The 132,897-nt window shown below is 51.8% G+C and overlaps 5 protein-coding genes across 11 annotated transcripts; 1 reads left to right on the top strand and 4 right to left on the bottom strand.

Annotated features, from left to right (window-relative positions):
• Positions 1-2,889: 2,889 nt before the first annotated feature.
• LOC119099836 (UDP-glucuronosyltransferase 2B10) lies at positions 2,890-15,237 on the bottom strand. The gene is made up of 8 exons (XM_037222924.1): positions 15,229-15,237; positions 14,106-14,276; positions 8,924-9,088; positions 7,000-7,158; positions 5,860-6,000; positions 4,146-4,233; positions 3,789-3,869; positions 2,890-3,032 (listed from the first exon to the last, which is right to left on the bottom strand). The coding sequence occupies exons 1-8, from the start codon at positions 15,235-15,237 to the stop codon at positions 2,890-2,892; spliced, it is 957 nt and encodes a 318-aa protein (XP_037078819.1).
• An 8,745-nt stretch (positions 15,238-23,982) lies between these two features.
• Positions 23,983-31,990, top strand: LOC119099833 (UDP-glucuronosyltransferase 3A1). Its single transcript, XM_037222920.1, has 7 exons — positions 23,983-24,118; positions 24,688-25,051; positions 26,013-26,177; positions 30,568-30,708; positions 31,357-31,453; positions 31,715-31,795; positions 31,986-31,990. The coding sequence occupies exons 1-7, from the start codon at positions 24,033-24,035 to the stop codon at positions 31,988-31,990; spliced, it is 939 nt and encodes a 312-aa protein (XP_037078815.1). The 5' UTR covers positions 23,983-24,032.
• Positions 31,991-34,502: 2,512 nt separating this feature from the next.
• On the bottom strand, positions 34,503-59,694 carry LOC119101011 (mannosyl-oligosaccharide 1,2-alpha-mannosidase IA). 2 transcript variants are annotated; one of them, XM_037224252.1, is made up of 10 exons: positions 59,634-59,694; positions 56,455-57,231; positions 49,495-49,713; positions 45,084-45,263; positions 42,626-42,839; positions 40,702-40,929; positions 39,185-39,323; positions 37,541-37,685; positions 36,943-37,059; positions 34,503-36,416 (listed from the first exon to the last, which is right to left on the bottom strand). In XM_037224252.1, the coding sequence occupies exons 2-10, from the start codon at positions 57,022-57,024 to the stop codon at positions 36,291-36,293; spliced, it is 1,938 nt and encodes a 645-aa protein (XP_037080147.1). In that variant the 5' UTR covers positions 57,025-57,231; positions 59,634-59,694; the 3' UTR covers positions 34,503-36,290. The 2 variants fall into 2 exon arrangements, with proteins under 2 accessions (XP_037080147.1, XP_037080148.1); XM_037224253.1 differs by lacking the exon at positions 59,634-59,694 and adding an exon at positions 59,575-59,616.
• A 6,728-nt stretch (positions 59,695-66,422) lies between these two features.
• On the bottom strand, positions 66,423-82,540 carry LOC119101092 (corticotropin-releasing factor-binding protein). Of its 2 annotated transcripts, none has more exons than XM_037224358.1 (8): positions 82,464-82,540; positions 80,776-80,855; positions 73,805-73,883; positions 73,153-73,310; positions 72,367-72,577; positions 70,174-70,346; positions 68,627-68,735; positions 66,423-66,688 (listed from the first exon to the last, which is right to left on the bottom strand). In XM_037224358.1, the coding sequence occupies exons 2-8, from the start codon at positions 80,851-80,853 to the stop codon at positions 66,507-66,509; spliced, it is 990 nt and encodes a 329-aa protein (XP_037080253.1). In that variant the 5' UTR covers positions 80,854-80,855; positions 82,464-82,540; the 3' UTR covers positions 66,423-66,506. The 2 variants fall into 2 exon arrangements, with proteins under 2 accessions (XP_037080253.1, XP_037080254.1); XM_037224359.1 differs by lacking the exon at positions 82,464-82,540 and adding an exon at positions 81,531-81,604.
• A 3,653-nt stretch (positions 82,541-86,193) lies between these two features.
• On the bottom strand, positions 86,194-127,471 carry LOC119099962 (tropomodulin). Of its 5 annotated transcripts, XR_005094446.1 has the most exons (11): positions 127,245-127,471; positions 125,957-126,085; positions 116,128-116,295; positions 108,983-109,106; positions 107,400-107,623; positions 100,998-101,152; positions 96,888-96,984; positions 96,496-96,643; positions 93,713-93,788; positions 93,014-93,077; positions 86,282-86,356 (listed from the first exon to the last, which is right to left on the bottom strand). XR_005094446.1 is itself a non-coding variant. In XM_037223067.1 (10 exons), the coding sequence occupies exons 1-9, from the start codon at positions 127,437-127,439 to the stop codon at positions 93,718-93,720; spliced, it is 1,311 nt and encodes a 436-aa protein (XP_037078962.1). In that variant the 5' UTR covers positions 127,440-127,471; the 3' UTR covers positions 86,245-86,356; positions 93,713-93,717. The 5 variants fall into 5 exon arrangements, 4 of the variants coding, with proteins under 4 accessions (XP_037078960.1, XP_037078964.1, XP_037078962.1 ...); XM_037223067.1 differs by lacking the exon at positions 93,014-93,077 and having other exon boundaries at positions 86,245-86,356; XM_037223068.1 differs by lacking the exon at positions 93,713-93,788 and having other exon boundaries at positions 86,253-86,356.
• Between the last annotated feature and the right edge of the window lie 5,426 nt (positions 127,472-132,897).

Raw genomic sequence — 132,897 nt, 5'->3', positions numbered from 1 at the left:
GCCATGCTGACGCGGGTGCACGTATGAAGTCTGGACCTGCCGTGCGGGCGATGAGTGCCACTGTACAGCCAGGCGTCGAGCCGCGCTCTCGCGGCTGGGCTGGTGTCACGGCCGCTGACCCCGGCGGCGCCGCTGTCGTCAGGTGACGCTGGACTCGACGTGTCCGCCGGGCAGCGGCGCCGGCGTGCGGCTGGTGGTGGAGCTGGACGAGCCGTCGGCGCCGAGCGTGCCGGCCGTGCGGCTGGCGGTGCCCTCCGACTACCCGGCCCGCTCGCCACGCTGCGTGCACGACCGGCTGGCCTACGCCGGCACGCCCTTCCTGCGGCGCGTGCAGCAGTTCCTGGCGTCGCGACTGCAGAAGCTGCCCGACCGGTTCACGGTGTCGCAGGTGCTGCACCAGTGGGAGATGAGCGTGCGACAGGCGTGCGCGCCGCCGGCCGACGCGCCGCCCGCGCCGCCCGCCACCGCCGCCGCCGCTGCCGCTGGTGCCGCCGCACCTCCACTGGCAGCTGGTCAGCCCGCCGCCGCATAGGCGCCGGTGGCGACGGGGGCGGCCTGTCGTGGCAGGTGCTGCCGGACCGGTTGTCTGGTGGTGGTGGGGGGGGGGGGGGGGGGGGGGGGGGGGGGGGGGGAGGGCGTCTGGCTTCGCCGCATGACGACGTGGGTAGGAGCAAGATGTGTCCCGTGCGGTGTGGACCCGCTCTGGCTCCTCTGCGGTGTGGACCCGCTCTGGCTCCTCTGCGGTGTGGACCCGCTCTGGCTCCTCTGCGGTGTGGACCCGCTCTGGCTCCTCTGCGGTGTGGACCCGCCGGTGTGGACCCGCTCTGGCTCCTCTGCGGTGTGGACCCGCTCTGGCTCCTCTGCGATGTGAACCCGCTCGTCACGTGGCAGGTGTACATTGTAATATTGTCAGGAAAGAAGCTCCGTCACACGATACAGTTGTGCACAGTGAAGGTCGGCTTCTAGTTGCAAATGTGCGGGTGGATGTGTGTGCGGGCCGGTCAGTGCTGGCAATAGCTTTCAAACCATTGGTTCCCGTATTCTTGGAAAGAATACTGTTGTAAACGGAACAGGCGCGCGCAAACAGGGGCACTTTGCGCGCGCAAACGTCACTGGCACCGTGTTTACACTCAAAATAGCATAACTATGTTCGCAGTATCCGATAGTCAGCTGTCCTTGTTGATGATAAAATGTTGCGACTATGGTGCGAGTTTGTCGTTTCTTCGGTAGCGGTATGTCTGGAGATGAATTTCGCCGAAGTAGATCACGCTTAGGCCCGATAATCAACATTTTTTGGGGAAAAAACATCGGATTCCCATATCAGCAAAAGCGTACTAGCGAAAGCTTATTTTGAGATGGAAGGGTTTCAAGTTTTTACTGCCGTTTTGCGATGCTAGATTAGGTGCAGCCAAACTGTCCCCAACTCTTAACAACATCTAACGTTACTCTATGACGGTCCATACAAGGAGGTAGAGAGCTGGTTTGAAAATGTTCCCTCCGTGTATGTGCGATTCCGTCGCTTTCACTCGTCCCAATATGAAGCCGAACGGAGGCTGTGCGTTCTGTAGGGGTGCAGACTGCGCTTTACCCCAGCCGTTTGTGAGCTTCACGGAGCCGTGCCCCTCCGGGGCCTCACCCCTTCAGGGGGCCTCGCCCCTTCCCGGAGCCTTGCTCTTTCACGGAGCCTCTTCCCTTCACGGTGCCTCGCTCTTTCACGGAGTCTCTCCCCTCCACGGAGCCCCGCCCCTCCACGGAGCCCCGCCCCTCCACGGAGCCTCGCCCCTACTGGGCCCGTGGGTGACCAGAAAAAATAGCACCTTGACTTCAGATGTCATCCAACACGTTTTATTTTCATCTCGCGTCTATCGCTCCCAGTGGCTGCACACTTTCTTCTGACGACCGTCTGGCCGGCGGCCAATGGCTCCTGCCCGTCGCCGTCTCCACCACGGTCGGGCCAGAGTTCGTGCTGACAACTGCTGTTGCTGCTGTGGTTCGGCCTGTGCTGGCTATGGCTGCTGGCTGCCCGCCAGGGCTCGGTGCCGGTTCGATGGAACTTGTGCTGATCTAACCAGCTCTTGCATACGCTCGGCTTGTGCTGGTTGCGGCCGCCGTCCGGGCGGCCGTCCCCGGCCAACGCCCGGCGGCCCAGCACCAGCAGGCCGGCGATGAGCAGCGGACCGGCCAGCAGCAGCGCCAGCACGTCCAGCAGCCAGTACTGCAGCGGCCCGAGGTGGCGGTCGATCATCTGCAGGTGTGGCAGCCGGCCGAAGCGCACCTTCATGGTCAGCCAGTGCTCGACGCGCTCCAGCGCTGTTTGCCCGTCGGCCCGCCAGATGGCAGCAGTGCGCCGCGCCCTGCTGCTGGTACCTGGACAGCGGGGGTTAGGAGCGTCAGATGGAGTGCACGCAGGGCATCGGGACGGCTGCCTTCTGGTCTATGTGTATTAACAGTGTCGAGTGAGCTACCGTGAGTGCTCACCTGGCATTGGGGATAAAAAGTTTATCGTAGTTTTTTAAATAGGTATGAAATTCACGCTAGCCCTACACGAAATAGCACGCCTAAATATAGGGCCGAGCTTTTTACACTTTTAAAAAGCTCGTTCCTATTTTTCACATTTTGTTCATTATATCTTCTGTCAATAACTATCATCGAATATTTCAGATATCATTCTGATATTTCTTCATCCCGCCGTCCTTTTTCACACTCTAGCCACAGGTATTCCCTGGGAACTTAACGACTCCCTGCTAAAAGCTCTGTCCAGTACGAACATGAACATAAGGTCAGCGCCCTTTCGGGTCGTGGGTCCGGGTATCAGCTTGTGCGATCCCTGCTAGTTGTAATGGACGTAAGACTGGCGCAGGAGGGAGAAACACCGATTGTAGGCCTTCCTCACGTCTGGTTGTACAGCAACGTTTTCAGCGAGCGCAGCAGCGCCTCGTCGGTCATGCTTTCCTTCTCCACCGCGATACCCAGGCCGCGATACTCCATGAACTTGGCGTTTTCGCCTTGATCGCCAAAAATGGGAACGCCCACTGGGAACAGGCCACCTCAGTTTCACAGATGTAGCCATGATGCGACAGCAGTTATGATACGGCACTAGTCAAAGTACAACAGCAGTTATGAGCCAACAGAAGTCATCACACGGCAGTAGTCATGATGCGACAGCACTCATGACACATCAGTGGCGTTGATACAGTAGTCATGATACGGCAGCAATCGTGGTGCGACAGCAATCATGATACAACAGTGTTCATTATACAATGGTGACCATGATACAATGGTAACCACGACGCAGTAGTCACGATGCGACAGTAATCACACAACAGTAGTCATGATACAACAGCGGTAATGATGCGACAGTTTTCATGATACAGGAGTGTCTATCGTACAGTAGTGGCCATGATACAGTACTCGTGATGCGACAGTAGTCACACAACAGTTGTTATGACACAGCATATGTCATGGCACGACAGCATTCATGACGCGATAATAGTCATGATACAACAGCAACCATGATATTGTAGTCATGATACGACAGTCTTCATGATACGCTTGTTGACTGATCATCAGCTGCTCACGTGAAAGTAGTTAAGAGTCATCAGGAATGGGCCGGGTGTACTTATATTCAATACCAGATTCCTGCACAAATTCGACTTCAGTCGCCCGGTTCAACGGCGCCAATTTTCAGTCACTGACGTCACATCTCGACGTCACCGGCTGTCCCCGACCGCATGCACTCTGGGCAGTTGGAGCGCATGGCGGACTGGCGTGCCCATTCATTTACTCACGCATGGGAACGCCGTTATAAATGGCTTCCATGACGCTGTTGATCCCGCAGTGGTTCACAAATAGACGCGTGTTCGGGTGACCTGTTGGAAGACCGTGGCAGTGTAACGGGCTCAGGGCTGTCATTTGATGGAAAGAGCCGTGATGAACTACCGTCCAGAATCTGCCGGGTTGTGTTGTCTAACAGCCCAAACGCATACACCGAATCGCGCATTGTAGAATCCAGGTAGGATCTTAAGCAGACTTATGTTACACCGATTTTATAATGCAATGCACCGCACGATCAGCTCATCCAGAAGCACATTCAAGCGCGGAAAGCCAAGCAGCCTTTCTATCCATCGCCTCGCGGGCTGCCTCACCAAGTACGTCCCGTTGTGGCATCCAGTCCACCATGTGGACGTTAGCGGGCACGTCGGCTGTTGACTTCAGGTGGTACCGCATCAGCACCTGCCCATCAGAGGGAAAGGCGGACAATGGCTCGCATCGAAAATACACATCCATTGCAGCAGCTGGGCGGGCGCACGATGCATCTCAGTGGAAATAGTTCTGTGGCACAACCACATCGCACAAGGCGAGAGGAGAGTGAAGCGGTTCGGTAGTCCAATTTTGGTTGAGGACGGTTTTTCTAAATTAGGCTATGACGTCGATAGCCTTTTTCCGCTCCACACCTCCGAGAATACCGTTGATGATTTAGGGCAAAGTGGAAAAATCGACCCAATTCACAGCATAAAGCTGACATATGTCTTAACGCTGGGACCAAAATCTTGTCAAAAACCTTGTTCGTCAACCGCAGCGGCATGGCCGCATGTGCGTCGTGATATTTGGCCGCACGCCGCATTAAGCCGCATTTGGTCGCACTGGGTCGTTTCTTGGAATCTCACGTCATGCGGGAAATACCGCAGACGCAGAATGGTCACGTTTGCTCCACCATGCGCTCAGGTGGGTCGCAAATGTTTGGGTCGCCGCGGTCGGGCTCTGTTTTTGACAGTATTTCAGTAATATATGCAGTTTTCTTTTTAGTTGGGGATTGGAAGCCCAACCCCAGCCCAGCAAATTTGAGAGAAAATATATTGCATTTGGGAAAACCCTGTTTTGTATCTTCGCGGAATAGATTTAGCCATTTTTCCCTGCCCAGTCTCCCAACCTTGTTGTTTTACTACATAGCTTTCCTGATTACGCTATTTGACCAAAAGAAAATGCTGATCAGCATGCATTCTATGAAACGGTAGGGACAATTTAGGAGGAGGCCACAGGAAAAGCCAGCGGATTAATATAAACTGCCGTGAACTGCACGACGCAACGGTCAGGTGTACTCGGAATGTGTCAGATCCTTCCGTTCCGAATTATCCTCGATAAAACGGGTAATGACCTCTGACTGACTGGGGATAATCTCGGATGACTGCTAGTTGTGCTGGCTGCCTCGTCTGTCATGCTGTCTGTCAAGCTGGTTGTCTCGTCTGTCATACTGTCTGTCAGGCTGGCTGGCTCGTCTGTCATGCTGTCTGCCATGCTGGCTGCCTCGCCTGTCATGCTGCGATCTCGACCCACGCGCAGGGAAGGTGGTGAGCATGACGACACCGCGACGAGATTGGTCAGCTGTGTGAACCTTCAGGGGCTATATAAGAACGCTTGTCGCTTGGCTGCCGTCACGGTGCGAAACGAAATGGCACACCATGGAGCTTCTGCGAAAGCATGTCAAAACGTGTGTCCCTAAGAAATCTACTCAGGGACACCATAAGCCCAGCATGCATTAGACAATTCCTGAAAGGCATAGCAGTGTTTCAATGGCGACATATTGTTGACCTTACCCTACGTTCCTGACCATGGCTGGTCACGCTCCGAAATGTCTGGAGCTTTAATGGAGATGATGCCACAGCACTTATGCTATTTTGAGGATCACGCAATTCGCCAGTGCTACCGGAAATGGCTAGGCATTTTCCAAAGTGCCCGTTTATCGAGATACATGCGGTATAGACGTACACCAACAGCGGACGGAAATGGCTGTGTATGAGAACCGTGTACTGGAGTATAAATCGCCAACAATTCGATCAGGGAAGCTATCCCAGCGTTTACCTTTTGCTTCAGCTTTCCGAAGACCCGGATGAATGATTCGATGAATTCTGACGGTATGACGTCAGGGTCGTACATGGTGATGCCCAGACTGAACACCACCACACCGTGCTCACCAGAACTCCGCATAAACTCGTCCAGATCCTGCCAAAAATACATCGCGTGAGAATCTGCTCGTGATTTCCGGTCAATATCGTTTCCAGACCAGGTTATTCAATTCGGATTTCAGTTTGACCCACCCCTTGCCAACCATGATTTGCACTCCCCGAGAATCCCTGACGTGACTTAATCCATGTGTATAACGAAAAATCAACGAACACTGACATTCCTGATCTTAAGTTCGGTCTTGCATCACTTTGTGAATACGGATGTCTGAATATCTGGGACATTCGAGCGAAAATACCGTAAATGAATCCTCAGCACCGAAAATAACTCCTCCACAGACTTTGCACATTGGGCCCTGTACCATGCGGTCCGCCGAGACATGCACAGGCAATCACGGGAAGTGGTTAGAAATGTTTTTCTTCCAGACCACATTGACATGCTGTGTGCTGGGTTGGTTGGTACACAACACGAATTCATTAACCCGGGCGCGACCGAGTGTCTAAGACAACCACAGCCGGCCGGGGGCAAGTTTACTCCCCCCCCCCCTCCTGGTGTTTCTGACTTCCGGTTGCCGTATGATAAAAACAAAGGTACCGTTTTGATTGACTCGTCAAAGCATGAAGAATATATACCAAGCTTTTGACCTTGGGCCAGATGTGAGGTCACCGGAGTTCACGAAAGGTGAAGGTTCGATAGATACAGCTAAAACCTATATTTATGCGGCTAGATGGATATTGAGGGCATGAAAATAAACGTTAAGGCTGTGGGAAGTCCATTCCGACCATTTACACTCCCCCACATGGATGAGGTCAGATCAGGTCGCTGTTCAAAATTGCTCCTACAGGAGCCTACGAGAACGATGCTTTTCTTCGCAACATGCTTCTAACTTTATATTTGTCCATGTTTGTAACAATTTTCCAGATCAGCTGTTTCCAAACATCAGACGTCGCAAAATCCATAGGCCATCCCATTCATCAACATCAGCAAATAGCCACAAGAGCACGCACACGAGGTCACCGGTGCGACGCAAAGGATCACCTTTGACAGAGGTCTGGCGGCGCGGCACTGGCTGCAGCCGATTGACCGCACGTTGGGCGGCAACAACAGCGGCTGGGTGGAGAGGAAGTTGTTGTTCACCAGCGTGATGTCCACCGCCCGCAGCAAGGTCAGCGCGTCTGGTCCGTTCGGCAGGACCTCCTGAAACAGCGGCGGCCGCGTCGCCGTCTTTAGTCACACGCGCGCTCATACGCACGCGCGCGCGCACACACACGCACGCACAAACACACGCACACGCACACATGCAAACGCACACGCACACGCACGCACACCCGCACCCGCACACACACACATGCACACGCACGCACACGCACACGCACACGCACACGCACACGCACGCACACGCACACACACACACAAACACACACGCACACGCACACGCACACGCACGCGTACACACCGCGCTGCCGCCGACCGACGCCACCCAATACACAGAGCGAGCTCAAGCAGCCTTAAACAAACAAGGTCGACAATCTCGCTCCCAGCATCGATGGCGGTCCGCTGTGCAGTAGACATCATCTATCGGGGTTCGGAGGATGGACTGCATGTTTGACCCCATCCGCAGGACTGTGCATTCGAGGATTCCCATCAGCGTGCTTGAGGCCTCGTCGCTTCGGTCAGCCGCGGCGTGACACGTCACGGCCATGATGACCTTAGCTGTGTCATGCAAAGTTAAAACATGAGTGCTCTAGTCGCACGCATATATCGCGCAGTCGAAGGCTGAGCGTGCGTGATGTGATATGTGATACACATTAAGACGAAAAACTGCGGCTCTTAAACGCACACATTTGGGGAGCCTAGGCTGCCAGGCTCTCAGCTGGCTCAGGGCTGAAACGCTCCCGTCTCCACCCAGAAATGTTAGGGATGCAGATGCTGTTTTGGGGCTCAATTCTTCCCTTACGATGGTATAACCTAATATTAAGTTTCTGAGATGTTTTGTGTACAGCTGCATTCCCAATTGACCCTTAAGCTACACACTTACGTTACTTCCATAAGATGCGAGAAATTAACTCATGATCGTATTTGCATCACCAGTATGCAGTGACGACTTGCTACTGGTATTTAATGCCTGCTTGCTGGGAGTGAATTCACTGTCTCACTCGTCCCAACGCCACAAACAGTGGCATGCGTCAGTTTCCAATGCGGGTTATCAGGGACTGCGCCACGTTTTTTAAAATTTTGAGTTGAGAGAGCGTGCTTTTCCAGCGGGCCTCCTGGACAAAATATGGCCACCTCACAGGGAGTCCTCCTGGTTATTGCTGTATTCAAGGGGTGGGGATGTGCCGTCTTATAATTTTATAATTTTCATACGTAACATATCCATGTGAATAATTGTCGGCAATTCAAAAGTCCCAGACAGATGTCTTCCCTTCAATGCAGAGGGATTCCCGATACACGAAAGGGCCTCCCAAACTTAACACAGGGCCTCCTGCCCACATGCACTAAGCAAGCCTCTGACGCACAGAGGAGCCTCCAGAATCTTTGGGCAAGATAAGGTGGTATCTAAGTTTTAGTTCCAAGGCAAAACTTTTAGCCAAACCCTTCGGCTTAGACTGGGTCAAGCATACTTGATTGCCCAAGTCTTCGGCGTGTGGTCAGGAACTGCTTCTATTGGGGTAAATCAGAGAATAATGCTACTATAACACGCTACGACAAGTGATTGTTATACAAAATAAAGCAAACCTAAACGGCTGCATAGACGTTTGTAGAACTACATATGTTGACGACATCAAATTTTTAAAATATGTCGTAATAGACAGTGTTCTGTCGCCACCTAAGGCAATGCAATACTTTTGAAAACATGATGAGGTGGACTCTGAAATCTTGTTAGGCATAAAGTGTCTTAGTGGAAGCGCCCCACTGGTCTTCACCTCTGGCTACGCCGACGCCGCTGAGCGCTACCGACCTTGATATACTGGTCGGCGACGTAATTTGAGATGTAGAAGCCGATGGCGTAGGCCAGCGCCGACAGCGTGTTGGTGATGCGCTGCAGGAAGCTCATGTGAGGCCCGAGGTCCGACAGGTTGGCGGCCACCACTGACGGCAGGTTCACCGCTGACAGCACAAAACTCTGCGGCAGCACAGACAATGCCGGCGAATGAAGACAAAAACTGCTGGCGGGGACTGGATCAGGCACGTGTGGGTCAGGCGAAATAGTCAAAAGCCAGGAAGTCAAAGAACAAAAGCTCAAACGTGAATGAGTCAAATCGAGCTAAGTGGAAACGATGGAAGTGAAATGGATAAACGACCAACGGCAACAAGGCAAAGGGTCAATAGGTCAAATGGCAAGAAAGAGTGAAACTCGAGGAGCCAAATCGGCAAGAATAAAAAGAATGGAAGTCAAATGTATAGAAGTAAAAAGGACAGGCCAGATTGAACAGCGCAGCCCGTTTCGTTGTAGGCGGAATAAGGAGTGGTGTGCCAAGGGGAGGGGGGACGTTCGTACGCTGCCAGTGGGCAAGAACATGTCTTGCCCCCTTCTTTTGGGATTATATTGACGAAAAGTCGTACTTCCGCCAAGTGCGGCCTGCCCGTCGTGGCGCAGAACGCCTGCCGAGTCTGAGAAGCGGACGCTGACGTTCTGAGAAACGACGATGCGATTATTTGCATTCACAATGAGGCAGTGATCAGTTAGATGTGACAGAACCAGTCAGAGGGCGTGGGGCGCTCCGCACCGTTTCAACCAGGAGGCACGGGTCAATAAACCGAGTTAGTGTCTCGGCACCAATTACGCACTGGACTCCCTGCACCAGGAAGGGATTATTTTGCATTACTGACGTGTCTCTGCGTCGATCCTGAGTCAGATGCCGAGATGCCAAGGTCAGGGGGCCTGCCTCATGAGGGATGGGATCGGGGCATGATGTATCCCTCAAGTTTCTCCGGATCGACCAGGGCACCCCGGTCCCCGTATCGCTAGAACAGCTGTTACTGGTCACCCCGGGCTGGGGCGAAGGGCTAACCATCGGCTCCTTCAGCTCCTAACCGAATTCTCAGAACGGAATTAGCAGAATCACGAGCAACCGGCATTATACTATCGCGTCATGAGTGCGTGGTGCTGTACATGCTAAAACAATATGAAAATACTTAGGCAAGTGTGTGCAAGTGTGCACACAAGTGTGCAAGTGTGCAAGTGTGTGCAAAATACGTACGTGTTGCATATTGCGTATCGTGTATACTATACATTACAAGATCCTATACTTTGAAGCAAAGACGAATTGACGAGTCGGGTGCACATCATGCCTAATATTCTTGTTTTTGATGTCTAAAGCTCGCCTTGTTTATTTATAGCTCGTGTCATATTCCTCAATCGAAATGTAAGAAATTTGCGTACCCCTTCAAGACGCTCAGAACATGCAGGACAATATTTGAATATTGTCATGCTAACGACACAGAGGATTTTACTCACATTTCAGGGAGCCGGAGGTACGTTTTTCTTTGAAATGATATACTTATGCTTATATGTTGACATTGCATAAAAATGATTGATAAATTGCTAATATCCATAAATATATATACATATACATATATATATATACACATATATATATATACATCAATAATTGGCATATGTACTTTTTTAAATGTCTGGCCAAAAGTTAACGAATTCTAAGAGTTTCGTCGTTTTTTACTGCCATCACCCACATTTAGATATTCGCATCATGGCATGTCATTCGAGTGGCGTTACGAATTAGGCAATGTTGACAACTTATTACTTCTGCGTTGAACCATTCACTGTGGGGTTTGAGTCCTTGCGGTGCCCACCCTTCTGCCAGGATGAGAGACAGATGTTGCCATTAAGTCTTAGAAGCGTCGTAAGGCCCCAATGACGCACAAACATTCAATGTGAGATTAGCGATTTACAAAATGCAACTCGTTTCGGGCTTCGTTTTGTGTAATTTATTGGGTATTATGCTGTTGGGTATGATGCTATTGTTGCTACGTGTTAAGTGTCTTTTTTAATACCAAATTGTGAACCCCTAAATAGTTTTAAATCATCTTTGCTTCAAACAGTGATCGGGTGTCAGAGCTTCCATGATGGGGTCGAGCAAAAAAAAAAGTGGTGGCCCAGCCAAATATCGGGGGGGGGGGGGGGGAGGGACAGCCCAACATTGCGGTGGCCATGCCCCCAAGGAAACAAAAGTTCCACCTCTGGTCATGGTGTCTGATCAGAAAGTTTTGGAGCGGAGGAAAGCTTGTGTACCGGAGCTCAGGTCAAAAATGATCTGTCAAGGCTACGTGTCTTGCCAAAGGTGGAATGATCGCGAGCTCCGGTGTGAATTAGGAGCAGGCAATCCAGTAAAGATCGTCTTTAGCCAGGGTCTTCTAATCCCGAACAAGAGCCTTCCATTTCATAAAGGAACCCTCCAGGGCCGGCACCGTCATAACACAATATCAGGGCTCCTGATCCAAAGCAGGACCTGACTCATTCATAAAGAGGCTTCCTGGTCCAGAAAAGCGCCATCTTGATGCAGAAAAAACTTCCTGAACCCAATTAAGGGCCTTCTGGCTCAGCGATGGGCCTCCTTGATCTGAATTTTGAAAGCATGGTATGACCGCAAAACTTTCAGCTTAGGGTAAAGTGACCTCCCAAAATGGGGTGGTGAATGCATATTCTTGTCCCTACCTGCCGGCAGGGGAATCCCTTATCCCTTTAACTCTTTTGTCAAGCTCATATCCCCTTTGGGATTTCTATATATGACTTTTTGCCATTTTACTTTTTGTCCTTTGACCTCTTCAATTTGAGCTTTTTGTCTGGTTACCGTGTCCGAACGCACTATGATAATCAAGGCTTCTGTCCAAAAAACGTTCGCAATGTGTTTTATATTTTGGTCTGCTTTTATATATCTAACTTTTATTTCCTTGGATTTTTCTTATTAAACTTTCTGCATTTAAAGCTTAGGCTTTTGACTTAAAGGCCGTGTCTTTTGGTTTCCATAACATTACGTCTTCTTTACGTTTATCCTGTTGCCAAGTTTCTTGGTTTCGACTTCTAATTTGTTTGGCTTTTTTGCATCTGGTTTTTGTCGCTTGACTTTTCGTGATATTGATATTGGTCCTTCTGCGTCACAACCTGAAGTAGTTCACAATGGATGACGCTCACGAGGCATGAACGCCTTTCACTACGGCCCCGAATGCACCTGTGCTGGCCCACGAAATACGTGACGCTCTTTTAAGTACAGCAGTATTTTCTTTTTTGATCCAGTCCCAACGGTTTGAAGAGTTAACTGATTGAGCCGGCAGGTTTGCGCAACTGAACAAACAATTTTGCCTGCGCCTGTTACGGGAATATTTGCATTTCAGCCCGTGCTTTGACACAGCCATACTCCACAGCCATGGAGAGCCGTCCGCCACCTGGTGTCTGACCGGCCAAACAATGAGCCGCCTCCGAAACTTAAACCATGGGTCAGTCACATACTGCAGTTAGGCGTCTGAACCTTCTGCCGGCGGCTGCACGGAAACCGGCATAAATAGAAGTGCGTGGGTAATATGCGTCCCAGGGATTGACTAATGGATCGTGAACTTGAGGTGGGTAAGAACCACGTGGTCAACGCAACAGGAGTTAGTTCAGTTAGTTCTATCATGATCCTCTGAGGCGAAAGCACGATGTATGAGTTGGTCGTATAGTGATCATCAAACATAACACGGGCCTCATGATGCAAAGCTGTCAAGCAAAAAGCATGATAATGGTAATTACAGAAAATGCCAGAGATGCCGTGGGGATCTCCACTGACGTTTGGAATGTTAAGTCAGTGTAACAAGGGTATTTTCACAGGCAAATAGTACAACAGTGATGATTACCCACTCGAAACAGCATTGGCATCATAGGGATTGCAGTGACGCTTAAAGCTTTCAGACAGACAGCGTAATAATGGCATTACGAAGATTACTCAGAACCCCGACATTGCATGGAACGCCTAATGTTCCGGAAATGTCGGATTACGTCAACCGTCTACGACATTCCATTATGATACCCTCGTTGAGGCATCTGTGCTGCACCAGCTTTTCTTAGCCGCGTTCGTTTGTTTGCATTTGTGTATTTGCTCACCGTGAGACGGCTTCACATAGTATAGCTATTCTGAGTCTCGTGTCAGAAAAAGTACATAAAGCGGTGGGACAGGTGGAAACGCTCACGAACAACACAAAGCACACAAGCGGACATGCATGGTAATATAAACAGAGTAGTGTTTATATTGCGTAGAGGTATACACATACCATGCGATTTGTTTTGCCTGCTATGCAAAATACGTGGTATGCAGTCAGCCTTCGTCTTATCGGCACCTCCCTGTCCTCGTATCATGAGGTTTCGGAAGCCGATGTTTAAACGCGCTTGGCACGGATAGATGCCGGCAGGTTATTAAATGCAATTACCATTAAGTAATCAAACACCTGCCTTCCAGCCGTAGAACATATCAGAGGAGTCGCGAGTCGATCACAATGTCTAGTAGCGTGATGGTTACTGTCATGCTTGGTAACATGGCCACGAGCGGGTGACTCGGGTTCGGATGCCATCCAATTTTCTTCTAAGAAGGGTGAGGCAGTGGCCAAGCCGTTTTGAATGTGGTACAAAGGAGAGAGCCTTCCCGCGATAGGCTTAATTTTCGGGTAATTAGCACTCTATTTGGAAATAGGCCCCTCTCAAGGTTACGTAGGTACGTCCTCAGCTTTGAGTTTGGAGACGTTACCATCGTTTGTTTTTTATAACTGGTGGTATCTTAGTCACGTTCGGTCCCCCTAACGACACCACATTTATGTCCAAACTCAACAGGAATCCGAGTTCCGTTCTCAGCGTTGGATTGCTGTTCCAGGCGCATTGGCACTTCTAACCAATCCCGTCCAAGCTAACAGCTAAATTCCTGACGTCTTATTGGAATTACTTTTCTTACTACCATTCCCCCTCTTAAAGGCCAAAGCTTAGCCGGACGCGATGTTAGGTCTGGGCCAATCTAAGTAAGTTTAGTGTCCGATGCCACTTAGACAAATCAGTGGGAGGCAGCACAACCTATGCAACCTATTTTGCACTCTAATTGGTTAGAGATAACCTGAGCTGTCCAATCGCCTCTAAGACGTTGTTCAGCTGCTGCACCCACCTCGGGGCCGGTGAAGCTGATGACCCAGAAGCCGACCACTGGGACGCCGAGCTTGTGCGCCAGAGCCAGCCCACACCCATTGCCCATGAGATCTATGAGGGCGACGTCGAAATGCTTCTGCTGCAGCTTATGGAACAGTTGCTGGTCGTCCAGCAGGGTTTGACAGTAGCCCTGTCGGTCAAAGTTGAAACTCGATTGGTATGCTGGGGGGCAGGACCGCAGCCAGACTTGATAAGAAGAGGGCACCGTTACTTTGTAGGGTCCCCTGTTGGTGTGGGGTACCCTTTCGAAGAATGTCACGAATTTCACGCGCATAATTACCTGGCATAAGGAGACCGATTATAGAAAGCGAAGCACAAAGATATGGCCAACCGCCAAATCTGGCTGAGGCCAGTCTTTTGTTGTTTTCTGCTAGGTTCTTGGTGTGGAAATGGTAGAGCGGAGGGGGAGGGGAGGGGAGGGTCGCATCGACGCCCCTATCATTTCGCGTTATGAAAACCAGCAGTTTCAACGAGGGTTAACAAAGGGAGAGAACAAAGAAGAACCTGCAAATACAATGCCAAAGTAATTTTGCATCTGGTAGGTCAACTGTCCAACATTATTTTATACAAAATAGATATCCGCATTATTGTTGTACTTACCTGGAGTACTATGACTAGGATGCCAAAACCCGGTTCTTAAGCGAGAACCACGTATTAACATAGGTGAATATGCCAGAGGGGAGAGATAGATATCCTCAGAGGTGCCGGAAAAATATCCCCAGAAAACCTTGGGAAAGGGGGGGCGGAGGCGTGCCTACCGCCCTCCTCCATCAGGGTGAGGGTTAATACGACTTCCAGCCGGCTCTTCGGGTCCTCTAGACCCTCCAATCGGTCCGCTTACCGTCGGTCCCGGAGACCTAAGGAGGGGACACGTGCTCCTGCGTCTTCTGCCCGCGCCCCTGTTGGGGACCGTAAGCGAATAATGCAGTATTGCGACAGGTGCTGAGCCGCTGGCAAGTTGAACATGCCTCTCAACGTGAATGTCGGAAGGGATTGTTGACTGACGAGCAGTGACGCCAGTACGTCATCTCGGGCGTCTTGAGCAGGCTTGGACTGGCGGGCATGTTGTACCAGCGCCTCACCTTGAACATCTAGAACACGTACTGACTGGTGGGTATGTTGTACCAGCGCCTCGCCTTGAGCAGCTGGAACGTGTACTCACTGGCGGGCATGTTGTACCAGCGCCTCACCTTGAACATCTGGAGCACGTACTGACTGGCGGGCATGTTGTACCAGTGCCTCACCTTGAACATCTGGAACACGTACTGACTGGCGGGCATGTTGTACCAGCGCCGGGTGCGGCGCCACACGTCATGAACGGGTGCGCGGAACACGCCGTCCCGATCGAAGTAGGCGCCCCCGAGGCCGCGGGTGCGCGCCGGCAGGTCAATGACCTCCACCCCGCCGGCCGGCAGAGGCCGAGAGTTGGTACACTTTACCCTGGGTGGAGCAGATAAACCTGGGCGTCAACACAGCCGGCACGGGCGTACAGGCATCACAACTTCCCGTCATTTTGCGACTACCATGATAAATTGTAGATGCGGCAAAAAGCAGCTACGAACGGGTGCTGCATTCGATTCGTTTAATTTGCTGTGTTTGTTCGGTGCCGATGGGTATTTAATTTTGCAGTCATTGTGCTATAGGTAATATAATTTGACTGCAGATACAAAACAAAACGGCAAGTTGTACGGCAACTGATCTTTTTCCCGTCAAGCAGACCAGACCACAGAAATCTGCCTTGTGAGCGCTTCCCAAACTATACAGCACGGACTTTCCCTGTTTCGTTTACCTAACCAATCATGTGACCGTGAGGAGATTCTTGCTGAGTTTATCCCTGGAATCGGACGTCCCGCCCGCTGTTTAAAGGGAACATGCCACCTTTTTTATTTTTCACTTATCGTTAGATCAGGGACGTCCGATTTTATCCGTACCAACAGTTTTCTCGAAATCTATCCGAATAGCCCGGAATTTGTATTTGAAGTAGCCGCTCCTGCGGTGGAAATTTCGTAGTACTGCATGCTCATCACTGTGAGAGCAATGCATTTAATTTGTCTTGCTTTTTCCGGCTTGTGTGTTCTGTAATGTTTGCAACACACTAGTTTATTAAAAAGATGTAAAATATATGCCATTAAAGCTTGAGTCACTTTTTTAGAAAACAAAGATGAGCAAACATGAGGCTTTTGTCTGGCGAATGCAACGGAACGCTATACTATGGCTTTGATTTCTCGTCTATGGCGTTTAGCACAGTGGCTCTTTTCGAAACGCACTATGACTGTGGGAAACGGAGTGACACATGGCCTATATTAACGCACTGGTTCAAACTTCATCCGATGCGCTTCTCGAGAACTGGCCTCTCCGCCCACTGCGCCAATCACAAACAGTCATTTGTACTGGCGTCATCTCTACCAGTACAGGTGCCGCCTTTTAGCCCACAAACCCACAATGTGCGCTAAAACACCTCAAGAGTGGCACCTCTGACCCGTAACAGCTGACAACGGCCCTCACCACATTCATCCGTCGTGATGACGACGGCGTTCGCGACAACTGCACTTGTCACGGACTCGGGATACATTCTGGGTTTACGAACGGAGGAAGAACTGCAGTGTTAGTACAAAGCGTTTACAGCGTAATTTAGACTCGAAAATGATGGAAATTCATCTCCTCATCGTATCTTGATGGTGCTGCGGTGGCATTATCCATTGTGCTATTATTAGATATAATGGTCCTGGGATTTCACCAGAATATGTGCTTACAATATGCTCTAAAGTTGGGACACTTCCGTTAATATACATGCCTGTGGAAAATATCAAGAGCAGTTCCAGTCATGTTATTCCCCCGGAGAAGCAATGGGCGCCACAAAAAAGCATTGGTCGAACCACTTTAAGATTAGTTTCTCTCAAGTATCGCTATAAAATATACTTCAGCTTTTTGAGGAGTGTACGACTTCAAAAACCATTGTCACCTTTCTAGGGAGGTGTGTGCGTCATGTTTCTTCACCAGACTCCGTCCTTGCGTCCGTGATGTGCCGAACGAATGCCAAACACTCGTGATAGCGAGTGCGCCAGGTACCCTCAGCTCTGCGAGTGAGTGCTTTCAGCGAGTGCTCTCAGCTCTACCATGCGAGTGCTCGAAGTGCTCCACCCTGCGACGCGCGGCATGACGACGCGTGCTTGAAGCCCGTCCATGCCTTGGAGTCACTAAGGCGCTTTGCCGCAGGTCAAGGATGCTGACTTCCATGTCGCAATGAGGTCGGGTCAGAACCCCTGACCAGACTGAGCGACCTTATCTCAAGCGGTGCACAGGACTGGGACAGTCAGGAAATGCTAGACGTTGGCGCTGGGACAGCTGAGAGATGCTAGACGCTGGCGCTGGAACAACTAGGAGATGTTAAAGCAGGACTGAGACGGGGCGCCTCGCCAAACTGGGTGACACAGGCGGGACTCGGACAGGGCGCCTCAGTGCAGCTGGTTGACACCAGCGAGACTGGGACAGGGCACCTCAGTGCAGCTGGATGACACCAGCGGGACCAGGACGGGGCACCTCACGACAGCTGGTTGACACCAGCGGGACCAGGACGGGGCGCCTCAGTGCAGCTGGGTGGCAGTACCAGGACCAGGCCAGTGCTTACCGCAGCTGGGTGACGTTGTGACCCCGCTCGGCCAGCTGTTGCCCCAGGTCATTCAGCACTAGTTCGTGGCTGCTGGTGCCCAGGTGTTGCAACATCAGGATCCGGTGCCCGCGCAGCGGAGCTGGCAGCAGCAGCAGCAGCAGCGGCAAGAGCCGAGGGAGCAGCGGCTCCCGTGGGGATGGCATGCTCACGGCCAGCCTTCAGACACGGAGCACATTGCGCACGTCAAGCTCCGTAGCAGGGTGCATAGTACATACACAAATGGCATCTGCTACACATGTTGAGGCTGCGCACTCAGTTTCATGCGTCGAAAATTGCACTTTGCTTATGGTGAGTCCGAGGCAAGCTTCTAGTACTTACCAGCCCCACCCCCACCCTTCAATGCTTCGAAAAAGGCTCATTGTTATTTATGCGCAACACAGCTGTTGAGCTGCGCCTTTTGGGTTATTCAGTTACATGGTAACTCGAAACATTGATTCGTCTGCATAACGTGGATAATGCCAGAAAGCACGGTGTTTCTCATGACTATGCATAAGACACGTACAGAACAGATACACAGAACATGCAACACAACGGGCATCCAGAACGGGTGCACAGGCATACAGGCGTACAAACACACAGACGCAGATATAAATGTGTGGCACAATCTTTTGCTTTTCTCACACTGGTCATTGTTGACTAAAAATGCAGCAAGTCATACCTCAATAGACGCTTTTCCACTCCACCAAGACAGAAATGACAGCGACACCTGACTCACCGACGGCAGCGCCTACGAGCGAGTCATGACTCGCCCGCCTCTGGGCGCGCAGGCCGTCGACTCTCGACTCGCCGGCTGCTTTATAGACGGCGGCACGCTGCCGCCAATCGGTGGATCTCAGGAGTATGGCGCGCGGCGCGGCCCGGGCCCGGCGGACCGCGCGCCCCCTGACGGTCGGCGCCAGGCGCCGCCCTCCGTTGTGATAGTGCAGACGCTCCTTTCCTTTGATGTCGGGAAGCGCCTCAGGGCAACTCCACGCCGAGCCGGTAGCCACAGGTACTTCAGACCACCGGAGCAATGCCGGGGGTTAGAGCACGCGCACAAGGCACCAGGAAACAGTGTCAGTTTGCATTCGTTTATGGGGAATCTGACTGTCCAGGGTTGATTAAGGCCATCAAGTAATGGGATGGGCTCGCCATTTTTTTATATTTTTTTTGCTTTGCTGGGATGTCAGAAAAGCTAAAGAAAGCCTAAATCGTACACAAATTTTTCCTTCTTTGTGCATCCCGTGATGGACACACTCAATGAGCTGACCAAATAAAGAACTGCTCGACAAATAAAAAAAAACTGAGATTAAAATCTGCCGTATATACAAATCAAATGGACTGGAACCGTTGAGAAACACGCATTTGTTGAAGGTGGAACTGGGTTGTCGCGTCTTCGCCTCCATCTCCAAATGTTTTACCGAAATCCGCTTCCCTGGTACCAGGGTTCTTTGCCTTGATCGGTGTAGTCTTTTGGACATACCGATTGTGGAGCAATAAAATTATCAAAAAGAGGTAACCTGACAACAGGGAGGCTCGCTGACTTTGCATCAGACAGGATCACAAACAGTTCTCTGAACGACCAGTTGGAATACGCGAGCTGGAAACATGAAGAACCTGATTTGTCCTCTTCCGACTCGAGCTCCAATTAAGAGCGCAAACAAACAGCGCATCTACATTGCTTCCGACGCCTTGGGGCATAGTTCGCACAAAATAAGGCAAAGAAGACAAACGTTAATGACGCCATTTGGACGCGGACGCAGTTTATCAGCTGACGCAGTTTGCGTTTGTTGCGTAATCGGCCGCCGCCGGCCGCCAGCGTGCCTGAATCTCACGTAGATCACGGTCGGGGCGGGGAGCCAGGCGGGCCCGGCACCGGGCGACACGGCGCCGGCCTTGGCAGGCGCGAAAGCGGCCTTTGGTCACCGACAGCGGCTCCGACAGCACGGGTCGAACATGGACAACGACGTCTGAAGGTTGAAACCAGCATTTCAAGATTTCAGCGAGGAGTAGAAACAGGGTAAGTGCACCTTTCATTACTATGCGCAATGCCGTATGTTTCATGGAGCATGTAACACACAGGCCTCTATGTTTGAGCGAATGTAAACGCTGAACGATTTCAAAGTTCTCTTCATCGTTTTGAAATTCCACACCGTTGGAGTTATTGAACGCAAATGCTGTGATGTCACGATATTTGTCTGGTCAAATAGGCTCATCCATTGCATAAGCGTAGGAACATTTCAAAAAGTGTGCGGGGAAGTCTCAGGATATACTTTTGCTGGAAAGGAGGCCAGATGGCCGGGAGGAGGGAATGAGAATGGAGGGCATTGTCCGCTCTTAATTCACGTAGCACACATAACGCATTTTGGAAGCAATTAAATGGCATGATTGCTATGATGGATGTGCATCTACAGCTGTTTCCACTAGCTGCCTATTCAGCCCATCTATGCCATTTGGCAAGTAATCCAGCCATCCAGTATCAGACAATCCAGCTTCCTGAGATTACTCTTCCTTTCAAACAATGTTTTCCCTGAGGAAGTGAAAATTCACGGCAGGGTAGCCATATTGGGTCATTGGGAGGGCATTTGCCAACACAGGGTAGGTGCCAAAATACGATCCAGGCACACTGATCAGAATTTAGAATGCGGGCCATTGCTCGTAGTGCGCCAGAGTTCTCATGTGCACAAATTTCGCCGGATTTTTCAAGATGTAAGATTTGTTGCAGCATTTTAGTTGGAGAAAATTCCGAAGTTTCAAAAGCTAACAGACAAAAACGATGTTACGAAAGCCATCAAATCGGGGTTTCTCCTGTAAAAACCAAGTCACAGAATGAAGGTCCTTCTTTCGGATATCCCTTATCAGAACCTTGCTTTGGTCTGCCGTCGGCGGTGCCTGCCCTAGTCCAGCTGTCCCCGCATAGCTGACTACAAACTGATCGCATGCTTAATTTACTGCATGTTTGTAGGTACGCAACACTACTTATTGGTGGGCAGAGCATAGATTAGTAACCTGCTACAGTCTCTATTTTCGGGTTACCTTCCCTTACATTATACCACAGCAGAAAACAAGCTTTCGGGAAGCTACCCGCCTTAGGCATGAATTTGCCCACCGGACATTCATTTGCCCCTCACTCTACGTAGTCAACTTGATATGCTTTTGTATGTAGGCAGAAACGAAGCCAAAGCCTTGCCAAGGAGAGCACAGCGTTGACAAAAGCCCCCTGACGGTGACCCCTGAAGAAAGCCTTCGTATATAGCTCACTTGTTAACGAGCCTTGTCGGGGGAGCACAGGGTTGACAAAGGCCTCCTTATGGTGAAAGGTCCCTTCCAACACAAAATTGCCGGATATAGCTCACTTTCTAACGAGGGGCACTTCCTGTCATTGCTATTTTTACATTGTAACCAGAAGAGTGTTTGTGAAGTGAAATCAAGGTTTTGTGGATTCAAAGTTGTGAGTTTGGTAAATTTAAAGAAGTGGATTCAGAAATTAGAAACCACTTCTGCTCTTTGTTTCGATAGAGGCATGCTGCCGCAATATCTGCGTATCTATATCCCCATTAGTCTGGTTTTTCTACGAGGAATAAGGCTATTACCACTGTCTTATCTATGTGAATTATGTTCTTCGCGAATGCACTTAACTAACGTTCCTCAGGACGAGCTGCATGTGTGGTATGTTCAAATAGAGTGTCGTCCAAGCATCTACCAGTTTTCTGACACCGGACTTTTTCATCAGGTATTGGTGAGGACGAACGCATAAAACGTTCAACATGGTGTATGCGAATGTTTTGGTTACAGTTCGCGCAGCAATTTTAATATTGCCCTTCATATAGGTGCGCATCTTCTCCAGTAGTTGATAGGAGTGCAAGCCATGTCCCTTGTAGGAAACGGGTTCCGGATAACAGTGGTTGTGACGTAGTCACCAGGCCGTGTTTTTGCATGATACTTATGTTATTGCGACCGGGTAATAACACATTTCCCCCTAACGCTTAGCCGTTCCTACTGGAGAACTGTCCAACCTAAATACCATCGAATATTTTTGCTTGCAAAAAGATAAAGCGTTCCAAGACTTGGATTTTTCGTGATGACAATCGGCTGAAATGGTCGCTCTGTCACCGCCCTGCATCCAGCTTCAAGCACGAGTACAGAGCTGGGCACGCACCACCGTCTGCTGGGTGGCTTTTCTGCAGATCAGGAGTACAGAACAGAAAAGACAGCTTGGCATAACACAGGACATTATCAGACCCAGCCAAGCATGATGGCTGAGGCCAACCCGTCCCTGAGCGCACCTGAGCAGAGAAGAACAGAATATATAAGAACAGAACGTGTTAATTGTACGCATCAAGGATTAGGTGTGCATGCCTTGATATCCAGTTCGGTAAGGCCGTTTACATGCGTTGAGCCGCCTGGTTTTCTGCGACGATGGAACATTGAATATCAGTGATGAGAGGAATCATTGGATGTCTCCTGTACAGGTGCACACAGCCGTCCACCTGATCAATGCGTTTGCTCGTGGATACCATGCAGCCGTATGTAAATGCACAGCCAACGAATGTGGCGGCCCCCGCCTCGCGAGTGGCGGTGGCCAAGCACCGGCGGCCCGCGGCGTCGCTGCGTTGCGGTACAGCCTATGCATCGACAGCCGGTCCCCTCCAGTAAACCTGGTCCACCCTCGTTTGGCGGCGCAGTCTATCCATACGGCAGCTGAGCTTCCTCACGGCGCGAAACGGGTGGGGAGGCGGGTGGTCAGGTCAAGATACAATTTCCCCCCAAATCGCAGTTTGTCAGCTTTACACGCCCATCATTGCGAAACCATGGCACATAGCGACATGAAACTTACGGAGGCATGTTGCTTGTTTAATTATGACCACATTAATGCACCTAATATGCATTGAGGTTATACTCGTGATGTAGGGTTCTGTTAATGTTACGGTGCTGACCCGCGGCGCACGGTCAGCGAACTCGTCGGTTGCCGCCCGCCGCCGGCCGCCCGCGCCTGCCGTGGATTACTCTGCTCTTTGCCTAAAAATCCGTCACTGCTCGGAAACCAGATGGGCAAGGAACACGTTTTTGGTGTCAAAACACGCGCAATAAATGCCTTCAAAGACTGTCGAAATTTGAACACGATTGTACAACATGACGGAGAGACGTCCTCAGAAATAATGTGGGGCTCGCATCGATCTCCCCTGCTAGTTGGTCAGATATTAGGTTGTAAGGGCGAATCAGCTGCCATGGTTATTTGCGTCCACTCGCCACTCAGGATGAAGTTTAAACATGTCCAAACTGTGCTGTGCGGCGGGAATTATCGCTGTGGTGCCGTGAAGTTAATTGGGCTAGGTGACCAAGGAGCACATCTTTCCCAAAATTTGAGAAACATTTTGAGGATATTCGTGACCAGCTCAATAGCCGATACAACCTTCGAAGGGGAAGCGAGTAAGGCTTCTGCAGAAATATGAAAATGTGTGTCAAACGCGGCAAGAACCGACTGACCCGTTTTGGGCAGACCTGTTTTGCGATGTTACTAAGGCCTTGCGTTCTGTGCCCATTGTGCAGGATGTGCAAAACGAAGACACACACGTAATGCTGAAAAAATCATTTATGCTGAAATTAACGAACTTACTTGAAGGTACTAGTTAGATACAGATATCAAACAAACATTGGGATACATGATGAGAATGCTCGACGTTTTCAGCTGTGCTCATGGTCAGGGGTGACCGACGTGTCTCTATGATAGTTATCACTTATATGACAGTTATCAAACGAGTGTTGAATCGAATCATTACACTGTATGATTACATCATATCACAATGGCACCATACTATAAGGCATTGCAGGTAATTATACCACGTGCACAAAAGGCATTTTGTAATGCAAGGGCATTAGAGCGTCCCAAAATTTGTCGGCCCAAACACCAGTGACTCATGGACTGACAGAGGACAGATACTTTCAACCAATAATAATTAGGGTCCCTGTTCCCTTGACGACATCCTGGATGCCCCCCTGCAAGCATCTCCTTAAACTCACGGCACCAGAACGGGGCCACTTTTCAAGGGCACGGATCACGCGGTCTCCGTACGCTAGCCCCCAACAGACCCACCACATGCCCTGTCGACGTATCCACGTGTGCCGGGTCCGACAGCGGCGGAGATGGCGCGTGACCCGGGCCGGCTCTACCACACCGGCCTGCTCTGGAGCCTGGTGCTGGGCGCGTGCGCCGCGCGCAACGTGCTGCTCGTGCAGATGGTGGGCACCGGCAGTCACGAGTTCGTCATGCGTCGGCTGGGCGAGCAGCTGGTGCAGCGCGGACACCGCGTCACCCAGATCAGGTCAGAGCGGGTCAGGTCAGGGCAGGTCAGGTCGGTGGCCACGCGCAGAGGTCAGGTCGGTCCTGTGCAGCGTGCCACATCACCCAGGTCAGGTTTGTGGAGGGTGTGGACTGAGGTCAGATCTGTGGACGGTGAAGACTGAGGTCAGGTCAGCGGCACGCCGGAGTGGGGATACCGGTGGTCAGACTTTACCGACGTGCTTCAGGTCAGCTGCAGAGTCTGGGTGTCTGCCTGATGCCATGCTATTAGGGCCTGATGGACTTTGAAATCTTGTAGAGCCCAGATTTGACAACGGTCTTAGCCTGGCCTAGACTCATATGACTCTTGCCAGGTGACAGGTGTTGTTTGAGTGATAATGCACGCGGATTTAAATAGCATAAATTTGAAATTCATTTTGCGATGTCAATGTCCTGCATGTTAAGGCAGCAAGCACATCGGCTGCATGACATTTATCCGCTTGACTCCCCCACGTCAAAACGACGCGAACAGACCCCCCCCCCCCCTTCCCCCCACCTCCTTGCTTCTTTGTGTTTCCCCGACGTCGGCGAGCGTTTCCCTCTCGCCGGCAGATGGCTGCACGCCTTCAGCGACCTCGTGCCGGCCAACTCCAGCGTGGAGATCATCAGCCGCCGCGTCAAGAACGCCGCGCTACGTCACCGGCGCTTCGACGCGGCCGGCGTGTTCCAGCCGGTCTCCAGCGGCGCCTGGCGCGGCGCCAGCTCGCTGGGCGTGGCGCTCGACCTAGCCCAGCAGCCGCACACCTACTGCGAAGATCTGTTGGGCGACCAGCGCCTCCTGCGCCGCATGCGCCGCCGGCGGTTCGACGTGGCCATCGTCGACGTGTACTGCAACGTGTGCGGCGTGGCGTTCGCGCGCGCGCTGCGGCTGCCCGTCGTCGGGCTGTACGTTGTCAGCGTCGTCGGCAGCGAGCAGGCACGTGACTCGAGCTGGCTGGAACGGGGGGGGGGGGGGAGGGAGAGCACGGGGGGGCTATGTTCCTCTTAGACCAAGGGATTTACGTTAGATTTTAGGCGATTTCGCATGAATCCTGTCCAAATTCACTGGAGCTCGAAAAATGTGACCTTTGACCCCGCCCCAAAGACAACGTCGGATACGATCCCGGAGGAGGCGCCACTGGCTGCTAGCCGCTGTGCTGGCGACTACGGCAACGGGACTGGGAGATCTGTCGACTTACTGGGAAAACGACGCAGTTATTGCCGCCTAGACAGATGTCGCGTGAAAACGACAAAGTTGGACAGGGTGGGCAGCACAGCTTTCCAGAACACACATAGCAGACTGAGCTCAGGGAGTTGAGCTGAGGCATTTAGGGAAATAGATTGGATGGCGGCAGATAGGCTGGTGACTGCCGAGAGCTGGCCATGGATAAGAGCAAGACACTGTTAACTTTGGCTTGTACGTCTTTGACGCCGCTTTTTCAAGCTCGATGCATGTCACAAGTAAAGCTTATATTATCAGGTATGGCAACCAGTTTCAATGCCATGGAGACACGGCATGGGTTCGTCCGTGGATTATCGGGTAGGACTGTACAGGTGGAGGAATGGGCACACCATGGCTACGCTTCGAGTGGTAGGGCCGAGTTCCATTGCGTGAAACGATGTTGGTGCGCCGAAAGGGTCGACGTGTTGATGGGCGTGAAACTTTTCGCACCCAGGCGCGTCAACACTGGAATGAGAACAACTCTCAGACCAGCTACATTCCGAAAAGTCGGCGGAACAAAGCAACATAAGCCTCAGATGCAACAGTTTTTAGGCAGAGTCAAAAGACCATAGTTTTGACTACAGAGCACGCACGCGACATGTTTATAATACGAGACCGCAAAAAAGTCCCAAAGAGGTCTTTCCGGGCCGCTTGCGCTGACCGGACCGGCTTTCAGAGCAACCTGATGGGTCTGGTGAACATGCCGTCGGCGGTGGTGGCCCAGTTTACCGGCCTGACGCCGCCCATGAGTCTGCTGCAGCGACTGCACAACGCTTTCGTCATCCTCGGCTTCAAGCTGGTTTCTCGCTACCTTCTCGCCGTCTCCGACATTTACGTGCAGGTCAGCGGCTGTGATCAGAGCGTAACTTAGCACGCGCCCGGGTGGCCGGTTGGATACCTTTCGCTCGGGTGGGGGGTCAAGTTTACCACCCTATGAGATCTCGGAAACTAAGAAAGCTAGAGACACCAAATTCACGGGGTGTGTCGACCTGTACATGAACTCACTTACATCAAAGTTTGAGGTTCCTAGGTCATGACCTCGGGATTAAATAAGGTAAAAAAAGGTCAAACTCCAGGATGGTCTCCAAAGAGCCCACAGAACCTAGATAACTGTTTCTAAGCAAAAGGTCACGTGCCCATTTAAGTTCGGTGACCTTGTTTGACCTTTTGAAGGCCATGGTGACCAAAATCATGCAAGATTACTCTGAGTTTTACATCTGAATAAGCGACAGAGATTACGCTAGGCACTATGTTCCTAAAAACAAAATGTTGACAAGGGTCATTTTAGGTCAATGACCTTTTCTGACGTCTAAGAAGTTCATGGAAGATGTAGATGTAGAATGCAGTTCCTGCTATCAATAGATTAAAAATGTGCACCAGAAAGTATTCCATTCAGCAAACCCTAGGGTAACAAAGCAGACCGGTTTCGACCCTGGTCTGACGGTCATACCCGACCTTAGGTCAATGTGATTTGCTTATTCAATTGTTGAGTTGACTAAGAAAGCATTTCAGAGATGTATGGCTTCGTCTGATACTCCGTTGTTGCATTAGATTGAACGATTCCCTATAAATTGACTTCGCTGAAACCATGGCCTAGCTTTGACCCGCAATAGGCCAGCAACCTTGCAGAGTACACTTCAATTTTCTTATGTCAGACGATCCGCTATTAAATTGACTACAGCTATGCAAAATTTGGCGCCACTACGCCACGCCGTTCGGAGACCATTCTGGAAAACCTTCGGGAGGGGGAGTCAATTTGACCCCCCGCCCGAGCGCGTGTTAAAGGGAACGCTCCGCATTTGAAGGTGTTGTAGAAAGCACCAGATGTGATGGAATAATCTCAGTTGTAACTATTGGTATGATTAACACGCGCCCGGGTAGCCGGCTAGATACACCTCGCCCGCGTGGGGGTCAATTTGACCCCCACTGAGATCTCAAGAACTAAGAAAGCTAGAAACACCAAATTTGCAGGGTGTGTTGACCTGTAGGTGAACTCTTTTAGGTCAAAGTTTGAGGTTCCTCGGTCATGACTTTCAGGTCAAATAAGGTCGTACAAGGTCAAATTCTAGTTTGGTGTCCTTTCCTTACAAGGTACATCTAAATTTGTCATGTCAAACGATCCGCTATTCCATTGTCTGTAGCTATGGATAATTTGGCGCGGCTACGCCGCGTCGTTTGGGAACCATTTTGGAGAAAAAAAACCTTCAGGGGTCAGTTTGACATCCACCCGAGCGCATCTTAAGTGGAAAAGGGAAAAGACTGCTCTTGACGACGCAATTTCTCTTTTTAGTAACTTTGTTTCTCAATATGTCCTTGTTTGTGCCATCGTACCTTGCGCATCGTTAATTAAGCGCCAACTGACGCCGTTATATCTGGAAATCGTGTTCACAAACGCGAGATATAAGCGACTCGGCGATTATATTTTCTGAACCTTGATCGCCGCATGGCCAGCGGAATGACAGGATTTAAATGACATGATAGTAGCGTCATGAGTACCTGGGTGACCTTGAAATAATCTGCACATCTTCGTGTGCATGTAGCTCAGAAACTTGAGTGGTTTAGGTCTTAAGAAGGGCAGGGCTGTGAGATGCACTAAATAACATTCAAGATCGCTATTGCAGTCCAAAACCCCAAGCAAATGTTGGGCACTCCTTTTAAAGCGTGCAGAAAAGAAATATTATCGTCATGCTTGTAATGCGAGCAGTTGAAAGTTAAGCGTCAGGTAAAGTGTCTTTAAATGTAACGCATTTGTACGTAATCCTTGGTAGAAAGTATCTGACCGCGTATCGCATCTTCAGTCACCGCCAGAGCGTATTTACGGGCACTTCTAATGCGTGTCCGGGTGCACTTAAAATAGTGGGCTGAGAAGAGAGCGCATCTGTCCCTCGTGGTCTTGCAATTTCTCCGGGGGCTGCTGTTATCCAGTTCGCACCGAAGTACGTTTGTAGCATTACCACTCTACGGCGTACTTCTCCGACTGGTCCATAGAGTTTACGTGTTGACCTTATTTCTATCGCTCGATTTTTGATTAACCCGGCACCAAAAAAGGTCGTTTAATTATCTTGCGCCGATCCATTAGCCATCGCTTTGTTAACAGAAGCCAGAATCTCACGGCGTACTGCGTCAAAGTTTTCATGCACAGTACGCCGCGAATTTTCCGACTTTCGAGGCATGCTCAATGGTCCAAGCATTTCAATCAGTAACGTCCCGGCTCTAAAATCGAAAGGTCGCGCGTTCGAAGCCGGGACGTGGTAGAATTGTTCTACTAGTTCCCTAAAGAATACGTTGCATTGTTTCCTAACAGCCAACACATTCTGACAGCGGAATGCAATACAAGTCCTTGAATTCCTTACACTGAACATAGCATTCATTTAAATCTTAAACGCATTCGCTGCTGTATCATACGCACCTCCCTGAGTTCAGTTACCGATCACCAAATCTATGGCATACGCTAAGCGACGTATCCTACATTGCACACCCAGGTTATGTTTAGCTTTATACTTCAATCTATGCACGAACGTCGTTCTGTCGGCATCTATTGCACTGGCCGTTGTCAATGTATCTAAGTTTTCGTTAGTTTGAAATGGCGATCACGAAGAATGACGATGCGTCGAAATTAATCAAATTAAATGGTTGAGACATGGTCAGGGTCAATTACTGCTACTCGAACATCTCAGTGGTATATTTATTTTAACCGTGAGCACAACTGTCAATTAAGTGGGAATATTCATGTGACGTTTCTAAGGCGTCATACGTGTCTGGTTAATTTTCAAATAGGCGGCGAGGAATAAACCACACAAATTTGCGTGTTTCAAGCTCAGAAACAAAAAAGTTTAAATCCTAAAAATGGCATGGCTGTGAGCCGCAGGAAATGATCTTGAAAATAACTAAGTCAGTTCAAAATCCCAGACGAATGTGGAACAGTCCGCTTACATAAATCCATTACTCGCGTGACGAATAGCACCTCATGCGTTTCCGAAACGCCTGGCTTGAACTTTCGCGTAACATCATTAGCAATCCTGAGGTTAAAACAACGGTCATTTGGTATGTCATGCGATCGGGGTGTTTATTTGCAAGTTGTAGTTTACATGTGTACTATGTGTAATCCGGGTCCTACACCAGCCATGAGATTACAACCCCAAGCACATTCGAGGAGATATGTGCACACCTCACTCATTGTGAAATGACACGCACCTATGCTGTGTTTTTCCAATCTCATGATGAAAATTAAAGAGCTACCTTCTGGTCCTTGTCCCACATCGATGCTTCCGCTGAGAAGCTGTCCCTCTCCCGCGCAGACTTACCACCCGGAGCTGCCGACCAGTGCAGCCTGATCCGAAACCTTGACCATGGCGCTGTACACCCCAACTTCTGGTCACCCATCGCTGCTGCTGCCGCCTAACATGCAGGCAATTGGCTGCGTCCAGTGCACCCCTCCTCGAACTCTGCCCCAGGTAAGGATGCTGTGTCCAGCACCCCTCCGCGACACCTCTGCCTCAGTGATGAATGGCTGGGTCAGTGCACCCCTCCTCGACGACCTCTGCCCCAGGTGAGGATGGCTTGTCCGTGCACTCCTCCTCGACCTCTCCATCGGGTGAGATGGCTGTGTCCCAGTTGCACCCTCCGCGACCTCCGTCCTCAGGTGAGATGGCTGTGTCCGTGCACCCTCCCGACCTCTGCCTCGGGTGAGGAATGGCTGTTTTCCAGTGCACCCCTCCGCGACCTCTCACTCGGGTGATGATGGCTGTTCCAGTGCACCCCTCCTCGAACCTCTGCTCAGGTGGAGGATTGCTGGTGTCCCATGCACTCCTCCGCGACCTCTCCTCGGGTGATGGATGGCTGTTCCAGTGCACCCCTCCGCGACCTCTGCCTCAGGTGAGGATGGCTGTGTCCAGTGCACCCCTCCTCGACCTCTGCCCCAGGTGAGGATGGCTGTGTCCAGTGCACTCCTCCTCGACCTCTCCCTCGGGTGAGGATGGCTGTGTCCAGTGCACCCTCGACCTCTGCTCGGGTGAGGATGGCTGTGTTCAGAGCACCCCTCCCCAGCCTCTGCATCAGGTGAGGATTGTAAATGAACATGGATTGTTGTCAGACTTCAGCGAGATCCGATGAGTCTTAAAAGGTGCATGGAATTTATGCCAGGTCTGCTTGATGCGGACCCTTGTTTTGTCTAACTCTTGCATCAGGCGGAGACCCGCTGCCATTGAAGTTCGCAATTTTGTCACTTCCAGAATCTGGAGACGTTCTTCAAGAGCTCTGGGGAGCACGGCGTCATTATCTTCTGCATGGGCATCACACTGTATGACCCGGAGCTTATTCCCGTCCGGTTTATTGAAAGATTCATGAGGATCTTCTCCAGACTGGAGCAAAAGGTCTTGGCTACCTAGCACATGCACGCCAGTGCGCAGCTTTTTGGCATTATTTAAGCAATAATAGGAAACATTCCAAGCGTGAACAAAAAACAGCATCTAATCCTGCTCCCCACCACTGAATGTGTAATGCCAGATGCTGCATCCAGAACGAATGACTGCCACAAATGTTATCGGAAAATAATCTTTTTCGATTCAAGCATTTCACTGTGAGCAATATTGCCTTGTCATAATTGCCTGAGAGCATCGCACGCTCTCAACAGGGGCACGCTGGTCAGCATGCAGGTAGGAAACGATACGCAAGCTGGTCAGTACACTGGTCAGCATGCTACGTCCACTTGGCAGGTGGTGATGCACGCGCTGGCCAGCATGCTGCGTCCACTTTGTAGGTGGTGACGCGCACGCTGGTCAGCATGCTGCGTCCACTTGGCAGGTGGTGACGCGCACGTTGGCCGGCATGCTGCGTCCACTTTGTAGGTGGTGACGCGCACGCTGGTCAGCATGCTACGTCCACTTGACGTGGTGACGCGCATGCTGGCCAGCATGCTGCGTCCACTTGGTAGGTGGTGACGCGCACGCTGGTCAGCATGCTGCGTCCACTTTGTAGGTGGTGACGCGCACGCTGGTCAGCATGCTGCGTCCACTTTGTAGGTGGTGATGCGACTCCGCCTGTCCACCGAGCGCCGACACATCGCCGTCCCTGACAACGTCCTCCTGGTGGACTGGCTTCCTCAGCTTGACACACTCGGTAAGCAAAACCGACTCTCACTGCCCGCCAGCTCTGCGACGTAGCCAAACTGGATACATTGGGCAGCCGGGAATTAAGCGTAGTGTTCCCAAACAAAGTGCTGTGATTTTTATCGCCCATTTTTAGTGGTCTCCAGAGCTCCTGACCTTTTCCGTTGTCGCTGCTGAGTTCGAACGGACAATGTGAGAGCCAGCTGCTGCGCCATGGCACCGGCCGGCGCACCAGGAGCCCCTGTGAGATCCCGGTCGGGCCGTGTTGCAGGGCACCGCCAGGCTCGCTTGTTCGTCAGCCACTGCGGCATCGGAGGCGTGATGGAGGCCGTCTACTGCGGCGTACCGCTCTGTAAGGCGCTCCCCACGCCCGTACCACAGCCATTGCCGTCATGGCTGCGCACGACACACCCGTGCCTGCGAATCTCCGTGATTTCATCAAATTTATGTAGTTACATATAATTTGATCAGCTTTATACATAGAATCAATAGCTGTGCTCTTGCACCGCACAATAGCACTGCGCTCTTTGTGCTCTTCAAAGCCTAGCAATGTACCATGTCGTTAAACGTGCAAAGGAAGTAAAAATCGGGCATCGTTGGCAAAATAGGCAGGCACAATATGAGTCAAATGAGATAACATGGAACTACCCAACGTTCTACCATTTATTTGATGCAAATAGCGTGACGCGTATTTAAGCCGCAAGTTAAGATTATTCACATTAAGACATGCCTGCAATTGGCGTCTTCAAGCATATATTGACTGTTGTACGATTGTTGACCATGCCGTTCATTTCAGTGTGCGTTCCAGTATTTGGCGATCAGTTCGAAAACGCAAAGTTCATGGCTTATCGTGGATATGGAATAGCAATGGACACTTTTGATGCCAGTGAAAGCGATCTCCAAGCGGCCATCGACAAACTTCTCAGCAATGATAGGTAAATATCGTATTATACGCGCTTTATATGCCGTATTATCGTATTATACGCGCTTTTGTTTCTATTCGTATTACTTTCCGGTGAGTTCTTTCGGTTGCTGGTACATGCCAAATTTAGTATGTTATACTACGAGACAGATGTCACTAACAATGTCTCGTGAAGGCCACAAAGTTGCGATCTTTCTTTCCTTATGCACGGCTGGCTCCTCCGGAATACACATGCATCTGTTTTCGGCAAGCTGAAACAGACAAACCCGCCAAAAGAGCGGTATGTTCGGCTTGGCATGGCTCGGCTCCGTTTGGATCGGAGTGGACTAGATCGGATCGGATCGGATCGAATCGGATCGGATCCGGCCCAATTGGATGTGGTTAGGTGGGGTCAGGTCGAAGTAGAGTAGGCCGGCAGGGACAGACCGAGCCAGGTCGCACTGAGTTGCTGGCGTAAGAATTATAACCGGTGTTTGCGCGTCGTCTCTCCCGCTATATTGTGCGTTACCGACCCTGCTCGCAGCTACCGGGCGAGCACCCGGCGCGCCTCGGCCATCTGGAGGTCAGAGAGAGAGACGGCCACCGACCGAGTTCACCACTGGATCGAGTTTCTGTCGACCCACGGCGCCCCGGAGCACCTGCGCGTGCTGGACGGCAACCTCAACTGGATGCAGTACTTCCTGCTGGATGTCTGCCTTGCTTTCGTGGCGGTCGTTTCGCTGATCGTGTTCGTTTGTGTATTTACGGTGAGAAGGGTTGTCAGACCCTCGTCAAGAGAAAAGAAGGTGAAGGTGAAGTGACGTAAACGATAACCAAACACATGACAACTCGTAGAGATGTTGTTTGTACGGCGACCTGAGGTATCACGGTACTTGTGAGCGGGCAACTCCAGCAGAGGAATATGTGCGGCAACATTGAACACGGGGAACATCAGCTAGCATGCCAAGGCGGCCGAAAGGCAAGAAAGTAAATCCTTGCACAATTATGAGGTCTCTTAAGCAGTGTTCCCACCATAGCCCACATTCATTGGTGTACAGCACTTTTTTACAGCATTAGCCTCGCTTTATTTGAGATGGCCACATGGAACCTTGGCCAACCCTGCCCCCAGACATCTACATGCATCGTTCTCATGTTTTAATAACCATCGTCGTGCCCTTCCGCAAAAGAACGGCTTAATTCGGCGGAACTCACGCGCTTGGACGTAGACCAATGCGTACAAAACTGAGGTTATTAGCCGGTTCATAAAGGTGTGATCAGTGAAATTTCAAACATTTTAAACGTTCCGAAAGATTATTCACGTGAGTGAAAGGGAGTGCTCCACATTTGTATGGGGTTTTGAACTAAAATAACCATCTTGAAGATCATTCGGTGCAGTTCACAGCCCTGCTCTTCGCAAGACCGTTATACCTCTCGTTTCTGAGCTACACGCCCGCGAAGATATGCAGGCTATTTGTGCAGGCTATTTCGAGGTCACCCGGGCATCTATGACGACTTTAAAGCGTCTTTCAAATCCTGCCATTCTATTGGTCATGCGGCGGCCAAGGCCGATACAGATATAATTGTCGAGTCGTACATATCTGGCGCTGGTGAGTGTGATCTCCAAGTATAACGGCCGTCAACGACGTCTAGATCAACGTTGTGCAGGGTACGATGACGCAATCAAATAATGACATATTGAAGGGCATCTTTCCAGACAGAGAAATTCTATTGAAAGGAATTCTATGCTTGAAATCATTGCCTGGAAATCATGCATTCATATCTTACGAAGGCAGTTCTTATCTACCCTTAGTTATTCACGGCGCATCTAACTACTGATCTTTTTGAGGGAGCACACATCGAATAGCCGTGGGACGGCGGTTCTGTATTAACCACGCGATGGTTTGCCAAAGACTACAGAAACAAGGTGTTTGGTTTGCCAAGCGGGAGGAAACCGTCGCTGAAAAACGTGTCCGGCTCGTGCGCTCGTCAGAACTGACGTCCCGTTACGACCTCCTGATGTTTTTGCCCAGTGCCGTTCGCTGGGTTATCCACCCAATGGGCGACATGCACTCCAAGTGTAACCCACATTCACCGTTCCCAAGATCGTTTCTGAAACATCAACCGAATAAACCACACCCAAATCAAAGACATACCAGACAGCTGTGAAAATTCCTGATATATTACCGGTGGTCACAATCTCTTAACACGATATAATCACGTACGAAAAGAGCATCTTCGCATCACAAATAATAGCCGTATCCCGTGAGCGGGGGGCGCGCAGACGCCCCTGGCGCGGAAGATCACACCCAGTGCCAACGGCCGGTCCGGAACGTTCCCCTCCCAAGTCCCACATACCCCGAGCACACACCCGCACGCCAGGGACCAGACGGCACGCGGCGCCGACGGACCCGACTCCCCAGATACCCTTCAGCCGGGCCCCAGCGAGGGAGCGTGTCAATCCCAGCCACAGAGTACGCGGTGCGGAGGACCGGCCGGAGTCGCCACTCTGCGACGGACGGGTTTCACCGCAGTCTCCGAGGAAGCGCGACCACGGCGCGTGCGGAGGGAAGCGCTGCTGCTCCCATGTCGCGTCAGCAGGCGAGACACGGCACTACACGGGCTCCCGGGCTCCCTGCTCACGGCACGCTACTGCAGCTCACCGCCCGAGGCTCCACGGCACTGCACGGCCCGGGCTCCCTGCTCACGGCACGCTACTGCAGCCCACCGCTCGAGGCTCCACGGCACTGCACGTCCCGGGCTACCTGCTCACGGCACGCCACTGCAGCTCACCGCCCGAAGCTCCAGCCGGCGTCGTGGAATGGTGCCAGTCGCGAGGAACCATCGGGGACGGACGCTGGCGATCATGTGAGCCGAGACATTGACTGAACCGCGGCGTCCCCACACCCCATACCATGTGTTGTACCCAGGCGGGCGCCCACGCCCGGAATGTCAGCCGACGAGCCACATCGCCGAGAACACAACAGAGTGCATATGGACAGTAGTGGTCTGAAACGCGCCGCCGTTAGACGGGAGGCGGAGCTCTACTGAGCCGTCCAGCCGGACATTGGTCTCAAGAGCTGCCACCTTCACGCGGAGCCTTCCCCATTTGTATGCTGCGGCGTGCATCAGGCAGCTCACAAACGCAGCACCGCGCGTTTTGACCAGACCGATCGGTCAACACTTGTGTTCCTAAGATAGCTGCCATTTCAACCGCATGCGGCGCGAATCAGTCGCCGGCGAGTCCCGAGATAATGCGGCCAGTGTTCGTTTCCGTGCGTACATAGTACATACGTCATACAGTACACACGTCAACACTGTTGACCATTTGCACCCTGAGCTTACTTACATTTTTAAAATATCCACTGTATGTTTCAATGCAAGATTGAGCGGCGCCTTGTTTTAAAACGTAGCTTACATCAAATCCGATAAACCGACCACCTACAAAGGATCTCTGAAACAAATTCCCTGGACAACCTGTTTGCTGGATAAATATTAATTGGGGAAATGTAAAATATTTGAAAGGCATATCTGGCTCAAAACAGCTATGCAGCTAAAAAAAAACGTTATGAAAAAAGTGAAAGCCAAATAGCCACCATAACGAGACTTTTCAAGACCAAAGCATTCCTCGTCGTGTGCGCCTCGTGTCGCGTATGTCTGACTAGTCATCACTAAACTCGTCCTATTCGTGGTCCGTAACATGAAGTGCAAGGCAAAACAGGTGCGTCCAGCCCGACCTAAGAAACAGCACAAACTTTCTCACAACTGCTCCCAACATAGCGCCAGCTCTTGCTGCGCCTATTGACACCCGCCCGCCCGGCACAGCTGCACGCAGCGCCCCTGCAGCGGACCGGCCGCCTGGCCCGCCACCTGGCGGCGGCGGGTGTCGGGTGGGACGAGGCGTCGCCCAGCGGGCGGAAGGATGGGGCGAGGCCGGCTGCCGCGCCGCCTAGCTGCCACTCAGCTGGCGGTACCGGTGGTTGACGCCCTTGATGGGCAGCGGGTGCGCCTCCGTGTTGAACACCCACTCGTCCAGCGACAGCAGGCTGTTGTCGCTGAACAGCAGGTACAGGTACTGGAACACGGAGTGCGCTCACTGGACGGCAGTTACGCAACATCACTGGCTTGAGGACAACAATAGAGGCTAAAACGCAGCAACTCGACGAGCCCCTGGTTTCGGTGCCGACAAGCACCAGAAACGTGACATCATAATCCATGTGGTTGTCAAAGATCTCATCGCCACACAAATATTTGACGATCACATCGGCGTTCTCAAGCAGCTCTCCCGATGAGATCGGAGACCGATATCAGATACCCGAACCCAAAGGTGCCCGATCTCCATACAAACATACACGTAAATAAGACATGCGTATTGGGGACTCCACCAAAGGGAGCCCACCGCCTCCCATCAGGCTACGAGTACCCGCTCCTGGGATCCGTTTTTGGGAAACCGAGGCCCATACGGCCAACAATTCCTCGGCCACACATAGTCCAAACCAGCGGCCGGCGGCGGCCCTCCGCCGGCCAGCCCCCCCCCCCCCCCCCGACCGGTCGGATCGCCCGGGCCGCCAGTGGGCGGGCGGGCCGGCTGCTGGCCCCACCTTGAGGGTCTCGGCCAGGAAGAAGCTCTGCTGTACGTCGTCGTGGCGCGGAGCCGGCGACTCTACGTCCTGGATGCCCGAGAAGCCAGCCTCCACGCGGCAAAACTGCTCGATCGCCTGACGCACGGACACGAGCCATGGACACGCAGACGGTGGAGGTGCGCACGCTGACGGAGACGGGCGACAGGCGGCCTCGCGCGCGCCGACGGACGACGTCAGACCACAGCCAGCCAAGAGTAGTGCTATGTAAGTGTGGGATGAAGACGGTACCACAATGTTGACTCGTCCATCGATGTGCGGAAGGCTAAGTCGTGATATCGGAACACATGCGTGTACGGCGTCCGCTCGAGACGGGACTCGATCACGTAAAATAGAGCAAATGCATAGGCCAGCACAACACCGGCCCACACGCATCTTTCCATACAACAAAGGCCTCTCCACTTCTAGTAGCAAAAACTCCAAGCCGACAGCAATCCGGTACTGAAGCTGACCACCTGAGCGGGGATGGTGCGAATGGCTGTCCATGCCCAGTGCCGCCGTCACGAGCCGTACCTGAGCCGCCTCCCACCGCGTCCAGTGGCGCCGTCACGAGCCGTACCTGAGCCGCCTCCCATCCCCACTCGCGGTACTTCTTGTCGCCGGTCAGCCGCCAGAGCACGAAGTAGCTTTCGATCACCTCCGGGCGCAGGATGTAGTACCTCTCCTGCAGCTTGATGGCCTTCGCCTCCAGGTTGTCGGTGAACCTAAGTGAGCAGCCCCAGGCCATCAGGACCGATCTCAATGTCCACGCGTGCGGCGCGGTAATGGCCGCACACATGTGATGGCTGATGGCACGTACGTGGTGACTGATGGCCCGCATGCGATGGCGGATGGCACACATGAGATGACACAAGTGATGACCCTGACGAAATGCTAAGTGTTTGAAACAGCATGGTTGTTATGCCCATCAGCAACGACCTGATCATCGGGAATACATCTCCCGTACATCTGCCACGCAGATGTCATTGATGGTGATCTCTGCATGACGTACAACGCCCTAAGGTATCACCGAGACTTAACAGTTAAACCGCTGCAATCTTTTCCAGAAGGTGACGTTCCAGTTGCTCTGTTCAGGCTCGGTGAGGAGCTTTACCGCATCCCAGAACTACCAGAGAAAAAATCCCTTAACACGTGCCCGGGTAGCCGCCTAGATACCCTTCGCTCGGGTGGGGGGGGGGGGGGGGTCAATTTGACCCCCCTAAGGTCTCGGCAACTAAGCTACAAACAGAATGTCGACTTGTACGTGAACTCACTTAGGTCAAAGTTTGAGGTTTCTAGGTCATGACCTTTGGTCAAATAAAGTCAAGCAAGGCCAAATTCCAGGTTGGTCTCAAAAGTGCCCCCAGAACGAAGATTACTGTTTCTATGCAAAAGGCCACATGCTTATTTAATGTCAGTGACGTTGTTTGACCTTTTGAAGGTCATGGTGAACAAAATGATGCAAGACTGCTCTGAGTTTTGCATTTGAATAAGCGACAAAGACTACGCTAGGCAGTATGTTCCTAAAACACAAAAGGCTGACCTGGGTCATTTTAGGTCAACGAACTATTCTGCTCTCTAAGAAGTCCATGGAAGATGCATAATGCGGTTCCCACTATCAATAAATTCGAAATGAGCACCAGAAACTGTCCCATACAGCAAGCCCTAGGGAAAAAGAACAGGTTGGTTTTGACCTTGGTCTGACCTTTGTACCTGACCTCAGCTCAATGTATTTTGCTCATTCAATTACTGTGTTGTCTAAGAAAGCATCCCAGAGATGTATAGCTTCGTCTAACGTTCCGTTGTTGCATCATATTAAACGATTCCCTAGAAATTGCCTTCGCTGGCTTTGACCTACCATAGGTGAGCGATCTTACAAGGTAAATATAAATTTTTAACACCAAACGATCACGATCCGCTACTCAATTGTCTGCAGCTATGCAAAATTTGGCGCGGCTGCGCCGCGCCATTCGGAAACCCTTCTGAAAAAGCTTCGGGGAGGGAGAAGACATTATGACCCCCACCCGAGCGCGCGTTAAATGGAATGATTGAGGAAAGCACCTAAAGCAGGTGAAACATTTGTTATCAAGATCCCTACACGCGTGCCCAGACGAATTTATTTTCCTCTGGGACACAATAATCATAAAAACCCTAGTTTAAGTCACATTGCCTCCATAAGGTCTTCTCAGCCGTAGAAAAAATCTTCCCCGGTAGCGGCACGAACCTGAAGCTCTCCGGTCCCAGCTTGGTAACAGTGCGATCGTATGACTCGTGGCAGGTACGCGTGATCTCCTTCCCGATCTTCAGGTAGCGGTCTGTTTTGTTGTCGGGGTCCTTGGCAGCACCGAGCGCGTACAGCCCACCTAGAACACACCAGTTGCGTCGGGTGCATTTGATATAAGCGAGAAGGGGTTCTAAAAGGTCTCTTGCCTCTGACGTCATCCTTTTGCAGACGCGGATTTCTATGGCGGCCTTTGTGGTCGGGATGTGCGTCAGAGGTCAACCCAATGCTCCATTAGCTCCATAAACGTGACCGGGTGGACCTTCCTAAAACAGACTCCTGCTCCAGAAACAAAGACCATTTCGGTAAATTTAGTCTGAGGGCGTAGAACTCAACCCAGAGGGAAACCTTTTCCAGAACTGCTTTCATCCTCATCGGATGCCCAGTCGGTAGCTCACTGAAAGCGATGCCAATGTTAACGGACTCGACAAAGCCGCAGCCTCCAGCGATAGCACTACAGGTTCGATCAGTCGGCCTCAGATGGCCCAGATCGGCCCGCATTAACAAACATCGAGGCCCCACAGCACGCTCCGAACCAATCCCACATTTTAAACTGGTTCTGCGGGGACAAATGCAGCCGCGAGAACACTATCCAAACACTCAACGCCAAGGTGGTACTTAAGCTTATTACAGAGCAGTCGCATTGCTCACGGACCGACCCCCGCCAGCAGTCCGCGGCACAGAGGCGCTCGAGACGCCTCGAGACGGCGCAACTCTTTCTTTTCAGAGCGATGGAACGTGCCCCGAATATTTTACGTCTTCTGTTGTTTGCGTTGTTTGATGGTGTTCTGGGACGCACTGACTGCATTGCCGACTCTCCGCCCAGGCACGAACATCGTAAGGTTTCATCGACCTACTTTATACGCGTTCCAGAGTGCCGAAGAGGCCTCACCACCAGAAATAGCACGCAGGAATGAAGATCACATGCAAACAACTGACTGCAAAGTAATCCGAATGTAAATTGATTGGGGGGGGGGGGAGGCGTAGGAATCATCCTCTGGGACATCACCACAGATGACATGTAAAAATAAAAACACCACACTGGTTGGCAAATGGGAACAGGAAGCGTATATTGCGGGCTCATGTGCACTTTCGCAAAAAAAAACAGCTAACCGTCCGAGATAATCGACGAATATCGAAACTAACCACCCTTGGCGCAGGGGCTGCACATATCGCGAAGCATACCGCAACCATATAGCAGGGGCTATGGTATACAAGGACATATCTTTGCAGCTCTCGCTTCGCCGCCTCTCAGCGGGAAACGGACCGTCTGGGGAATCACTGGCCGCTTTGGGACATCCATATCTAGCCACTCGAAACCTGAACGACATTTCGAGTGGCCATCGTCGACCTCACGACGCTGTGAGGAGAGCTCGCGAAGCCGCCACTTCCCACCTGAACCCCGTGTGCGTCGTCGCCGTCGGCCTGTACCTCGCCCTCAGCGCGCGCGCGCGGCTCACCGATGAAGCAGGCGAGGTGGTCCATCTTGTGGTTGGGCCGCTCGTTGAGCAGCTCCGACACGTAGGTGAGGCCGCCCTGGCTGGAGGTGCGCACGAGCCGCTCGGTGACGTTGCCGATGGCGTGTCGGTAGAGCATCAGCGCCTCGCGGTCGGCGCCGCCCGAGCGCAGCCACTCCTTCAGCAGGTACTCGTAGAACGAGTCGCCCAGCGCACCCACCGATATGTGGCCTGGGGGAGGGGGGGGGGGGGGCGCCCAGTCAGCAAGGCTCGGGTCCGTCTGGTGTGGACGGCGGTCGGTGTCCCCGCTCAGATGAGCTAGTGGGGACATCAACCGCTAGCTCATCTGGGCAGCTGGTAATGTCCACAGCTGGTGTCCCCGCTCAGCTGAGCTAGCGGGGACATCAACCGCTAGCTCAGCTGGGCGGCTGGTGATGTCCACAGCTGGTGTCCCCGCTCAGCTGAGCTAGCGGGACATCAACCGCTAGCTCAGCTGAGCGGCTGGTGGTGTCCACAGCTTGTGTCTCCGCTCAGCTGGGCTAGCAAGGACATCAACCGGTAGCTCAGCTGAGCGGCTGGTGGTGTCCACAGCTGGCGTCCCCGCTCAGGTGGGCTAGCGGGGATATCAGCCGCTAGCTCAGTTGAGCGGCTGGTGGTGTCCACAGCTGGTGTCCCCGCTCAGCTGGGTTAGCAGGGAGACCAGCCGTCAGCCGAACCCAATGATGGGCTTTCCGATCCTGGAGGTGCCAGTATCACCTCATATGGTCCCCAGGGGCTTACACCACTGAACAGGTGAGATATGCGTGTGGTTTCGTCGTACCCCTGCATATCAAGAGGATCAGATGACTGAATCACGGCTTCAAGTCATACAGCGGTCACGCTATACAGGGGGCACGGTGGTCATCGCTCCAATAGATATATTTGCTTTTGAGGCATTGCTAGCCGTTAACTCAGTTAGAGTGCTTGTTCCAACCGATTTGCATCGTGCGGGCCTGACCTGGCGTTTTCGCGCCGTGAGGCAGGTTACGGCAAGTTCATATCTGCCCGTTTCGGTCTCACTCAGTACTTGCATAAGTCACTCAACACGAACAGAAAAGCTCGTAGTGTCTTCGCCATTCCCATGCTAACATGCCTCCGAAAGCCTCCCCGAAGCGCAATGCTTGTTAAGCAGACAATGACGCGGGCAGCACTCGCTTCCATACTTACGATTCCCTTGACAATGCGTTTCTAAGCCTCGGCGTCATCGTGGGCTTAACAACTCCATTGCCAGTGGGGATAGGATGCTTTATGGCGGGCCGAGTGATTTAAGACGCCCCAGAGAAAATTGAGCGCAGTCCTCGCACGCGGTGACGTGTGTCGCGGACGCTCGGGCGGCCGTCTGTGAGCAGGGGCTGGTGCTCGATTGGCGCCTCGAGAGACCCCGTGAACTGGCCACATCTCTGCCAGGAGCTGGCAACGCAAGTGATCGCGGGGTGATAAATGGGCAAATAAATAAGCTATGAGAATGCTTCCACTGTCGCTGTGCTGTGGTATCAATCACAAGCTGTCCACTCAAGGTGCGACAATGTGAGAAATAAGATACAACTGGTAAAAGCGATAAAAATGATCGTGGCACAATCACAAATTATGTGCAATGACGCAACTTGCTTGCCAATTTCTCCGTGACCGATGACGCTAAACTGACCAGCGCTCTGGCACAGCCGCTCACCAACACTGCTACTTGTCCTCGTGCCTGAGCTGCGGAGGAACCAAGGCGGTCACACAATGCGTTTAGCCAATACCGTGTCCGCCTCCGTCTGCAGGCAAGTTTTACTGTTTCACGCCACTAGTCCGCTCTCCAGCCTCCGCATCGTCACGACCGCCGACGGCACAGCACGCGCTACGCCACACGCGCCGCGGCGGCCGTCGCCGCCGCTGCCTCACTCACGTTGGCCCCACTTCCCCGTCTTGGGGTGCAGGTAGTTGGGGTACAGGCCGCCCGGCTTCTCCAGGCCGGCCAGCACCTGGCGGATCTTCTGCACGCGTCGCCGGAACTGCGGGTCGCCGGTGACGTCGGAGAGGTAGCTGAACTCCATGTGCAGCGTGCCGAGCTCCGAGAGGATCGAGCTGCCGCCCGACGCCCAGCCGTAGTTTTTGGCCTTCTGCGCGGCGGAGACGGGCGTCATGTGAGCAGGTGAGCTGGAGCAGGGCACGCGGAGCGGGGCGACCGGCTCGTCGGACGCCACGCGCGCTGAGCGCGCAGCACGGGCGGGTGTGATTAACCAGTGGTGTCCCGGCAAAATCCCCTTTATCGCATAGGTCCGTAAATCAGTCTGCTCATGTTTTTAGACACTGTTGATGCGCGACTATGGAAACTCATCCCCAGCGCAGCTACCCCTCGGCTCTGGTACTTCCCTGTAAGGGCCGGCGACAAAGCACACTGAGCAGCCATGGCACCTTCTCTCAGGCGATGGGGTGGGAGTGGGGTGACGCAATGTGCCGCAGTTCTGACCCCGCTCCCTCTCATGGGGTTAATATTCAATCGCCTTACAAGTGTGGGTGGGGGTGGGGGGGGGGGGGGGACCCAATGGACCGGCTCCACATTCGACTCCAAGTGAGATATACAGTTTCGCCTCATTAAGGGCGCCGCGGTAGGTTTTTGAGTGAGTCCAGCAGGACTCGACATCAAGACGGCGCCAATTAGATCAGCCGTCACTTTTCTCGTGATCGCGGGAAATACATGAAATGATCGCGCAAGCAATGTGCAGAAATATCGGCACAGCGGAGCTAATGCACACCAACCGCTGCCGGGACGCGACAGCTCGCCAATACGCTAATGCAATAGCCACGGAATGATCGACATTGGCCGCTTCGGTCGCCGGCAATTTGCTCCAGCAATGGACATGTGCCGTGACTATTGGACAAATCCGGCAAGGAAACCGCAACTGTGGGCAACAAAGGCAGCTGGATTCGGGGGCCCCAACGCTTTAGCCACAAATAACAGCAGCGATAAGCATACTGCGCCAAAGTGCACTTTGCATACTGCACACAGCAATTTGCATGGGACGGGAACACGGCAATCCGTTTAAATGGCCTAAGCCAGGTCTCTTCGGAGCCGCCCGTGTGGTGTTTCATCATTCAGGCTTTACGAGGCCTGCGTTGCCCATAAATCGCGAGGGAAAGCTTTTGTACAGAACAGACTCACACAAACATCAAACTAGGTCACGCTGCTCCAGATACAAAACACAGTGCGCCATTCGCCGCCTTATCAACCGCCATGCGTAGGTTTGGCTGACAAACTGCAAATATGCGAATATACCGTGACCGCAGACGTGCATTGCCTGAAATTGCGTGCCAGTGAGCCAGCCAAAGCGTTCTGCGTCTCTCACGACCCCTCCCCTCAATCCAATCACACAAATCCTGCCGGGCAACTTCACCGGACCGAAACAATTTAGTGCCTGTAGCCCCCACGCCCGCCTTAACAGTCACGAATCCCGGGTCCACGTGGGGCGGCCCCCCACGATCCCCTCCCTCCGCTCCGTCCGAGTCCGGGGCACGGTGACGACCCGTGACGTCACCTGGCCCAGCGTGGCCCCGGCGGAGCACCGCGAGGCTGCGGGACAGTGCCGGACGCCGGGGCCCGAGAGCGTGTGGGTCATCGTCAGCAGCGTCACCAGCACCAGCCTGCGGCACGTCGATCTGGTGCGGTTGGTGCCTGCGGTCTGCCATGTGGGCGGCTCACTGCCAACGCAGACACCTCCCTCATGCCAATGGGGTGTTGCGTTGTGGTCGAGGTTGTGATGAAACATAACCCGGGGTCGTATGTGCTGCAGTATTAGCTCCGCATAGCTCAGCACTAGCTCCCTCCGACAACGAGCTGCAGAGAAAGCTTGATGCCACTGTGGGCGGCATCCGAACTGCGCGGGGTGTCCCTCACTCATCCCGGTGGTGGACACGACCAGGCCGTAGGGGATAGCCGGTGGTCCGCGCAGGGGCGTCCTCCTACTCACCCCCGTGGTGGGCACGACCAGGCCGTAGGGGACGCCGGTGGCCGCGCGGGCGTCCCTCCACTCACCCCGTGGTGGGCACGACCAGGCCGTAGGGGATGCCGGTGGGACCCGCGGGGCGTCTCTCCACTCACCCCCGTGGTGGGCACGACCAGGCGTAGGGGATGCCGGTGGCCGCGCAGGGCGTCCTCTACTCACCCCCGTGGTGGGCACGACCAGGCCGTAGGGGATGTCGCTAGACCGCGCGGGGCGTCCCTCCACTCACTCCCGTGGTGGGCACGACCAGGCCGTAGGGGATGCCGGTGGCCCGCGCGGGGCGTCCCTCCACTCACCCCCATGGTGGGCACGACCAGGCCGTAGGGGATGTCGCTAGACCGCGCAGGGCGTCCCTCCACTCACCCCCGTGGTGGGCACGACCAGACCGTAGGGGATGCCGGTGGGCGTGTCGAAGGCGGGCAGCAGGGCGCGCGCCGTCTCCAGCGCCCGGTCCCGGAACAGGGTGTCGCCGCTCAGCGCGAAGCACGACAGCAGGCCCCCCACGTACCGGATGTTCATCTCGAATATCGACACCTCCGAGTCCTGCAACAGGGGCGCGGCGTCCGACGTTTACTGCGAGCAACGACACGTCGAGTCAGAGTCGAGCAGCAGAGTCCTGCAACAAGATCGGAGTGTCGAATGTTTACTTCGAGCATCAACACCTCGAGTCAGAGTCAAGCTGCGGAGTCCTGCGACAGGATTGCAGCGTCGAATGAGCATTTCGAGTATCGACACTTCCCATTCCCGCACGATGATCGCACAGCACAGGTGTTGGGGCTTCTTCCTAGCTTCACAACTTCCCAGTCGTGCAGCAGAGCAGCGCACGTGGACCAGTGAACAAAGGAGGCACATCGGACGGCGCTAGGCGTTACCACCGTCAACAGGATGTCTTGGCTGGCAACGGCGTCATTGCTGTTATCAGAAACGCCCATTGAAGGGTTCAGGTCATCAGAAAATGTGTTGTAATTTGGCTTCTTCTAGGACAAGGTACTGAACACGCCAAAAACATTTCAATTCATTTCCCGAAACGAGCCAAGCCAAGACCGTGATCCAAACGAACGAGCCAAGCGGCCGTAGCCCAAAACAAAGCTTGCCAACATAGATAAATACAAAACTAAAATACCGCTACCTCCGCGCCCTGCCTTCGGTCGTGGCGACACGGACTAAGATCTCTGTCATAATGGGGAGTTCCGCTGATGCGTAAGCGCCTCCTATAAGGCTCAGGCATAGACTGGGACCATGCGAAATTATTGCTACATAATTCAACCACTTATGGAAAAAGACGACACTAATGTACCGAGGGAGCGTGCCGCGGACTTGACATTTGACACAAAACGACTTCCAAAAAAATATCTCAGCAACTCGTGTAAAATCGCAACAGACATATCCGGTTATAACATATAAAACAAGCACAAAGCACAATCATACGGTTGCATCCGAACAACTGTCTCGAAAGCCACTGCGCAGCGACGGAGCAGGGGCAGCTCCAATCCAGTTTACAACCGGATTAAGCAATCTGATGGTTTAGATCACATTTTCATGGCGGTTGCTCAGCTACAAAGGTTCGTTTGTGCAATTAATTAGAGCCCGAATACGTGAGCTGCATCCATGCGTACCGTAAAGGAGGCCTCAATGAGCCTGAGCCTCGCTGAGTTGAAGAGCCTTTATGAGCTCTTCAGCTTTACTTGGTGGCTGAATTCGCTCTTGAAATTCCGAAACCCTTTATGCGCAGCGTGATATCACTGCCGGGCATTTATATGCGCCCTGTTCGTATCAAATTGTCAGGCAAAAAAAGAACAACAATGATGAATGTGTCTGGTTTCAGAACGATCTCGACCTAACTGTAACAGCTGGATTCGCGTTACAGAAAACGGCCCGATCGGCCGCCGCTGAATGAGACACGCTGGCGTGACACGCCCCTCCACTGGGACCGCGGCCACCGAGGGCACGTGCTGCACATCGGACCCGAGACCGTCTTCGTCCCACGCCCGCCGAAAGCCCCTCCCCTCCCCCTCCGGTCGCCGGCCGCGAGCCGCTCCACGCCGATTCCATCGCCCAATCGGTGGCAAAGCCTCCGATCGGCCACGCCGCCGGCGGGGATCCGCGGTCTGATCCTGCGGCGTTGTCACAGCTCCGGACGCCAGCGCTGATTAGTTCCGGCGCTCGCCAGCCGTACCTGGCGCGCGCGGGACCGGCGCATCACCGCCCCACCGAGACGGAATCCGAGCCGACAGGTCTAGCAGATATGCCCGCTCTTGGGAGCCGCTCATCCCATCACCGCACCGCCGAGGCGGACTCACAAACCGACAGGTCTAGCAGATATGCCCGCTTTTGGGAACCGCTCATCCCATCGCCGCACCGCCGAGGCGGACTCACAAACCGACAGGTCTAGCAGATATGCCCGCTCTTGGGAACAGCTCATCCCATCGCTGTGGACACTTACCAATCAGTTTAGCATGATGACGTGAGTATGGGGTGGAAATGTGGCAAACCAACCTCGCAAGTGCGCATCAAGCGAAGTAATGACGCATCGAATGGCGACGATTTTGCTTATGACGATTAAAGCAGCCGGCTCTGAGAATTGAGAAGTCAGGAAGCATAAAGTTTGGAAGTTATCAAAACATACTTTTGATCTGATCTAGGGTCACTGTTTTCGCAAAAGCGGAAGACATCAACCATCATAAGTCGAGTGGTGGACAGCTTGTGATGATCAAAGGAATATTCAAAACATACTTTTGATCTGACCTAGGGTCACTACTTGCGCACAGGCAGATGGTAATTAATCATGATAAATCAAGTGGTGGAGGGCTTGCGATGATCATAGGGATAATACTGCGATCTGAGTTGCATGCGAGCAAAACAAAATTGGCACACAGCGAAAGTGACCCCTTTTGACCTGACCTACGGTCACCACTTTCTAAACTCCGAGAGGGAATCAACGAAGCCTAATCGGGCGGTGGTTGTTTTATGGCAATCGGAACCATGCGTTCTGAGAACTGAGTTATCCGCAAGCAAAATTTTGAGAATTCGTCAAAACTAACTTCTGACCCGACCCAAGGTAACCATTTTCGCAACTGCAGGACGGAATCCGTAACACTTAGTCCTGACTTCTCACTTAATCATGTTGAATAGATTGGTTCATGCTCCAAACGGATTAAATGCGCGGTTTTCGAGGATCATCATATCTGGTAGGTACGTCGGTGCCCATCGGTCCCATAAGGTTCCACCTCGCCCAGAGTCGCGCGAAGCAGGTGGCTCAAGGGAGCCGCCCTGTCCGCCGGCGAGGCCTGCGCCTCACAGCTGCGCTCTCACGCACGAGGAGGCGTCCTATCACGCTTGCGGACGCCGACCGGCGCGTGCGGCGGGCCCGACGGCGCGACACTGTCGCGCGTCGACGCCCAGATCGCCGCGACAACGGCGCCTCCACGGCGGCGATCCAGGTCGGCCACGGAGTTCTTTTGTCCGACGGCGACGTCCGTGCCGTGCGGCCCGCCTCGGCGGTCACGTGGCCCAGATTGGCCAAAGGTCGCGCTCGCTGCCGCCGGGTCGGCGCAGGCAAACAGGCGGATCGGCTTACGTGGGCACCGGCAGACGCGGGAGGCGGGCCTCACTGGCTTACGCGGTCGGCTGCCGCCTGCAGACTACCTGCGAATGACTAGGGAGGAGAGACGGGGCTCACACTGGCCCACACAGTGGGCAGCCGCCTGGAGACCGCCTGTGAATGATGAGGGAGGGACGGGCAGGGCTCACAGTGGCCCACGCAGTGGGCGGCCGCCTGGAGACCGCCTGCAAATGACGAGGTGCGGGGAGGCAGAACAAGGAGAAAAATAGAAGACCGGACAGAAAGGCCGAGAAATAACAAGGAAGAGAGACAGATGGGTAGATATAGGATGCCGGCGGAAGACAAAGAGGAACAGGGACATGGACAGAAATCACGAACAGGGGGACAGGAACAGAGCGTCAAATATAACGAACTAATGCAAAACAAACACAAACAACACAATAGAAGCAAACGGCACCGGAGGAAGCGAAACGCACGGCGGTCAACACCCATCTGCTCCCGGGCGTTAATTAATGACGTTATCTCCACCGGGTCCGAGCCCTGTATCCCATCCCCTCCCCACCCGACCCCACCCAGCAGCCCGGTCCATTCACGGCTGCATCCTGTCACTGACAGCAGCGCCGGACCGCCATCCAGCCGTGCCGGTCCGCTGGGCGGCGCCGACCCAAAAGGGCGGCGGCGGCGCCAACGGTAACCGGGCTTGTACGGGCCGGTGAACGCGGCACTCGCGCCGCACGCAGGGGGTGTGCCTGCCCGGTCGCCCTCCCCGAACGGTACAGGCTGCGCGACCTAATTCTGCGCTCATGACTCACGCTCGTGGAGATGTGCTGGACTATCTTCCGTAAGGACAAAGAGGCCTGTTTGACATCGGTGTGGGAAAAAGAACAGTCTCTGACAGCTCATAAATGCCAATTCTCGGGGAGATACGCGGAGGTTCGGCTCTTTGCGCCGTCGCAGCGCCGACCATATCAGTATGCCGTCGCTGCTGTGCAAAATCGTATGCACTGCATGCAACCACGCGTGTACACGCACGACACTATCCCGCGGCCCACCACCCGAGAACCATTCAGACAGTCTCACGTTTAACCCGCTTCCTTCACCTCGCCACCCCGCCACCACCCGCCTCACTCACCACCTGCGACACATCCAGACAGTCTCACGTCTAACCCGCTTCCTTCACCTCGCTACCCCGCCACCGCCCGCCTCACTCACCACCTGCGACACGTCCAGATGCTGCTTGATCCAGAGTCGGCCCTCAGCGAACTCGTCCGTCATGCCCATGATGAAGAGCGTGTCCATGGCGTCGACGATGGTGGCGCCCATCGGCCGGCGGCCGAAGATGCCGGCCGAGTGGCTGCGCTTGCTCACCGGCCGCACCTCGTTGGCGCCCCAGGCGTAGCTGGCGTAGCCCCGCCAGGCGTGCTGCATCATCTGCCGGCACGCCGCGCCCGGGTGGTGGGTCAGACCCCCGAACGGCGCGGGACGGGTAGACAGGGCAAGTGACGGGTCGTGACGGGTCGAGGCATGTGACAAGTCGTGACGGGTCGAGAGGGCACGTGACGGGCCGTGACGGCACGTGGCAACGAAGTGCCGCCAGGCGGGAGGAACCGGGACTGATGGGATGCGACCGGCAGGAGCGGGCCGGCTCTGAAGCTAGTGTCTGACGCAGTTGGATGGCGGTCGTAATGGTGGAGCTAGTTAGCAAATCAAGAGAGAATACAACAGAATGCGCTGGTATTGTTAGACCAATGCATTATCCGGCCGTGTAAAGGATTTTGAGTCTGGCCAGAGTCCGGTCATAGCAAAATGAGACAACACTTAAAAGAAGACGGATATTAGTCGAACTAGAAACGTAGAAATGGTGCTATCGTCTAAACAGAACAAAACAAAAAATAAAATCAAAAGAAAAACAAAAATCACCGCTTTGGCTACAGCGACTTTCATCCAGGAATGGCTTTCTAAGCAGCGACATTACATCCGCGCCTATTCCTGCACAGCTTTGAATGGGACAAACTCGTGTTCCTTGCATGAAGGCTCCACGAAACGCTTTGGCACGTGATATACTGCATTCATGCTTTCGCCTCCCCCGGTTAACGAGGCATGAAAAGAACAGCAACACGGTGTGGGCACAAACAGCCCAACTCTCATACCGTTCGTTTGGGCGAACAGGTAGGTTCATCCCGTACTATGTACACACACGTCCATTAAGCGTAGAAAAAGTTCCCCACATAAGTTGAAAACGCCGAGTTGGAGGCGGATGAATATCCAAGCACTACCTTGGTAAGCCCAGTGTTCCACTTAAAGCCTGCTTTTGGCCAGTCCGACTGCCTACACATCATCTGTGCACTTAGCATGTGTAAGTCTGTGTGTGTCACTGGGGCTTTACGACGCACTCAGCTACTGGGGCTATATGGCGTCGCCTACCTCTCACCCTGGCAGGAAGGGCGGGCACCGCGGGGAATCGAACCCCGTACCTCTGGTTTCCCAGACGTGCAGTGGTAAACCACTACACTACCGGTACCTCCATGTGTAAGTCTACAATGCATGACAGTATAATGATGCGCGTGTCATTAACACAGCGTCAATACTAATGCGCACCTAGACATGGTTGTGAATTTTTGGAACGAGAACCGGGCGGGGCGCCCAGCCGGGTTTGACGGCACTATCCGATCGCTCCGGGAATCGGGCAGGATAATACAAGACCCTTTCTGGTGCACTACCAACCGTCGCTGCCTTCGAACTGAAAAAACAACAACTGGAACCTTGACAACATACCTTTCTGGTGACCCTCCCCCTCTGTGCAATCAGAGCAGGTGTAAAAAGTGCGTTAAGACCTGATAACAGGTACACAGTCTGAGTCTTGTCCACGTTGCAGCATCTTCCGCAGCGCCAGTGCCAGCTGACCACGCGCCTCGTCCGGCACTGCGGCGTCCTGTCTGTGACCCAGTTCAAACCACACTCCCAAACTAATTCAGCCACTCACGGCAGCAGCGGCCGTTCATTAGGATTAGGGCGTCGGCTGAGAGGATTGGAACGAGTGGCGCGAGCCGGACGCTCGTGCTGTTTCCTCTCGCCCGGCGGTTCTGACCCCTGACCCCGGGCAGACGGAACCAACCGGGGTTGAAGGGGCGGACCGGGCAAGCGACAGAATTATGGGCCAAGATGGCGCTCACAAACATAGAATGACGGGGTCAAAATGTTGCCCACCGAGTTTCAAAACATAAGACTCTTGCTGACATGCATGTGAGAGCGGTAAGCAGTGAATGACACAAGAAAAAACTCCCATAAAAACGCTTCAGAAACCTACGCGGACAGCTATGTGTAGGGAAATCCACGGAAGCTCCGACGGCAGCGAGGTGGTGCCGAGTCATTGCCAGCTGACCATTGGTGTTCAGGGCGCGCTGAAGGGCGCCAGCGGCCGGCAGTATCTGTGGCTCCAGGCCTTACTATGTACTAAAAGGTGGCGTAACAAGGGGTTAACTATCAACAGACATGACCGTGCCCCACCCACCCCACAAGACGCTAAAAAAAAACGAAGGAAAATGTTGGAAAGAGACCATTTGACACATTCTCTCATCGCTGATTGCCAATTATAAATGCCGAGCTAGCCCGGGTATACGACCGTGAAAGTCCGAGCATAGCTACCCAAGCCTCCGCCAGCGTCAGGTGTATGCTACTGCAACTTCTTCAGTATACTCGTAACTATCGACTGAACCGTTTGGTGGACTGTAACACTGAACTTTGGGACCTGTCACAGCGGAACTCTGACAAATCGACGCTCATCAGCGTCAAATCTGCTTCAAATCAAACCAATCGGGGCGCGTCGGTCTTTTTCTCCAGCAGCTACGGTGATGTTAAAGGGTCTTGGTCGCGCCATAAAAGAACTCGGCCTGCTAAAAGGTTTCCTAATTTCGCCTTTCCTACAAAGGAGGACGATTCTGACAGCCCTTAACTTGTAGAGCATCAGCACATCCGGGACATCTAAGATATTGCCACTTTTGTGCTTTGCCTTCGGTCGAAACGATGAACACTCCCGTGGAGAAGTACTTGCAGGCGGCACCCGCTTCCACTGAATCCGTCTCAGAGCCATAACCCCGCAAAATCCTTACAGCGTGACGACGTGGACGATAACACAAATGGAGTGACTCTTCGCAAGCCCAATCTCTACACTGCCTGTAAGCCTTGCAAAATCGATTCAAGGTAAATGTCACATCGAGAAGCATCTTACAGCAGCCGTCATATAAGCCCCCCCCCCCCCTCCCCCCTGCTTCTGTTCAAGCACGAGCACAAAGCACTGGGCGTATGGCAATGATGCGATCATTCAAGGCGAGGGCCATGCCAGGCTAGAACATAAAAGCTTCCCAAATTTATGTTCGTAGACATCTTCTAATGAACACAGTTCATTTAACTGTTTCCATGAGACCAAAAGCTGCCTTCTAAAAATAGCCACAAAAGCAAAAGCCGTGCCGTGCTGGTGTTTGAGTAGACGTAGCACAGCTGAATAGAAATGGTAAGAATGATGCAAATGTCTATGCTACTATAAACCACGCGCTCGTGTGCACATCCCGTCAACTTTTGCTGGTTCGCCGCTCATAAACAGCAAGGGCTGCGGAAACCAAGAGCTGCAAGAGCTGCGATGGATTTGAGTTACCGTGGCTGCAACCACGACTTCTTGCACCACACCACACCTGCCCAATATGCACCTTGGAACAGCACACCCTCTGCATAGTTTGGAGGCGTGCAATCTTCGAAACTCCAAGAGGCACGAACTGGTCTCGCGGTCATCTTCATGTCAATAGCTCGTGTATTGGCGGACCTTAACTTTCAATGGCATGAAGATCAGTAGTATTGGATATCCTCTCACTGTCGTTACCGTTTACGCACTCTGTAACCCTCTCGTTGGCGGTGGGATGGCACGAGAAGATTCGCGAGATGGGATCGCGTGGCAGTAGCACGTGGGTTGGTGATCTTTCAGAATTTCGAGCGCTCTGAGATTTCCACCAAATGTTCTGCTAGCATTATTACCATTATCTAAATGTGTGTCCACCCGTCCATCAGGCGATCAAATGCACGTGACTTAGCTTCACCCCACGAAACACTCCAAAATGAAACGAATACCTTTAAACAAATTACCCATTGCACAATGCTAGCCGCCTTACGAAATCGGGATTTTCGTAATGTCTGCCCATCGGTCATGCACTAAGCCGTCCAGGCTTGGTGCCAGAACCATCTGGCAACGTGATATCCGGCATGCCGCAAGGCCAGCAGGGGCGCGCTGCTGTTATGGCTGGGACCGGATCTGACCGGTGGGACGCTGTCGGTGCCTACAAACATGGTCCATTGTTTTACCGTAGGAAACGCAAAGTTCATAAGTAGCCAGCATGACCTGGATAAGCCTCGAAGCTCGGTTCATAGCTCGGGAACGGGATCACAGCGAAAAGCGATCGGCACATTTGCGAGTCTTAAAACAACGGGCAAACGCACTGGCAAAAGTGTGAATCGATGTAGACGGTCGCGCAAGTGCGCTCGTGCGGAAACAGAAGATTAAACGATCTTGGAGGGTTTTCTAAACCAAATGTCAGAGGATCTCAGTGACCCAAGCAGATAACGACATGAAACAAAGTGCAACGTACATGTGCACGCATCGTCTTCAAATCAGCCAGTCAGCCCAACACTGCTCACAACACCGCCCACAGAGACGCCAGCATTCGACCACGCAGCGGTCAATGTCGAGGTTTTCGAGAGAAGAAGACCTGAGCACAACCCGCCAGCGCCTCAACTAAGCACACGGAGGCAAGAATCTGGCAAGGGTGTAAACCCGGTTTATTTTCACCAATTTCCACTCATTGCAACATTTCCCGTTTCCGTCACTACACAAAATGTCGCCCTCATTTCCCCGTCAATCATCGACTGCGCATTGACATTCATGTCCAGAGTTTGTATTGCGGTCCTCCACGCGGAGGATTTCCAATATATATATATATATATATATATATATATATATATATATATATATATATATATAATATATATATGTTACATGAGACCCATTCATGTTTGCGCTGGACACCTCGTTGTCAGACACGCACCAGAACGGACACATTTGCATGCTATTGTGTCATTCGATGCTATTGTATATACATTATATATATATATATATATATATATATATATATATAATATATATATATATATATATATATACAGACGGACGCATTTGCATGCTATTGTGTCATTCGATGCTATTGTATATATATATATATATATATATATATATATATATATATATATACAATAGCATCGAATGACACAATAGCATGCAAATGCGTCCGTTCTGGTGCGTGTCTGACAACGAGGTGTCCAGCGCAAACATGAATGGGTCTCATGTAACAAGTGCCGTAAGGAGCTTTAAGAATTTCGGTGGTGGTTTGGACTTAAAGGGCGCGTCGGCGTTGAGGACTTCAAAAATTTCGAGCTAGCGACTGAACACGGAATATCGTTAGGTCAGTTCCAAGCGGAACGGGTACAGACAAACTGCATTAACCTCACAGAAAAATCACAAAAATAAAAACACAACACTTATGAAAATTCTGGCCAAGAAATGTTTTCCAATTGAACAAAATACTGAAATAAATTGCACAGCGCGCAATGCTGGCTATCTAGCATGAACATAAACCGTTTTCCTTCAGTGCCTGGCGCACGAAACAGCCAAAGAAGCCGACGCGTTCTATAACGCTAATCTTCAGTGGCTAAATCCGCAGCGCAATCTGACGTCGGCGTCACAAAAACACAGCTGACGTCAGCCACGCCGCAATCAACTCGGCCATTGACTACCGAAATTGTATCATTCAAAAAGGCAGCCTGTTCAACGCGAGTTTACCAACGTCCCACACCGTTGTTTGTTGGCAATGGACACAGTATTGCAACCAAACGAACGAAACGCAAAAAGTGGGGTACAGCAACGCTAAACCGCACGGTCATCCACCTATGTCGAATGACGACCGGAATTGAATACTTCGCGGTTTGAAACCGGGAGGCTAATTTCCGGGTCAACATAATGACGTGTTGTAAAGCCTTCATGGAGGCGCTACCGGAACGGATCCCCAATGGTAGCGTGTCACATTCGAGCTGTTCGTCACTTCCTGCCCCGTTAGTTACGAGCCAACACTGAATACTGCTGCAATAAAAGACGCCCTAACTCTACGGCAATCCAATACCCAACACGTTCACGTTTTCGTTCTGCCGCGCGAGGAGAGAGAGAGAGAGAGAGAGAGAGAGCGAGGCGAGAGCGAGAGAGCGAGAGCGAGAGCGAGAGCGAGAGCGAGAGCGAGAGCGAGAGCGAGAGCGAGAGCGAGAGCGAGAGCGAGAGCGAGAGCGAGAGCGAGAGCGAGAGCGAGAGCGAGAGCGAGAGCGAGAGTGAGCGAGAGCGAGAGCGAGAGTGAGATGAGCGAGAGATCGAGAGAGCGAGAGAGCGAGAGAGCGAGAGAGCGAGGGAGCGAGGGAGCGAGGGGGAGCGAGGGAGCGAGGGAGCGAGGGGAGCGAGGGAGCGAGGAGCGAGGGAGCGAGGGAGCGAGGGAGCGAGGGAGCGAGGGAGCGAGGGAGCGAGGGAGCGAGGGAGCGAGGGAGCGAGGGAGCGAGGGAGCGAGGGAGCGAGGGAGCGAGGGAGCGAGGGAGCGAGGGAGCGAGGGAGCGAGGGAGCGAGGGAGCGAGGGAGCGAGGGAGCGAGGGAGCGAGGGAGCGAGGGAGCGAGGGAGCGAGGAGACTCCATTAAGAACGCAAGATTAGGCAATACGGCATCCAGTAGTCTCGCACCGTTTACGCACCGACCCCTGCGCGCTTCTCCGCCCCCATAGGACATGGAGTTGTACTGATTTAAAGCCAGCTGCAGGGGTCAACTATCGTTCAGGATCACAAATATGTGCTCGAAACAGATAGTGAGCAAGACCTCTTGCTACGTCTGTACCGTTTCTTACACCCATACCTCTAACCACAGTTAACCATTTCCAACCTTCACCGAGGATTTGGCAGCCATCGACATATCCATATACTAAAGAGCTGTTCCACCCAGGTACAAGCTACGCCGTTTACATGCAAAAAGCCACGCCAAGATGTCAACGATGCCCGATAAGTTCAGCATCAGAGGCTTCGAACCATCTGAGCAGCCGCACCTACCTCCTTGATCTTGCGTCGCCTGAACTGCATGACGGGGTCGGCGTCCTCGCCGCCGGTGATGACGGGAGGCAGCGCGGCCACGCGGACGGCCGGCCGCTGCTCCGCCGCCCCGCCGGCGTCCGCACCCGCCTCCTGGGCGGCGGCGGCGGCGGCGGCGGCGTCTGCTCCCAGGCGAGGCTTCGCCAGCGGCGGCGGCAGGTCTCCGGCGGCCTTCACCTTGTGATAGAGCTTCTCCCGGTCCTGGGCCACGTGCGGGTCCTCTATCTGGTCTCCATCGTGCCGCAGCGGGGATTCTCTGCGACCGTTGGCCAGGGGTGGGGGAGGCAGCAGGAAGTCCTGGCCAATGTCCTGGACCCGCTTCTGCATGCCACCCAGACCGTCGATCTTACGCAGGCTCTCGCCGAAGTCCGGTGCGAAAAAGATCGTTCCGAAACAGATAAGAATAAATGTTACGACAATCAGCATCAGTAAATGTCTTTCCTTGAGCCTGCATGCTTGTCTCGTTGGGCTGGCTGGTGCAGCACTGGAATTCTTCACAAACCTAGGTAGGATATCGCTGGTGGCAGCCATTTTCAGTCTTCTATACAGCTGAGGTGTTTTTCACCATCACTGATCTAAACTCCTGGTGAGGCAAAGGTATCCACCTATCATGTAGTCTCTGTCAATCAAACAGCTAACAAATGCTTGTCTACCAATACAACAAGTTGGCCCTTCAGAAGACTACACTCCATTCTGCAGCACTTGGTGATGGATTGATCATAGTCCTTTATCAATGTCCTGAAAAAAACAAGAAAAAATTGCCTTTAACCCTTGTCTCACGTGCCAGGCAATACACAATGCCTTAATGTCACAAGTGGCAGCCACTGCAGGCTTCAATAGTGTTCTAGCTAAATTTACCAGCAAAATAATAGTCAAAGGAACGTTTCACAATGCAATGGTCAAACACTGCAGTGAGGAAAAAATGAAACAAAATAAAACAACAAAACATTACCAAGGGTAAGCACACAGCATCTCCCAACACCTCACAACTCTGATCTAGCACATTTGTATTCCAAATAACTGCAGCTCTTACAACCCTTCTCCTACCACAAACACACAGCATCTCTCCACACCTGAAGAGTGAGCTCATTTACATCAAATGCCTGGATTGACAACTGAAAAACCTGGTTGATTGACCATCCCTTTAACTCTAAGCATGCTTTGTTAACTTTAAGCTTCATCCCATAAACTACACACTAGTCTTCTGTCCATGTGCATGGATGCAACTCCAGTATGCCACTCTTGCAGCCCACATAATAGTTTGTAGTACATCAGTGTTTGATGTTTGATGACTTCTACCAGGTATTGGTAGATGGTATGGTACTGAAAAGTATGCAGAATATTTAAATGTATTTGACATTTTTGGTTATTACTAATATACACAATTCCTCAAACCTGATTGTGCTTAGTGACAGCCAAAATAAAAAAATACTGAAGTATACCCATGCTGATGGTGGATATATAATACCAGCCATGCTCCACTTACCTGTAATTTTTACATGAACACAAACACCAGGGGAAGAAGGCACTGTCAGCACACCATGGTCCTCCCTCTTCTTATGACAGTGCAGCATTTGAACCCAAGGTGATGCATGGGATGAAATAGGTGCTTGGCCATAAACTTTGGAGATTTCATAGTAGATTCTAACCTCACAAAATGCTGAAGCTGATGAAAATATATGAAGCACATGGAGTACTGATGACTAAAATGCATAAGATGTTGTATGCTTAGTGCTATACAAGCTGTACTCTGTATCTAACTTCCCCATTACTAAAATGCATGAGACTTTGTATGCTTAGTGTTATACAAACCATACTCTGTATCAAACATTCCCATTGCTTTCACATTGCCCTTAAACATCCAATAAAGGCAACATGTTGTTTAACTTTTCCAACAACTGAATGCAGGATACCAGCATTCTCCTTTGAAGTGTGGATGTAAAAATGCAGCATTAACTAATATCAAAGAATTATCACCATCAGGATGATCTATTATCATAACAGACAAGCCAGAGCAAAGGTTCACTGAATGGGTTGCTAGGGCAAGACACTACATAGATTATGGATTATAATTATACCTATGTACAGCAAACTACCTCATCTATCAGTGCTTAGGTAGCCAGCCTACTAAAGACTTGACTTGCTGAGTTGAGCCATGTTGTGAGATTTCAATCATCTACTGGGTTCACGTTATGCTATTGCAATTAAAGGCCTCCCGCCACCACTGGGTTGGAACACATTAGTTTAGGTCAGTTACTGTATGTGGCCACATTCAGCCTCCATGCCCACATAAATGATATGATCATTCCTGTGATTTCTTTAACCTCCTCCAAACTCACCTCAGACCACCAAGAAACTCAACCTACCTTCTCCAAAATCAAACATGGATTTCAGCAGGAGGATGGATGAAGTCTGCATGTTGACAATGGTGGCTGATAAATTAGATGTTATTCATCCATTTATCACCTGTTTTCCTTTAGTGCTAATGAGTACCTGATGACTATAGGGATACTGTGACCTGCTCTGCTGTTCTGTTCAAAAATGTCTCAACTTTGCCTCCATGGCCTGTAGCAATTGTGTGTGCATTGTTATTATCAGCAGTTTATGGGTTCATGGGCTCCTAGATACACTAGCATAACTGACATCAAGTATGTTTTTCTCTCAGCAGAGCATTCACTTCATTAATCATTTTCAATTATCACCCCTTATTATAAAAGCCCATTGGAACTAAATGACACTCAGTTGCTGAGGCTGTATGGAGCTGCCAGCCTTGTACCCAGGCATGGCATGCAGGCATAGCAGGCATATGTCTATTGGTAAATTTTATGCTAGTATTCTATGAGTTATAATTTCATTTATCATCATTGCAATGGTTCATTTCACATCACTTTCATTACAATATTGTCAATGGCATCACCATTTGTATTAATTTTATGTCATTATCGTGGACAATTTTAGCTTTCACTTCTCCCCATGTCGCCACCATACACATATTAAACTCAGATCACGCGGCCGACCTCATCCAAACCCTCTCCGCTCCGGGGGCGTTCCAATGGCCACAGATCCAGTGCCACATCCGACCTCCTCTGATTCACTCTCATCCCTTTTTGGATGTCGCTGCAGAACAGGGTCACACTCACCAAGTATCGGCGACTCGTTGCAAAACCCACCCGCATCCATCCCCCAGCTGGCCACTACACAAAACACTCAACACGGCGCAAGCCGATCCTCCCTTCCAACAGCGACAGCACTCGTCTCACGCGCGTCAGGACGAGAGCAAGTTTCGCTGGCTTTTGACGGCAAACAGCTGTACGCCGTTCCTCATTGGCTAATGTATGATTTCACGACAAATCGACCGCGTATAGGTATACACGCGGTATGGCGTATACACGTATATGGCGTATACACAGGGTCAGGGTCTACGGTCTACAGTGTCAGGGTCTTGCCCATTTTGGGCGCACCATTTTGTCCCTCCGCTCCCCTAAGATTCCGTTGCATCCCCACCGAAGCTCCTCCGCCGCTACACGGGCCTTCCAGATTGGGGATTATTTTCAATGATCTTTACACAGATGTTTTCACGCTCATATCGCATACGAGACGGAAGACATCGCGCGCTCCCTTGTACTTACATCTTGTAATATCATTTCAATGTAATTCACCATTTTAGATTTGACGTGACTTGTCTATGACGTCAACCCACAATAGCTGTATCATAGGACAGTTTGATACTGAATATATGCATACACGCCAACATCCTAAGAACGGATGCAGTTTGCTATTCGGCTGAGGGCTGTAGGCCCACGCGTCACGAGTTTCTGACCACCGGTTCCTGAAATTCTGTCCGCAGGCGTCCACAGGACGCGATCCGTTTTCGGACTGCCCCAGGTGATGCCGGTTGGCGTCTATCTCTGGGCGGAAACGCAGATAGCGGCCGAGACCCTATATCCACCGATGTCAACATTCACAATCCATCCATTTTTAGCTCTTGCTCGCCGGTTGTTCCCCTAGAAGGTCTGTGGCTCACCCGGCCCCTCTCACACGACTCTGCTCTCGCGACGTATGCACACAAGACCTTAAGCGGCCCATTTCGAATGTTCGAATGATAGCAATTTCCAACTTCATGACTACAATCAGCCCTTGAGTTCGATTATTGCCGCTCACTATTTGTCTTCTTTCAAGTGACAGATGGGAGCTGTGTGGGGCTACATTCGTTTGCGTATCAAACACGCAGAGCATAGCTCTGTAGCATGCCGGCATATCCGACCGGGCGACACAGGCGATTTGGCCGGAGTGCGAATAGCACGACAGATGCACCGATGCACCGCATGCGTCCGGTGCACATCCTGGTCCCCAGATCCTTGCATTGTGAAAAGGGAGAGAGCAGGCATTGGTGGTTGTTTGTCGAAGTTAAAAGAGAAATATATCAAGCCATTAACCGTCTCGACGCCGCCATGACGATCATGGGCCCACCGGTCAAGACGACATGCTTTAGCTGGTTACGTTTACATAGTGCTCTTTATGACATTCTGCGGATCCTCTGACCGTCTCTAGAAATGTCTGTGTGTCCTACTGTTCAAGATACGGCTTGTATGTCCTTTACCCCATTGGGCGGCGCCGAAGGCATTGCGGATGCCTTGAGCCACGTTGGCGGCAATTTCTGAACGTATTCACAAGATCCGTGGCTTCACTGTTTCGCTCTTGCTATCCGCGTCAGTTGGTCGTGCACTGGTGTGGAAGCCCTCTGGCCTTTGGCATTCTCAGCGCATCCTTGAAGGGATTATTCTACATTTGTATGAGGCTTTGAACTGAGATGGCCATTTTCACGAGCATTTTCAACAGTTCAAAGCTATGTTAAGACTTGAAATTCTCTCGTTCCTGAGCTAGGCGCACGCAAACTTGCGACACTATTTCGCGCCGCCTATTTTGAAGACACCCAGAGATGTGTCATGCCATAGAGACGTCAGGCAAATTACGACACCTCTTGGCCATGCTGTGTTCAAGGTCAATACAAATATGACTGTTGACTTATTTGTGGCTGGAGTGCGACAGCACGAACCGCCGCATCCTCGGACAGCAGTTGACCTCCAGCCATCTTAATGCGTTAAAGAAAGGTTTCGATCATGAGCCGCGTTTTGCGTTACATTACGCAGGCAATTGGGCGGTCCTTCTAGCTACGACGGACATTATATTGGGAATCGAATAACTTGAGAAAAGATTCGTAACCGAGAAGGCGACTGGAAGTAGGAATACGCAGGAAAGGGGCGCGAGGAATAATCGATAAAATTATTGACTAATATACAAGCACACCACGAGAAAGGACCAAAACACGCGTACGTGACGATCGTCGGATTTATCAAGGCCGTACAAAATAGGTAAAACCGTTCTGTGATTCTCGCTTCATCTTCGCTTAACTTCATCGTGAGGTCACTGGGGCCGAGACTTCAATGCACGGCGGGCCGTTAAACGCTGGACGCAGTGCTAAGGGTCAACTGGAACATCAAAATATTCGTACATGTTATGAAAACCCATTGGTGGCCAAGCCAGGGTGTATGTGACCAGCGAGCCGATTACGTAGAGTTTCAAGGCGGATATGGCAATGTGCTTTGCAACCATACGCGGCAGGCCCTTAAAATGTAATAGCATGACAGTTGAAGACGTACACAGCAGGACTTATTCGCAATAGGGCGGCAGAAACATCTGGATGTCTTCGTACCCAAAACGAACAAACTGTCGGTGGCAGGACGTGTGGACTGGCAAACCGCTTGCGTAGAATTTAACGACATGGATGATGATGTACGAGACAATCTTAAGTGGCAAGCCTTTACATTGCAATTCGGTTTTATACGGCCTCGTAACCCGTAGCTATGCTGCCGCCGTCGGCGCGAGTGAGTGATAAATGTGGCGAGTTCGTTGTCTGCTGCAGTACGGACCGCCGTGCTTAGTCGTTACCTGTCTGCGGGCCGGCCGCATTCATTCCGAGCCTAATATGCACATACCGCATGGCTCGGCCTGTGCCTATATGCATAGTCGCCGTGCTCGTTCCGTGCCTATCTGTACTCCACCGTGCTCGGTCCCGGCCTGTCTGCGAGGCGGTCGTGATCGGTCCGTACCTGATTACGTTCCGGCGTGCTCAGTCTGTACCTGTCTGCGGGGCCGGCCGTGCTCGGCCCAAGTGCCCAAGGCCGACAGTGCTTAGTCCCTACCCGTCCGCATAGTCATCGCGAGTGTCGAGCCACGTGAGTTGTGTTCTTATTGTGCGCGTTTGCTATGTTAAGCGTCAATAGTGGCATGTGGGTACAATTAAAGAAAGCTAACCTGGGGTGCAGAGCACGATATGTACCTGTGACACCGTTCTTTGTACATGGAATAGCGTTAGCGGCACAGCTGATGAATCTGTGAGCGTTTCATATGGATGGCAACGCGCTTCAATAGTTATATTTACTCCATACCTGAGCATAATTTCAAAAAAACCGTGACGAAGCGGACCCGCAGACCGTGATGCATACGGAGTCTCATGGGGAGCACGCCCGCCCGTGTGAACCTGGCTCATGGCTGACTGTGTTTTGGCGCCGGTCTTTGGCGCCTGGCTTAATTCCGCTCTCCGTAACACTGTGCTAACACCTCACAGACAACAGATTCACGACCAGCGCTCAGCACAGGATGCTAGCCGGCTCCCGCATAGGCGAAGGGGCAGCGGGAGTTCTCCTAAGTTGGGGGATAGCCATTTTGGTTGCTTCTTTCCAGTCAACGTCCACGTGGAAAGCGGCAACTTTAAGAAAAGTTAGGGGATTGTCGCCATAGTGTCCGCGTCCCTGCATAGGTTGTTTACTTTCCACGGCGATGTAATTTCATCGGCTTAGATAGATACAAGCTCGCAAAGCACATGACTATGCTTGCCATTACATTCCACGTGATCGGTTCGCGGATATGTGCATACTTGCTACCTCACTGGTAAGAAGGTACTAGATAGCGCGATGATCAGGCTGCCTATCCCCAACAGCCCACCTGTGAACATATTTGCTTTTCACACTGATTGAATTTGAACCTTTTGCCATATCAACCTACAGTTAGCACGTCATCATATTCTCAATTAGATTCTACGCATTCAGGTCTCTGTTAAATGCACCCGTCATTAAAAATTTGTTCAATATCGGTACGAAAGCAGTCCGACATCAAGGCCGCCCACCTCTGCAGCTAATCGCGCATAAGAAAGCTCAATTTCCGCGCCGATATCATTGTAATGGTTGGCCGCATGACCTTGCGAAGCACATAATGATAGTCGACACTGAATTCTTCGCGATTTGCTCGCTTGTCATGCGCACCTGCCACCAACAGTTTGCTCATTACCGCTACGATGAGAACTCGACGCTTTAGGTGTCCTATCTCGTATAATTCTCGTCTGGACGTATTTCACTTGGCATGCTATTGTATTCGTATGGCTGGCGACACAGGCTTGAGAAGCACACCATCATACTCGCCATGAAATTAAACTCAATCGGCTCGCTGTTCATGCGCACTCCCTGTTTGCAGCTTGTTTATTACCTGCACAAATATTTGCGATGTCCCAACTGCCCCGCGGCTTTACGCATCACGGCTAGCGGCCGCGCGCCGCGTTGAAGTCTGGCACCAGTGACGTCACCGTCCAGTGCACAGCGGCAAAAGTCCGACTTATGGAAAAGTCCTGGGGCTGATCACACGCGCAAAAATTACCAAACCATTTCGCGGCGATGTTAAGTACTTGAAGTGAGTTAGCCCATCCGCTGGCGTGACAATTATGACACGGCCAGTCTGGCAGTGACTCTTGACGCCGTAAAAGCGTGCCACGACGTAACGAAATGATGACGTTTGTGGAGTGTATTTACAAAATAGTAAAATTGTGAAAGCCAGAGCAGTTTTGTGCACTTAAAGGCATACTAATAGTTACAAGTGACCTCTTTCCATTTCATCTGGTGCTTGGCTCATTGTCTTCAGATGGGGAGGATTACCTTTTAATAAGCGTTGGGGTGGTCAGCTGAATGCGATACGCTCGGGTCGGGGTAGGGGGTCAATTTGGCGCACCCTAGGATCTCAAAAACTAAGAAACTAGACACACGAAATTTAACCAGCAGGTAGACATACATCTGCACGCATTTGTGTCAAATTTTGAGGTCCCTAGCTAGTGGGCAAAACAAGGTCAACAAGGCCAAACCGCAAGACCTCACCTCGCGATTAGCTTTCACCTCAATACCTTTTCTAAAAATGTCACTGGTTTTGGTTTTATCAGGTAAGTGATATCATTTGATTTTAAAAAGGTCTAGGAGACTAAAAACCTTAGATTGCTTTTACATTTGTATTCAAAAGCAACAAGCTCCGCTTAGCTGGGTGGACTCTCTGGACATCCAGCTAAAAAAACCAGCACCAAAATGACCACGTAATTGCCCCCTGCAACTTGTGTGACTGTATAACCCTTACTTACATGGTGAATTGAGTGGTTGTAGCTTAATGGGTGGTTATAGCGGGCTGTCATTAGCTGACTTTGGCTAATGACTACTTTAAGCCTTCTCATATAGGATCTTTCCCCTGCCTATTACATAACATAATTCCCTTCGGGTCTGCACCGCCTCTTCGCCTGCTTCTTTACGTTTGTTCCATCTTCCTAGCTGGAAGTGCCGCGACTTGATTTTGTGTTTTCTGGTGTTAACGTACAGTTTACTGCGTCGCTGGGATTGAGGGAAGGGGCACTCCTGGTTACCTGTTCCTGGGTAACGGCATAGAAAAAAGTAGCGTAAGTACTACGGTACTACTACCGACGCTACGTGCCATGTTTCACAAAACAGAAGGTTGGTCGGGGTACGTTTAGGTGGCTCCTGACCTTCGTGATGTCTGACTAAGATGTTTGTTAACGCCCTTGTGGCCTAGAAATTCAAAATGAGGGTTAGAACTACTCCATAAATCATATTTCTATTCAGTAAAGTGGTTTGTGTTTGACATTGAACTAACTTGCCTGCGTGACCGAAGGTCAATGTCATTAGTCATAATCCTAAACTCATTTGGCATGGCCTGAAGTTGACCTGACAGTAGGTCAGCAATGTTACAAGATATAACTCAGTTTCGGTGCCGAAAGATCGGCCATTTAATTCCTCACAGGCTCTGCACATACAAGTACGCCGCACCATTCAAGGTTATTCTGGAAAATCCTTTGGAGGGTAGCGAAACTGACCCCCACCCGAGTGCGTGTAACTACCGAGAATCCTGCCCGGTGCAATGGTTGCTTGAGCTGTTCAGCGACTGAGACCTTTCGTGGTAACTCCGGTGTCATACATATGGCTACATCAAAGGCTTTGTTTGCTTATATTACGTGCATTTCAACAAAAGCTTTCCAACAACGCTTTTTAGAACGCTGTCAGTCACATTACTACGTCTGAAATCCAATAGTTTAAAGTGTCATCTTGACCAAAAACCTGAACAGGATGCAGTTTTCTTCTCTATCAAGGAATCACTGTAGCGATACCATTCCTTGTACCGCAAGCCACCGATTCCATCACATTGGAAATAAATTGTGGAAGGATATTTAAAGAGCGTTTTAGCCCTTTGCTCATAATAATCCAGAGGGCCTGGGGAAGAAAAAGAGTGGAGACAACATACCTTTCTCATACTTTGTTGAATTTCCTGAGAAATATCTTATGCTGGTACCTAGACACATTGCCCGCAGCCATTCAGCTGTAAGCTGCATGGGAAAGTACACAAATTTTGGCATTTTCTGTCTTTCTTCCGCTATCTTTGATACGCCAAGCTGTAAGCTAATGAGCCACTGTTTCACGGCCTGCGAAACACTTGTCTAAAATGCATCCCTCCACCACACTCCGCAACCGCAGGTGTTACCCATTCCAGCGTGCTGTTGGACGAATGCATCCTGGCCCTATAAGGACTTGGAAACAGGAAACGCCAAATGTACACCAGGATTGTATTTCATGACTTGATCGAGCCAATCACTGAAGGTTAATATTACACAGCTGTTCGATGCATGGCCGCGTTTACCAGCCGTAATCTTCGAGTGCGTCACCTAAATCCTGCGGGATGTCGTACTGGCTAAAACAGCGCGTAATCATTTCCTCGGTGGTAAGCAGCCTGGCTTTGACGTTGACCACGTTGTTGAAAAAGCCGCTAGAGATCAGTCTCGTCACGAACATGCCGCTGCAGGTGTTTTGAATGGGTCCTGAAACAGTGATCACTTTTTCAATAAACGGTTATGAAGGGCGTCACGACATTAGTGCCATGCAAAAATCTTGCTGACAGGAGTGCTACGGCATCAGTTTTACGCGACATTACTTGTACTGCAAATTTCTATTTTACGGACATTAACCATACACAATAATACTTCTACTGTAAAAATTACGCGACATTACTTCTACTGCAAACTTACATACAACATGATTGATAAACGAAAAGGATATGCTTCGAAAAATTATACTGCCATTTCTTCTACCGCCAAAAAGCTTATACAGCCTATAAGCACACACGAAGTTATTTGCGCTTTAAAAACTCACACACGACATGAGAGCTACACCACAGAACATATACTGCAAAGACTTGTGCAGCCTTTACTTATGTGCGACGTTAATTCTACTGCAAAAACACATACGCGATATGAGTGCAACACAGCAAAGTTTATGCCACAAGCCCATACCCATCATTGTTCTTACTGCAAAGGCTTGCAATCTTTACCACAGGGGACATTACTTCTATTTCGAGTTTTAAGCGTCATTAGTGCTGTATGACAAACCTTGAAAGGCGATACAAAGCTTAGGTTCAAAAACTTATACCGTCATTATATCCACTGCAGAAACCTGTATAGTCTTTATTCATTAGCGTATAGCTTTTATTGCCAGTGCTTATACCTGCCGTTGGTTTTATACGACACCGGCCATACGCTGCACCAACGAAAAGACAGGAGGAAGTGAACCCATGGGAGCACATGGCCGGCTAAAATCGGACTAAATGTGCCCACCCGGCGGTGACGATCGACCGAACCACGACAGGAGTAGTTCTGCGTCACATTTCCTCTATCGTGCGCTACCAAACATATCAGTGTACTATCGTAGTGTTTCAAAACCATGTAGGTGGCTAAGTAGGGAAAATGGCAAGCCTGCTCAAAAATACATAAAACACGGCGTTTACTCCGCGTGTGACAAATCTTCCCACCGAGGGAGAAGGGTAGATAAGGTCTCTGACTGAATACTACGCACGTGGCTTGGTGTACTTTTAAATGCGAGACCGGGGCATCCAAAAGTCAAACCCGTCATTGCGATTTTGCTACCAAAACTATAGCCTGTGCTTGTTTGCCAACCATAACGAATTGGTAAGAATACGTCATGCAATGAATCTTTTTTTCACACGCGCACCGCGAACTTTTAATTGCAGTATTATGCAGTCGTGGTTCCCTTCTAAGCTGGAAATTGCTCCCACTTCCCTGACAGATGTCGAGGCATTTCGCACTCCACTGCTTATTATCATCATAAACATCGACGGTAAAAGTAATGCCGCGTATACTTGTATAATGCATGCGTGTTTCCAGTAGAAGTAATGCCAGGTATGAATCTATGAAGTATAAGTTTTGTCGCGTGGCATTGATGTCACATATTGGTTTTTGCGACAAAAGAATGTCTTGTGTAAGAAGTAACTGCACGCGTTTTTGCATTAGAAGTAATGACTGGTGTAAGCCTTGTTTTGAGGAGCAAGAAGAAGTTTGCAGCAACGTTTCGTCGCGTAACATTATGTCGTGTTTAAGTATTGACTGTAGAAGTAATGTCACAGCAATTCTGTCGGTATGCGTTTTATGGTAGTTGTGATGTCGCGGAGCTATTTTGAGGTATTGAAACAGGAGGCCTTCGGACGTACACCTATTGGCTAATGTCTAGCGATGATATTTCAAAGTGAATTAAAGCACATTTTCTTAACCAAAAACCAAGCGTTACGCTATAAACCATAATAAGGTCCGTCACTTCACTCACATTTTCATGTGGCTTAAATTCCCTCAGTCCACCATTCCACCATCTAACATTCAGTCCATACGGCTACCTCTCCCGACCAGGACACTGAGAATTCCACGATGAGTCATAATACGTCCAGGTGAGTACGCCAGCAGTCATCTGACCTGGGGTCAAACTGCGGCCGCAGAGACGAGTGGTTACCAACGACAGGGTCGCGTCCAGTCCAGCGGCCTCCCCCACCTCCACCAGGTCCTGCCAGGCACGCTGGTCGCACTGCGGAGGGGCGCACGACACGTGAGCCTGGCAGCACACACTGCAGGTGTGGCACGTGAGGACAGTAGCACACACTACGGTGCGACATGTGAGTCGGGCAACACACATTGCAGGTACGGCACGTGAGGACAGCAGCACACACCACGGTACAGCACGTGAGCCAGGCAGCACAGACTGCAGGCACGGCACGTGAGGACGGCAGCACACACTACGGTGCAGCACGTGAGCCGGGCAGCACAAACGTCGGTACAGCACTTGAGGACGGCAGCACACACTACGGTGCAGTACGTGGGCCAGGCTACACACTGCAGGTACGGCACGTGAGGACAGCAGCACACACTACGGTATAGCACGTGAGCCGGGCAGCACAAACGTCGGTACAGCACGTGAGGACGGCAGCACACACTACGGTACAGCACGTGAGCCGCGCAACACACGCTGCAGGTACGGCACGTGAGAACAGCAGCACACACTACGGTACGACACGTGAGCCGGGCAGCACACACTGCAGGTACGGCACGTGAGCGCAGCACAGCAGCACCCACGGCACGAAAGCGCGATAGTTTGCCAGAGAGACTTTCCACCTGAGAAAACCGCATGATTTAGCTTAGGACTCAAAATTTGCATAGGTATCGGATTAGGTCAGTTTTGTACAAAGGGACCCTATTTCAGGGCAGTAAGGGCCTCTCGACCAATCCAGAATCCCTCTATGCCTCTGAGAAAGCGTAAAAAGCTAATGCACCATTTCGTATACTCAGTTCTGAAAATACGTATTCATGAAGAACAAGTTAAGGCACAATGCGGCGTTTGGAATAGGCCCTTGGGTAACCCCTTGGTGGATCCAGGACAGTCACAATTTCTCAGGGGAAAAGGGAGGAGGCCATCCCGTTTCTCCCGAGGGCAACTGACTCTTCAGGGACAGCACGCAAGGTGGACAACACAAAACCACACGTGCCACACGGGAGCCACTGAACGGCATGGGAGCCGGAGCCACCACGAGAACGGCGTGGGAGCCGGGAATACCCACTGCAGTGACATAACGCAAGGAGAGCAGCACATCCATCCGGACGGCGCACATTAGCCGGGCACCACGCGCACCTCAGCAACAGCACGCTGCCTTAGACATGGTATCCCACACAGCAGTGACAGCATGTGTTTGCCTACTCATATTCTGGGCAAACACTAGGCTCGCTTTATAACAGTACGAACCACTGTTCCATTCTGTGTGGCGATGTTAAGCCAAATATCGAAACTCATAATGACGCATTCGGGTCTATTCATGCGAGATTCATTCATACATTCCGGCCGCTGAGAGTTCCACCCCACCGCCTGGCTCTCACCAACTTTAAATAGCAAAGCACTTCACCTTCGCCCAAGTCCATCCCAACGCGCATGCTCCTGACGGGCCAACAGCCAGGATAACGCCCCGCCGCCTTGCCTTGAGGAGGGGTCCAGTGAGCGCCTCGGGCATAATGCCTGGGGGTGGCACGCCGACGCGGTAGGAGAGCACCCGGAACTCCACCGGGTTCAGGCTGAGCAGGGTGCAGTTGTTGCGCCGGCCGACACTGCGCAGGGTGAAGATCTCCGAGCCCTCCACCAGCTGACTGCAGGCTGCGGAGAGGGAGAGGGTTAGCCGCCACGGACCGGCCGGAGCTGGTCTGGGACGGGGTGAGTGTTCAACTCATGGGCACATGAAGTCGCAGAAAGCTTGTTTCGCCGTGCTTCTGTTGGGTGATGCGGAAAACTGGCCAACTTGCCAAAAAAAGAAGAATATAGCAGCGGCAAGTACAGCAGCTCACGACGCTGGCCAGCAATCAACACTGTATTGGCGGCAGGTACAGCAGCCTGCCACGCTAACCAACTGAGAACGCTGTAATGGCGGCAGGTACAGAAGCTCGTGACGCTGGCCAGCAAAAACACCGAAGTGGCGGCATGTAAAGCAGCTCGAGACGCTGACCAGCAAACAGCACTGCGCTGGTGGCAGGAACGGCAGCTCACGACGCTGACCAACAAATAACACTGTACTGGCAAAAGGTACGGCAGCCCGCGACGCTGGCCAACAAATAATACTGAAGTGGTGGAGGGCACGGCAGCTCACGACGCTGGCTAACAAACAGCACTGATTTCAGCCTTCCGGTTGCGTATTTGGAGTTTCAGCAATGCCTTATCATCTGGCACGTGCCGCTATAATACCCCTTAGCTGAGAGGCAAACTGAAATACCAATGCCTGCCAGTCCGACCGTCCGCTTCGATCCTATTTGACCCAGGAAAAATTTGGTAAAAGCTTCTCGTCACATTGCAATCTCCCTGGCCTGTTGGGGATCGCGGCGCCACATTACTGGTCTCGAAGCGTGCTGCATGTTTTGAAGTTGATATAACTGCTCATACCCTATTTCCGCTGATGAAGCTTAGTCCCGCAGGTCAAAAGGTCAGCAGGTAACCGAGAGCACTCGGGAAGGGGTCAAATAATGCGGGTAGCCCGTCCCGATGCTTTCAGCTACTGCTATGACACCCGATTAATATACGCAACACGACATCGTCCATTTCGTGACCGAGATCATCTGCTTAACGCATTAGCTGCGCTCACGAAGGATTTTGATAAGTAGACAAGAGTCCATAACTGCATAAGTAGAGGAGGTTAATTGCCATATGTAGATAACAGCCTACCTTGGGGCACTAGCCATTTTCATAACCGATCGTAATATTTCCAAAAGCTTTGCGCTTTTCTGAAATATTAGTATCAACTGTTTAAACAGTTCAGAGCACGGGAGGTAAAGAGCTGTAACGCTGAGAAAAGACGTGAGGCGAAATGTTTACGCTCCTTTAATCTGCCGGTTTGGAACCGGTCTCTGGTGCGCCGTTGGGGAGACGTGCAATCCGCTTCCTACACAGGGCACGATCAGCCACGTGCAACGTGTCCTGTGTGGTGAGCCGAGATCGTCTCTCACTTGGACACAGTTCGCTTCACGTCTGGACTAAAATTACACGAGTGTGATGAAAAATTTAAGAATATGAACTTACAATGCTTAAAGTTTCGCAAGCATCAGCCATTCAGTGTTTTGGCTCATATCTCTGACGAGAATAGTATCAGGACGAACTAATTTTGTCAAATAAGTTGGGCGTTGACTCTGAAGTGGCCGAGCCGGGCCCGAGCACGACATGATACCACGCGACACGACACGACACGGCGCAGCGACGGAGCTCGGCTGGTCCCTCTTTTGACGGCTGATATCTGTACGACAGCGCTGAAGACACGCGCATAACTGACGGATATAAAGCTGTCTAAATTGAGCTTTTCAGGCATTTTCGTCCCAGTCTTAGCTAGTTCCTAAAAACATGTGTGATATCAAAGACAATCTCACTACATAACTTGCACAGAAATTCGAATCACACGATGAAGACTCCAAATTCGTTCTCTTGACACCGCGTTTGTTTCGTATATAATCGACTTAGCACAGCTCTGAACAACAGTCCAAAAACAAACCCAAAGAAGCGGCATATTTCGACAACACCGCACCGTCCCTTTTGCGACCGACCCGCTCCACTCTCTCTCGTCAACCTCGCTTCGCCTCTCTCCCGCCTCCCTCCCCCCACTGCGGGCCCGGCCGCAATGGTAGCCGGTGCCACTCACGTGCTGGGTTGGGCAGGTGGCGGACGCGGAGGGAGATGGCCGAGCCGGCGACCGGAAGGCGGTACTGCAGCAGGGCGGCGTTCTGCGCGCTGCGCACCGGCTGCAGGGTGGTCGTGGTACCGCAGTGCTCCAGGTACCGCTCGCGCACCGGCAGCGGGTGGTCCGCTGGGCCCGGGAAGAGCTGGCCGTTCATCTCCCAGCCGTCCACCAGCTGGGCGAGGCGCGCGGTCAGCAGGGCGCGATCCGAGCGCATCACGGGTACAGGGACGCAGCACGAGCTCAGCGAGGAACGATGTCAGCGGTGCAGAGCGTGAGGTCAGCGGGGAACGGCGTCAGCGATGCACAGCACGAGCTCAGCGGGGAACGGCGTCAGCGGTGCAGAGAGTGAGGTCAGCGGACACAGCGCGGGGTCAGCAGGGGACGGGCGAGGTCAGCAGGAATGACCCATGAGGTCGGCGAGGAAACATGAAGAGCAGCTTGAAGCAAGCGGGAGAACGGTGTTCGAGGGGTGCAACACGAGGTCAACAGGAGCGCGGCACAGGATCCGGGTACAATACGGCGGCGGCACTTACGTAACATAATGAAATGGCAACAAATTTCCACTAAAGCTTGTTAAACGCGTCCGTACCGATCGACACGGCCGCGCCATAATGAGTGGCGAAGTGTCAGCTTCAGGGACTACGGCGCATCCAGATGGGGCTCAAATACGGTCGGTACGGCATTCCTCCACGGAAGGGCTTTGGCGCGAGTGCCCCAGCACAACCCACGCGATCAGCGTCCACTTACCGCAATGAGGCCGCCCGTATGGCAGGGCACGTTGACATATTCTAGCTCGATTTCGATAACGGTATTGACAGCCGAAAATAGGTAGAGACCGCACGTCTCTTCCCGGCCTGGGGACTTGATGTAGAACACTCCATCGACTGACGTTGTGTTTATGCACTCTGGAAACATGGAGTGTTAGGCGCCATGTACCTCAGTACACACACCATTGAGCATACGCTGAAACGCCATCGCCGTGGGGCACTTAGGCCCAAGAACCCCGCTCGGCGTACAGACTTTGTATTCAAGCACACTTTGGCCGCGCAGAATCGTGTTAGGTGGCGTTATCCTATGATGAACCGTATCAAAGAAGCCCCATGCTTAATTACCCACCTTACGCTCCATGCACAATTATCCTTCCATGCCCCGGAGCAACGCCTTTGCATTCGGCGCAGCCTGCAAAGGCGCTACGTATCTACTCACATCGTACCTTTTGATGTTTTCAAACCGAACCGAATCACATTGCGCTGTCGTGATCACACAGCTTCGACGCGACGGAAGTTTGCCTATCGTGTGTATACAGCTGTCATTTGCCCGTGACCCATGCCTGTCACGCGCCGATCCGGCCGTCCGGCTGTCCAGCAGGCCCTTCCCGGTCTTGTGCTACATTGCTTACCATGAATGACGTGAAACGGCTTCAGCGGCGACAGGATGGAATCGTCGTCCTCCAGAACCACATTCTCTTCCTGATTTGTCTACAATGAAACACAAGTCATTTCAACAGCAGGTCGTCGCAGAGGCGTAAGGTCAATACATACCGTGACATGTACAGACATAGAGTCAGATTTAGAATAGAGTGGTGATTCTGCAGCTGTGAGGCAGCCATGTTCCCAAATGCTAGTTTCACGGTGCAGTAATTTTACTTGCAACGGAACAGTGAAAATACAAAAGTGCAGTTTACAATTGCACGTAAATTTCGAGCCTTATACATCTCATTCGAACCAGAACGAGTACGTGAGAGTGTATGCTAAAGCACTGTTTATTTCATATCACTTTCATTATTGATTTTAAGTGGTCCGATTTTTTTGCAGTTATGAAATGATCAATGCCATAGCTTGTATTCTATTAACGCCGCATGTCAACGCGAGCCATCGTAATCAGGCAGTGCACATCACGCAACACTCGCAATGACTCTGTCGTAATGAACAAATTATTGGTGCTTGCCTTGGTGGACAAATAAGTTAAAGGTGTATGCCACGGTGGTCGGAACGAGGAGCCACCAAATCACCCACTGCCAAACTGTTCGGACATTTTGAAACACTGACTCGCCCCAATTGAAAAATTGTATTTAAAAAACTGATTGGATTCAGTCGATAACTGTTTCAGTGCCGATACAATTGGTGTGTAACGAGGCCGCTGAGTGTCGTTTTGAACAGACGAGGTCTGCAGCGTTCGCGAACAGACAGGGCCGGGGGGCGTCATTTGTTAGCATTAACGGGCGAATTGGGTCCAGGTGCAGTATCACGGGAGAGCAAGCGGATGCCACTTGCTACCTCTATGTGTATGCCACACCCCACATCTACATCTACATCTTTTCCCTCTCCTCTTCTTATATCTCTCCCTCTCTCTCCCTTTCTCTCTCTGTCTGTCTGTCTGTCTGTCTGTCTGTCTGTCTCTCTCTCTCTCTCTTTCTCTCTCTCTCTCTCTCTCTCTCTCTCTCTCTCTCTCTCTCTCTCTCTCTCTCTCTCTCTCTCTCTCTCTCTCTCTCTCTCTCTCTCTCTCTCTCTCTCTCTCTCTCTCTCTCTCTCTCTCTCTCTCTCTCTCTCTCTCTCTCTCTCTCTCTCTCTCACACACACACCACACACACACACACACACACACACTCCCTCTATCTCTCACTCAATCTCTGCCTCCCTCTTTCTTCCTCTTACTTCGTTGTTTCTATCCGCTCTTTCTCTGCTCGTCTCCCAAAAACCCTGACGACTCAGGAAATACCAAGGGGGCTGGGACAGACGGACTGCTGTAGAGGCCGCATGGAGAGACGCCCGCCGCCCCGATGGCGCCGTCCCCAGCGGAGGCCAACGTCACCGCCGCTGGACGCGGGCCCCGGGCGGAACGGCCGCCTCAAAGGCAGGTAGGGGCCGCCATGACCGGCTCTAGGGCCCTACTGCAAGGGAGTGGGGAGGGATGCTGCCGTAGAGATCGGCAGCACACCAACGAGATGGGGAGAGGGTAAGGGCGTAGTCTGCATTAGCACCTGAAAATTTAGGCGCCCTTCCTTCCCATCTTTCGCTCTTCCCTTGAACTGTCCCACCTTTGGGCCATATTTCAAAAACGTAACCTAGTGAAACCTCAGGACTAGTTGCGTCTAATAATAACACTGGGTGGTGCCAATGCAGCACCGTGAAGCCATAATTATAAAATCAAGTTTGATTTTCAGTCCAAATTACGCCATCAACGCTTTACATCAGCACTACACATCCTCCCTGTACGTGCGACCACTGTCGTCATAACAACCACCCTGTGCACCTCTATTGGTGCGATTACAAAAACGTTAACGGACGTGGTTGGCCCAGCGAGAAGGGCCTGTTACTGAGAAGTTGGTTGGTTGACGGACATTTGAAGTTTGAACCAGTGCGTTACATGGATTATGTGATATTCTCATTCCCAAAGCTAACGTGCGCCTCGAAAAGAACCACTTTGGTTAATGCCATAGGGGAGAAACCAAAGCTATAGTGCCACGTTTCGTCGAATCCGCGGGATAACAGCCTCCGCGAATTTTACACGAATACCATATCCCAGAATCTGTGCCTGATATAATCTGGAGTAGTCTACTCGTCTTGGGTGCAGACATGTCTGCCGCACGAAATACATGCTTAAGTGGTTCAAGGGTCTCGCGTTCAGAATAAGCGTCAGGACCCGTGCCGCGAGCCAGTTGGGCAGCTCCAGCGTTGGTGTCCGTAACATTAAGGCGACCCGAAAAGCTCTCAAAGCTAACCATTCGCTGATGCGAGCCCTAACTTGGTTTGTTTTAGCACCGACGACGTTGCTGAAAAAGCGTCAAGAAATTATGCTTTCTGGAACTAGAAGACGGCGCATTGAGATTTCAAGGCAGTTAAGCCTACACGGGGTACGATATGCGTAGAACTTGCGGCATTTTCTTTTTTGCCTGCCATGTGCATTACTTCCGCAAGGTGCTCTATACGCTTTAATGCTTTTTCAAAGTCTACCTTTAACATTGATTCTATGGAAGCTTGATTCCAGCCGAAAGCGCACATGGCCCAAGCTACGCACAGTTCCTTCCTGCGTACGAACGCAAGGTTCCCAGGTGCTAATGTATACCGGTGGCGGCCAGCTAAGCGTGACTCGCTCACTCGTCTGCCTTTTCCCCACTACGTAGCCAACGCTGGGGCAAACTATGTCTGTCACGGCTGAAAAATGACAGCTCTTTTGAAATGTTGATTTCCTTATCTTTCTGAAAAAATGTTTGCTCTAATTTGCATGTCTCTAGAAAGTGGGCTTCTGAGTATAAGCTAAGTATGACCCGGCTCTTCCGCTGTGCGTCTTTGGGGCTAGATAAATCTAATCTCCACGTCTTTGAAAGACTGCTCTCCACGTCCAAGAACGCGTCAGTCACTTGAATGAAGGTTAAATGTCATTTTTGGTGTAGGGACTATATTCTCAAAAGAGCACATTCGCGCGCTGCCTACCCACGCACTACCTACCACGCACCGCCTGTGTGTGTGTGTAAGTGTTACAAGGGCGGGGCACGGTATCAATCAAGATTGCTGCAGATGGGTAAAACGAATTCCTTTATTTTGACAAGGTGCTACATGTCGTTATGCTAGTAGGTAAAACGGGTTTTTGTTCGTAACTTACGATTCATCGGTCGATGGGAGCACGTGGCAGAGGACGATTTTGGCCTCTCCTTACACCAAATCAGTTTTTTGGGCTTCAAGTTTGCCTTTTCTGTTTGCTCTTTAGGGTGAGCATGCCAAGCATGGCCCTTGGACTTGCCACCGGGCTTGCCACCGAGTAGGGACCGTTTTGAATTTTCGGGTCATGATGTTTTTCACCGATAATGTTTCCGTAAGTGAATAGCAGCAATAATATCAAAGCGCCAACATTTCACAATCCGGTAAGCATTCACGTCCGCTCCATTTACTTTCCACTTCCGGTTAGCGTGTGGGCGTGCCTCTCCTTTAAGGCTGAGTCAAGCCTCTCCATCATAAATCTAGTCACTTTGTTGGAAATCCGAAGCGAGGAGTGGGGGATTGTCGCATTGGTGGAGATCACGATAGTGGTAGGTGTCCAAACCCCGCCTAATATGATGCTCGGCTGATGCTATCGTCAGTATCTCTGTTCAAAACATATCTGTCTGTCACAACCCATATGTGTTTGGGTGAGAGTTCTGCAATATTGTGTTGTTCGTTGCGTTCCTTCTGTCTTTCAAGTCATTTCTCTCTCCGCTCCCAGCCTAAGCTTAAGTGGGCAAGGGAGGGGCTTCCAGCAGCTGTTTCTGCCATAGGGCACAGTCGCGTAAGCCTCGCAAGGCCAGTAAGGTCCATAATGTTGCGGTGAGAACACTGCAAGACCACTTGTGAGCTGAGTTGAGAGACAACCCAAGGAGATCGCCCATCTTGTTCTACAAAGGGCTAACCGCGAAAGGAATCTCGTCTATGGTGTCTCAGCACAGAGAAAACGAAGGTGAAAGAACTCTGCTTACCGGCGCGTTCAGTTAGGCCATGCACTGAGCTATGCCTCTAGCTCTTGCCTCGTGATTCCTGAAGTTCTAGAGAACTCTACAAGTCTTCGCTCGGGGTGCACGAGTTAGCACAAGCTCAAGTGAATGGCTTTAAAGCTATGCGGTTTACTAATTGTATTAGTTGCAAGGAAAACATCATTCCATGGCAAAACAAACGTTTCAAAGGGCTATCAAGCTTAAATCAAGCTTGTGAATGACTTATAAGTGTTCTGGCCATGCTGAAAAGTCAACGGGGATCGAAGTCCATTAAGAAAAGTTTCAGTCTTTGCTGCTTGAATTGCTATGAAACTTGGGTATCACAGAGGAAAGATGAAAGGCGTGCCTCATTACGAGCTCTGAACGTGCTCTCAAAACTACATTCAACCTGAACTCTATGCCTGACCCTCAATTTGTTGACGTCAAATAGAAGTGTAGCCATTGAGATTTCCACTGAAACGTATGAGTCCAAAGGCACCCAATTTTATTCAAGTATGCTTCACACTGCCTGGTAAATAAGTAGACATTGCTTAAATGAAGGAAGTCACTAGCACTAGGGGCGTCACTTCCTAAAATCAGTTGGAAGGCGGGGGGGGGGGGGCTTGGCAGAAAAGGTTGACTTCACCCACCTGCCAAAGCTGATTTCTTTCCGGATCTCGGCCACTTGAAATTGCTTCCTCGATGTGAAAATGCAGAGCTTTAATGTTTGACAGATTACAAATTGTTTTGCTGCGGAGAAATAGCTTCCCATTTCAAGTTGATGAGAGCTGCCTGTTTGTGAAAAGCTTACAATGGGGTAAAATTCATGGAAAAACGTCTTAGTAAACCATAGTAAGGGATCACTGGTGATTACCGCTGTCGCTGAGCGCATTCTTGACTACCACAACAACAATTATGTGACAAACACACTTGCCACTGTTGGGAAAAAACACCCTTTAACTTATATCAGAGCCACTCTGCTTTTGAAAGCTGCCACATATTACACATGGTTGTTTCTTATCCTTATCCGGGCGCTATCATTTTAAACAAAACTTGAACAAAATTTGCAGACTGACTTAACATACAAAGGAGTAAGCGGGACAATAACATTGAGCACATACAGGATTCTGTTTCCTACAAAATAAACATGATACCAACAGTGGTGTGTCTAAGTACCGAATACCTAGAATGCCAACAGTTAAGGTAATTGTTTTGTATTTATTTGGCCAGTATTCCCTCTTCTCTCCGAGAGCTCAGAAAAAGCTTAGAAGAGCATTGGGTGGCAGTCTCAAGGCAGCATTGGTAGGCTCATGCCCTCCTGAAAGCATATAAAGTGATGCCCCCGACTAGCACCATTCATAGGCTATTGTAATCACTCACTTTTATGGGCGCATGGATAGGAATGCATGTAGGACCTCGCAATGTGGGTGGGGGCAATTATATATTTGACAACAAAAAGCTCAGCGCTCTCACTTTTTTTCTCCCGTTTTTTGCCTGGCGCATGACATCACATATAATTAATCAGTTTTAATTTTACATAATTTATATATATATATATATATATATATATAATATATATATATATATATATATATATGTATGTAATTGTTTGATTTTTGCCAATCAAATTATTATTTCATTACAAAATTTTGCCACATAATTTGTCATGTATGCACCTTATCTTTACAACCGTCAACATTCAAACACACGCACATTGGACCAGTATAAATTTTGATAAAGGGAGGGATGGACACTCGGTCTTGTCTCCTCTTCCCATTGAATGCACTGCTGCAAGTAACTTATTTTTGGAACCGAAAGGAGATGAGCACTGATTTGAACCCTCAACAGTTCAAGACATGTGTCATGTGTTTTGTTTAGAGTGGATACTGGTACGGATACGGACACCATCCGACCGAGTGGGGAGGCAAAATATAGAACTCAAAACAACGAACAGACTTGCTTTCTTTTCAACACAATTCACGGGACTGGTTTGAAATGGCTGCAGACTCTGAAAACATTTCTAGATGGAAATATGGGTTAGCTCTTCTATTTTCATTTCGGATCAATAATCCTGAAAAGAGTGGCAGTTACCGCTGCTATTGTTGATTGAAAGGCAGATTTTATATCTGGATTTCTATTTTCCTCCTGAGAACAGTTGAATTCCTCCAGGTCAGCGAACTGCAAAGCTGCCATTCATGGTTCAGTATCGTCTTGCTGGTACGGCGCAGTCAACCGACACGATTGAATCAGGTCGTCAGAGGAGTCAGATGGCGCGGGTGACTTCACAGTAAAGTTCAGCGCCGGCTGCACCGAGGGTATTTCGGAGAGACAAATCATGGCTCTGTAGAGAAACGTTTAAAACTGCAGTGTGCGCCGGCATGCGTAATCCCAAGACATCATGTGAAACATGCTAGCAGCTGTATGTCGGAAATGATTAGGCCGCCTACCCGTTCACGGTTTTCGACCCAAAGCAGCTGATTGAGCGACCAAGGCCTGTAAGTTTACGTTCATCATGCCTATTTGAAGCGTTTTATTCCGTCACCGCATTGTCACCCTGTCCACGGCCTGGAATTTTCACAGGTCTTTCGATATTGAGCATCCAGCATGTTCTATACAGGCAAACATGCCACATTCAGCAAAAGCAGGCACCCGCTCTGTCTCCAAATTTGTGTCTCACTGCTTCACTTCTACACCATTTAACTCACAAGACCGGACACAAAACACTACACCATCCATCAACCCGCTGCCGTGTCACGTATTATGTCTGTAGTGTGCGGCTGAACTACCCATCTAACCGAGAAGACCACTGGCGCTGCGACGTAGCCTACAAAGAACAACACTTCTGCGTCCTCCTACACACTGAGCTGCTATGCATTCTGCGGAACAGTGCAGAGCCGGTGGCGGGAGGGGCCGGTCGCGGTGCTTACCACGTGCGGCACCAGCGCCGACAGGGCGGACGAGCAGCAGATTGTCAGCAGGGTGACCAGCTGCGGCGTGGACCGCATGCCTGGAAATGTGACGCAGACTCAGAATGTGGCAACAGGCTCGGCTGCGGTCAGACTATCGCCGGAAGCAAGGGGTCTTAGCAAACCGGGCCGACGTTTCCGAGAGTCACGCTGGGTATCCGCTGTGAAATATCTCTCAGGGGTCTAACAGGGGTGGTGACTTTACGTCAGTGCACAGCGAGGACGAATGTGTCTAAAGCAAGTAGTAAGATTGTGCAGCATCTGTGCCAGGCGGGTTGACTCGTCTGTGTAGGCTACACCTTCGTTATTTTGTCCAGTTTTGTGACAGTGTAACGCAAATAAGGGTACGATCCCTTGTCAATTTCACACACTATAAGCCCCAGCAAAAGTTTGCAAGGAGCGACAACCATGTACTAGGCTTCATATTTTACTTAGACAATCTTTAGAGTACAGATGACCTGTTAGGTTTGGTCAAGCCAGGTGAGAATAGTCCTTTCTCATCTTTCCGTATCAGCATCAATGTGATACAAGAGTGCTCACACTTAACACCGTGGTGCACGGTGATGAGAGCTATGCATTAAGACGGGTCAAGTGCTGATAATTAGCGCGGATTCGAAGATTTGACCTGACGTGTCTTTAACCACAGCTGCAACTTTGGCGGGTGCTTTACCGCTGCTGCTCAACCAACTGAACATCAGAATCAAATGGCAATTCACCTCGGAGGTCGCTGAGCGGCAGCACCGAGCTGGGGCACAAAACTGACTTCTGTAAATGGCCTAATTCCACGCCGCACCTGAAAGCAGCCCGTTAGCGGTACAAGGCAGGCTTCCAGACGCAGAGCCCATGGAACCGACCAGTGCCCGTGTCAGCGACCAGGAAAGCCAGGGGAACAAGTTGATCATAGTGTTGAAGTTTTGGTTAAGTTAACAACAAAGTCAGTCTTGGGGGAAGATTTATTGTTGCAATGCTCAAACCGATAGCTTTGACAATATCGCAATTTCGGTAATGCATTCTGGTGCGTTCAGTTTCCAATCCCCTAAATGGAGCAACGCTGCGTATGTGCGAATATTGATACGTTTTGTCAGTTTAAAGCTTTTCTTCTTGTACTGCTATTATACTTTTATTAACTATACTATCATTGTACTTATTCTACCTACGTTACCATTGTACTTATACCGAATCAAAGCAATAAGCCACTTGCTGGAGTGATTCGTCAGTGAAATGAACTTGACTCCCTTGTGAATGAAAAATGAACTTGTTCCCCAATGAAAGACTGCCTTAATTTCCTCGAATGTTTCGAGTGTAATCACTCGAAACGCTCCAGTAGCGGCTCGCTCAACATTTTCCCAAACCATCGCCAGAAACGCATTGGGATCTGAATAGAGCCTGATACCGATTCTGTCACAGGCACTTGATAACAACTTTGATGACGAGAAAATGCAAAATAACAGGTTGGTAAAACGATGGAACAGACAGTGCACTGACCGACTGCATTGGTAGTAATAAAACGTTACGGTATCCGCATAAGCCACAACAAACGCGTACACTAATGTAGAGAGCTTTCCGAAACGGCCCGACAAGCCGCAAGTCAGCAGCAGCTCCTCCATCATTCCTCGGCTACCTGGATGGCAATTCGGAGCGCCGCTCACCTGCCGCTGTCCAGTGAGCTGTCCGGTGAGCTGTCCGGTGAGATGTCCGGTGAGCGGGCGCTCCCTGTCGTGGTGCGTCGCCGCCGTCGAGTAAGGCGCGCCGAGCGCTGCCGGTCCGAGCTAGCCGCGCCGCCGCGCCGCGCGCCGCCCCCGGCTGGCCGGCGTCGACCCTCACCCCTCCCTCCCTCGCCTCCAGCGCCCCACTGGTCAGGGCAATATCGGCCGCTGGTCAGTGTGCTGGTGACCGGAGCCGTGCTGGGCGCTGTCTGGGGGGCCAGAGCCGTGCTGGGCGCTGTCTGGGGGGGGGGGGCGGAGCTGTACTGGGTGCTGTCTGGGGGGGGGAGGGGGCGGAGCTGTGCTGGGCGCTGTCTTCGGGGGGGGGCGGGGGGGGGGGGGGGAGGTAGAGCTGTGCTGGGCACTGTCTGGGGACCGGAGCTGTGCTGGGCATCGTCGAGGGCGGGGGGGGGGGGGGGGCGGAGATGTGTTGGGCGCTGTCTGGAGGACCGGAGACGTGCTAGACACTGTTTGCAGACGAATGTTAGCATTGTGGGCTTTCAACGTTCGTTTTTCGCGTTTTCGCGCATCCATCGTTTCCTGCGACATGCATTGAAAGGTGGGTCTGCCGAGATGTAGGGCTAAATAGCTTTGAAGTTGCGGCACGCTCTCTCTCTTCTCATCTCGTATCATTCCGTTTCCTACGAATTTCATGTTGACACCGCGCTAATTCTGCGAAGTTTTGACTGCAACGCAGACCATGCGGGAGGCGAACCCTGCTTCTGGTATCTGCACTTTGCACCTGTCATCAGCGATATGCTATGACGCAATTGTTATGCGCAATCAAAGGGCTTTGGTTGTCGGCTTTTGGAAACCCATTCAACTAGCGGATTCCAGCACATGTAGGGGACATCGTCATACCCGCCATTACCATTCTACGCTTTAAAAAGACCACGTTTTTTCCTAGAAAAAAAACTTGGTTATCTCCGCGACTGCTAGATCGAAGTGGCAGCACCTCAAGAGTAGTACCATTCTGCGGGAAGTAGGCTCAGTGCAAAACAAATGGTCAGAAATGCTTGGTGCTGTAACTGCGTATTTCTGCAGAAAAAGCTGACATCAAGTCAACAAAACAAACGTGACTGCTCTTAATTTGATGCCTTCATAAGGAAGGGTGTAACTTTGATAGTGTTTGGACTCATTTAGAGCTGAAATCAATGCGTAAGGCTGCATACCATTTCAAGAAGGAAGCCATGTCATCCCTTTGAGTGATCACTAGATGCTAACATTGATTTGGTAGCTGCCATTATGATTCGGTTTTACTCCGTGGCGCTACGGCCGAAAGCGAGACTCAGATGTGACAATGTTTGGGGTGTTCGGAATTTGCTGGGGTTGAAATTTGATCCAGCAGATCGTTACTTCTGCCTGCCACATGCAAATAAAACTAAAGAGCTTTTGGGCAGGCTCAGTCGCTTTGAGGCTGCTGGTGACTTGCGACAAATGCCTAGCGACAAAGACGAAGCCGAGGGGAAGCGGGCGGAGGGGACAGTCGTTCTCCTTGATGACTTGGGGAGTCTTTAAATCACTGGAGGCTAAATCATGTCGGGCGCTGGAATAACTGGCGTCCCTGAATCACTTCGGGCGCTGGAATCACTGGCACCCCTGAATCACTAAGGGTGTTTGAACCACTGGAAGCCGAATCGCTTCGAGCGCAGTGCCCCTGAATCACTTGGGGCGCTGGAATCACTGGCGCCCTAAAGCACTTCGGGTGCTTGAATCACTGGCGCCCGTGAATCCCTTGGGACGCTTGAATCCCTGGAGGCCTGAGGCATTTTGGGCGCTGGAATCACTGGAGCGCTGAATCACCTCTGGTGCTTGAATCACTGGCGCCCGTGCATCCCTTGGGACGCTTGAATCCCTGGAGGCTGAAGCATTTTGGGCGCTGGAATCACTGGACACCTGAATCACTTCGGCGCTTGAATCACTGGAGGATGAATAACTTTGGGCGCCCAGTTGGGGCCGCCGGGCCCAACTGGGGGGCTCAATTCATATGATGACTTCCTGTTGGTCAAGGTATCATACTGGACTGGGACATTCCGAAACAGGCGAATAATGTTAAGGGGTCAGGGCTTTTCCGGCTTCCACATATCTGTCTGCACATAAACGAATTCACTGGGAACTGGGCTTCAAATGGAGAGGCTGCTATTCTGCCCACCGTTTATCACCCGCAGTGTTTGTTACCCACTTTGAACACGTTAATATTGCAGATGCGCTGGTGCATCACAGAACGCCCTAGCAGTGTGCCAACAAAGGTGCTTTCGGAGCGACCGGGACGACAAAGAATATATGCTGTCGACGCCATCATGACCTTATCTCCCATGGATTTTGCGCGCTTTGGTGTCCGCAGCGAACCGGACGACAAAGATTCCACGTGACGTCACGAAGAACAGAACATTCTTAATGCGCCGTGAGTGCACCCAATGTATACATTACCTAGCGCGATCTATGATCACAAGACAAAACGGCCGCTTTAGCTTTGCCGAACCAACGGCCTTCGCCAGACCTCATGGGAACCTTACGTCATCGCTTCCGGTGGCGACTCATCGGTGCGATCCCTATGGTGAATCTCGCGCCGACGGAAGGCCCCAGCATCGCAATCAGAGGCGAGGACGGAGCGCCGCCTGGTGGTGTGTATTTCACGGAACGTTACGTGAGTATGAGGTCACTCGGCCAGCTGCAAACAAACCATGCAGCCGTCTGGATAGTGAAGGTGAGTCCTCTGGGGATTCCATGTTTAGGGCGTACTGTTATGGACGCGGCAATGCTATCGTTTTCCGCTAAGGCATATGTTCTTTCATCGAAATTACGCGTAATGGCGCGAATGATTGCGAATAAAGGAGTGCAGGCGGGAAGAGCGCATTCATTTCCTTCGATGCTGACATGTCTGTTTTTGCCTACCGACTGGAAATTCTCGCCACACCACTCGATTACCAAAGCGCTGATGTCATTCATAGGCTCGAATGCGCGCTAGGGAATCACTTCTGGAGGCAAATATAGTGAGCCACCCCACGTGTTTCTGGCCTCCGGCGAAACGCACCAAGCCCGGGGATTTCGGTTTTATTTGTAACATGTGATTTCATAAATACACTTCCACTCGGACTCTCAGTGACAATACAGAACCGGGTTTGGCAAACAAAAATATGAGCCTGCGTCGGCGGGGTCGCGCAGGGTTCGCCGCTCGGGCGGCCACGGCCCGGGCGGCCCGCGCCCTCTAGCACACCCACCGCGCACGGTCCGGGAGCGCGGGCCCGCCGGGAGGCAAGGTGACGGGCTAGTCAGGCCCTCGAACGAGCGCTCGGGCGGCCGCGAGACCGACCGGCGGAGCGCGGGTACGAGGTCGTGACGTCTGAGGAGCGAGGGGTAGAGCAGGCAGAGACACTGCGGGGGCGAGTGTGGGAGCCTGCTGGAGGTGTGGTGGGACCGCGGGGGCTGAGATGAAGCGGAGGAGACATGACGCCATGCGAAGCAGCCTAATTTCCGCGGGCGACAGCGTGCAGCGACTCGACGCCGGCGGCTGCCTGGCACCTCACGTGTGCGGTGACGGACAGAACACAGTCACCGGCGACCTACAGTCGCCCTGCTATGGCGCACACGCCGACCAATGTTCGCTGCCCGGGCGTACTCATGACCGGCCGGGCCTCGCCCCGGTCAGGCCGGGGGTGGTCAGGCCCTGCCGGTGGCAGCGGCCGTGCTGGCGGTGTCACGTGACAGTCAACCGGCGGCAGTCAGCGCCCCGAGGTCGGCCGCCCGGCCTGAGGTCACCGCCACCTTCCCGGAGGTGTTGCCGCCGGACGAAGTGGGAGGTGGCGCCGACAAACGTACCACTGATCGGGTTGCACGCACTGCGGACAGATGGCGCGGCGTTAATGGAGTGTGGCGGCCGGGGAACCGACGAGAAAGATGCTGTTCGGTAGTCTCATTGATTGTGCAATTTAGCCTAAACGATCAGCATTGGTAAGTCTATTGTAAAATTGAGCCTATTTAGCGAGCCAAATGCGTAAATACAGGCCCTGCGTCACGTGGCCTTCCTTTGTGCCCGAAGTATGACCTTCAATGACGACTTGTGATCGTGTGTTTACGCTGATTTGTTTCGGAGTCTTCCCCTCCAGACAAGCTGTAGGTCCGTTGGGAGGGTTCGGTCCCAGCGGACCCCACACCGTACACTGATGCCTGCATGTAATCGCTGAAAGGCACGCCGTCGCCGCTTCCGTGACCTCTTGACAGCAGGCTTGCTCAGCCGGTGGGTGATAGTGGTGTCGGCATGGGCGCCTAGGGCCATCTGGGCCTTGTTTTGCCAGTGGACATACCTTATATACTAAATAAACAGTCATGTGCATAATCTGATACCTCTGCACGCTTGTAAGCGCGCTACCAGCCCCCATCATTGACACTGACTACTTAAACTATCGCGCACTTCATATGCTCACTATAACCTACTTCTCATAAATACTGGAAACCACTACCACCCACTCCTTCTAATCTGGTTTCGGTCACTACTTGTATAGTATGCTCTCGTTTTCTCAACCTTCCTTCACATTTCAGGGCAAGGGTTGCCGTAACTGGGCATTGCGTGACCATGTGGGCGTCAACGCACGGTTCTTAGAGCTGCGGTGGCTGGGAGCAGCAACTCTCCTGGGCGCCTGCAGTGATCATGGCGGTTAGGCGGCAGGAAAATGAATCAAACTGACATCTGTGAATTTTCAAGGATCAGATTGCGTTTGCCATGATGTCAGTACCCACATGCATTAGATGTGACAATACTTTGCGGGAAGGAGGAATGAAAGACAAACTTGAACCCACATCACACGTTGGCGAAGTGTGCCGGATCGACGGGAACAGCGGGGCGCGAGTCGCAGCAATGGCGTCAGCATAATGAGCAGTGAGTCGTGAACAAAACATCACGCTTGCTCGCGGCAGTATGGCCCTCGTTTTGGATTCCCCTGCCTGATCACAACCACCGCTCGCGTCTGCTGTTACCAGGAATGGGCGGCATTGGGGTGCAATACCGGGTCGCAGTTACTTTTGAAAGCTCAAACATGCATTTATCATTCATGCATTCTATCAAGATGACATTGCGTAACAAGTGGAAGTTATAAGGCCTTTAAAATGCAGTCTGAATTGTATTTTACATTTACTACAGAGGCTCATCACATGTACTTTTTGCTAACTGACCTCGATAGCAATGGTCAAGTACACAATTATGATGACTGATCTGACTGAATCATGCTGAACCCAACAACACTGATAAAAAACACTGGATGAACAACACAAAGTCGTAGGGCGTAGTTTTTAATTCCGATTTCTGGTGTCTCAAGCACCAGAGCGCGCGCAAAATCCAACTATGAAGTGTGAGCGTCCTCGATACCGCACAATCATACCTGTTTTCCCTTATTTAGTTCTGAGTTCGTAGTCTCGCTCTTACTCTCCTGTTTATCTAATCGTCGATATCCATGCGCAACGAGTGACAGACACAATGGGGTCGGGCCACAACAGCTGAACGTGTTCGCATCGAAATTAAACACAAGTCAGATCTACACCTACTACACCTGCCGACGTAGTAGGATCGGGCCACAACAGCTGAACGTGTTCGCATCCCACCCGCAGACGCGGTAGGATCGGGCCACAACAGCTAAGGGTGCTAGCATCCCACCTGCAGACACAGTAGGATCGGGCCACAACAGATAAACGTGTTTGCATCCCACCTGCAGACGCAGCAGGATCGGGCCACAACAGCTAAACATGTTCGCATCCCACCTGCAGACGTAGAAGGATCGGGCCACAACAGCTAAACGTGTTTGCATCCCACCTGCAGACGTAGTAGGATCGGGCCACAACAGATAAATGTGTTCGCATCCCACCTGCAGACGTAATAGGATCGGGCCACAACAGCTAAACGTGTTCGCATCCCACCTGCAGACGCATTAGGATCGGGCCTCAACTGATAAACGTGTTCGCATCCCGCCCGCAGACGCAGTAGGATCAGGTCACAACAGCTAAACATGTTCGCATCCCACCTGCAGACGTAGTAGGATCGGGCCACAACAGCCAAACGTGTTCGCATACCACCCGCAGACGCAGTAGGATCGGGCCACAACAGAAAAACGTGTTCGCATCCCACCTGCAGACGCAGTAGGATCGGGCCACAACAGCTAAGGGTGTTAGCATCACGCCTGCAGACGTAGTAGGATCTGGCCACAACAGCTAAACGTGTTCGCATCCCACCCGCAGACGCAGTAGGATCGGGCCACAACGGCCAAACGTGTTCGCATCCCACTTGACGCGCTGCCTATCTCCGACAGCTACTTACTTCACCACCGGGCGGCCGGGTCATGATATTGCATGGCTCTTAAATTACCCACTCGCTCTTGACAGCAGGCTGGCGACACAAATTTCCCCGTAGTTCGGACTCCTCGAGTGACGGGGGTCAGCGTTCACGCAACAAGGTAAGCTTAACGACGTCTCTGGTCCCAACAGGGCCCAGAAAACGATTCATCAATTTTTTTTCTTCCGTCCGGCACATTTTCACAACCTTTTCCTCGCTCAATGACGCGTCACAAACTGGTTCGCGGTTGCAGTTGGCTATTCACGCAGTACCAACGGCGGCTCTAAATTTCGCAGCAGACTTAGGAAATCGTTACATGGCCAAGGCACGATGCTCTGAAACTGAGAACTCCTCTCAAGCAGAGGCTATCCAGAGGCACCCCCACCAAATGAGGACAGAATGGGTGCCTAAAGACCACTCGTGATGACGTGTTTATATAATCCATACCGGATCGTGCATCACCTCATATCGTATGCAGTATCACATCATATCAACTCCGGTATCATAGCTCTTTCAATGTTTTCATGCAACCATGATTTCTTTGGACTAAAGGATGCTCACGAGCAGGATTGTAATTATGATTGCAGTCCACCACTCCGAACAGGGTTCATGACAGGAGTTAAATCCTGTTTGTAGCGAAGGGTTGCCCGCTGAGGTACGATCCACTTAAATATAATTTAGCCTATCTTTACATGAAGCTAAGAAATACTTCAAGGGGTTAACAATCCACCCCAAAGACCAGAAACAAAAGCTGATCAGTCTGGTATTGGGTTAATTGCATGGGCAGCCCGCATACCAATCCACCAGCTGTGCCCACTGAGAGTGCGCTGAGGACAACAAACGAAGGTTAGTTCCTTCCAGCTTTCCGTGTTCGGCGGCACTTCATCGGCATTTGGATCTTCAGATCTTCTAATATAAAACCAACAGACCCCTATATACAGGCGACGCGGTGTCCAGATTGACAAAGCCGATCGGCTCCTTCGATTCCTCTGGCTTGCCACAAAAGCCAACAGCGCTATGGAGCTCGTTATTGCCACGGTGCCGCTCTTTAGTTCCCCACTCGGCAGGTTTTGTGCTCAGGACAGCGGACGTACAATTCGGCCTCATTCGCTACCGACACGAAGGGTTCGAAAAAAACATCGCCTGACACTGCTGCAGCGACTCAAACGTATCGCTCTTCAGCAGGCATTGGACCGTTGAACGCTGTTGCTGACAGGTGGGAATGGATGCAGCGGACTGGAGCGTTTTTAGGACCTTCATATATCTTGCGGATATTGCAATCTTGGCGGTACAAAGAAAACAGTATGCGCGGAAATTTCCTCTGGCAACCGGATTTCTGCTCGTCGTGCAGCGTGATAAAAATTGATAGCTAAAGACGACTGAGTATGACTACCACTTGTACTTCGGTCGGTGTGGCAATACAGTTGGATCAGTTGGAAAGCTTTGCTATAGACGGACAAAGACGAACAGTATTTTTCCAATTTCATTGCAATACTTAGCCACGGGTTCCGCCGCGGGATATCAGAGGAAGGGGATCATGCTACCTGGCTTAGTGCAATGTAGCATTGACCCTATGGGTGCTGAATGGATGGAACGCACCGCAAATCGCACACCTCCCAACTTCCGACACGCCGGAGCCCGCCAGTCAGTCAGTCCCAGACCAAGGTGTTCCTCGGCCCGACCACCGGATCGCCAGCCCGATGACCCGACGTCCCGGGGCTACGCCGGTCAGCCCGACTCTCGGCGACCTCTGCGACCTTTGTCGACCCGCACCGGCCCGTCGACCGGCCAGGGATCGTGTGATGGAAGAGGCCTGGCCTGGCGTCGCGGCGCCGCCGCTGACGGACAGAAGCAATCGCGCCGAGATGGTCGGCCTACGTCGCGACCGCTCGGATGATGGTCGGCCTACGCCGCGACCGCCCAGCTGACAGTTGTCTCGCCGCCGGGCATGGGTCAGACCCCTGCTGAACTCAGGCTCGCGTCAGCGTTTGCGATTTGGATGCATTTTTGGGACTGACTTTCGGAAGTCGAACAATGCATTACGTAAATTTGCAGGTAAATGAGATCTGGACACTTCAATTTGAAAAATGAGCTCGCATTGTCAGACGAAAACATGATGGATTCTGCCTCGGACTTAGACTCGAGGCCAAGCCAAAAGAACAAGACTCGGCCTCAGACCAAAATGGATAAAGTTCCAACTCAGACTAAAAGACACTTGAACAGAATGCTGCGTTCACATAACATCGAATCTGACGTCACTAACTAATCTTTTGTCACAGCTCCCAAGGCTCAAATCTGGGACCTTGGGTTATCACCCCGGAACTTAGTTATTTACCTGGTGCAAACATCATGAAATAATGGGTTCAAAAACCAAGCCTTGAAAGCTCGTGATGTTCAAGGTATGCGTGTCCGATATACCACCGGCGAAACCAACGATCACAACATGGGTAAGTTCATTGTTTACATGTTTCACTGATGGTGCTCATTGCTCACGCTTAGATGTAGCACAAATCCTTCAATCAGAGCTTTGGAGGACGACCATCCAACGTTGGATAGACGGACAACTGAACGCGTTTGACAACTTATCGGAACTAGGAATATTTCAACTACCGAGCAGAACTTGAGCTTATGACATGATGACTGGCGCACCCCGTGCCTCTTGGGCACGTGAGGACACGTGGACAACAGGAGATGTGACGTCAGCAGTCTGTAATCTCATCACTGGTGGGCCAGTTAAATTCAGCGGCGGCAATGCGGTCATTGGATGCCGCAGGCTTGGCTTAATGGTCAGTGGCATACCAATTACGATCCAGTGGTCGCACCGCCATCACGCTGCCTGGGACACCTCGAGAACAAAAAAAGTAATGATATCATCAAACATTGATGGGTTGGCTGATAGCTTTGATTTGGGGCGGACATAGTTACCTGCCCCAAATCCAGCATGCATTTGAAAATAAAGAATTGATAAGCTTGTTCGGTTCAACGCATTTCATCGGTAATTCATGCCGTTCATTGACACTTTTTCAATGTGAAAGGAGAACAGTACTTATCAGCGAGAAAATGTTGTACATGAGAAGTGATGTAGTGTTTCACATTTGTCTGAAGTTTTGAACTGAAATAGCCATCCTGAAGACCTTTCGGCGCTGTTCACAATCCTGCCCATCTTAAGACCTAAGCCTCTCTAGTTTCAAAGCTACATGCCCGCGAAAAATGGGGAAAGGTATACCGGAGAGAGTACTACTGCAGTCACCTTGGCATTCATGACATAATAATAACGGCATTCAAATCCTGCCATTCCATAAGCCATGTGGCGATCAAGGCAAATAAAGATATAACTGTCGATGCGTTCATATCTGGCGACCATGAGCGCCATTTCCTGATTTATTGACCGTCAATTAGCGCTCAATCAGTGTCGCGCAAGGTATGATGACGTAACCAAACCATGACGCATTGTGAAATATATCTACTTAACAGAGAACTGTGTTTTCTGAAGCAGATTTTTCGACATAAAAAGCATACCAAGAGTTATAAGTAAGCTTATTTCATCACATCTGATGCTTGCTTTAATATCTTCCAATATGAAGCATTTCCTTTAATTGTAAAGATTCTTATAAGGGAACGAAGCATGAGGCGTAATGGCCAGGTGGTTGCCGTCACGATTCCCATGTGAGGGGGGAGGGGGGTATGAATCCCGGTTGCACCATGGTCCCTGAAAATTCATGTGACCTCTGCAGTGGCTTGCACTCCACAAAACGGTTTGCGACGTGTGTCGCGTTCACATTTTAAATGGGACGTATTAGACGGAATAGCATAAATATATATATTACAACATAAGCTGCGACTGACTCAAATGACTAATAAGCAGCAAATGGCAGCTAAGTTAATTCTAATAACTATCATAGCATACAGCATTCTTGCCTGTACATCGTCTACACCTCGTCATTAATTATTACGTTTTCATGGGTTACGAAGGGTGGGAGAGCAAAATATAATCTATAACTGTTAAAAGATAGTCAAACGCACTAGTTGGCACTGCAAGGCCTCTTCTGAAAGAAGCAGGCCAACTTACTCCGAAGACATACCAAAACTTTTCAGTGTCATAATTTATGGAAGAAACGCAGGGCATGGAAAACAGACAAACAAAATCAAACACGATCAACTTGGTTAGTGTAGATACCTCAAGCAGAGACGCATACACGTTCATTTAGATGTGGGAGGCGCCTCCTGGCGTGCCAGGCGCGCTGGAACAAGACAACACGTGAGCCCTTGGTACCAGCGCAGCCCGAGTACACTCGCAGAACAAATCTGCTCGGCAAGCAAATGTGCAGAACATGCTAAGATACACTGACACAAAAAGCAGCAGCAGGGCGAGCGTTGCAGTGCATTCCTTCAGATCCGCAACTACGGCTGAGGAATAGTGGTGCGACGTTCATAGATAGCAAGTAGCGGCACGTCGGAAGATGCAAACCTGGCGCACACCATTGCAGAAGCGGGGCCAGCTGTGGTCGGGCGGCGTCAGCAGAGTAACGGCTGCTGGCGTTCACAGTGCAACGGGGAAAACAGAGCGTATGCCGGAGAAGAGAACCAGCAGCGCAGACCCAGGAGAGCGGCTACAAACGCGGCAGCAGCGAGGGATAGAGCGGCAGCGCCAACAAGAGAACGGTGGGACATGCTGCGTGATATAACAGAGCAGAAGACAGGCAGACGGAAGACAGGGTGCCGCTCAGAACGTGGCGCGCATTAAAAAGCAGACGGCCGTTCGAAGCAGCCGGTAACGCGACTCAAACCTGGCCAACAGCAGAGAGCAGGCATGCCGCGGACCAGACAGAAGCAGCTGTAGCGGCGCTGGCAACGTGACCACGGGCTCCTACACTACCTTGGTTATGCTACTTTCTTCCATATAAGGTCACGGAATAGCCTGCAGCTCAGCCTGGACCGCTTGCCCGTCCGGACTGAAAGTGCAGAGACGGCACTGACGTCACATGGCGGCGGGAGCGTCATGTCCCAGCGACACGCACCGAGACGAGCACGCGCACGCTTCTGCTTAGCGCCGAGCGATGCAGCTGATAATGGCAAAAACCGGCCTCAAAGAGGCGGCCACAGACGGTGACTACATGACCGACTCTATGGACGAAAAGGTGGCTATTCTCAGGCTAGATGATCAGTTCCTGTGGGTGAAGAAGCCAACACGATACGCAACTAACTAAGGCCCACACTCCAGCAGACGAATCTGAGATTCGCCTCCGCGGAAGCGAGGCCAGGTCAGCAGAAGGAACGCCTGAAAATACAAGCAGCGGATGCCACACGATTAACACCCAGGCGTTCGCTGCGAAAGCCGGTATACTCTGTCAATCGCTCGCGAACTATGAAAGCGTGCATGCTTGTCTGTCGTATGTGGGTCCAACATACAAACGTTGGCTTCGCGGTCATGACCGTGCGCGCCGCGGCTGGTTCTCGATCCATATCATCTACCTCATCTACCTCTGCCCTCTACTTCAGCGACCGTCGCCGTCCAGAAAGTCTCTTTCGACCCGCGCCGCAGTCGTCTCGAAGTCACCCACGGCGCCCTTCACGTCTTCTGCCAGTTTATCCACGTCTTCTACCAGCTGACCAACGTCTTGCGCCACGGTGTTCACGTCCTGCGCAACGCGCTGTGTATCTTCGGACACAGTTTTCAGACCACGCGTCGCGTCCGCGGCCGCCCTGGCAGCACGCGCAGCCACGTCGTCCGCGGTGCCTTTGATGTCGTCGGCCAGGCCGCGCGAGCCGTCCGTGGCCTCTGCGACCCCGCTGCCGGTCGTCTGACCCCGGCTTGTCTCGGTGAGGCCCCCTGACCGTGCGGGCAGCGACCCGGAGGCCGGCAGTTGAATGGAAAAGTCACTGGACATGTCCGAGGTCTGGTTTCGGAGTCGGAGTTCACGCGCTGTGGGGAGACCACGACCTCACTGACCTCACTGACCTCCCAACCTTACTGTAGGCATCGCAAACGACCAGCACCATCTGCTCTCTTGGCGCACATGTGGGGCGATCAATCAGAAAACGCTCGCACTAGCAAACTTGCCAACTTCTAAAAGCGAAGCGGAGTAGCGGCACAGATAAAAACACTCAAATATGTGAGAAAATTACACAACGTGGAAAATAAACAACGGAAACGAGTCCAGCGGTGCTAGACCCGCAGTACGTACGAAGCTGCAAAGGGCTTCCGACTCGCGACTCCCACCGCACAAACACGCGTTGTGCGTCACGAGCGTCGACAAAGAGCATCCGCCACAACCCCGGGACACATTTTCCGTTAGGCTAATGCACGCGGACAGACAGACGCTGCGAGTAAATCAACAAAGGCGGAGAGACGTGCGCACATTGCACCGTTTATGTAGCTGTATGTATGCATCAGTATGCACTGCTATGTAGCTGGTGAAGTTCCAATGATTACACCAACCGGCATTGCAACATATTCCGTCCAAATCCTGTCTCTCAGCCCAGAGTTCAGCTGTCAGTTGTAGAGCGGGGAAGAAAACTCATATTGCACACAACCGGGATACACGTTGTTCCCATATAGACCACGTCATTGCACTGAAAATAAGGCTGCAAAATGTACAGCACGATTAACATAAAGCTTGTGTGGTATTACTCAAACATGTCTCAGGCTCCTGGTGTGCTTCATTTGCATAAAATATTGGTGCACATGTAGGGTATGACAATTATTCAATAGAGGGGCATCGATGCCTTAAATCAAATACACTCGTCGATAAAACGTCAATTCTGAACGACGAATGAATGTGAATCTCAAATGAAACTTCATACAGCACCCCGCAGAAATTCACCAACGGCATGAATCCACCGGACAACCAGCTCAATATTTATGTCACGGAGGTTCTAGACGATTTGCTGGGAAAGTTCTTGAAAACGTTTAATTGTCACAAGTCGGTATGCTGATTTGCCTAAAACTTTCCGAATGCCTCACGAGGATATTGCAGATAGAGTTTGAGAAAATGCGTTGCTCCGTCTTTTAGTATTCAAAACGTCTGTTGAGTCGGAGCGGCTTACTCCTACGCTTCAGCATCGCGGAAATGTGGCCGGCGTCGCTGTGGCTAGGCTCGAGGGTGATAATGCCAACAGACTCGGCCAAACGGTCAACGGCTTTTGTCAGTCAGCGATGCGTGCGAGATACGAATTTCTGAGACAGCTGCGCACGAAACGCTTCAACTTCATTTATTTCCATGTTTTAGGCTGTGTCGGAGTAGATTTCACAAACTGCACTGTCTGCGCGACGGGCTTGAGCCGCACGGGCCATCACAGCGCAATCAAGGACAGGTGATGTGGTGCCGAATCAAGTGGTGTCGTTCACTGACCAATATCAAAGGTTGTGAATGAGTCTGGCCTGATTGTGCTGCTAGCTAGCAACACAACTATCCATTGGCAAAATAGCCACCAGCTAGTGACGGATAGCCATCACGTTGGTTCAGGATTCTATGTCGTACAATTTAAGCCTCATTTTCAGAAGCGATTGGTCAACTTTATTAAAGCCCTTGCGCCGAACTGCTGTGCGAGATATTTTGGACAATGCAGGCTCATCAGTAGACATTTGAGATCACAGATCTACATAACATGGTTGGTAAGGCGCTAATGTATGGATAGGATCATGTGGCGCAAACTTACACCGGTCCCTGTTCTTCTGCAGCTGCGCAGACACCCTGGCGCGGGCGTCATTGAAGTCGAAGTTCAGTCCCAGTTGGAGGAGGTTGGGGTTCTGCTCCACGTACTTTGTAATCTCCATTTCAATCTTGTTTCCGAGGACTTGAGATCTCTACAAACAAGAGCGCCCTGTTACTGTCGCTGAATTCCGCGAAAACCGTTGCATAATCGGGAAATAAACTGCTGGCAGCACCGTTGGCGCCATAAGTTGTGTTCTCCTCAAACACCGCCACACCTACGTATATTTTTAAGTGGGGCAATCTTAACCATGAATTCAACGAAAAATGGCTGGCAATGCGTCTGCTGTAGCTGCTATGACCTGCATCGAGAGCAGCCCCGGCCAACTGAGCTCTTACCTGGTTTGCGGCTCGAAATGTTTCGACGCTTTTATGCTTGAGTAGGGCCTTCACCAGCCGGGCGATCATAGGAGGGCTGATGAAATTGGATTCGATGCTGAAACAGAGTAAATCCAAATTGAACGTCACGCGTATGGCCTAGATGTAGTGACACGCTTGTCATACCGATGTGGGGAAGCTGAAACAGTGAGGCTGTACAGAAATACAATGTTGTCACCGCAAAATCCGCAAATGCATCAGCAACGTGAGAGTGGTCATGGGTACAATGGTAATGGTACATGGGTTATGCAGTGGGTCATGAAAGAAGCTTGCTAATGGTCATGAAAGAAGCTTGCTCCTGGAAGAATTGTGGCTCCTCATACACGAAGACGAAATCTCTGCATGCTGAGGATCGATGAGGCCTTATTTCGGCTACACTTGGAGACCGATTTGGTGATTCGGCGACATTGGATGCCTGCTCCGTGCTGCCGAAACGATGGGAGAATTTCGAATGATATGTATGCAAACGAACAAGGCAAAAACAACTAGCATCACTCTTGGATGGAAAACGCCGAGAGAACCTCGAAAACCAAAGCGAGCGGAACCAGAACATTTCAGCGAAGCGGCGTGGAGTATCTCTAAAACTGAGAAAGCCAAACCACATGTAACCAAACTATCGATGGCGATTTTGTCGTGCGTCGCCTTAGAGTTCATGTTCATTTTTGACGAGAAGAGGACGAGTCAAGGCAAGAAAATTTCAATGCAAGTCCATGTGATCTCTCGCACCCGATGTACCATATTTTCCCATCACACTACGGAGAAGAACAAAAACACTGCATTTTCCAGAAGATTCAGACCGCGCAAGCCGTGATCCCATGTTGATATAAATTCATGCAATTAGAGTTCCAGCTCGACCCAGCTTTCAACACCAAAGTGGATTGGATTTTTTGCGAGGGTCAATTTAATCACTAAGATTTGGGCCGCCGCCGCCGTCTGAGGGATCATAATTGCAGTCAGAACATAGGCCGCTGCTGCTGAAGATGATTTGGAGTTTTGAGGAGGCATCGACTGCGGATGGTCATACCTTTAGTCATTCATATCGTTGCAAATATATTCAATGCCTCACTCAAAATGGGAAAAGTAAGACAAGAACGTATCTGGCAGTGCCACGTACTAATTAAATCGGCTTAGAAACAGTCGACGAGCTCAGAGTGCTAGGGCCAAGGTCTGCTGCTTTAAGTTACAGACTGCTAGAACTTATATGCTTTGGAGAGGACAGACAATCTCAGACTGCTAGATCCTCCGTATGGAACACATCTGCAAAAAACTACAGGCAAAGGCTGCTAAAGGAGAATATCATTGTATAGGCCGTAGTTGTTGCGAACAGCCAAATGTCAATCCAGGATCTGTGCTGTGCCAAATCTAAAACCAAATTATAAATCTAAATCCAAATGCAGGATCAAAAGCTGCGTCTCGGTGTCAGATAATTATGACGAGCAGTACAGATAGTCGTGAGCTCAGGCCGACCTCCGCAGAGTGTGTGATATCTGTCCGGGGCCATTTCTGGCGCAATCATTTCACTCAAAATGCGCAACAAGTCGTAGGTAAGCACATAGGCGTGGAAATGTTTTAAAAGTTGTGTGGATTGATAACAAATCCAAGAAGCTGACCTGGAAAATCTACAGCTATCGAAACTACATGCGTATCTCAAGATATACCTGCTGTCTATTGCTGATGACATGTCACGCAAGATTTCTCTAAAATGGCAATCTCCAAGAAAAATTATGGTTTGCATCCTAACATGCAATGCAGGGTGGGTCACCTGCCTTTGTTTCATGATGCTAAATGTTTAGCATAGATCGGATCTACGCTTTAAACCTCATGGAACCAACAGCGATGCTTTGGTATACTTCACATCTCTTACAATTCGTGGTGCATTGAATGCTGTGAAGCGGTTTCTCGGGAATTGTGTAGGGAATGCCATTTAAAATGCATGACAGGTGAATTTTGAGACTGCGAGAATTTTCTTCACAAACTTTTAAGATGGTGTGAAGTTTTTTACATTTACCTCATGTGAAGTGCTGTCCTTGTGGAAAGCACGCCAAACGGAGCGTCTAAAGCGCTCATACGGGATGGTGAAAACGATAGTTTCCAGTAAAAATGCGCACGAAACCAAGGAATATTTAACGTTTTCTTTGGTTCTTTATTTTTTGTTAGCACGATAACAATGCAAATATATCTACGCAATTGCAGCCAAAATCTCCCCGCCGGAGCGTGTATCCCACCAAGGTGCTGCGGTCGGGTGAGTAACGCAAACGTATTGCATTTTACATCCAATTCCAGTTGGCGACACCTGAAATTGCCCCAAACGACCGCTGCTCCAGTGCCCAAGTCGCCACCATGCTGTGCAAATTTGCCACACATCCCTGACCGAGCTCACCGTCAAGATTAGATTAATCCGATTAAATCTGCAACTTGGTCGCGTGAGCGCCCGCGCGCGCCACCTACTGCGATGCCATTCCCGCGCCGTGGAAGAGCCGAGGAGGCGCGCCGCCGCTGTGGAGACAAATACCGGCCTGGCAGGGAGGAGACGGCGGCTGGCGTACCGGGAAGCTGACCTCCGCGGCGCAATAAGGGCGGCCCCGGACGCGCCACGGACCGGGCCGCATAATGAATGTCAGCGGCTCACGTCGTGCGCTCGTTCGGGGAATGCGCTGACGCGCAGCGCAATGGTCAAGACAGCAAAGATTGGCAACTTTTTGAAATTTATATTATGTTAATATATATTAAGGCATGCAATCATAGTTCGCTGATTGCTTATGGAAACAGGGCAGTGGGGCATTACTGTTCCGTTCTGGGGAATATTAACATGAACCCTGCGTTGACGCGTGGAAGGAAAGGCTTAATAAGGGCTCGCCTGTTTTGGGAAGTTTTGGGTGCTCACTTGCTATTCATCTCTTGAAAACCCAAATAACCCCAGATCCCTTGCATTGATCTTGTAAAATACAATAAGCACTGTCGAATGTAAGCATGTAAGAATTGTGCGGCATTGTGCCGCTTGAGGTTCATAAAATAAAGAACCTCCTACCAGCACCAATTAAATTTGGTAAGTCTTCGGTGATAACTTTTCAAATTAAATCTGTTACGCTTTCTGTCGTACATCTGAAGGCGTCTGTTTAAACACCGCCTGTAGCAAACAGAACAAATCGTCGTTGCTTTCTTTATTTCAGGTCACCTCCTCTGGCTCAAATGAAATACAGGCAGCACTGAAAACGCAAAGAATGACGTTACCGATTTTTGGCATCCACATCTATCTCGTTTAAATATTTTCAACGAGATGACCTGCTAGCGAGTGAAAGTTCCATGATTTGCCGCTTGGCGAGCGGCGCTACTGTCGCTGTCTTAGCTTCTGACTCTCGATGCACGTAAAGGAATACTTTTGCATGCGTGCCTCGCTGTGCGAAGTGCGCTGTCTCCTGTGTAATCGCCGCCCCCAAGAGTAGACATTGCAGCGGCCTGTCTCGGACAGTGTCCAAAAGTATCACTCGTGCCCAGAAGCATGATTCAAGCTACTTCCTCTTCGGACGATTAATGCGTACTCCGTTGGGGGTCTGCGTTATGAGATACAAGATCAGACAGGCGCACATTATGCTATCGTGTTGAAAAATGGGCAATTTACTGAATTGGAATCTTCTCAACATTCAAAAGCCGCCTGGAAGTGTTACGGTTGGTTGCCGCGGCAACGAAAGCTCCGGTCGCGCACCCACCAGCTAATTCCAAAAGCCGGCGCATGCGTGCGTCATGCTGACTAAGTAGCATGCATGTCGTAATGAGCGACGCAGATGAGGGGCTCTTAATATTCAGAGAAGCCGTCGGCAAGATGAATAAGTACGATGAGAGTGGGCTGGCCAATGACCGTATTCACACCAGAGGGATGAGAATAGGCCAGCCAATGGCTGTCTGTGCTCACACCAGAAAGGTGAGAATGGGCCGGCTAATAACTGCTTGTGTTCACACCAAAAGGATGAGAATGGGTCGGTCAATGGCTGTTGGTATTCACACCGGAAGGGTGAAAATGCGTCAGCCAATGGCTGCTTGTGTCCACACCAGGAGGCGCGCTCTCAGGCTGACCTGATCTCCTTGATGTTAGGATTGGTCTCGATCAGCTGGACCAGCTTCTCGGCGTAGGCATCGCCCATGGCCGTGTTGGAGACGAGCAGGCCCTCCAGCCGAGTGTTGGTGGTGGCGGCCTGACACAGCCGACCGAACTGCTCGGCAGAAATCGTCTGGAACAGAGCAGCGCCGGTCAGAAGGTTCGCATTACATGCACATGCTCGAGGGGTCATTCTCACGCTGGTGAATAGATTAATCGACTCCATACACGTATGGGAGCTGACTGGTTCCAGCGCGTGGCGTCTCACATGCCGCGGGGGGGGGGGGGGGGAAGGTGCAGTCGCTCACCACCATTTGGCGGACAGAACCCATTATCTTGCTGAGATCTTTGCACCTCGATACCGAAGGCGAAGCTCATCATAGATGGGAAACGGCGCCCAGCTCCCTCCAATGGCGGCGCGTTCCTAACTGGACGCTCCTGTCTCTGGCGAGCGACGATCCGAGCACGTGACTAGCCGCTGTCCCCTCTCCGGACCCGCGGCCCGGACCCCCAGCTGGCCGCTGATGGACCGAGCCGAGGTCACGAGCTCCGACCTCGCCGCGCCGCTCCGTCCAGCCGGCCGCTGCCAGCGCTCCGTTGAGCCTGGCGACGGGCCAGGCGGCGCCGCGCCGACGCGCCATATTTGGATGAGACCGGCACCCGACAGACAGCGTCGCTCGGCCTGCGGCGGCTGCGGCGGCTGGAGTCGGCCGACGGCGAGCCCCTCCCCCTTCCCCGCACGTTCCCCCTTCCGCACCGGAATCAACGCCGTCTTGCCCAAGTAACAAGCCATGTGCTGCACACCGAGCGGCGGCCGTAGGTAGGCCTTGGGGCGTGCTGCCGAGCCTTGGCCAACGGGCAATTTGTGCTTTGTCAGTTATGCCTTTACGCAGAAATGCCGCAAACGATGTTTTAGATGTACTGCGGCAAACACGAAGCGGAATTAGGGCACGAAAACACGCTAAACGTTGTGTTTATACCCAAGACATTCGAGTCTAAGCTGTGTGGTGATTGGAAGTCCGCACGGACACGAGCACACGCTTAGTTTTAGCGGCATTCATGGACAAAAACGTAGCGCAACAGCTTTCCGAATTGCACCAAAAATCCCCACACTTTTTCTGGGGGTGTGTACTTTTCATGTACGGAATCAAAGGCGTTATACGGTATTTCCGGTGCAGCAAGTTACTAACGTGCGTTTCCACGATCTACCAGGCTTTGGCGATAAAAGGTGAACATGATGCCACGTTCTCGACCTGAAAAGCCTTGTTAATAACACTTTTTCTGCGATGACCTCGGGAAAACCCACGTGTCGTCGCAACCCTTTCACCCATGCCCCGTCCGGTTCCACATTAGTGCTACAGCGAAAACTCCCACCGACAGGATTGCTACGGCCTTACTTCTACCGCCAATGCTTAGATCTGACGATAACGCAACGCGACAATACCTTTACTGCACAAATTGTTGCCCTTCATTACATTTACTTAAAAACCTTATACAATCATTACATATACACGGCACTACTTCCACTGGAAAGACTTACACGACGGTTCTGCTAGATGACAAAATGTATACTACACAAACTTAAATCTGTCATTACCTTCACTGCAAAAACGTATGCAGCCATTACTTATGCAAGACATTACTTCCACTGCAAAGACTAATGTGCAACATTAGTTGTGCATTAGTCTTTGTCTTATAGTCTTTTTGTGCTACACGACAACACTTATGCTTCAAAAATATATCACTGAGCAAAAACTTTTAAGTACTTAACGTATGTGCAACATTACATACTTCTACTGCTGATGCTTGCCGTGGAGGGCAAAATGCGTGTACGCCTAGCAAGGTTTTAGGAATTACTCACAGGGTCAGAGGGTATCTCAGCCCGGAACAATTAATTGTGGGGCTGATGCGAAAAAATATATATTCATAATGTTGCGTGATTTTGTCGATTTGCAGTGCTTGGCGTATGAGCAACGGCTGTAGTTCGGGTAGGAAAATACCAACGACTGGCGTAAGGTTTTGAAGTGCTAGTTTTCCCGCGTAGCACTAGAGCCTTACATAAGTCACTGCAGTAAAAAATATGTCGCGTTTCAGTGAACATTAAGCCAGGGGTGTAGTTTCGCATTCTGTAGGAGGCCCCATTCGTCCCTCATCTGTGATAGAAAGGTGTGTCACGTTCGGGGCCAACCCCATGTTTCAAACATTTCGAAGCAGGCTTGGCCGCTTTTTCCTGCTTAGCCTCCAAACTTGTTTTACAGCTCTACGACTGCGCATGGCAATCGTAATATTTACAACAGCAGTAACGTATCGACACTACTGAGTGTGCACCAGCAGCCTGATTTCACACAGCCAAATGTTCCATGCGTTCGTTCCATTCGTAGGATATTGGTGAGGCTTAGCCTATGGCGTGGAGTACTGACAGTAATAATTTGTCGACTATGGCCTGCATTGTTTTGTAAAAATTTCGCATATAGGTATCGGCCAAAGAAGTAATATTACAATGATAAGTAAAGACCATATAGGTTTTATGGTAGATGTAATGACGATCATGAGCCCTTTAAATAGAGGTTTTTATTGCTTTTCAAATTTTGTTGTGTAGAACCAATGTCACTTATAAGTCATTGTGGCAGACGTTATGTCCCGTATAAGTAAATACAGGATATATTCACGCTGTAGAAGTACTAACGGCCTCAAGTTTTGCAGCGCGAGTTTTGTTGTGTAGCACTCATGTCGTGTACGAGCTTTCGCAAAATAAATAACGTCGCCTATATGTAAGCAAAGATTGCAAATTATTTACTTTAGAAACCATGACGGACACAAGTTTCGCGGCATAAGTTTTATCGTGTAACACTCATGTCGTGTATGAGTTTTCTGCAGTAGAAGTAATGTCGCGCATAAGTAAATAAAGACTTTTGAGGTTTCGACAGCGGATGTAATAAGTTTTACAATAAGTGCATAAGTTTTGAAGTATTCATGTTTCCGTGTAACACTCGCGTATAACCCTTTGCAGTAGAAGTAATGTGGAGCATAAGTTAAGTATGTATAACTTTTTGGCCGCTTATAAATGATGCAGCATTCCTGACGGTGGGAGTTTTTGCCTTAGCACTTTGTCGTCACATCGCTCCGTCCCCGGCCAGACCGGGGTCGACATCGTCTCGCCAACGACAAACGTTGAAGTTTTGTGTATTAGATCGCTTCCCAAGATTGGTAATTCTGTTAGGCCCCCAGCGAATGGGTCTGCTGCAATCCTGTTCATCCAACTAGCGGTAGTAAGCAGTAGGCTGGTGTGAACAGATAACGGCAGTGTAAGCTCGGTTTAATTTGCCGCTGTGTGCTGAACCCGAAGAGCAGCCGCAGCCTTTAGGGTTGGCTTATGACGCGTGCCTCTTGCGCCTTCGAACGATGAGAAAACAGTGGTTGTAGCCGTGTAATCTTATGTCCATTGCTAGACTGTTACACCCTTCTGTGATCATACACTGCACCTTGAAGCTGTTTGTTTATTTATCGTGAATGGGTTAGAGACAAATTTGACTTACACTCACGATATTTTAGCACGCATGTCACTAAAGTGACTAATAAGCAGTGTGACAAATCAGACCAGGGAAACGAAGCTTTGCAATCAGCGGGTTATTGGACACAAAATCTGCGACAAATTTGAGAAGGCCAGGCAAATAGGTGTCATGTTTACAGTTCGTCCGCGTTTGGGCAACATATCGCAGCATACGGCAAAATACAGCTGTTTTATGCTGTTTTTATGGCATACTATAACAGGCATATATAGTTCCTTGAAATAACCTTACTATATTGCATGGCGCACGCATGAGCTCGTGGCAATGGCAAACCTGGCATATGGGTAAATATGAGTCGTGAAATGCGTTTGGGATGCGAAATACTACTAAATTGCGAGATCACAGGATGGCAAAATCTGCACTCTGATTTCAACACATACTGACGAGCAAAAAGCTGCTCATACTTAGACAAGCTAAATTGGTTGTAATGCATGGTGAATAAGCATGATAGGGAACAACAACTGTGTCCGAAAATATGTTTTTGGGTCCAGAAAATGTTTTTTTTGCATCAGAGAAATGAGACTAACCACGCCACCTTAAGTATAGACTGAAACGCCCACTACCCAATTTTACAATTGTATAACATGTTGACGATGTTGACAGCTTCACTGCGTGGAAACCGGTTTGTCTACATCATTCAAAAGTATTAGCAAACATGGCATTGCTCAGCTGGCCTATCAAGGTCGGATGTTTTAGGTCGTATCTGCCTTTCTGAACCTAAGCGTCACCATAATGCGCAACGTAGCACAAGGAAATCAAATGGAATTTACAAGAGCCACTCTTAGCTGGCGTACAGACACAAGTCTTCTGCTGCTGCGCGGCCAACTCCCAATGGTGTTGAGCCGCAGCACGCTTTATCGAGCGCTCGTGCCGTCAGCTACTTTGGATGGCGACAGTCGTCAATCCGCGACAAACAATCCGTTCCGGGCCGTCCCATGGGAAATTAGCCATGCGGCTCATCACCGTCAGGAGCGAGATGGCCTCGTCAGGAGCGCTGAGCCGGACGAGACGAATCGTAGACGCACCACCAACGTAATGATGAACACGGGCGCTCGGCAGAGGCCAAGACCCACGTCTCAGGTAGCAGCATCTCCGAGCCGCTAACAGAAAAACAAACAGCTGTTGCTTTTTAGCCAGATCAAGACATCTATGACAGTTATTTCTTGCAGAAGAATACGTCGCAGTTTATGACACGTAGCTCGATTTTCCACGGATGTCCACGCGCAGATCGAAAAAAACCTTCAAATTAAGCGTTTTATATAGTTGCTTGGTCCCACGTGAGGAAGTCGTGAATACCAGAAAAATGTTGTTGACCATGTTCAGAGAAGGATCACATGACAGCTAGCGCATCTCGTCGTGAATGCATCCTGGTGTCGACGCAAAGAAAAGTACGTCTGGTGATACCATTCCTGCGTTGGGCCGTTAATGACATACTACCGGCACGTACCTACAGTCTCTGTGAGCCTCCCCTCTCCTCTCCTCTCCTCTCTCCCCCTCTCTCTGTGAGCCTCTCCTCTCCTCTCCTCTCCTCCCTCCCTCTCTTTCTGTGAGCCTCTCCTCTCCTCTCCTCTCTCCCTCTCTCTCTCTCTCTCTCCTTCTCTCTCTTCCTCTCTCTCTCCTTATCTCTCTCCCCTCTTTCTCCCTCTCCCTCCCTTTTTCTCTCCCTTTCTCCCTCTCTCCCTCTCTCTCCCTTTCTCTCTTTCCCTCTCTCTTTTTTTCTCTCTCCCTCTCTCTATCTTTCCCACCCTATATTTTTGTTCTCTCTCTCTCACCCTCTCGGGCTCCGTTCCCATGCGTGTGCTCTTTGTTGATCGTTACAGGACGAATATTTGTGCATTAGACACACATACTTACACCGGAGCCTTCCTTAGTTTCACTTCAACCAATTCATGATGGCTAGGTGCAATGTGCAAAGTCAACATAGCAGAAAAGAGCTTATGACCCACGAGGACAGCAAGTTCGTAAGAGTTCATTGCACATCTTTTCGGGTTTGTTCGCATCTATTTTGGTTTACTGCGGGTGTACGATTTCACATGTCGAGTGACACCACGTAGCGAATCTGTAAGAGGGTGATGTGAAGGACCAGTAAAAGATGTGTTCCTCCTGGAAAAGATCGCGAATTGTGAGCCGCTGCGCTGACCGTAGTCTGTTTCTGTTGGCCCTCGTACCAGGCGGCGCCCTTGGCCGGCGCGCCGTCCGGTGTCCTGGCGCGCGCTGAGCCCCGGGCCGGCACGACATGGACCCCGGGGCTCGGCTGCGACCGCTGGCCTACCCGAGCGGTGACTCAGTCGGCAGCAGACGGAGTGGACGACCGGGGGCGCAAGCTTGCACCTCACAGTCAACTTCGACGCTCAGGAAACTGTACGCTGCACCCCGTGCCGCCTAAGGTATGCGGTGACAGCCACCCTGACATCTCTTCTTCTCTTTCGAACTATGCGGTGCGTAGCTAGCGATCCCCCCATGACAGACCCTGGCGTGCAGGGTTATGGTGCAGGTGCACTCACTGTGCCGACCAGCCCCGATCGCCGGCGTGCAGCACCCGTGAGATGCAGGACTGCCCATAGGATCCATGCTGCAGTTACCTGAACGGCCAGATTAACCAGATCAGCCAGGTTCTTGCGTAACGCAAACATTTGAAGCGCGCGTCCTTGGCGCGCGTGCCCCGCAGCGTCAGAACGTTGGCAAACCAGGCCGGGTCCATCAGGCAACTGCAATCAGCGGCCCGCGGCAAACATCGCCAGCGCGACGTAGCCAGCGATCGCGCGGCGACGGCTGCGCCAGCTCAGCGCAGGCCCGCTAACGCTGACTGACCTTGATGTTGTTGAGGTTAAGCTGGCGCACTTCGGGGTCGTCCCGCTTGACGCTCTCGATCGACTGTTCGGGGTCGGTGGTGTTGGGCGGCTCGGGCGCCATCGGCTTGGGCCGCGAGGCGCGCGTGATGCCGCTCCAGCCCACCTCCTCCGTGTCCAGCTTCTTGCCCAGCAGCGACGCGTGGTACTGGTCCTGGTTCATCATCGAGTGGAAGCCGAGGATCGCTGCGGCGCACGGGACGACGTCACAACCGAGTCACGTGCCAGGGGTGCCGGTCCTGTCCAGCATCAGGAACGACGTTACAGGGGAGTGGGCTGGCTGTGCCTGGGCATCAGGGCACTACCTGTGGTCCACCATCGAATGGCAACAGAAGGTTACTGCCGGTACGCAGGAATAGTGCCTTACGAGGAACACACGGCAGGGTGCTAATCCTGTTCAGGGAGGGTACTGATCCACACTGGGATTCCATGGATACCACGGCGTGGAATCCCAGGGGGGGACAATTGCCGGTACACGGGGCAGGCGTGACAGGAACAAATGTGCATTTCGGCCTGCTACAGGTTAGTTCTATTTAGCTGTGACGCATCGGAGACAGGCAGTAGGTTTTGGCCGATCGATCCTGCTTCACAACAGCTGGAGGTCAAAGGCTGTCTGGAAGCAAGGGATATTTACAGCTAAATTTTCGAACCTATGACATTTCCGAAGCTGTTTGACAAGAGCTGAAACACCAGAACAATCAAAACTGAAACTAAGACAGTAGCAATAGCCGTATTCCTCGGGGAAAACAGGAGAATGGAGATATAGATACGCATATAAATGCGTAAATGTAACGCATCTACATCTCCATTACCATGGTTTTTCTCGGAGGTATAAGGCTATTGCTACTGTCTTATCTACGTGAATAATGTTCCTCGAAAATGCACTAAACAACTTACGTATATTGAAGCTACTAGAGGCAGTTGCACAGCAAAAACGGAGAACAGATGATCAGTTATAAACAAACCATGTGGTTCAAATGTAGAAATCGCTGAGCGTCGCTTCGTGACTTGATATTAAAATTATGTAATACTTAATTTTTCAGTCACGTACAATGTACCGACTTTAGCGCGATACTTTTGTAACTACTTTTAATAAATTTAATAACAATTGTCTTATGTGTTTATGGTTGTCTAATCATCGCCTTACACCAACTGTCTCTCAGCCATTCTGTTGATACCTAGCACAACTGGTATAAATGTTGCGAGACCGGCGACACACGATACGACGTCAGGAAAAGTCTTGGGTGTCATCCAAGCGCGAAAGGACGGAAGTTTGCAGATTTATTTCGGGCACAATTTGCAGTTCTATGCGCTGAAATGCAGTGTTAAGTATTGAAGGGCTCTAAAGGCCCTCGAAGCGAAAGACTCACAGAATAGTTTCTAGAAGACATACAACTACCGTTGTCTTTATGCACGAACTTTTTACAATAGCCGAGTTTCCAAAGCTTGTTGAGTCGGAGGATCATTCCCTCAGGCTGCTGGCCTTTCTGTCGCGGAAATGTCTGTCAAACCCCAGCCGTTCCCCCACCGCCACGCGCAGCCCACCTGCCAGGTCCACCAGCTCGTTCTCGGAGGCGTCGGTGAGCGCCGACTCGTACTCGTCGCCCAGGTCCAGGGCGATCTGCTCGTCGGCCCGCTGCTGCTCCTGTGGCGCCGGCGCCGGCGTCCACTGTGGACACGGGTCGGACACTGACGTGGACTACTCTGAGCCTCCGTCCACTGTGGATAGGTGTCGGGGGTTTTGACGTGGGACAATGCGGACATCCGTCCATTGTGGACACGAGTCAGACGCTCTGACGTGGATCACTCCGAACTTCCGTCCACTGTGGACAGAGGTCAGGGATTCTGACGTGGGACAATGTGGACATCCGTCCACTGTGGACACGCGTCAAGCATTCTGACGTGGACCTCCCCAAAGTCCCCTCCGGACGCTTAAAAATCGCGTGCTCAACGTGAACTTCTTTGGTCATTTGCGGCTTCCAACAGTTATGCGGACCAGGTTCTTCAGCAATGTATGAGGTTTTTGCAGTTGGAGGCTTTCTAGTTCCGAGGTCATTTGGTTGAAGTGATGCATGCCGAGGCAGACATTTGAGGTCAGACCATCCGCTCCCCATCTCCGAAAGATACCAAAGGGAGATTGTCTAATATGCTTCGCCGCATAAAGAGGCGCCATCGTTGGTATCGGCAATGATGTAGTCATTACCTAAGGCAATTGCAAGGACAATGAGTAGCAATGGGTCACATTCGGCGAACTTGTACACAGACTGACACATAGTAACAACGGAGGCAGCTATTCGTTGTAACTTCTAAAGTTGAATTTAAGATCACTTTTTTGTTGTTTCTGTTCTTACTTAAAGCCGTCCCACGCTACCATTAGCATTCTAATGATACTGAGTACTAACAACGCAATACGTTCGTTGTTTCCAATTTGACATGATAACAGTTTGCGCTGTTTTCCCGACCCGCTATTTTGTGTAGCGACGATGAAAGTACGATCAGTCGAAACATTTGCCGCACTGGTGTCAAGAGCTTACGCAACCATCGGCACCATCATAAAGCCGTGAGGATCAGGCTCGCGGAAAAGACATCTGGTTTTTATTGAACGAATGAAACCTAATGCATCATGCCACGATGGTGCTGGAGAAATGCCGTGCAAATGAGAGCTAGAAAAGGATCAGCCGGTCAGGAAAAATCATGATGGGTTGATTGGGAATTTTGCTATTGGTGGATGTAAGGTTGCCGGCCATTACCTGCGTCTCAGACGAGATTTACCATGTCTGCGGACGGTGGTGTTCCACTGAATGGCGCGGACCGGCGCTGAATATTTATGGTGAACAGAGCTTTGCTTACGTTGAGTTCAAATCTACGATTGGTTCGTATATATCCTACTGAAAGGAGCTAAAATTGTAATTGGTATCTTTTCATTATTTGTATTGGAATATTTTTGTTAGAAAATATAGCCGCATAAACCATTCACTTGTACCATAGATGACAAAAGGCAAAGCTTCCGGTAGATCTCTCAGTGTGCACGATGCATAGTACTTGATGTGAAATGGAAACAGGTGTAACCGATATCCATGCTTCCAGAAATCCCAAATTACCCGGTTAGCCGTATTAAAATTTGCCAGCGGCTTTGGAAAAAATATATCAAGTAAAACATTTCCACGCTTTTCTAGACCTGTACCTGCAAAAATCCTGCTTACGACTCTGCTAAGACAAAACTGTGGTCCACCCGGAAGCAACTACGAAAATGCTATGCAACGTCATTTCACTGAGAGTAACGTAATATGGCTGTTAGCGTTAATATCGCGGCCCTTTTAATCTGGACACTGGACACCAATCGTGTGTCCTTTATGGATGCACTGTGTGTGCTGACGTGCAAGCGGTTTCTGGGTTATGGGCATCAGCGCATATTAGGGAATCACACGGTAGGGCATCGGGAGATCAGTACACCTTTCTTGACGCGCACATGGAAGACGGTTCTCCTCTGTCATTGGGTCTTCGAAGCGTTTAGGTTCCCACCACGACCCACGTGGCTTGATGGTAATGAATGATTTAGCGCGAGACATTTCCATGATATCATCAGAGATTCGAACCGGTGCCAATTCACGAGCTAGCTGAATACATAAATATTGCTTTCAGCTAAGACCAATTCTCTGAGATTATTCAGCGGGCATTGAAGACACATGCAAATAGTTTCAGCCCTTCGCGTCATCTTTCAGCTCCTATCAACTGTTTCCACTGACTTGAGCGAAATGGGACGTTACAATCATTTGAGATGACAAGCGAAGTTATTGCCAGCCTGTTTATGTTTACTCTCACCGCCGAACACATCTATTTGTTGTGAGTTTGACTGGCAAAAGACCGCTTTTGACTCAAACAAGATAATTCTAGCAGTTTTAGAAGAACATTAACGACATTGAAGGACAGTGAATGTGACGACATTGAAGGATATTCACGGTATTGACCATCTTTACATATTTTTGTCACATTTGACACCATGACACAGCTCTGGAATTTGAGGACGATCTATGGAACTTTCATCGAATAAACTTGTTTCAGAACAGGTAAAACCAGACGGAATCTGTCGAACTTTTGAAAATAAAGACACCTTTTACACTTGCGCTCTAACCAATGCTCTGGATCCGCCCCTATTTACTGATTATGGCAAGCAGAACACAGCACAAAGGGAAATGATGTTCAAACCAAGGCATTGTTGTAGGCTTGGTACCAACCATGTGAACATTTCAGTTCTTGCAGCGAATACGGAAAAACCGCGAAAGTAGTTCTACATATTGTTGTAAGGAGACCCACCGATCAAGTTTATATGCTGCTGTGCAATGCATGGCTGGCATAGCCAAATGCGTGAACCAATATTTTGGGCAGGTGGACAAGAACGTCACTACAAAAGTTTCTTTCAAGACTTTATCAAACCTCCAAAATTAATTGAGTTCAATCAATGATATTCAGTCCCACATTTGTGCCATGATCTCGATAACCTCATAAGGCGAGGCAAAAATGCTGACGAAGAGCTCCAGACACCTTTAAACAGGCGCACCAAGCGCTCCACGTCAACAACACGCGGTGTGTTAGAAATAGACACAGCGATCACCCACGGAGATTGCTTGCCAAATTCCAGGCAGGGAGGCAAAGGGCCTAATGTCGCCAGCCCAACAGTGGGCCACTGTATGCTAGTCTTGTACAATTAGGAGTCCGCACAACGCCGCGGCTGTTAACTGTGTTTGAACAGCGTAAGAGCGCCTTCACGGGTGACAGGGGGTAGCAGCTTGTTTTCCAAATATTCTCAGCGTTTTGTTGGCTTGATCTTTATCCATACTTAAAACTTTTTAGGGCGTCGTGGAATTGAAGCTGATTTGTTCCGGTTTTGAATACGTCATTTCCAGGACCAAAACTACCGCAACTTGGAGTTGCGAAAATAGTGGTAATAACAATAAAAACAAAAGCAAACCGAATTTTAAACTCCGTTGCCTCATCGAAGTAATCATCCTTCGAAAGACAAATTCTAAAGGTGATAGCAAACTTAAATTCGAAACAGAAAGCTTCAAAAACTGCTGTCGTTGTTATTGCACACTTTTACAACATTGAAATTGTGACATATGCGACTCCTTGGATTTATCAGCGGTTTTACTAAAGGAAGCATAGCAATGGAAACACAAACCTTAGGACGATAGCCGTTTCATGAATGAATTGGCATCAGCTCAAACATTTGAAGCAATGCAAAATGTTCCGGGAATTCAGGTAAAATTATGTGGTATTCTGATGAGGTCAAAGCAGATATGCTTTACAGCACAGGGCTATCCAACTGGAATCAGATGTTGAAATCAATGGGTATTGGGCCGCAACCACTTCGAACCCGTATATCCAATGAAGGCTTCCCGAAAAATCTAGAACGTTTAGAACATTTCCCACTGGCAACCACTGGGACGGCTGCTGTAAACTAGGAGCTCCGGCTCAGTATCCTCCCTCCCACACACCGTTCACACAGCGTAATAACCTAACGAAAGCTTTAGCACCACCAACGCACTGCCTCCCGGAATCCCTCCCAAGACCGGGGGATATTGACTGATGACGGTCGTTATTGCCCTTCTGGGCCTGGGGACGACGCAATCAGAGCTGGCCGTGGCAACGGGAAGTCCGGTTCCCGGGAGTCGTGCGCTCCCGGGGCCCCGCTGCGAGGGATGAGGAGTACGGCAGGCGGTGGCGGGGCCTTCCGGGCGGAGCTCAGTCGGAGGCCGCGGGGCCTTCGTAGCGGAGCTCAGCCGGAGACCGCGGGGCCCTCGGGGCGGAGCTCAGCCGGTGGCCGTGGGGCCTTCGGAGCGGAGCTCAGCCGGAGGCCGCGGGGCCTTCGGAGCGGAGCTCAGCCGGTGGCCGCGGGGCCTTCGGAGCGGAGCTCAGACGGAGGCCGCGGGGCCTTCGGAGCGGAGCTCAGCCGGTGGCCGCGGGGCCCTCGGGGCGGAGTCGAGCCGCGGCGGCCGCTGGCCCCAGCACGGCAGCCGCTGGTCCCAGCACGGGGGACGGTAACGCGCAACGCGTCCCTCTCGGCCGACCGCTACTGTCGGAATGGAGGCGACCGGCTGTTCGTGACTGGAATGTGAAACCCCGTGACCGTAAGGACACGAGTAGGTCGTTGCGTTTGCTGTTGATTACACGTGGCGTCACTATCTCAGACCGCCGCGGCTTCCTGTGTTGCGGTTGGTCATACCCAGTTCGTTGTCCAGGACCATCAGCTCATAGCGCGGTCTTGTACGGCCAGGGTTATCCAGGGATGCGATTGCGAAAGTTACGGTCCGTGGTAGTGTGGCCAGCCAGTGCTGCGAGTCTCAGCCTTTTGATCTCTCTCATAGGCACTGTACCAGATGAAACCCGTAAGACTACATGAGATTTATGGTCGAGGGCTTCCGTTAAAAAGAAAGAGGTGGATCTTTCGACAGCTTGCAACATTTCTCGCCAAGAGCCGTACGTTCGGTTTTTTATTTGCTACATCGGCGCTCACAACTGTCGAGATACCCCGCGTCGCTATTTTTTTACAGTTTACCGCACGTTCCCAGCCTTGGTAGCATCTCCCCACTGACGAGCAAAGATCTCTTTACCGCGTAGAGTGTGGAACCAATGGGGCACTAGAGCCCGCTGTCAAGTTGACGTGGCTAAAATTGGAACTTCCGTATCTGTGTTTCGCAAAGGCTATTGGAAACACTACAAACAGTTGAGGACTCTTCCACAGCTGCGTTATGCATCTCTGTTTACGGGAATGGTGCCCCAGGCAATTCATGTACACTGCAAAAGGTCACCTAGCGACGCTAGTGAGTCATAATTGGTCACAGAAAGTGTGGCCCTGCTGTTTCAAGACGGGCGTCTCACCGCTGGAAGAGTGGTGCGTTGTCATACTGCACGCCGGCGCACGAAGTGCCTCCCCTGGGCGAGCCCGTTGTTGAACGTCAGAGCCTCCCGAACGAAATATGGGACAGGACGGAAACCTCCACTTGACAAGATCACGGACAGATACCGAAACACAGCGCTTCCAGGTGGCGGCCGGCCGCTCTGTGCAATGGGCTGCTGCATCGGAGCTGAGTCGGCTCGTAGTCCCTGTCGTCTAACGAGCTTAAGAGCGCCAGCCTGGAAAAAGTCTGGTCACTTCCGTCATACTACGTACGCATTTGTGCATGCAGTTAAGCATTGCTTGTATATCTGTGTATCTATGTAGATCGGGTGCTGGTGAATTTTTCACAAATCGTGTTGCTCGCATGGCGGGGAAATAGTCGCATTTTAGGACTGAGTATATCTGTTCGGCAGCCTTTAGGCTGAGCACGGCTGTGCAACGTGCATGGTGATCTAGAACAGCACACACTTACACATAGGTCTTACATCTATATGCAGATGTCTCCAACAGTTACCTCTGTCTTGTTTCATCGTGTTTTATCTTTAAGCGATCGGCCCGAGTAGCCACTTATGCAATGTGGAATTGCACTAATGTGATATAATGTCTAATAGTGGAAAAATTATTCATTAATTTAAACTGCCTCCCGCTGGTGAGGGTACGAGATTTCAAGACTTAAAGCACTGGAGGTCAACGAATGCAGGTCAATGCATCTCTAATCATCAGCGGAAAAGCTGTTGAAGGCAATAGACGGCACAAAACCCCCTCGCAGTCCGTTTCGTCGGATATCTCCGGTTCATCACAACTATTTCCGTCGTAATCTGGGGAGTCAAATATTGCCATCCTCCAGCAAGTACTGTGCGTAGTCGCATGATATTATAGTGACGACTTAAATACTCCCGATCCCAAAGTTTCCGCTAAAGTAGAAAATACGTTGCGACACATTAATCCACAGAATGATTGCGTAGGCAATCTGGATTATGGTTTTGGGGGTCATTAACCCTCAGGCTACTTTGCCTTTGATGTCAAACCGCACGGACCGAGGTCATACTGATTCAGGCCAGCATGACAGTAGCGAAAACCAGCCCAAGGACAAATGTCAAGCGGTGGTATCCTTATCCCTTCATGACATTAACGGTAGAATTCAATAAATCCCATTAAAAAGGATTCTCAGAGCATGTCCAAACAATATATGGTAAGAAGCCTACAACTTGAGTATTTCCAGAACTGCTTCAAGCTCTTTCGGTGTCGAGATAGATACATACTTATAGAGAGATAGTATTCAAATATTACGTGGCTTAAACCACTATGCCACTGCATTATAGACTTGTTTAACAAAGCTGCATTGCAAACCAGCTTAACCACAAGTGTCACCAATAAGAGTGGTGTAAAAAGGGCTTGACGGGTGAGGAGAGGACGAAAGTGCATGGCCCCAGGGCCCGCTTCTTACCTTGAGACAACACCGATATTATTTTAGCCTATATTGATTCGCGCTGTGTTAACGATTGCAGCCTAAAACCCACTTGGCGGCTACCGGAAAACAGCAGTTTTGACCCCCATATTATCGGTTTGACTTCCAGATGTCAAACCCTCGTAACGCTTTTAAGACGAATCCTTCACATAAATTTTAGTGAAAAGAGAGCTTCAGTGCTCCTTCCGCTAAAATCGCAACACAGCATCCCCGTCCCCCATTCAAAAGTCGCGAGCGCAGCTTCAGCAGGTCCTGCCCGGCTGACCCCCGCGCACCCGCCACTTGATGCCCTGAAGAGCCGGAGTACGCGGCCGGCAGCGTTACCTTCTTGCCTCTGATGATGCCGGCTTCGAAGGGCACCTGCTCCGGCCGGTCCGGCTCGCTGGTCGCCTGCTCGTTGATGTGGTCGATCAGCTTCTTCCGGTTGAGCGGCCCGGTGGCCGACTTATCGCACCGGTAGGCTGTCCGCTGATCAGGCGGCATCAGCGAGTCCTGCCGGTGCGCCGGGGACGCTTGTGAGGCGCGCGCGGGCACAGCGGTCACAGCCGGGCACACTCGTGAGGGCGCGCGGGCACAGCAGTCACAGCCGGACACACTCGTGAGGGCGCGCGAGCACAGCGGTCACATCCGGGCACACTCGTGAGGGCGCGTGGGCACAGCAGTCACAGCCGGACACACTCGTGAGGGCGCGCGAGCACAGCGGTCACAGCCGGGCACACTCGTGAGGCGCGCGCGAGCACAGCGGTCACAGCCGGACACACTCGTGAGGGTGCGCGGGCACAGCGGTCACAGCCGGACACACTCGTGAGGGCGCGTGGGCACAGCAGTCACAGCCGGACACAGTCATAAAGGGCGCCCAGGCAGCAACCACAGGCAGAAATACTGAACTGCCATGGTACGGTTCGTGTGGCGACCGGCCTGCATCAGGGTTGAAATATCAGTGGGTTCCACAGCGCTGCCTGCCACAGTCATTGCTCCTGCAGGCAGTCCAGAGTCCTGCAGTCAGTCCTGTTGCCAGTCGCAGTCATTGTTTCTGTAGGCAATCCAGAGTCCTGCAGCGCTGCCGCAGTCATTACCTCTGTAGGCAATTCAGAGTCCTGCAGCGCTGCCAGTCACAGTCATCGGTTTTGCAAGGGATCAGGAAGTCATGCGGCTCTGCCAGTCGGTCACTGGTTGGGCAAGGACGTCAGTCGCGATCGTCTGATCTGCACGGACATAAACCATAGTCATCGAGTCTTATACCAACGTAAATACATAGCCGCGTGCGCGACAAGGTGGCGCCAGGGAATCCTGTAGGGACGCCGGCCACCGTCATCAGTCCCGCAGCGACAGCAGTCACAGGCAAGAGTCCCTCACCACAGCAGGAACAAGGACAAATGCGCTAGTCGGAGAGCGACAGGAATGAGAGGCCATGGAGCCCTGCAGCGGCTCCAGCAACAGCCAAGGGTCCTGTAGGGACACGGCAACATAATGCCCGGGAGAGCCTGCACGTCCGTATCAAGGTCCTTAGGGACCGGACACCACAATGCCCTCGGGAGAGCCCTGCAGCGGCTCCGGCAACAGCCAAGGGTCGGTAACAGCCAAGGGTCCTGTAGGGACACGGTAACATACGCCGTCAAGTGCCCTCGGGAGAGCCCTGCAGCGGCTCCAGTAATAGTCAAAGGTCCTGTAGGGACACGGTAACATACGCCGTCAAGTGCCCTCGGTGAGACGCCCTGCAGCGGCTCCAGTAATAGTCCAGAGGTCCTGTAGGACAGCGGCAACATACACCATCAAGTGCCCTCGGGAGAGCCCTGCAGCGGCTCCAGTAATAGTCAAAGGTCCTGTAGGGAGACGGTAACATACACCATCAAGTGCCCTCGGGAGAGCCCTGCAGCGGCTCCGGTAACAGCCAAGGGTCCTGTAGGGACACGGTAACATACGCCGTCAAGTGCCCTCGGCAGAGCCCTGGCAGCGGCTCCGGTAATAGTCAAAGGTCCTGTAAGGGACACGGCAAACATACGCCGTCAAGTAGCCCTCGGGAGAGCCCTGCAGCGGGCTGGCCGGTAATAGTCAAAGGTCCTGTAGGGACACGGTAACATACGCCGTCAAGTGCCCTCGGGAGAGCCCTGCAGCGGCTCCGGTAATAGTCAAAGGTCCTGTAGGGACACGGCAACATACGCCGTCAAGTGCCCTCGGGAGAGCCCTGCAGCGGCTCCGGTAATAGTCAAAGGTCCTGTAGGGACACGGCAACATACACCATCAAGTATCCTCGGGAGAGCCCTGCAGCGGCTCCAGCAACAGCCAAGGGTCCTGTAGGGACCCGGCAACATGCACCATCAAGTGCCCTCGGGAGAGCCCTGCAGCGGCTCCAGTAACAGTCAAAGGTCCTGTAGGGACCCGGCAACATACGCCGTCAAGTGCCCTCGGGAGAGCCCTGCAGCGGCTCCAGTAATAGTCAAAGGTCCTGTAGGGACACGGCAACATACGCCGTCAAGTGCCCTCGGGAGAGCCCTGCAGCGGCTCCAGTAATAGTCAAAGGTCCTGTAGGGACACGGCAACATGCACCATCAAGTGCCCTCGGGAGAGCCCTGCAGCGGCTCCAGTAATAGTCAAAGGTCCTGTAGGGACACGGCAACATACGCCGTCAAGTGCCCTCGGGAGAGCCCTGCAGCGGCTCCAGTAATAGTCAAGGGTCCTGTAGGGACCCGGCAACATACACCATCAAGTGCCCTCGGGAGAGCCCTGCAGCGGCTCCAGTAACAGTCAAAGGTCCTGTAGGGACACGGCAACATACACCATCAAGTGCCCTCGGGAGAGCCCTGCAGCGGCTCCAGTAATAGTCAAAGGTCCTGTAGGGACACGGCAACATACGCCGTCAGGTGTCCCCTGGGAGAGCCCTGCAGCGGCTCCAGCCCCGTACATCAGTCCTTCATAACAACACTAGATTCACTATGGCATGAATTGATGAGGCATTGCCACAGGACCTGCACCGATATAATGGGTCTGCAGAGCCGTAAACCACTTAAGGTCATATCCCATTGGAAATGATCGTGCAGGATCGCGCTACAAATGAGAGGATTTATTTCGGACCCCAACTGGCTGCTACGAGTAGCAAGTAAATCATTTTGCGCTTCAAGGTTCCATTATTGCGAAAAAATCGATGCTTACTCACCAAAGAGGCGGCTTTAGTCATGGGCGGTCAGCGGAACCACTTTAATAACGGCAATAAAAGCAGCTGGCTCTAAGCGTGATCACAAAATTGAGAGGTTTATTGAGCCAATCAACTTTGATCAAAACACAAACTATTAAACTTCACGAAATCCAAATCGCTCTTGCTGTTGTTAAATCCTTTTACTAAGGATTGCAAAGCTACTGTTATATTTGCAAGCGTGTATTATGCCTTAATCATGCCACACCTCCAAATCACGTGGCCATCGCTTTATCACGAGTAGACTTGATATCTCAACGCACGTGCTTCAGCCAAGATGCTTCCTCGCGAAAAATTGATCGCATTCGTGAAGGAAATGAAAAGTCCCAGGAGCCAAATTAATGAAGATGAGACTCACATTCGGTGTTGTTAGAAAACAAAACGAATGGCGTTGCTGTTGATTTTAGCACAACAAATGCAGGGATGGACACATCACATATTTCAGACCGAAGGCCGAAACCAGAATTGCGCCTGCTTCAGCTCAAAATTAATCGCACCAACTTTGATTAAAAGTACGTGAGAGCCGAATCGCGATTCAAATCAAACCCAGTTTGCAAATAATAATTCAAGCTAATTGATGATTGTACCAAACTGGCATTGCTGACTTCGAGTTTGATTTGAGCCGAGAAGAGTGGTGCTTTAATCATCAGTGTAGTGAGTGTGGCTCGAATCTTAACACCTGAACGTGCTCTATTTATTCCGTAAAACAACACCATAAGACTATGAGAACCTGTCCATACGGAGAGCCTGGGATGTCAATGGTTTTGGAAAAACTGTAAATTATCTGCAACAAGGTACAATTTACCACACATTTACGACTTTGTTGTGAGGTGGAAATGTTTGCAACTTAAGAAGCACAGGACATTTATCCATGCATTGCAAATTTTTAAGATCCACAAAAGTTTCACATAGTGCTAATATCCGTGGAAGATGTTTGTCTTTCCTTTTTCAAATGCCTTGCAGACCTTGGTTTATTCACAAGCCTTTGCTTTGATGATTTAGATTAAATGGCCAGCTAGCATTGGCTATAGGATTCCCGTTACGTTTCGACTGATTGTTATCAATGTATGTACTCATTATGTCACTTGCTACTACCAGCCATAGATACCATGATTTTTCGAACCTGGTATCTCAATTAAGGCTTAATGCTGATTCCAGGCGGCTAACTGTTGATTCAGCTGATGGCAGGAACACGAATCATATGACATCTGATTCTTAATCGCATCAAAAGCTAGAGATTGAAACAAATCTAGATTAGCAGATATTGTGGTATTCTTGATTCGATTCTGTGTCTGGACCAAACCAAACGAAAGGTTACTTCGGTATTAGTTAGAACTGCATAAGCATCTAGCTGATGATACGTTTCGATTCGGTAGGCTAAATTTATTGTTGTCTAAATATGCCAAGCATGCATCTGATTGCAAAAATAACGGGGTGCCAACCAGCGAAGGCATAACACTATTTGATATAAATTATCTGACAGCATTAGCGACACGCGGTAGCTCAGTGGATTTACGACACCCTCATATTCATGGCAAGTATTGAAGTTCAACCAGAGCGTCCGCATTGCTGAGACATCATGCCGATACAGGACCGCTGCCGGCAACTGTTCACCCACGGATCTCCTCTACTGCCAGATGGCGTGAACGACTGGCATCGATGACCTGTCCAGCAGCGGCCGACAAACAAGTCCGGCGATCCTAAATGCCCTGCCACGCGACACTTGGCATGGTCCGGCGGGCCTTCTGGTGAGGGGCCGCCTAAAGCCAATCGCGATCCCTCTTCGCCACCTGCTCCACGAGAGGCCAGCTGCCGCTCGCCGATCGGCACGGTTATTCGGTGACCTTTCGCAGGCTGGAATCGAGCCCGTACCGCCGCTTCGTGGCCGGTCAGCTGATGGCGAGCGTGCCAGCAGCGCGGCTGTCCGTCTCTAGCCATTGTGAGCATATAACGGGCGTGGGCGGCTGCCAGAACCAACAGAACGGCGGCTAAAAGTGTCGACGACGACGTTCTGAGACACATGTGACGACAGCGAACAAGCCGCCCGTCCCGCCGACAGGTCGTCACGAGACGGCCGTGGACGGCAGCGAACAGGCGGCCCGTCCGCGTCGACAGGTCGTCACGAGACGGCCGTGGACGGCAGCGAACAGGCCGCCCGTCCGCGTCGCCGGGCCGTCATGAGACGGCCGTGGACGGCAGCGAACAGGCGGCCCGTCCGCGTCGACAGGTCGTCACGAGACGGCCGTGGACGGCAGCGAACAGGCGGCCCGTCCGCGTCGACAGGTCGTCACGAGACGGCCGTGGACGGCAGCGAACAGGCGGCCCGTCCGCGTCGACAGGTCGTCACGAGACGGCCGTGGACGGCAGCGAACAGGCCGCCCGTCCGCGTCGACAGGTCGTCACGAGACGGCCGTGGACGGCAGCGAACAGGCGGCCCGTCCGCGTCGACAGGTCGTCACGAGACGGCCGTGGACGGCAGCGAACAGGCGGCCCGTCCCGCCGACAGGTCGTCACGGGACGGCCGTGGGCGGCAGCGAACAGGCCGCCCGTCCCGCCGACAGGTCGTCACGAGACGGCCGTGGACGGCAGCGAACAGGCCGCCCGTCCCGCCGACAGGTCGTCACGGGACGGCCGTGGACGGCAGCGAACAGGCCGCCCGTCCCGCCGACAGGTCGTCACGGGACGGCCGTGGGCGGCAGCGAACAGGCGGCCCGTCCGCGTCGACAGGTCGTCACGAGACGGCCGTGGAAGGCAGCGAACAGGCCGCCCGTCCCGCCGACAGGTCGTTACGGGACGGCCGTGGACGGCAGCGAACAGGCGGCCCGTCCGCGTCGACAGGTCGTCACGAGACGGCCGTGGACGGCAGCGAACAGGCCGCCCGTCCGCGTCGACAGGTCGTCACGAGACGGCCGTGGACGGCAGCGAACAGGCGGCCCGTCCGCGTCGCCGGGCCGTCATGGGAGGACAGTGGACGACACACACTGGTGCTAACCCACGGCGTCTCTGGACAACGGCTACAAGGTAGCGGTTTTGCCACAAGATGACGCTCGAATTTACGTTGACTTTACGAAGCGCAGATGTAAAACCCTTTCACCAGTCCACATTGGTGATATGGACATGCATTCGCCAGGCAGAGCTATCGCAAAGCTTTCCCACTCGCTAAGCTCTTTCCGAAACGGTGCCCGGTTATTCCAAGGCCTATTTGAATACGCTCAGACCGCGATAAAATCGACTTGTAGACGGCCGATGTCGCTCCCAACTTCATGGTGACGTCACGCGACAGCGGTACTTTGGCAGCAGGTGGTGAAAACACTGTCGGTGGGGGAGTTTGCCAGCATCTTGACCACTGATTTATCATTCCATAAGCGACCGTGAGCAGTGGAGGGATTTCACGAGCCTTTCGGACTGTTCTTTTGATTCATCCATCCCAATATGAAAAGAAAATCGAAGTCGTGACAAGATGGAACGCCGTTCACAAGTACGCAGCGCTAGCTTAGCTTGTTCAGACGGCCGGAGCTGCATGGGTTGCAGCAGGCTAATGCAATGAAAGAGACGTCAGCTCGTGACCTGCTTGTGACACTCTGACTGCCGAGACGTCCGACCTGAAGGCTTGGTCGGATCATCAGGTCACTGACAACGCCCCTGATGCGTCCAGTGCGGCGCGTCGGCTGGTGGCTCATTCTGCGTGCGTGCGTGCGTGCGTGCGTGCGCGTGTGCGCGCGCTCGTGTGCGTGTGTGCGTGCGTGCGTGCGTACGTACGTGCGCATGCGCGTGCGTGCGTGCGTGCGTGCGTACGTGCGTACGTGCGCATGCGCGTGCGCGTGTGTGTGCATACGTGCGTGCGTGCGTGTGTGTGTGGGGGGGGGGGGGGGCGTGGGCGTGGGCGTGGGCGTGTGTGTGTGTGTGTGTGTGTGTATGTGTGTGTGTGTGGGGGGGGGGGTGTGGGTGGGTGGGTGTGGGTGGGTGTGGTTGTGTGTGTGTGTGTGTGGGGCGTGTGGGTGTGGGTGGGTGTGGTTGTGTGTGTGTGTGCGTGCGTGCGTGCGTGCGTGCGTGCGTGCGTGCGTGCGTGCGTGCGTGCGCGCGCGCGCGCCCGCGCGCGTGTGTGTGTGTGTGTGTGTGTGTGTGCGCGTGTGTGTGGCAGGTGTTTATTGACGGCCGACACCGCCGAGGGTCCCAGACCGCCGGCGCCACCGACAGACCGCACAGGAGCTGAGGCAGGCGGCGCGACAACAGAGGCGCCGGCGCCGGCGGCACGACCCCAGAGGCGCCGGCGGCACGGCAACGGAAGCGCCGGCGGCCCGGCAACAGACCTCGCTGCGCTGCGCTCCGTAAACGACGAGTAGCTATCAACAGCGGGTTGTATGGGCCAGCTACCTGACGAACGGCCCGCTTTACGGACGGATCGTAGCAATGAGCAGTCGGTTGAAGGTTCGGAACTTGAGAAAATAAGCAGCGATTTTACCGGCTTCAGAGGTGCTGTGTACAACGCAGTCTGCACGATTGCAGCGCTTTTATGGGACAATTACGAATGAAAGGATGAAACTAGTACAGGTCCCCGGTAGTTGTTACACGTCGTTGATAAACAACTAACGGTATGCTGCATATATGCTCTGCGTAGTGATCGAGGGAAGGAAAAATGTTTCTATGGCCGGTGACTGGTTTTTCTGAAAATCTGGCTAGTTAAGTATAAATGAAAAAGTTATTTTGCAACTATGCCGGCTTCCATTACCTCTGATGTGGTAACCTCTGAAAGCAGCCAAACCGGTGCGTTAGAAGCCACCAGTCATTGCAAGCATTCCGCACAAAAAACCTTATCTCAATAGTAGTTCCTGGCTCATAGGACGCACAAATGTTAGCGCGCATCTCAGCGATGCGGAGGCGTTATGGCCGAATAATTTACAGCCCCCAGCGACACTCAAGGGCCCCCTGGATGGAAACCACATCAGACCAAAAAAGCAACAACAGCAACAGAGGAGGTCCCCAAGTCGCCTTTTTGAACAGAACCATCACGACAGACCAAGGAGCTGCCGATGGCCCCCCAGAAAGGACGGATATTTCGCGGCGCCCGAGGAGCGGGTCCGACGTTCTCCAAAGAGGGCGGACATCTCACGACAGGCCGCTAAGCCGCTCAGGTCTCACCAAGCTGGGACTGACATCCCACTCGTCTGAGCGAGCAGCAGTCCCCGCGTCATCTCCAGAGCGCCGGAGAACGGTCGGTTCCCGCCGTCTCCAGACCGCCGGAGAGGGGTCTGTTGGCGCGAAGCCGCCCGCCCCTTCCCCCTTTCCGCCGTCTCCAGAGCGGCGGAGGAGGGGCGGCCCCGCAGGCAAGGGCGGCGTCCGGTCACACTGCCGGCCCGTGGGCGACAGGGTCGCGCTGCCCGCTTGCGGGCAATAGACGGCGCCCGGTCGCGCTGCCGGCCCGCGATCAACAAACGGGGTCCGGTCACACTGTCGACCCGCGGGCGACAGGGTCGCGCTGCCCGCTCGCGGGCAACAGACGGCGTCCGGTCACACTGCCGGCCCGCGGGCGACAGGGTCGCGCTGCCCGCTCGGGGGCAATGGACGGCGCTCGGTCACGTTGCCGGTCCGCGGGCGACAGAGTCACGCTGCCCGCTCGCGGGCAATAGACGGTGCTCGGTCACGCTGCCGGCCCGCGGGCGACAGGCCGACCCGCATAATGAGCCGCCGGCCCGGTCGTAACCAGACGGTGAAGCCCGGTCAATTCGCTACGTGTGCTGCTACGCGGTCGCGGACCCCTCCCCCGCCCCGCCCCAAAAGGTCTGCTGACGAGCGGCCGCGTGGACGCAGGGTCCTGTGGGACGGCGGATAGTGCCGCCACAGCGCCACCCGCGGCCTGGCGGCAAAGACAAATGGTGTGCGTGGAGGTGTAGCCATGCGATTAGATACATTTACGATGCTGCCCTGAGTGGGTAACGAATGCAGTACTTGCCGGGACCATGGACAGTAATGGCAGCGATAACAAGACATTGACGGATATGCTTGGACGCTGTGGTATTGGCGCAGGTGGAACGTTATTAGAATGGGATGGATAGACGAGGTATTGGACAGAAGGGCTTTTTCCCATTTCTGCGCCAGCACGCCTTCAGAATGCTAACACATTCCCATCGGGCTTGGCTGAGCTTGCCGCAAAAATACGAAGATAAAAACAAATCGTGTTCAGGGAGCTGATCATTTTTCTATCCAAAATATCTAAGCCAGAAATTTGTCCACCATTTGGCGAATTTCCGCCCTACGAGATTCATATGCTCAAAAAGCTTGCAAGACACAAGGCTATTGTCATACAGCTGACCTGGGCTGGAACAATAACACATGGAATCATGATTCTGAATTGTTTCCTTCATGCAGCAAACTACTTGAACGGTTGGAGACCAAGGAAAAGGCGAGTGGCACAAAACAGCAAGGGCTCGTGACTTTCACGGAGAGTTGCACCTCTCCCAAACATAGAACACCCGTCTCGCGCCTTCTGATGGGAAGTTTCATCGTTGTTGTGTCCAGTAACGAGACCAACAAAGCCCAGTCAATAGCAACTGCTTTAATGCCTTCAACAACAAAGGACGAAAGGCAGCCAGACATCAAAGACGTCATATTCGGTTGAGACCGTAGACTAGACAGAGCAGCAAGGTTTGATTCAAGGCCAGTAAATGAGAAGCACGCAGTCGGTAGATTTGACCACTTTGTCACGTGGTCGTTTCCTGCGCCACAATTGATCCCAGAGTGAATTCCGATTCCAGCCTAACATTGTTCCTATAATTTTCAGAACACAAAACGTCGCCAACCACTGAACTGAATACGCACCTGTTATCCTCCCTGCTGGCCGGTACCACACTTCCCCGGTTGCCAAGCACCCACGCAAGGCGCCATCGCCGCGTCAGGCTCGCTGTGGGCAGCGGATCAACCAGCTCCACAGTTCCTGAAGCGGAGCCATCCAACGCGGGCACTTACGTCTGGATCGACATCACGCGACAGCATGTCGATCTCCTCCGCCGTCAGCTGGTCCAGCATGTCGTCCATGTCCATGTTGTCATATTCGCTCAGGTCTTTTCCGAACAGTTTCTTGTTGACACCCGCCTCCTGCGGCAACATGCGACACAGCGTTAATAGCGGACTGGGGTGCTGGCGCGACCCCAGAACGGCTCCGGGCGGGACCAGGCGGGCTCCGGCTGGGACCAGACGGGCTCCGGCCGGGACCAGACGGGCTTCGGCTGGGACCAGACGGGTTCCGGCCGGGACCAGGCGGGCTCCGGCCAGGACCAGACAGGTTCCGGTCGAGACCAGAAGGGCTCCGGCCGGAACCAGACGGGCTCCGGCCGGGACCAGACGGGCTCCGGCCGGAACCAGACGGGCTCCGGCCGGAACCAGACGGGCTCCGGCCGGGACCGGACGGGCGGGCGGTAAAGCGCGGGCGCAGGCGGGCTTGCTAACCGGGGAGCTGAAGAAGCTCTCGATGTCGGTCGACGCGGGGATGGAGCTGCGAGACCGCGAGGACACCCTGGCCGTGTACATGGCTGACGTCCCGCCGCCCGCGGGCGAGCGCTCGCGGCAGAAGGCGGCGCGCGCCGCGTTAGCTCGGCCGCATGGCGGCCCGGCCGGTGCTCCCGCAACACTCGCGAATCGGCGCCGGCGCCGGCACTGCCGCCGCCGCCGGGCCGTTTCCAGAAGCGGCCGCGGCCGGGGCTGCCAGCGGCGTCCGCGGCGGCCGGTCCGTGGCTGTCAGAGGCTGGACCACCCTCGCCAGACAGCACTGGAAACAATGTCGCTTGGCGCGATCCCGCGTAAACACACCGAAGGCGTCGGCTATATTGAGCGTGCTAGCACCAAAATAGCTACCCAATTCGGGTTTTATTGGACATAGATCGGGGCAACTGGTGGCGCGCTGCGTGGAGCGCGCCGCGGGAGGGAGCGGTGATTCACGCTGCGAAGTCGGCGCGCTCGCGCTGTTGCGGGGTTAGTGAACAGGGCACGGCAAAGTTAAGTCCCAAAAACAACACAGATCCACGCCACAAAAATGTTCACAAAATGTCCGCAGCCGGAAGCATAAGGCGAGCAGCATCAGAGGCGTCAGAAAGGACAGAGAAGCCAGCGCGAAGAGACGGACCGCCACGTACAAGGTCGCCATTCCGTCGCAGCAGCAGCAGCAGCAGCCGGTTATTGCCAGCGGCGGGACGTCTTGGACGGCGCCGCCGCCGCCGGGTTAGCCACCGGAGCTTGCCACACGCAGACCGAGCGTCACCTTCGACGCGAGCGATGCTGTCACGCGCGGCTTGTACGTCGTCTTCTTGAGGGTGCGCGTGATGGTGGTGACCTCCTCATACTCGTCGCTGTCGTCGTCGCTGTCGCCGTCGGAGAGCCGGTTGCGGGCCGGCTCCTCCGCCGGCTCGTCGCGCGTCGGCGACGGCTGGTCATGTCCCCAGCGGTCGCGCTCCATCGTCGGCGGCGACGCGGCTGCTCAGGTCACAGGTCACTGTGCGGGGAGGGCGGGGAGGGGGTGGTGGTCAGCGGCGGTCAGCAACGACGGCGACGGCGTCGCGCGCGCCGCTCAAGACGTTGCTCCGTAATACCGCCGGAGACCTGTCCACTGGAAGTGCCGACTGCAGCTGCTGGTTTCAGTGCGATTCGGCAGATTTTGTGTTGGGCTCGTGTGAGGGTCTTTTCGGTCAGTGACTGTCATCTCAGGGTTCTCGGGTTAAAAGGTGATATAAGTAATGAGGCCATTTAGTGTGGCCATGTAGAATATCTCCGCTACTGAGCGCCGCCGCTCTCGCGGACCCCTCTGCGCGGGCGCTGGGGAGGGCTCTCACTACGGCAGCACTCAGACCTGCTTATGGCTGACGGCAACATCTGGCCCCGGTGAGTCAGACCGCTGTGATGATTCTGGATGAAACGGCGAGTGACGGAAACAGTACGGATATACACGGACGCAGGATCGAGCCGCCGTCTAACCCGGGACCGTATGGCGTCACCACTAGAACCGGGAAGAGGTTTGCGGGACTTCCAAGCCTTACAACCCGGTTCTCTACCAAAACAAGGCATGTGCGCACAACAGCCGACGTTTATAAACCTGCCGGATCCCAGTCAATGCTGCATTGCTTCGCCATTATGTCATTGCCGGCCGTCAGCACATCAAAGCGACAGCCAGCTGAGTCCTGACATCACTGTTCGTGATAGCCGAAACACATGCGGCGCTAAGATCTTCAGCGGCTTATAAGGCATTTCTTGCAGGCACCGTCTGCGCCTGTCCACTCTGGGGAGTTGGTGCGCTTCAGAACCATCTGGTCCGCCACAGAGAGCCCACCATCGTTTTAATGCGGCCATAATAATCAGTGCGTCCATTCGCGGCGGCTCCCAAGCGTCAGATAGTTTCCAGGCCGAGGGGCGCCAGAGCCATCGGTCTTCGTCATCATGCATGCCTGACTCGCGTCAAAGTTGATCAATGCCGGCGCCATCCGGACCGAACGCCTCCACTACCGCAACAGCCCGAGCCAGCGATATCGCTCCCGGCTCGGTCCACAGTCACGCCTGCAGCGACGGGCGAGGCCCGGCACGGCATGTCAGAGCCTCACGTGATCTTTGTATGTGTGAGTTGACTGGGGTGATGGTGCGTCCGCCACGCTAGCACCGGGGTAGCGTCACAGTCGTGACCCCGAGTCTGCCCGGAGGCGCCGCTGTCACCGATCGGCCCCATCTGCAGTCTGCCTGGCGGCGCCCCTGCGACCGATCCGGCACAGCCGCGTGACCTCCCCAAATCAGATTGAATCGGCTGCAATCTGCCAAGTCGGGGGCCCGGGCCTCGCACCAGTTCACCACTGAACGCGGCCGTGTCTGTCCGTCGGGTCTTCAGCTGTGCGCTCGTATCATGCGACGCCGGAAGAGCGGCGCTCCAGAGCGCGAGATCGACGACATCGGGCGTGAGCGACGGGCCGGGCAGCGGCGCGAGTCACGGCTGAGTCGAGGTCGAGTCATGTCACGAGTCGTTTCCGAGTCGCGACTCGTGTGGCGGCCCGGATAATGACACGAGTCACGGTACGGGTGACGACGAATCACAGACCGGGAACGGCATGTGTGACGACACGAGTCATGTCCGAGTCACGTCCGAGTCATGGTTTGAGTCACGTCACGAGCGTAGACATAGCGGACTAAGTGCCCAACCCTGAACACGGACATTGATCACTGCAGTATGCCTGTCGAGACTGACACTAGACAAACTGAGCCAATAGCAATGCACAGGCAAAGCCTAGGTCACTAGGCAGATTGCACCTGGGTCGCTGGGCACAGCACGTGGCCTGGCTGCCTGCCGAGAACCACTCAGGCTGCCGGCCAGCGGTGCGGCGCAGAAGAGGCAGCCAACAATCCCGAACTGCGTCAAACTCGCGGCCCGCCGGAAACTTTCGGAATGTATTCAGCCCATGCGGTGTAGCGTCCCAAGTTGGCTGTTCAGCACGAGACGCCTTTAAAAATTAGTTGCAGGGTCGGCAAATAAATGCGCATCTTTTCTGCCCTGAATCGTGCTTGGGCCGTCAGCTTTCATGCACGGCGACTGAGCAGGGTTGATACTTTGATCTTGCTATGCGGCTGAATGTGTGGTTTTCTTAAAATGATGATGGGTGTCCTAAAATGCCGATTAAGGTGACATTTCATGACCTCTCTCAACACCTAATCGCACCCACGTTCCCGCTGAATGTGATGCGCATTAGACACGAATCAGTTGGGTTCGGCCAAATTCAGCATGCACGTGCCAATGGCCAATCACCTCACTGAAAGCTGTCCCTGTTCGTTGAGTCTTGCTCTGACACGCCTTTGCCGCCCAGATGATATAGAAATTATTGTCGACACGCTTTTCAACATGGTCAATGTTCGTTGTCGCGCCTTTCGCCAAGGCAATGAGAAGCCCGACAAACGGCCAGTATCCAGGGATCTGATCGACCTTGTCTGAACTTTTCAGGCCGTTGAACCGTTGTCAAATATAGGTTAGTAGGGTAGTAGTACTAAACCGGCACGTGACACCAGGCCGTCAAGGAGCCCCAAACCGACGGCCGCTGTTGTAGTGCGGTGCCTGGAGACCAATTGCCAGCAACATCAGCCGAAAAACTGCGCAAGGCCTCTGAGACAGACGGCCTTAACAGATTATCAGGCGCGAGCCTCCGAAGCCGAGGACGTCGGGAACGGCCCGAAGTTCGGGCACAGGGGCGCGGAAGCCCTCGGAACCAAAGCCAGTCTCGGAAGCCCTCGGAACCAGAGTTAGCCTCGAAAGTCCTACACTCGAAAGTCCTCGGAGACAGAGCCAGCCTCGAAGGCCCTACACTCGGAAGCTATCGAAGCCAGAGCCGGCCTCGAAAGCCCTGCAGTCAGAAGCCCTCGGAGCCAGAGCCAGCCTCGGAAGTCCTGAACTCGGAAGCCCGAGCCATAACGGGGCCCTTGTAGTCAAGCGGCCCCATCTAGTATACGGATGGGAAGAGGTGTTGGAAGAACCCCCACAAACCAATGGTTTAAAAATCGATATCTGAAGTTTAGGAAGCTTAGTGTTATCGACACGGCTCAGGGACGGAAACCAGGTTAGGCGCGTCTGGATATTTGCCAAAGCTGCACGGCTGTAAAGCTTTGGGCTGCACCAAAGTAATTAAAAGCACCTTAGTGCTGTTTAGGGCCACCTACTTCGGCTCTGTAAGTGGCCTGGGATCTTCAACTTTTCCACAGCAGAGACAAATCCAAGGATGCTTCATCTTCCCCATCAGTTCGCTGTAGCATCGTCTCTGCAATTATAACCAAGCTCCAACGACAGCCATGATCTCATTGTCTGAATGCTGTAACCATGCCGCTTTCACTTAAAACAAAGGGCCACCTGAAACCGCCAGTAACCCGTTGTAGCGAGAGGATGTGTATTCCGTTGTATGATATATATATATATATATATATATATATATATATATATATATATATATATATATATATATTGTGTGTGTGTGGTGATGTGTGTGTGTGTGTGTGTGTGTGTGTATATATTATATATTCTAATTATGTAGAATATTGACAGGATGAGGCAGATACGTAACGTACAGAGTATAGTTTAAATTGAGCCAGCAAAGCTAGCGATGTGTCAACACTCTTCGTCACTGAGGTTTAAATGAAGATATGTATCGTGTGCTGAATGAACGGGTGAGCCGTGAATGACGCAAGTGACCACACTTTCGGCACTGAAGTAGCTGCGACCGCCGTAGGTGGTGGGTTGTCTGTTCAACCCATCCGGTAAGAGCGTGGCTTTCCGGCGTCACAGGGGGTGTCTCGAGCTGTGACGTCGCGTGCTGATCCCATCGGACGACCGCATCCGCCGAGTCATGCTCATGAGTCACGTTCGGGGGCCGACTGTGAGTCCCTTAGTCGGCTGGACGAGGCGACGGACAGGCCGCTGGCGGGGCTGAACGTCGGCTCAGTCGCCGCCACGTCACGGAGGCGACGACCAATGGCCGACCGGCTGGACGCGGGCCACCGCCGCTGACAGGTGTCCGCCGGCCAGGTCAGGCGCGGCATGGGAGCCGAGCGTTTACGCCGTGATGATCCATCGTCCAGTCATGACAAGAGCTCGAGGTTGCAATGGCAGGGCGGGTGGATCGCCGGAGCTGTGTGAGCTGTTCTAGGCTTACTTGATATGATCGCCAGCTCAATCAGACTCAATTAGAATCAGATATAAATAAATGATTTTTTAAAAAAATCAGACTTAGAGCGAACAGCCCACGGTGCATCGTGAAATTTAGAATATCGCTGGCGCGACGAAACTTAATTTGCCATTTTGCGATGATCTCCACTGATGATTCACAACATCGCAAACACTATAAGTCTTTTCCGGCTAAGCTTTATGTTTGTTTTGGTTTCTGCAAGCCTGACACAATTTCTGACGCTCTGCAATGCAACAGCTTCGCTGCAACTACTGTTGACGTGACGCCTGCTGTTTAACTGGCGTCTGGTTGGCACGGTTCACATGATGAGCGGCCTTCTGCTCCAAAAATAGGGTGCTCTGTGACAAGGCGCAGCTTATAATTATCCAAAAATGATCTGCAGGCTGCAATGTCGTTATCCTCTCGCAAAGGTGACATCATGGAAAAGTAGGACGATCTCTTCGTGTCTTCACGCTTCATGCACGTCTAGTTCCTTCCCAGGGCGATTGTTTCACACAGGGCGTCCATAGGTGTGAACCTTGCTATTAAAAAACGCAAGATGTGTGGAGTATATCGGGCTTCAATCTGTTTATTTCGCGAGCCGATGGACCTGGACACCACGCAGCTCCTTACAGCTCCTAGTCCTGGTTCCCCCCGACGTCGGAGCGGGAGAACCGTGCAGCTGCTGGGGACTGTCACATTCCGGAACAAAGTCCAGTTATGAGCTTGTTGCCATGCTGAGCAGACAGCGCGCTTCAGCTCGCAGGTTGAGCGAGCTATGTGGTGATGTGCTTTCCCCTCTCTTCCCGGATGATTCCGACGCTTTACCACTGGACGGGTGGCAAACTATTGGCATCGGCATATTTCAATTGGAAGGTGCTAGAGCAGGCCGTATTTTATCCTGCTGACGGGCGGGGACGGGAATATACCCTCGCCCAGTTGCTCAGAATGTCTTCACCGTCGTAGAGTTTAGCTCACCCAGTGGAAACGATGTAAAGACGCAAGCAGAAGTAAAGGAGTTGGGCAGTCCGCCCAATAGTACGGATGAGTCGAGAAGATAAAGCTTTGCGCTAGGGAACAGGAACTGCATGCATATACATTTATGAGAACAAGGAAATCCAGTTCTCTCGAAAAGTTTTGATATATTAAAGGGAATGTATCACATTTAAACATATTCAATCAGGCATCACATGTGATGAAATAAGCTCACTTATGACTAATGGTGTACTTTCAACT

The sequence above is a fragment of the Pollicipes pollicipes genome, unplaced genomic scaffold (assembly GCF_011947565.3).
Source record: "Pollicipes pollicipes isolate AB1234 unplaced genomic scaffold, Ppol_2.1 Scaffold_4881;HRSCAF=5763_pilon_pilon_pilon, whole genome shotgun sequence".
Lineage (NCBI taxonomy): Eukaryota > Metazoa > Arthropoda > Thecostraca > Pollicipedomorpha > Pollicipedidae > Pollicipes > Pollicipes pollicipes.
Note: the sequence above shows the minus strand (reverse complement) of the source record. Positions and strands in the feature narration are given on the sequence as shown.

Excerpts from the sequence above, each read along its gene's own strand:
- LOC119099836 (XM_037222924.1), bottom strand. Across the intron at positions 6,001-6,999 it reads CCGCCAGACCTCTGTCAAAG|GATCTGGACGAGTTTATGCG; the intron begins GTGATCCTTTGC and ends TATTTTTGGCAG. Across the intron at positions 4,234-5,859 it reads TCGGAAAGCTGAAGCAAAAG|GTGCTGATGCGGTACCACCT; the intron begins GTAAACGCTGGG and ends TCTGATGGGCAG.
- LOC119099962 (XM_037223065.1), bottom strand. The coding sequence starts at position 127,439 with ATGGAGCGCGACCGCTGGGGACATGACCAGCCGTCGCCGACGCGCGAC. Across the intron at positions 116,296-125,956 it reads CGCGTGATGTCGATCCAGAC|GACTCGCTGATGCCGCCTGA; the intron begins GTAAGTGCCCGC and ends GCGCACCGGCAG. Across the intron at positions 109,107-116,127 it reads GCATCATCAGAGGCAAGAAG|TGGACGCCGGCGCCGGCGCC; the intron begins GTAACGCTGCCG and ends CCGTGTCCACAG.
- LOC119101092 (XM_037224358.1), bottom strand. The coding sequence starts at position 80,853 with ATGCGGTCCACGCCGCAGCTGGTCACCCTGCTGACAATCTGCTGCTCG. Across the intron at positions 68,736-70,173 it reads TCACTGGACCCCTCCTCAAG|TGCGACCAGCGTGCCTGGCA; the intron begins GCAAGGCGGCGG and ends GCCCCTCCGCAG. Across the intron at positions 66,689-68,626 it reads CGGCCGCAGTTTGACCCCAG|GACCCATTCAAAACACCTGC; the intron begins GTCAGATGACTG and ends TCACTGTTTCAG.
- LOC119099833 (XM_037222920.1), top strand. The coding sequence starts at position 24,033 with ATGGTGGGCACCGGCAGTCACGAGTTCGTCATGCGTCGGCTGGGCGAG. Across the intron at positions 25,052-26,012 it reads GCGTCGTCGGCAGCGAGCAG|AGCAACCTGATGGGTCTGGT; the intron begins GCACGTGACTCG and ends ACCGGCTTTCAG. Across the intron at positions 31,454-31,714 it reads TCCTCAGCTTGACACACTCG|GGCACCGCCAGGCTCGCTTG; the intron begins GTAAGCAAAACC and ends GCCGTGTTGCAG.
- LOC119101011 (XM_037224252.1), bottom strand. The coding sequence starts at position 57,024 with ATGGCTGCCACCAGCGATATCCTACCTAGGTTTGTGAAGAATTCCAGT. Across the intron at positions 42,840-45,083 it reads TGGTCGTGCCCACCACGGGG|AAGGCCAAAAACTACGGCTG; the intron begins GTGAGTGGAGGG and ends TCCGCCGCGCAG. Across the intron at positions 40,930-42,625 it reads GACGGGGAAGTGGGGCCAAC|GCCACATATCGGTGGGTGCG; the intron begins GTGAGTGAGGCA and ends CCCCTCCCCCAG.